The following is a 144,179-nucleotide window of genomic DNA, read 5'->3' on the forward strand; positions in this document are numbered from 1 at the left end:
TATCATGATACTCTTCAAACTGTCAGCATTATTACATTGTACATTATGACAAATTAACAATATTGAGCAATATGGCAAAAAAAAAAAAAAAAAAAAAAAAAAAAAATACAAGCTTTTTCTTTTTTTTGTCTGTTATATTGCCCAGTCCTAAGTGGAGGATTTTTTTTTTTATTTCAATTTCAATTTATTTTCATTTATATACCACCAAATCACAACAGAGTTGTCTCAAGGTGCTTCATACAAGGAAGGTCTAACCTTACCAACCCCCAGAGCAACAGCAGTAAGGAAAAACTCCCTCTGAGGAAGAAACCTCAAGCGTGCGTACCGTCATAGCCATATAATAAAACATGACAACATTTTGGTCATGTGGTGCATTTCTCTGGCCGTGAGCTAGCACGCAGATGCCTCAGTGCTGAGGACCCCAGCGTCTGGAGAAAGCCAAGAGAACACCCAAATTTCAAGAGGTGGTGATGCACCGGTTTTATGCCTTGGGGATTTCCATCCTGGACCTAGGAGCTTTGTGGTGTGGTGGATGCAACTACACATGCTCCCAGACTTGACTCCTGTTTTTTGAGTTAGCTTAAGACTTGATTGGTTTATCACTTACCTTTATGATCTGTTCATTGTATGTTTAGTTAGTATCACATTTTGTCAGTTTTACATTAATTTAGCTTTTTAGTTAATTTTGGGCAGCACAGTCACACAGCGGTGGTTAGCATGTGTGCTGCACAGCAGCAAAGCCGTGAGGTTTGGTTCTCGTCTGTGTGGCGTTTGCATGTTCTCACCGTGTCTCTGCGGGGTTCTTCCCACCATCAAAACAGGCACGTTAACTTCATCTCCCAACAGCGGCTGGTGGCACAACTGGCACTCCAATCACTGTAAAAACAATAATCTAGTTCATAGCCGCATCAGGGTGAGGACTGGTGTGTTGCTCAGACATCATTCTCATCAAGATGAATCCAGAAATCATTCAATCTGCAACCTGATCAGACATTTTCTTAACTGAACATTTAATTCTAAAAATAATTGAATGGATTAAGTGATAATAAACAGTCAGTATTTTCAACTTGAATGTGCTTCAGAGATACAGACCATGACAGACACCGACCACCGGCAAAGACAGTGGCAGAATGACAGATGGAAAAGCCACACCAACTGTGGAAAGTCTTGATGTGAGAAATACTGAGCACAGTATGTGCAGAAGAGAAATATAATACCAAAGTGCCTCAAAAACACATTGAGCAAAGACCTTGTGGCACTAAATCACTTACTATTTGTCTGTCCGTCCACTATGGTCCTGTCATTTCAGTCATCACATCGCATGGCAAGCTGCTAAGAGCAAAAATACTTCACCTCACCAACTTTCGGTTAGGCCACAATTGTCCTGTCCACTACAAAGGCCTTCCATGTCTTGCGATTATCATACAATTTCAGACTTTCAATATCCATCAAAGAGAATTCTCTTAAAATGATGAACTGTGTGATGTTATCCAACTTTTTGTAGGTCTTCTCACTGGTCAGCTACCATTAGGTATCCAATTTAGAACTCTCCTTGGAATTCTCTGTTCTTCCATTCGCTTGAAGTGGCCAAACGACTGGAGTCTTCTCTTTTCAATAATCAGTTCAACCTTCAGAATGTCTGTGATTTTCACATTTCTCAGTCATCTTCATTAACGTTTACACCTCAGCACTGAAGAGAAAAATCGGTTTTAAAACAGTCATGCGCATTAGTACTGTCACTTCTCTTCATATGCTCTCATTTTTCAGGAGGAGATAAAGAAATTGTACATTTTGCACAACCTTTTGTAATCTTGCACTCAACTCATGATCAACTCTACCATCAGCATTTATCTGCACTCCTCAGTATTGTAATTTTTCAACTCTCCTGAATTTTGTTCCATTTAGAATTATGTTATCTTTCATCTGTGTTTGTGCTCTCAGAAGAGCAGAAATAAGAGATGATAAAGTCAAATTTGTCAAAAATCTCTTGGGTATTATTATTCTCTGCTTCAACTATAGCAGCATCCAGCAATCTCTAATGATCTTCCCTCGTGGCCATAAGAGCATCTCCCCAACAGGACCATCAAACATACAAGTATTAATCACAACCCTTATTCCAATCATTGCAAGATAGAACTGAAATATGAGTTTATCACAAAGGTATTATAGCTACGAGCGCAGAACTAATAAGGTGTTCCTCAGCTGAAACAGTAACAAAACAAAAATGACAATAAGTTGTTTGTGGTTTAGACTACAATCCTTGTCATATTTATGCTTCAGCCTAACATTATGCCTTCATTGAGTTTATTTAGGAAAACACATTGTTGTAAAAAAAATCATGGTTGAGTTGGGTTAATTTTGTTTTGGGGAAGGTAGGTTTTCTGCAAAGACAACTGGTCAAAATCTAACTACGTAGTCCAATAAAAATGTACCTTATCCAACACTGAAACATGCTGCACATGTCCATAACTACAGCAGAATACCTATTTTCTGTAAACCCAAATATTTGCGGAGGATCAGCAATTGCTAATCCAGGGTTCTGCTTTTGTTTTCGTGGCCCATCCATAAAATTTTGTATAATACAGTAACAATCAAACCACCGTAACCTCTGTGGTAGAAGCAATAATCCAGAATGACTGTTGTTTTCCCCAAATCTAATACTGAGACAAGACCATTAACCAGAAGTCCAAGGATAGAAATTCTCGCTCACAGCTGGAAACTCTGAGTACTACTGAGTTTTTTCTGTGTGAACACCCGCCAACATTTTACTATAAACACATCTTTGTGTGGACATTCATACACAGTCCGGCCTTCACACTGCAAGTATAACCGACCCTAATAACACTGACACTGGGCATTTTCTCTTCTCACACCTACATGAAGCTTTCGGTGCCAGCGACACACTCGCTGCTCGAGCCTGTGGTAGACCACAAAAACTCCACTTCACCAAGCACATGTACCATCGTTCCATGGTGAAAACTTAATGACGGGGCGTTACTTCTGCTGTTCTGGCAGGGGCAGAATCGGGGCACAGTCTGGGTGGTTTGTTTAACATTACCCCCAAACCTGGCCTCAAAGAGCCTCTGTGTTCAGTGGGTGTGTTCAGAGCCCACCACAAATCTGCATCAGGACATCAGCTCTCATCCACAGTCACTTTGTCAAATGTTGGACTTTGACCACATGCCACCCCGCACCACCTGTCAGTACATCGTGAGCTCGCTGCCAAACAAGCAGCACACCTAATGTTAATCTTTTTTTATTTTTACCTCCACCACTGAGATTGTTTGCACCTGCACTGGTTTAATTTATAGTCAGATTACTCAAAAAACAAAGATCCGATTTTAATCATCACTGGTGAAAAGATCAATGCTGGCTTATAAAAGAAACAGTTCATTTTAGGACGGATCTTAAATAACAAAAACCACAACAACAAAATAGGCTGGGCAGTTCATTCATTTATCTTCCATACCCAATTACTCCATTCAAGGGTCACGGGGGGCTGGAGCCTATCCCAGCAGTCATAGGGTGAGAGGCGGGATACACTCTGGACAGGACGCCGGTCTGTCACAGGGCCACATATAGACAGAAACTCATTCACACTCACATCCACACCTACAGTCAATTTAAAGTTTCCAATTCATCCACACTGCATGTCTTAGGAAGTGGGAGGAGGGAACCCACAGGTACAACACAGGTACAACATGCAAACTCCACACAGAAAGTACCAGGTGAGAAGTGAACCTGGGACCTTCTCAATGTGAGTTTAGGCCAGGAAAATCAAATAATAATAATAATAATAATAATGGAAATAGATCTGAGCTCCATTAAACTCTCTGAAAGGAGTTGGTCTATTGTCAAATTCATTAAAGCTGAAATGATTCACCAATTAATCAATGACAGGAAAATTAGTCTCATCCCTCAGCCTATCTGTACTACATCTTCTGAAATAATAATAATGATAATGATAATAAACTTAAAATCCTTAAATTTTATAGGTTAAACTAGAAGTCACTCAGAATCACTCAAACCTCTAGATCAAAAATGTTCTAGATCAAATTCACGATAAAATACATTTAAGACATTTATCCATCTCCTCAGCAAATTTTTATCAACACCCCCTCACAAATTTTTGAGTAAAATGTTATGTGCTAAACATTCTTCTGAATCTCAGTTCAAGTATATACTGCAGAGCACCTCCAAAACTCAATCATTTAATTCCCAGATTACCTATCTGCTCACCAAATTTCATTGAACTCTATTTATTATTTTTTGAGTTATCCTGCGAAAGACAGACAAACACAAGGGAAAATATTACCTCTTTGTAGGAGATAAAACTAAATTTCAACAACAATAAATTAACTGATGATGATATACAGTCTATATATATATATATATATATATATATATATATAATTTTTTTTTTAAACAGAACATACAAATGGGGCAGAGCCAGAACACTTAATTAACATATTTGAATGAATGAATGAATTTATTTGGTATACACAGACTCAAAATACCAAAGAAAACTCATAAAGAAAACAATTTAATAACGTACCCAAGTGCCCGAAAGGGTGTAGGCAGAAGCAAAAGCTTATAAACACCCACCCCTTTAACCAAAAAATAAAAAGTGTACATATTAATATAAAAATATACCCATGATAACAAATACAAAGTACCAATTAACCACTGAACTAAAATTGCAAAACACAACCATGCAAACAACAGTGTACCATGCACAAACCCAAAAACAAAACAAAACTGATAAACCTAATTCATCATGTGATAACAAGTAATTAAATCATTTTAGAGCCTTTTAAAGCCAACCAAGTTACCAAATTATTTAATGTTATCAGGACACTTATTCCAAATATTAACACCTTTAACAGAAACACAATGACTTTTTACAGTAGTTCAAATCTTTGATTTGTCAAATAATAATGTCCCTTGTAAATTATGTTTTCAAATTAAACTTGTATAAATAGGGTATGTTACTGAAATCTAATTTCACTGACTCAAGCTGATGAAACAAACTGATTTGCGATTTAACCAAACAGCATAAAATTTTGGTGGGTGGAGACACAAAAGTGAGGCGGAGCCAGAGCAACCTGTGCTGTGGAGGAACTCTGCACTTTACTGAGTGCTGTTTTTTATTCTCATTACACTGCTTTTCTCACTCACACAGCTTGAATTGCCACGTTTTGCTCCAACATCTATAAAATAATCGGCAGTACTATTTTTGTAGTTCAATAAACATTTGTAAATTATTTAGTTTCTGAAATTAATTGCACCCACGTTACCGGCATCATTCAGGCGGAATTTATCTGTCAGCTCAGCCATTAAAACGCACTTTGTGCTGATAAATAGTCGCCATTAAAGGCGTCAAACAGCATCACTATAACTTAATAATCATATTTTAAATAATAACACAACAAACTTAATTATCGCATTTAAAGGAGGCGCACGCGACACTAACGGAGCCGCTTCGGTTTCGCTGAGAAAAAAAAAAAAAGCTTCACACTGTTCAAACTTACTGTCAGGTTCTTGAGAATTCCAACTCACCGTCTCTTCTAAGCTTAAATCCACGTCCACATGATCCCACGTTCGACTTGACGTGAAGCTTGTTGGCGTGTTTTGTGTCTTACAGCGGAGTTTTATCAGAGTGCGCGCGGCTTGTTCGATGCTGCTCGTAGTGCAGCGCCCACTGCTGGCCTGTGGGAGAAACGCAACAGCTGGGAAGGCATGAAATATAACTACAATAAAAAAAAAACAAATAAATACATTTCGTAGTTTCATCGGGATTGCAAAATGAAAAAATATTAAAAAAAAATATTAGTCACAACTATGAAATACAAAATATTTTTCAGGCACAATGTGAGATGGCATTTAAAATTATCAGTTGCAAAACTGTAATTGAGAGTTGCATGGTCACATTATCAGATACTAGGTAGTAGTACCTCTGGGCATAAAGACTATAACAATCTGACATTTGACCTCAATGACCTTCACCCAAATGATTGACCTCTGGCTGACCTTACAGCAATTCTGGAATTCACCTGTGAGTCACATTTGGTCCAAATCTGATTGAAAATCTAATTCCTTACCCTTACCCTTAACAGGAAGCCAATGAAGAGAGGCCAATATGGGTGAGATATGCTCTCTCCTTCTAGTCCCTGTCAGTACTCTAGCTGCAGCATTTTGAATTAACTGAAGGCTTTTCAGGGAACTTTTAGGACAACCTGATAATAATGAATTACAATAGTCCTGCCTAGAGGAAATACGAATTGTAAATGTAAATGCATGAATTAGTTTTTCAGCATCACTCTGAGACAAGACCTTTCTAATTTTAGAGATATTGCACAAATGCAAAAAAGCAGTCCTACATATTTGTTTAATATGCGCATTGAATGACATATCCTGATCAAAAATGACTCCAAGATTTCTCACAGTATTACTAGAGGTCAGGGTAATGCCATCCAGAGTAAGGATTTGGTTAGACACCATGTTTCTAAGATTTGTGGGGTCAAGTACAATAACTTTTATCTGAGTTTAAAAGCAGGAAATTAGAGGTCATCCATGTCTTTATGTCTGTAAGACAATCCTGCAGTTTAGCTAACTGGTGTGTGTCCTCTGGCTTCATGGATAGATAAAGCTGGGTATCATCTGCATAACAATGAAAATTTAAGCAATACCGTCTAATAATACTGCCTAAGGGAAGCATGTATAAAGTGAATAAAATTGGTCCTAGCACAGAACCTTGTGGAACTCCATAATTAACCTTAGTCTGTGAAGAAGATTCCCCATTTACATGAACAAATTGTAATCTGTTAGATAAATATGATTCAAACCACCGCAGCGCAGTGCCTTTAATACCTATGGCATGCTCTAATCTCTGTAATAAAATTTTATGGTCAACAGTATCAAAAGCAGCACTGAGGTCTAACAGAACAAGCACAGAGATGAGTCCACTGTCTGAGGCCATAAGAAGATCATTTGTAACCCTCACTAATGCTGTTTCTGTACTATGATGAATTCTAAACCCTGACTGAAACTCTTCAAATAGACCATTCCTCTGCAGATGATCAGTTAGCTGTTTTACAACTACCCTTTCAACATGACCTCAGCCCCAGCGTCTGACCTTTGGCAATTTTGATCTCACCTGAGAAAATCCATAACCCACCTACATATATGTCCCAGGTTTGACGGACATCAATATTTTAAGCTTTGACCCCAAATACCTTGACGTTTGCCAAGACAAACCCTTTGAATAAATGAATGAATGAATGAAACCCTTTAATGGCAGTTCTGAGGTTGACCGTCATCCACATATCAAGTTTGTTGGAAATCAGTCAAAGAATCTGGGAGGAGGAGAACAAAGACAAACGCTGCCAATTATGAGATGCTAGGTCATATGTAAATTATGATTCAAGCACACAAAGTCAGAAATATGAGATACTAATAAATAAACAACTCTGAGTTTCAATCATGAGGTATTAAGTCATAATTACAGCTTTCAAGATGCTACGTCATAATTACAAGATTGGTTCTTGGTGTAATGGAGCACCATTCTGGTGTCTGCGTCTTTATGTCTAGCCTCAGGTTCTTACATCATATGTTAAAGCCTCCACATGCTCTTCATCAGTGAATCCACCAGCAACAACGGTTTTGTTTGGTGGAGCCTGAAGTATCAACTGTTGAGAGAGAAATCTAACAAGGTTGGCCTTGTTTTCCTCATCGGCCATGAAATTCTCCCACTTCAGAGGCAGTGGTACATCCCGATCTCTAATCTCCCACCAAACTAGGACTGTCTTCTTGGTACGTTTAGTGCGAGTGCCAGACTTTATTGACAGGTCATAATATCTATCAAACACATTGTGTATGTACTTGAAAGGTTCCCCAGCTTGCATGATAGATGTTGCAAATGAATGTGCCAGATCTCCAAAGGTTTTGGCTTTTGGAGGCTTACCAAGCTCAACCACATGTGCTTGACAATCAACAATCATAGTTGCATTGCTGCCTAATTTAGCTCTTTCAAGTGTCTGAGCACAAGGTACGTTGCTAACAGAGACTCCATCGAGAAAGACTTGCCCAGATTGGAGATCGCCTGTCATGTCATATCTTCAGTGAAAGATGCACATTTTGTGGTATCAGAATTTGAGCTTCAGGAAAATAAGTGATAAAAACAAAATAGAGCGTTTGGAAAGAAGAGAAGTAAAAATAATGAAATAACAGGAAGTAAATAGAAACATAAACTGGAATGTCAATTACTTCCAAAGGTCGTCAGAGGTCATACAGGTAGAGGTGGGCGGATCGATCCTAATATCGATAATATCGATACCAACGCTGATATTGATATTGAACGAACGATCCTTGTGTAAAAAGATCAATACTCAAGCTTTTTTTCTCTCCTGCATGCACTGACTGATTCATCAAAGTCTAGTCTCTGTCTGTAAGAGCACTGCTGCGCTGTGTCACACAACACGGAGCAGCACACCCTTGTATTGTGGTTTGTCAGCCCTCTACCTCAGGAGATTTTGTTTTAAGTTTTAAAATGTTGCATAGCACAGAAACTGCCCTTTTAAAGGTTTTTAATGACATTTTAATGGCAAATGATAGTGTCATTCTTGTCCTGCTTGACCTGACTGCTGTTTTTGATACAAGTGACCACAACATACTGATAAATCGCTTGCAGCAGCTTGTGGGCATCGGTGGTAGTGCCCTGGACTGGTTCAGGTCCTACTTAACTGGTAGGACTATGTGTGTTGGCCTCGGGGTTAGTGAGTCCTCCTCCGCTCCACTTTTATATGGGGTCCCACAGGGTTCAATTCTTAGACCCCTACTCTTCTCCCTGTATTTGTTTCCCCTGGGGTCCATTCTCAGAAAGCATGGCATCAGCTTCCACTGCTATGCTGATGACAGCCAGCTATATGTCCTCCTAAAGAAAATGATGCCTTTTCTCTTCAGCCCCTTTTGGCCTGTCTTGAGGATGTTAAAGCCTGGATGGCATTGAATTGTCTTAATTTTAATGAAAAGAAAACGGAGGTGATTGTTTTTGGCCCTAGCAGCTCCTGTTCTTCCTCACCTGTCGATCTGGGGCCTTTGTCAGCCTTTTCGGAATCTACTGTCACAAACTTGGGTTTTAAGATGGAAAACGATTTTAAACTGGACCACCAAATCAGTGCAGTAGTCAGATCAAGTTTCTTTCACTTAAGGCAGCTTGCTAAGGTTAAGCCTTTTCTTGCACATCAGCACTTTGAAACAGCAATCCATGCTTTTATTACCTCCCGGCTGGATTACTGTAATGCACTTTATTATGGAATTAGCCAGTCCTCCCTTGCACGTCTCCAGCTAGTTCAGAATGCTGCTGCCCGTCTGCTAACTGGTGCACGTAAGAGGGAGCACATTACACCTATCCTGGCCTCTTTCCACTGGCTGCCTGTGCATTTTAGAATTCATTTTAAGATTCTTTTATTTGTTTTTAAATCTTTAAATGGCCATGCCCCGCCCTACCTCTCTGAGCTGCTTCATTATTACGCCCCTGCTCGCCACCTCCAGTCAGCTGATCAGCTCCTCCTGGAGGTGCCAAGGTGCAAGCGTATGCTCAGAGGGGACCGAGCTTTTTCTGTTGTGGCTCCAAAGATGTGGAACGAGTTACCGCTCCACATCAGGCAGGCCTCTTCACTTTTTGTTTTTAAAACTAATCTTAAAACCCACTTTTATGCACTGGCTTTTAACCCGGAATGAGATATTGATCTGTTTTGGTTGTTTTAACTGATTTTATTTGTTTTAGTTAATTTTTTTTGGGGGGGGGGGGGGGGGGGGGCTTGTTTTTTTTTTTTATTTGTACTTTGTGGTTTGTTACCTTTTATATGTCCCCTTGTGTACAGCACTTTGTTTCAGCTGCAGCTGTTTTTTTTTAAAGTGCTTTATAAATAAAGTTGATTTGATTTGATTTAAGTTGTGTTGAGTGATTTTTTTTTAAACAAAAATGTTGATTGTGATAATGAAGTATTTTGTTGTCACGTACAATGTTTGGCAAAATTCTATCCTAGGTCTTTTGGATCCTTTTGATCTATGAAGCTTAAATATGAAAAAGTATCGGTATCGGTATTGATATCGGCGATACTGGGCCTGTATTTACATGGTATCGGATCAATACCAAAATTCCCGGCATCACCCACCTCTACATACAGGTTTTCGCAGTTGAGAGTTTTAAATACTCACTCAAAATTCACACCATGAAACTATTTGGCAACTTAAATATTTTAGCACGAATGAATGTATTCAGTTTGCCGTTTTTAGTTGTAAAGGTCAATGACCTCTAGAGGTCACCAGAGGTCAGTTTGAAATCAGCACCATAGAATTGACAAAAGAAGGCCATTTGTTAAGTTTATTCGTCAATTCAGTGAATTTGATTGCTTATGATCAGGATATGTCATTCAAAGCGCATATTAAACAAATATGTAGGACTGCTTTTTTGCATTTACGCAATATCTCTAAAATCAGAAAGGTCTTGTCTCAGAGTGATGCTGAAAAACTAATTCATGCATTTATTTCCTCTAGGCTGGACTATTGTAATTCATTATTATCAGGTTGTCCTAAAAGTTCCCTAAAAAGCCTTCAGTTAATTCAAAATGCTGCAGCTAGAGTACTGACGGGGACTAGAAGGAGAGAGCATATCTCACCCATATTGGCCTCTCTTCATTGGCTTCCTGTTAATTCTAGAATAGAATTTAAAATTCTTCTTCTTACTTATAAGGTTTTGAATAATCAGGTCCCATCTTATCTTAGGGACCTCGTAGTACCATATCACCCCAATAGAGCGCTTCGCTCTCAGACTGCAGGCTTACTTGTAGTTCCTAGGGTTTGTAAGAGTAGAATGGGAGGCAGAGCCTTCAGCTTTCAGGCTCCTCTCCTGTGGAACCAGCTCCCAATTCAGATCAGGGAGACAGACACCCTCTCTACTTTTAAGATTAGGCTTAAAACTTTCCTTTTTGCTAAAGCTTATAGTTAGGGCTGGATCAGGTGACCCTGAACCATCCCTTAGTTATGCTGCTATAGACGTAGACTGCTGGGGGGTTCCCATGATGCACTGTTTCTTTCTCTTTTTGCTCTGTATGCACCACTCTGCATTTAATCATTAGTGATCGATCTCTGCTCCCCTCCACAGCATGTCTTTTTCCTGGTTCTCTCCCTCAGCCCCAACCAGTCCCAGCAGAAGACTGCCCCTCCCTGAGCCTGGTTCTGCTGGAGGTTTCTTCCTGTTAAAAGGGAGTTTTTCCTTCCCACTGTAGCCAAGTGCTTGCTCACAGGGGGTCGTTTTGACCGTTGGGGTTTTACATAATTATTGTATGGCCTTGCCTTACAATATAAAGCGCCTTGGGGCAACTGTTTGTTGTGATTTGGCGCTATATAAAAAAAATTGATTGATTGATTGATTATGGAGCTGAGAAACTGGGTTCCGATGGGGTGATTAGGTTCACAAACTTCAATGACCTCTGGCGGTCAACAGAGGTCAGGTAGAGTTTGTCATGTGGTAGATTTGAATTCAGCACACCCAAACTGACAAAATAAGACTGATTGCCAACTTTGTCCCCAAAATAACAGACCCTTTAGATGGTCTCGTGGTTAAGTGTTGGGCTTGAGACCAGAGGATCCTTGGTTCAAATCCCAGCCTGACCAGAAAATCACTAAGAGCCCTTGGGCAAAATCCTTAATCCCCTAGTTTCTCCTGGTGTGTAGTGTGCGCCTTGTTTGGCAGCACCATCACATTGGGGTGAATGTGAGGCATTATTATAAAGTGCTTTGAGCGTCTGATCCAGACGGAAAAGTGCTATATAACTGCAGTCCATTTACCATTTCTATTTTGATACCAGACTATAAATACGAGACTATAAACTAGGAGTTGCCACAGCCATACTTACGAGACGATAAACTAAGAGTTGCCACAGCCATACTTACGAGACGATAAACTAAGAGTTGCCACAGCCATACTTACGAGACGATAAACTAGGAGATGCCACAGCCATACTTACGAGACGATAAACTAAGAGTTGCCACAGCCATACTTACGAGATGATAAACTAGGAGTTGCTATAACCATAACTACAAAACACAAAAACTAGGAGTTGCCACACTGTAGTCATAATTAAAAGCTGTCAAACTAGGAGTTACTGTAGTCACAATTACAAGATGCTAATCTAGGAATTGCTATAGCTGTAATTACGAGATGCTAAACTAGGAGTTGCTATAGCCATAATTACAAAATTATAAACCAAGTTATAATTATGAGAAACTATGCTACAAATTACGATACTCAAAATTATAAGTTGCTCAAATGAGTTGCTAAACTATAAGTTACTAGTCAAAATTTCAACATGCTTATGACATTAAAATATGAGATATTCAAATTGACACATTAACTCAAAAACAGAAAAGAAATAACTTGTCGGTTATGAGATGCTCAGCCATATTATGAGGCATAGACATAATGAGACATTAACTAGTAAGTCATAAATACAAGATATTAATTACAATGGTGCAGTTCTGAATACAATTTACTATATCATATGACACAAAGCCATCAGTCATAAATCAAAATTATTCTAGTAATGTCATAATTATGAGATGTTGAATCAAAAGTGTTGACAAGACAGAATTAGAAAACATCAGAATTAAGATACCAAGCCAAAAATGACAAAGATAATGGCATAGATATTACATCTTAACAATCAGATAATTTTGTAGGATATTAGGTCACATGTATGACGTACGCCATCAGTATAACAAGACATACAGCCATAACTTCATTATTGTGAAATACTAGTCATAATTAGGCAACATACAAGCATAATAATAATAATATGTAGATTTAAAAGTATGACCTAAAGTTACAGTTAATACTGTCACAACTTTTTTTTTTAACCGTTCTTTCATCTGTTTGGGTTCACCACACTGGATCTGGTACAGACCCGTATTGGGATTTTGCACAGATGCTGTTCCTGACACGACTCCAGCTGTACCTGGAGAAAGAATTCTCAAAGCTACTGTTGTTCCCAAGTGGTCTCACAGCCACAGACTCATCAGTATCTGCTCCGCTTCAGCTCTTCACACCTGATGGGATCAGGTGTGCATGCAGCCAGGTGTAATTACTTGTTCTTGCTCAGTTACACAGTAATTATGAAATACCAAGTCACAATTTTGAGATGCTAATAATAGTTTATAACATTTAAGTTTCTCATTTATAAGACACTAATTACATCTGTAAATTATGAAGTATCTGACAGAATTCTGATTTACCATTGGGAAGCTGGTGGGCTTGAGATCAGAGGGTTCATGGTCCAAATCCCCATCATTCAGGAAAATCACTTACATCCCTTGGGTAAAGTCCTTAATCCCCAAGATGCTCCCAGCGTGCAGCTCAGCATCTTGCATGGCAGCGCGCGGACATCTGTGCAAGTGTATGCACAAATGAGTTGTACTGGAAATGTTTTTTCTTTCTAGGTTCCTTCTGTGTGTCATCTCTGAATAATTTAATAAAAACCAACACTGTTAAACGATAATAAATGCACCCATGTGTGCTAGGTGGGTGTTGCTTCTGCAGTCCCTGTGGATTTGTGTACTTTTGCTGGTTATTGCAGGTAAATGTGTCAAACAATACAAACCTGTATGTCTGCCAGTTTAATGTCTCTGAATAACTGGTGTCACAACTGCACATTTATTACACCAGATAGCATTAACTCAGTACAAGTGCACAATAAACAAGTTACATACCGATAGGTGTCAGTAAATTGGATAAGAACAAATACTGTAGCAGCAGACTGAACTTTAGATACATCAGAAACCATTTATTATTGAATTCCTTTATTTGAAGTGAGAAGTGCATATTGCAGCACTTTGTCCAAAGACAAGACGTCCATTGCTCAGATGATTCAAATTGTTTTTTTTTAACAAATCTAAGATGTTCAAGGCAAAAACTGACAGCACACTAGCAAGCATGTCAGGAAATACAGCATATAAAGAAACTCTTTCATGGTAGTACATTAAACAGTCAATCATGTTAATACAATATACTGTATATACTGTTATCACTATGTTAGAAGTTCACACTGGCACAGTGGAAAGTTCAGCTCAATCGCAAGACAAACAGCATCTATATGAAAGGCAGTACACATTTAGCAAAAAGTATTTAGACATCTGTCAAATGGCCATATGTACACGTATGGGACATTTACACACAGTGCCGCTCCAAAAGAACCCAGTAGTATTAATGTATTGCAGCACTAGTACTACTTGTGCTTCACTGCAATTATTTGTTATTATAGATTGTTCTGAATTTTCTGTAACTATGACAACATCTCACAGGATTTCCGCACCTTTGCTCACAATTTTCAACAAAATTCAAAATGGCAACAAGCTCTACAAAACATCAGCAATTTATTCTTAAAATATTTTAGGTAGCAGTACTGCAATACATTTCCCGTGTCTAGATGCTCACGATGTCTTAATGTTGGTTAGGAACCTACTACCAAATTGCTACTGGAGTGTGTACTCGATGTAAGGACACAATTTACGCCTACTCCACCGCTACCATCTTACCCGTCCTTTGACCTCGATGTTTATGGATTACACATATGCAGATATCCAAGTACACTGCAAAAGTTTCTATTTTGCAACAGCAGACTTTATTTAAAAAATGGTTCCTGATATTTAATATATATTTGTACCATTCCAGGGAGCCTTGTAGTCTGCAGTTACGAGGGTCCAGATGCCTCACGATAGCATTGTGTAGTCATTTTGCACACTATGGAGGTGGTAGATCATCCAGGTACAGTTTGACTTTGAGTGTTCAAACACCCTACGGATTGTGACATACTGCTTATTGACTACTAAATAGCAAGCTAGCAATACTATTCGGCTGTAGCCACTTAATCACATTGTCGTATTGGGTTCTATCGTAGCCGCTCAGTTCGGGAGCACCGCTGCTACCAGCCACCATCACTGGTGATACAACTCTAGTTTCAGCAACATCCATGTCAAACTGACCCAGTTTGAAAACCAAACAAGTGTGATGAAGTACAATACGCTCCATTTTCTGTATGGGTATTTACTGGAAGATCAATGCACAAGCCGTTTGCCCTTTAAGTATAACTTTAACAAATGCTTCACTGCAAAATATACATAAACCACAGAACACCACTATTTAAATCTGTGTCATTACTATAAGACCCCATCAGCATACTCCTCCTGGCCTGAAAAAACATTCTCACATTACCAAAGTCAATCATTACAGTGCTGTTTGGTATAATTATTGTGAAAAGAGCATAATTTATACACCACTACAATATTAACTTAACATTTCCATTTAGTAGGTATTAGGATTACAAAGCATAATTACTTCAAAACTATAAATATATTATAAAATCCCTGCTTTTCTTCTGAAGGCCAGTGGTCTGTATGTGAATCTATTTATTTTTGCCAAAAGACATCACGCTTTCACATAAATATTTTAACCTTGAACAGTTGTTGCAATGATTAGATTCAGGTGAGTTCTTGCACAGATTTCAATGTGGGTATTCCTCAGCACCCCTGAATGTACCAGATGGTCACTGCGCTAAAAGATCTCAGAACAAAAACATTATCAGCTCACTGTCACATGTACACGTGTGCTGTAGTGAAATGTCCTTGTGCGTAAGAGTGACAGGTTAAAATGGTGCTATGGGTAAATAAAATAAGATTTACAGTAGAAGTCACAACCTCATGATAATCTAACCGAATATACAAACGGAAATTAAATCAGATCATTTTAATAAAGTGGGGGTAATAACACCTGAATGAGTCATATAAACGTTTGGCTTCAGATCACAGTCTGTCAAATCTTGACAGTGTTGGCGTGATTCTTGCACAAAGGCTTGTCTTTTTTGGAGAAGAACGGCTGTCCTTCCAGATTAGTGGTGCAGACCTGTGAGGGCGGGTGGAGTCACAGACAGATAATATTATTCACATAGTCAATCTTGTAAACTTTAACCGCTGTGGCTACCGTGTGTGGAACTGTGTGTTTTCTTGGACGGGAGGAGGACGTACCGCACAGACGAAGCAGGTGTCGTGCCAGGTGAATCCCAGAGCCTCCAGGAATTTGTCCCCGGCCTCGATAGGAAAATCGCAGCCGTGGCAGTTTGCACCAAAGAGGGTGTAGTAATCTGTAAGGAGGAAAAAAAAAAAAAGAATAAATAAAAAGTAACAGCAATAATAAAAATTATGATGTGGAGAGATTTTTTTGTATTTACTGTACCTCTTTCACAGTAGGGCTGCCCATCCTCCATGTGGAAGACATTGCCTCTGATTGGTTGTTGGCAGGAAGCACACACGAAACAGTACACGTGCCAGGTCTGTTTTAAGGCGTTCATGATTTCCTGCATAGAGGGAAAGAGAGATGCAAACTGTGGATATGTAGGAGCAGAGAGCAGAAACTGTGAAATCTGCTTTTCCTCAAGTTAACATGGTGTCAAAGTCCTAGACTGGCCCATGCTTAGAGGAGACCATTTATTTGACTCACAGAAATGAATAATTGCTAGAGCGGACATCATCATTCACTGAAGCAGCCACTAATGACCATCTCAGGCTGCCATCTTGGGAGAGGAACTGAATGACGCGCCGCACTGTAAACAAAGCAACACGCTTGTTGTTTATGCTACAAAAGCAGCAGAAATGTTTGGGGAGGGACAGCCCGTCTATGTATTGTTGTTGCTATTTATTGTGGATCTTATAATTAATCTTTTTACAAGTTAAAAAAAATTATTGGCGATCAATGGCTGATGGCACCAAGTTATACTGCTGTCACCTCAGTCAGTCACAACGCAGCTGTGACAGGAGACAATTCTCTTACTATAAATAAGGCTTAACATATGCTATATTCCTGCAGGACAGGCTGTCAAAAATATAAATCAATTTATTTAATTTTATATAGCGCCAAATCACAACAAAGCTGCCTCAAGGCGCTTCACATGAGTAAGTCTAACCTTGCCAGCCCATAGAGCAAGCACACAGGTGACACTGGTAAGGAAAAACTCCCTCTGGTGATGTTGAGGAAGAAACCTCAAGCAGACCAGACTCAAAGGGGTGACCCACTGCTTAGGCCATTTTAACAGTTACAAGGTTTTTACTAAGTATTTACCAAACTGAAGTAACAGGAAACAGAAAAACCAGAGTAGCATTAAAAACAAAGTGCATTATTCAGATGAGCGCACAGTCGTTGGTGCTGCAGGCAGGGGGTCATTCAGCGCACTGCCGTGCAGAGCCAGCGTCAGTCTTTCACATCATCAGTGTGCCACAGCACCAGCTATCCTCATGGTATAGTATATTCCAAAAGCAGTTTGCTGCACCAGCTTCAGCCAGGGCATTTCGTGGTCAGTCCAGCGCCCCGTAGTGCATAGCTGTCAGCCTTGCAAGATGTCATCAGTGCCTCGGACAGAGAGAAAAAGAGCAGAATCAGTCAGCTGGAAAAACTGCACTTAAGGTATGAGTTCACCAGCACTAAACTGACGTGGAAGCAGAGAGAATACTAAGGTGGTTGTCAGCATCTAGCCCTGAGCTTCACTAACAGACCCAGAATTTAGATGAAGTGAGGTTGAAATCTGTTTCGTTGCTAATAAAATGAGTTAAATTGATAGAATACTATACCAGTATGTTAGCCATATGAGAGGGAGAATAAATGCATTTTAAGTCTGGACTTTAATGTCTCTACTGAGATCATTCCAGAAAACAGTTTATAATCTTACCACCCCTCCCCAAAAAGATTTAGATATAAATCACATTTTGTTACAAATACAATTATATTTTTCGTTATTAGAAGTTTTACGATGTAAGTGTGCTTGTTTCCCGTGAAGAAGGTTGCCAGTTCAGACACATCCCTGCCCATCCTCCAATTTGGATATGGATCAGGAAGGACATCTAGTGGAGCAGATAAGTATAACTTTTGGTCAGAATTGTTCACTTGTGAAACAAGCATCAGATTTGGCATGAATGTTCTTCATAAATCAGTGTTTGAGAAAAAAAGTGATGGCCACTTGAAAATCCAATATAGTGGCCAGCTAGGGGTCAATGAAGAATTACACAGGGGTCAAGATTTAAAAATGCTTCAACCATATTGAAAAGTATACCACATTATTTGTCGGATCATAAATATTCCAAAAAGGTATAGTTTAGACTATCTATGACTGAATGTTATGGAGTTATGAGGTAAAAACGGCAAAAATGGTGACAAAGGTCAGTTTCAGTTTGTACAGGGGTCAAAAGTTAAAGTTCCTCCAATTTTTTTTTAAAATGTGATGCAAATTATTGGTTAATAGGGTTTTAAAAGGGAATAGTTTGCATCATGCATCATGCTTAGTTGTCACGTTACAGGGTAACATACGTCATATGTCATAGAATCCAATGTACATCAACATTGTTTGACATTTACTCTGCAAACCAAGCATTCAACAGTGTCTAAACTATTCCATTTATTAATCCTATTAGTTCAACCAATAATTTGCACCACTTTCTACCAAAATTGGAGCAACTTTAACTTTTAACTCCTGTACAAACTGAAATTGACCTTTGTTACCATTCTTAATGTTTTTACCCCATAACATTCAGTCATAGATAGTCCAAACTATACCTTTTTGGAATCTTTGTGATCAGACAGATAATGTGGTATAGCTTTCAATATGATTGGAGCATTTATAAATTTTGACCCGTGTAATTTTTCATTGACTCCTACCTGGCTGTCATATTGGATTTTCAATTGGCCAGCACTTTTTTTTTTTCTAAAACACTGATTTATGAAGAACATTCATGCCAAATCTGATGCTTGTATCACCACGTGAAGGATTGTTTCAGTTATCTGCTGCACTAATCTGGCATAAAACATACCTCTGATCTGCTGTGGCAAACCCGAAGGATAACAATGAAAACGCCAAAGGGACTTTTTTTTTGTTTTGTTTAAGAAGTTTTACAATATATACATTGATGTTACAGACTTTATTTCAAAACTATAATTACATGTGACAGTATTATTAATAATATATTAGTAATATATTAGAGAATGAGGATGATTTATAAAAGCAAAGTTCTTTAAGCATTTTATCTATGTTTAAATATGATCTTATTTGTGGAAAATAGTTCTTTTACTGGTGGGCTATGCTGATATTATGTTTGGTCTTTAGTTATTCAAAAACATCTTCATGCAACCTGTGGTTGCATGAAGTGCTAGTGCTTAGCTCAGATAAGATAATTATAGTGGGCGATTTTAACATCCACACAGATGCTGAGAATGACAGCCTCAACACTGCATTTAATCTATTGTTAGACTCGATTGGCTTTGCTCAAAATGTAAATGAGTCCACCCACCACTTTAATCATACCTTAGATTTTGTTCTGACTTATGGTATGGAAATTGAAGACTTAACAGCATTCCCCTGAAAGCCCCCTTCTGTCTGATCATTTCTTAATAACATTTACATTTACTCTGATGGACTACCCAGCAGTGGGGAATAAGTTTCATTACAGTAGAAGTCTTTCAGAAAGCGCTGTAACTAGGTTTAAGGATATGATTCCTTCTTTATGTTCTCCAATGCCATATACCAACACAGGGCAGAGTAGCTACCTAAACTCTGTGAATGAGATAGATTATCTCGTCAATAGTTTTATATCCTGATTGAGGACAACTTTGGATGCTGTAGCTTCTCTGAAAAAGAGAGCCTTAAATCAGAAGTGCCTGACTCCGTGGTATAACTCACAAACTCGCAGCTTAAAGCAGATAACCCGTAAGTTGGAGAGGAAATGGCGTCTCACTAATTTAGAAGATCTTCACTTAGCCTGGAAAAAGAGTCTGTTGCTCTATAAAAAAAAAAGCCCTCCGTAAAGCTAGGACATCTTACTACTCATCACTAATTGAAGAAAATAAGAACAACCCCAGGTTTCTTTTCAGCACTGTAGCCAGGCTGACAAAGAGTCAGAGCTCTATTGAGCCGCGTATTCCTTTAACTAGTAATGACTTCATGACTTTCTTTGCTAATAAAATTTTAACTATTAGAGAAAAAATTACTCATAACCATCCCAAAGACATATCGTTCTCTTTGGCTGCTTTCAGTGATGCCGGTATTTGGTTAGACTCTTTCTCTCCGATTGTTCTGTCTGAGTTATTTTCATTAGTTACTGCCTCCAAACCATCAACATGTCTATTAGACCCCATTCCTACCAGGCTGCTCAAGGAAGCCCTACCATTAATTAATGCTTCGATCTTAAATATGATCAATCTATCTTTATTAGTTGGCTATGTACCACAGGCTTTTAAGGTGGCAGTAATTAAACCATTACTTAAAAAGCCATCACTTGACCCAGCTATCTTAGCTAATTATAGGCCAATCTCCAACCTTCCTTTTCTCTCAAAAATTCTTGAAAGGGTAGTTGTAAAACAGCTAACTGATCATCTGCAGAGGAATGGTCTATTTGAAGAGTTTCAGTCAGGGTTTAGAATTCATCATAGTACAGAAACAGCATTAGTGAAGGTTACAAATGATCTTCTTATGGCCTCAGACAGTGGACTCATCTCTGTGCTTGTTCTGTTATACCTTAATGCTGCTTTTGATACTGTTGACCATAAAATTTTATTACAGAGATTAGAGCATGCCATAGGTATTAAAGGCACTGCGCTGCGGTGGTTTGAATCATATTTATCTAATAGATTACAATTTGTTCATGTAAATGGGGAATCTTCTTCACAGACTATGGTTAATTATGGAGTTCCACAAGGTTCTGTGCTAGGACCAATTTTATTCACTTTATACATGCTTCCATTAGGCAGTATTAGTAGACAGCATTGCTTAAATTTTCATTGTTACGCAGATGATACCCAGCTTTATCTATCCATGAAGCCAGAGGACACACACCAATTAGCTAAACTGCAGGATTGTCTTACAGACATAAAGACATGGATGACCTCTAATTTCCTGCTTTTAAACTCAGATAAAACTGAAGTTATTGTACTTGGCCCCACAAATCTTAGAAACATGGTGTCTAACCAGATCCTTACTCTGGATGGCATTACCCTGACCTCTAGTAATACTGTGACAAATCTTGGAGTCATTTTTGATCAGGATATGTCATTCAATGCGCATATTAAACAAACATGTAGGACTGCTTTTTTGCATTTGCGCAATATCTCTAAAATTAGAAAGGTCTTGTCTCAGAGTGACGCTGAAAAACTAATTCATGCATTTATTTCCTCTAGGCTGGACTATTGTAATTCATTATTATCAGGTTGTCCTAAAAGTTCCCTGAAAAGCCTTCAGTTAATTCAAAATGCTGCAGCTAGAGTACTGACAGGGACTAGAAGGAGAGAGCATATCTCACCCATATTGGCCTCTCTTCATTGGCTTCCTGTTAATTCTAGAATAGAATTAAAATTCTTCTTCTTACTTATAAGGTTTTGAATAATCAGGTTCCATCTTATCTTAGCGACCTCATAGTACCATATCACCCCAATAGAGCGCTTCGCTCTCAGACTGCAGGCTTACTTGTAGTTCCTAGGGTTTGTAAGAGTAGAATGGGAGGCAGAGCCTTCAGCTTTCAGGCTCCTCTCCTCTGGAACCAGCTCCCAATTCGGATCAGGGAGACAGACACCCTCTCTACTTTTAAGATTAGGCTTAAAACTTTCCTTTTTGCTAAAGCTTATAGTTCGGGCTGGATCAGGTGACCCTGAACCATCCCTTAGTTATGCAGCTATAGACTTAGACTGCTGGGGGGTTCCCATGATGCACTGAGTGTTTCTTTCTCTTTTTGCTCTGTATGCACCACTCTGCATTTAATCATTAGTGATTGATCTCTGCTCCCCCCCCCACAGCATGTCTTTTTCCTGGTTCTCTCCCTCAGCCCCAACCAGTCCCAGCAGAAGACTGCCCCTCCCTGAGCCTGGTTCTGCTGGAGGTTTCTTCCTGTTAAAAGGGAGTTTTTCCTTCCCACTGTCGCCAAGTGCTTGCTCACAGGGGGTTGTTTTGACGGTTGGGGTTTTTCCGTAATTATTGTATGGCTTTGCCTTACAATATAAAGCGCCTTGGGGCAACTGTTTGTTGTGATTTGGCGCTATATAAATAAAATTGATTTGATTTGGTTGGGATTTCTGTGGTATTTGCTACAGCCTCCAGGTAGTTGGTTTTATGCAATACATTTTCTGTTGTGGATCTTTATTTTACTGTCAGTACAGCGGTGAGACACAAAATCCTCTCTCAAGATGGGGGACAAAATATCACAAAAAGGAGCATGATGTCCAATCTAGTATTTACTCATCTCTACCTGTGATCTAGATTCCATACAGTACAAGGTAGTACAGACATATCAACGGTTCTGGAAATATTTTAGTGCTTCAATTCAAGCATTTTGAAGAACCACATATGTCAGATACGTGTAACTGATGCAATTGGAAGCCTGGGATCATAATTCATACATAATGATTACAAGTAAACACAAGTTTCGTCACTCACCCCCAAGATCTTCTGGTGGCAACGGGCACAGGTGGGAGCAAAGAACTGTTCGTAGCAATGTTCGCAGTACACCTGTCCCTTCTCTTCCACAAACCCACCATTTGTCAGGGAGGCACGGCAGTGAGCACAGTTGAACTCCTCAGGGTGCCATGACATGCCCATAGCCACAAGGAATGGACCCCTACCCAGAACAAGAAAGGAACAGTATACAATTATAGACTTTTCTTTTCAGTGTACCCGTGATTATGCGGACTTACTATTATGGGGTTCACCTCGGCGCTGAGGTGAACCCCATCCTGACCAAGTCTGCATAATCACGGGTACACCGAAATCAACAGTCTATAACTGCTTTATTATATGGTAAACAAGAAAATTGGAAGTTTGTCAAACATACTAAAACTGAAAAATCAATCTCAAGTTTCAGCTCTTTATTATTACTGTCATACTGTATCAACTGACATCCCATCGATCGACTGGAGATGCCTGTTAAGTCCGTGACGAAGAGTCATCAGGCTTGTTTTCTTATAAAGTTCGGCATTCGCCTGTCTAGCTTCCGCGTAAAATGGACCGAGTACTCCGTCAAGCATCCGTCTGTCATAAGTTTCAAAGTTGGGTGCATGTCCCTTTTCAGTGATGTACTTGCGAAACAGGTTGGCTGCTGAGGGTGCTGCTGAGTCTCTGCGGGTGTTCTCCGCATCTTTTTTGTGTAAAATTCATTTTAAGTCAGCGTCGCTAACAGATGCAAACCTGTCTTCTGCCATCTTGTCAACAAACTGACAGCCAAAGTAGGCATTGTATCGATTTGTTTTCGACTATTAAAGTATAAATGTAGAGGTGTAAGATACCATATGATGTAATACGATGTAGAATGTCATATCACTGAACAGTATGCAGCTTTTTCTTTTGTTGCTGTTGTCTGGGTGTTTTGCAGTCCTGGTATATCTACCTGATGACTTTGTTGCACTTGCAGCACATTGGGGTGCGTGTACCAGCTGGGATGTGCTCCGCCTGCTGCACCAGAGAGTCCAGGTCCTGTGGGTGCGGCTGTGGGGTGGGCCGGTGTGGACCTTTGGGAGTAGGACTGGCAACTTTCCCAAATACAGGAGCTGCACCACCCTTAGGAAAGACTAAGCGAGCGAAACAAAATAATGGATAAGATTATTTAAACAATTCTTGAAATAAGAATGTTGCGAACAACAACAACAAAATTAAATTCTAATAATCTTGTAAATTCTCATTTCTTGCATTACCCTGAATGCAACACACATGCAGTTTAGGTGTGTTTTTAGATGGATGGGAAAAATCTGATGCACTCTGACCTGTAAGCCTGAAGCCTGAGACAGCTGAGTGAGACTGATCCACCCTGACTAAACAAGGGATCAATTTTTCCCCTCTAAGTGAAACAACACATTCCTAGTGTCAGAGGAGACACCTGGAAAAATAATCTCTCTCCTCTCATTCCAAAACATCTGGAGAGGATGCACCCCCACTCCCATTTCTGTCTCATTGCAAAGACACAACAGGGTAGAGGCAGCACTGGTCACCCTAGGGATGTGGGGCGGGGGCTGAGAGTAACAGGTTTGAGGAGGTAGAGGCTATTTAAAGAAAGCACCATTATCAGCCTTAGAGGTTAAAGGAGAAGTGGTTGCTTAATTTCCTTGTAATAGAATGCAAACGGACTGCACGGACATTAGTGGGACTGACCGGGATGTGAGGAGGTGATAGAATGGAAACAGAGGCTTCAAATACATTCAAAAACATTGCTGGTGTTAAATTTTCTGTAACCCCCCCCCAAAAACACCCTGTTCTCTAGTTAACATCATTACATAATTTTAAAGATCTGAAATTAAAATGTTAAAGTTTTCCAGAGATTATGGGACGCATCTGGAACTTGCGGCCATTTTTTTTTAATGAAAACTGAAAGGGCCATAATTAAAGAAAATGCAAACTGCAGTCAGTGTCAGTATGCACATTAGGCTATATTAAAAGAAAACAAACAAAGAAAGGGTTTTCTTTTATCTCATCCTTTAGCATGCTTGCCTTATGACATCACAAAGATGTGATGGTGGAGGAAACCCCAATGCTGTTTGGCCTTTATCCAGTGGTGTCCATAGAAATTCCATAAAAGGCCAAGTGGGTGCAGGTTTCCTTTGTAACTGTAGGGCTTCCGCAGGTTATATGATAGAATCTTATGGATACAAAGAAAATCTGCTCCATCTTGGATGTTTCTGGAATCTCTCTGGACACCACTGCCTTAATCAGATGGCATGGGTAAAAAAGGGATGGTTGGTGAAGATAAGCACTCTAGAATACACAACATCTACTCAGTTTCTCACTAAAACTCAGCATACGAGGTCTATTAGATAATAAACCGACCCTTTTATTTTATTTTTTTTTTAACTATATGGATTTGAATGACGTGCGATTACACCAATCATGCTTGAACCCTCGTGCGCATGCGTGAGTTTTTTTCACACGTGTCGGTGACGTCGTTTCCCTGTGGGCAGGCCTTGAGTGAGATGTGGTCCCGCCCTCTCAGCTGAATTCCTTTGTTTCACACACTGCTTGAGACGGCGCGTGTTGCTTTATCAAAATTTTTTCTGGACCTGTGAGGAATATCCGAGTGGACACTATTCGAGAAATTAAGCTGGTTTTCGGTGAAAAGTTTAACGGCTGATGAGAGATTATGGGGTGTTTCTGTCGGTGTAAGGACTTCCCACAGAGCAGAACGTCGTGCAGCGCTTCCAGGCGCCGTCGTCGGCCTGTTTCGACCTGAAAACATCCTAATTTAAGGCTTAATTCACCCAGGACGTCGTGAGAGAACAGAGAAGATTCAGAAGAGGCCGGCATGAGGAATTTATGCGGACATTCCACTGATTAAGGACATTTTTTAAATGAAAGACGTGCGCACAAATTCGCCGAGTCGTTTCCGTGACGACTCGGTGAATCTGTGTGCGCCGCGACAGGAAAAACACCTCCGTGTTGAAAACCATTTGTAAAATTCAGGCGGCTTTTGATGGCTTTCAACAAGTGAGTAACTGAGAAATTGTTTAACAGCTTGGGCATGTTCCAACTTGCCCGTTAAGGTTTCCAACGGAGGAGTTTTTCAAGTCGCGACCCCCCGCGGTCGGGTCCGGCCCGACATGCGACTCTGCCCGCACATTCTTTCATTACAAAATGTCCGTTAACAATGGAATGTCCGAATAAACTCCTCATGCCGACTTCTTCTGAATGTTCTCTGTTCTCTGACGACTTACTGGGTCAACAGAGCCTGAAATGTGGAAGTTTTCAACTTGAAACGGTGAGACGCTGCCGCCTCGAAGCGCAGATCGCCGTCAGGCACCGTGGGCCATCCTTACGGCGACACTACCAGACCAAAATCTCTCATCAGCCGTTAAAATTTTTACTGAAAACCAACTGAATTTATTGAATGGTGTCCACTCAGTTGTGCCTTACAGTTTTGAAAAAATTTTGATCAAACAAAGCAACAGTCTCTGAGCCATTCCTAAACAATGAAAAAAAAAAAAAAAAAAAATCGACGAGAGGGTGGGCGACTCCTCATTCAAAGACTGCCCACAGGCGAATGACGTAACCGACAGGCGTGAAAAAACTCTAGCATGCCCACGAGGGTTCAAGCATGTCTGATGTAATCACACGTGATTCAAATCCATATGGTTTTTGAAAAAAATAATAAGGTCGGATACTTTTCTAATAGACCTCGTATATGTACATGAGGCATTAGACAATGCTGGCATGTAAATCACTAAATTATTAATAAATCTATGTAAAAGGGGGCCCTCCCCATTTACACAAATTTATTAATAATTTAGGGGGGAGAATATAAATACACTTAAGGAATGTCATGGAAAACATTCAGGCCAGATTCAGCACCGCTACTGTGAGATATGAGTTTGTTTACCAAAATACAAATATGTGTTAATCTGTTAAATAACACAAGCAACAGGGACCAGACTGTATTCGTCTGCTCTCCCCCTGCGGCACACTTCAGTGGGTATTTCTAAAAAGGCCTCTTGGGAAATACTTAAGGTTGGAATTCGAGCCACCCCACACAGGGTGAATGCTGCATGTGTTCATGTGTGCGTGCATATTTGTGTTTTAGTGTTGCTAATAATGTCCTTTAACTGATGCATTTAGTCAATATTTTCCGTGAGTAGCCCCACAGAGTTGTGTGGCAAAGACTGCTGTATTTACAGAGCAGCTTTCAAACAGAATAAAATTGATAATTACGAACTTCACCATCGTTTTAACTAAGGGCACAGAGGGAATAGCCAATAATCACAACAAATTAACTGAATACCTCTGGTTTTTATAGTGCTCATAATCTAACAGTTTAGTGTCAGTTATACAACCCCAATTCCAATGAAGTTGGGACGTTGTGTAAAATGTAAATAAAAACAGAATACAATGATTTGCAAATCCTCTTCAACCTATATTCAATTGAATACACCACAAAGACAAGATATTTAATGTCCAAACTGATCAACTTTATTGTTTTTTTGTGCAAATATTTGCTCATTTTGAAATGGATGCCTGCAACACATTTCAAAAAAGTTGGGACAGGGCAACAAAAGACTGGGAAAGTTGATGAATGCTCAAAGAACACCTGTTTGGAAACAGTTGAGTGTCATGATTGGTATAAAAGGAACATCCCCAAAAGGCTCAGTCATTCACAAGCAAAGATGGGGCGAGGATCACCACTTTGTGACCAACTGCGTGAAAAAAAAAAAAAGTCCAACAGTTTAAGAACAATGTTTGTCAATGTTCAATTGCAAGGAATTTAGGAATTCCATCATCTACAGTCCATAATATAATCAGAAGATTCAGAGAATCTGGAGAACTGTCTACACGTAAGCGGCAAAGCTGAAAACCAATACTGAATGGCTGTGACCTTCAATCCCTCAGGCGGCACTGCATTAAAAACCAACAACATTGTGTAAAGGATCTTACCGCGTGGGCTCAGGAACACTTCAGAAAACCACTGTCAGTTAACACAGTTCATCACTACATCTACAAGTGCAAGTTAAAACTCTACCATGCAAAGCGAAAGCCATACATCAACAACATATAAAAACACCGCCACCTTCTCTGGGCCCAAGCTCATTTGAAATGCACAGACAAAAAGTGGAAAAGTGTGCTGTGGTCTGATGAGTCCACATTTCAAATTGTTTTTGGAAATCATGGACATCGTGTCCTCCAGACAAAAGAGAAAAAAGACCATCCAGATTGTTACCAGTTCTAAGTTCAAAAGCCAGCTTCTGCGATGGTATGGGGGTGTGCTGGTACCCATGACATGGGCAACTTCCACATCTGTGATGGCACCATCAATGCTGAAAGGTACATCCAGGTTTTGGAGCAACACATGCTGCCATCCAAGTGATGTGTTTTTCAGGGACGTCCCTGCTTATTTCAGCAAGACAATGTCAAGCCACATTCTGCACGTGTTACAACAGCGTGGCTTCGTAGTAAGAGAGTGCGGGTACTAGACTGGCCTGCCTGCAGTCCAGACCTGTCACCCATTGAAAATATGTTAAGAAGTGCAAAATACGACAACAGAGACCCCAAACTGTTGAACAACTAAAGTCGTACATCAAGCAAGAATAGGAAAGAATTCCACCTGCAAAGCTTCAACAATTAGTGTCTTCAGTTCCCAAACGCTTATTGAGTGTTGTTAGAAGGAAAGGTGATGTAACGCAGTGGTAAACATACCATTGTCCCAGCTTTTTTGAAACGTGTTGCAGGCATCTATTTCAAAATGAGCAAATATTTGCACAAAAACAATAAAGTTTATCAGTTTGAACAGTAAATATCTTGTCTTTGTGGTGTATTCAATTGAATATAGGTTGAAGAGGATTTGCAAATCATTGTATTCTATTTTATTTACATTTTACACAACGTCCCAACTTCATAGGAATTGGGGTTGTAAAAGCTGCAGAATAATCAACAGAGGAGCAGAAGATAGACAAGTGCAGCACTGCCTTCTGCAGGCTAACAGGAGAAACAAACTGATTCTGATTAAAGGGAAAACAGCTTCCAAAGTGGCTGGTAAATACGAGATGTAGGGAATGATTTGTGGCCGTGTTGCTCTACCTGATGCACCTCCAGCTTGATAGGAAGGGTTCTTCTGGGCAGCAGGGCTCTTGAAGGTGGACACTGGGGTGTTCCCATTCCTGGGTGCAGCTTTGGAATATGCTTTAGCAGCAGGAGAAGTGTGCACATCGGGGGTGATTTGGTTACCTGCCTCACTACGGAACAAACAGACACTGTAACTCATTACAACACAAATACACGCGCGCAAACCGGCAGACTGAAGCTGGTCTGGTGGTGTTGCACTTCTTCACTGTGGTAGCTCTTTAATGTTTTTGTTTTTCACACTATAGAACAGTTTGATGTTTTCCAGTTACACACAAAAAAAAGTTTCTTAGGAGGCCAATGCTGCCACTCATGTCAGCTGGTTGAACAATTTAGTCAAAACTTAACAGCAATCTTAAAAAAAAAAAAAAAAAAAAAAAAAATGCCTTCTGCAACCATTTTGAAGGTTCCAATTATTCTTCAGTTTTTTTTCTTTTTGTTTTTTTTCCCCCCCCCAATGGTGGTTCAGTTACTTCGTGTTGAAGCAACAGTTGTGCAAGTGCCCATTTTTGGTGAAAAGTACAAAGTCGATGTGGTTATCATTTCACTTGTAATAACTTGCTTTTCATTTCAAGCGGATGACTGTGGGCAGGAAAGAGTCTCAACTCTGTAAAAGGTGAAGACAACTGTGAACAAATCTGTGCACAGATGTGTGCACGACATCTGTGCACAAATATAATTTGACACCTACTTTTTTTTTCTTCAACACTCTTCAGAGAGGATAAGTAGGGGGAAAATATAGAGACCACATTTTACTACAGTTCTTTCCCACATTTTGATTAATTTGTTCCCATTTTCTGATTATTTATGTCTATATAAGTGCAGCACCAGAGAGCCAACACAACAGACCAGCCTTGAAGCATGAAGTTCACTGCACTCAATTCAACATCCTCATTAATTTCCTTTTACCAACAATATAAAGCAAATATTGATATTAAAGTGAGTCTATTCCAAAACAAAAAGTAAAGCTTAACTAAAAAGTCTATCCATAACTATTATCAAGGACAACTGCGTTCAGCAGATGGTGCCTAGAATGCATGGCATAGTCTCAGACACTTCCAAAATTATTTAATTATCTTCTGTGCACCAATTAATCAAAAAAGGGGATTAAGTTTCTCTAATGCACATGCAACAGCATTTAAACCATTGCTTGAAGTAAAATGTGGCCTTGATTTTAATTTATTTATTTGCAATAATAATAATAAAAAAATGTATATTGCATCAACATAATGAGATGTGTACAGGTATGACAGTCTTCGATCTGCTGTGCAGAAAAATATAACAACAGACGTGCAACTAAAATGACATATTTAGGAAGTTTCAATTCTTAGTTTTAACTTTGGCATGTAATTCTGCCAAAAGTAGGACAATCAGCAATCTCTTTGACACACACATCCATTTTTTGTCAACTTGAAAAGAAAATAACATGTGGATTGCTACAAGAAAGCATGATTACAGAAATAAGAGTATTTCTAAGTATTTGTTATGTTGAAAGGACTGGAGGAAAAAAGCCAAATTGACTTGTGCCTATACACTAATTCCATTTGTACAACACCAGCAGCTATTTTTACCTCTTCCTTTTGGAACTAATGTCTAATTTATTTATGAAACAGATTATTAGACTACAAAATTGTTACTGACAAATATAGTTTTCCTGCCAGGACAAAGAAGGAAGGACAGAGCAAGAATAGGCGACAGCAGAAAATAAAGTTTTATTGAGGAAAGAAACAAAGAAAATCACAAGCCAACAAAAATCAAGTACCAGGATTAGAGCTGAAAATAGATCAAACAGTGTGTAGAACAAGCGCTAAGTATAAGAATACATAATGATTGCAAACAGTAATACAGCAGATAAAATGATTACTGAACATATATTTCTAAAGGTGCTACTGACATGGAATTTTCACCAGATTTCAGAAACAACCCAAGTAATCCACACATCTATCTATAAAACAAGAAGCATCTGTGTGGATATGGGTGTGGGTGTGTGTGTCTCTATGACTATTTGTCAGATCAGCCTCGCGCATGGCACAGTGATGTGCATCGTTTATTATCAAAATTTGGGGGATTAATTTTCAAAGCCTTTATTTTGATTACAGGGTTGGCCCACTCCTTCTGAAAATGTCCCCGTGAATTAAATCAAACACACCCTCTCTTTTCTATGGTGTTTAATGCAGCAGTTTAATCAGCTATCTTAGCTGCACAATCAATGGATCCCACGATTTACATAGACTCACTGCAAATATGAGTTAATTAAGTATAGTAATTTATTTATGGTAGTTTTTTGTGGCATTTTGTAAATGCGGAAATGCGTTCTGTCATCAAAACGTACCCTTGTGGACAAATCAAGTGCACCTTTCTTCTTCTATGGTGTTTTACGACAGCCGGCATCCTTATTGTTGCATTGCTGCCACCTTCTGCATCAGTCCATTATAGTAGTACAAAATACTGTCGATGAGTCCAGTGTCTGTCAAGTATTTAAAAAGCCAACACTTCCCCCTTCCACTTGACCTTATGTCTAAAATGCTTCCTACAGAAACTTCTTTCGGGCCTATTCTCCTAAATTCTGAGAGAAGCTCTTGCCTATCTCTGGAATATTTATTATAATACATGAGAACATGCTGTACTGTCTCTGGTTGTGGACATATTCCATCATACATACTCTTTACCTCAAAAAACAAATGTAACCAGATTGAGCCTTCAAAGCACTTTTAAAAATATCATGCTGTTGCATTACCATTTTTGCTTTTCCCCAATGGCATGCCAATAGCACCTTTAGAAACATACTGACTGAGAAAAATGGTGATATGTTCAATAATTATTTTACCTGCTATAAGCAATATGCTACCATGCAGTATACATATATACACACACATAATCTATACATAGTGATAACATATGACAGACATGAAGATAACATTTACCTCAAACAATGTTTACAACTACTCAAGTTTGTTTGTCCAAGTACTTGCGTGATTTTCCATTCACCTTGTTTGAATTTGTTAATGCTGATCATTACACAGAATACTGGTTCAACACTACACATATGGCAGTTTGCAAAAGTGGCACTAAGTTGTAATTATGGCTAAAAATAAATAAAACCTGACAGCCAACAGCAAAACAAAGCCTTGCTTACTATACATTTAGCACACGAGCGGAGACACCATGATGCCAATCTCTCAACTTTGTGTACTTTTGTCCTACAACTTCTGGGTCCAGCTTGTTCCTTCTGATTTGCCCCATAAGACAAGATTGAAGGGAGAGGGAAAAAAAGGGAGAAAAGTTAAAGAAGTAGAAGAAAAGCACAACACCATGAAGAAATACAGGAATAAAGGAAGGAAAAGTAGTGAATCGTAGAAGTGCAGAGTTTGAAAATAAGATGTAAAGTAACAAAAGTTGCAAAATTGTATTTGTGGTAAAATTGTCTTTGTGGTAGTAATGGCAAGTCTACTGAACAACAAACCCTCGCTGACAAAGTGTGAGTCGAGGTTGCTTTTACCCACATTATCCTACTAGATTATCCACAGATTCCAGTGACTGAGGGGCAGACAGTTAAATCAACTGGATAACGGTAAAAACCAAAGGGTTACGCTGAGGCTACGGCTGGCTCAAATTCCCTCCAGTCATCAATTCTTCACCATGATCTCAAATGTGGGTCATCCCAATTAAGCCGTAAATAAGGCTTATACTTTGGGGCCAAGAGCTCAGGAAATCAGGGCTTAGCTCTAAAAGGATCCCAAGTCATCATGCTTATATATAATAAATAAAATGTAAAATAATAAAAAAAAAAAAAAAAAAAAAATCAATCACTCACTAATGCATACCAAAACTGATATTTAAAAATTAAAATAGCCACTTACTTTCTTCCACTGCTCTCTGATTCTTGATCTGTGAACGTAAAACACGAGACCACTGTAAATGCCAATTTTTTACAGTTGCAGAAAAAAGTGAATAAATTATGAATACTTTAAATATCAAACTGCTCAGTATGCATTCCACATTAGTTTGGTAACATCATTTGACCGACAGAAAGAGACAAATCTCAACTCTTACTTATGTGTGAGTTAATCAGGGATAGACAGAACTAGATGACTGCCTCATTACAGAATGGGCCAACTTGCAGCGAGTCAGCACAAGCAGCACTACATTCTGCAACACTGAGTCAACTGGTTCATTTACTCAATTACCGATGTACTGCTTCAGTTATCTGGCTCTATGGTGTACGTGAGCCTCTGTGCTGCCATGCAAATGCTTTATAGCTGTGAGTGTCATGTTTTAACACGAAAAAAGCTGGTGGGAAGAAAAAAAAAAATCATTTTTACTGAAGTGAACATCTTTTCTTTTCTTTGAAGAAAATTCATAGAAACTGCAACAACACAAGGAGGAGCATTGGTGATCATGATACAGCAGCATGCTACATTTTGCCAGGATATTCAATATCCACCTCACAATTTATTTTTAAAATGACGTATGCAAGACTGATGGACAGATTTACAAAACTCCGCATGCATGGACAGATTTAAGCATTACAGTGCTGGAACTCACTGAATGCTGTTAGGTTTATACTGCACATAATGCTGGCAAGTGACTCCATTTCAAAGCTGTTCACACTTATATACTCAACACAAATGCAGCAAATGTATTTCCACTTCATTTATTTTCAGGATTTTGCAAAGATACATTTACATTTCTGCTTCACTGTCAAGTGACTGGTTTCTGTTGTTTGGGAATAATTCTTGCCCTATTTGGTGTTGGTGGATGGCTGACTTGTGATACGTATGCGATATAGTGATTCAACTCTAGGTCCATCTGTCTCTATGGAGTTACTGTAAAAGTCATTTGACATCATTTGAAGAGATCTACACGTGTGGACACACAAACACAGTAATTAAAAACAAACAAAAGAGAGACCAAAACAGCAGTATGAATATTGCATTGCTGCCTACAGTTGGCTCATAATATAAAACAGTCACTGTGTCTTACAACCAACAATCAGTTCACGAAATAATCAAAACTGTCAGCAGCTTTCGTATTAGCTTCATCGACTAATGAAACGATAACAAGATTACTTGAAAATAAGAGTAAGACAAAAGCATAATATCAAATTAAATCACAAAGGTTGTCTGTAACTTCCTAAAATACCCCAAAACAGCTATTTCTACACGTAAAATGTATTCAACTTTCTAGAGTGTATCACATCAGGTACACACCATTCTCAGTGCCGGTGAGCTGAGCCAGAATCCGGAAGGATCTGGACTGGGAGGTACCCGATCTCGGATGCCAGTCCTCCGTGTCCTCAATCAGACGCAGCTTGCTGGGGTCGCAGATCATGGAGGCCTGGCTTGATTCTGGCTCAACGCTAGATTTCCTGTATTAGAGATATTTCAACTTCAAAATATGTCAATTTTGCATTTGAAATTTACCAGTTTAACAGTGAAATGGAACACGTGTATGAGTTGGATAACAAACGGTTATCGCACACGGCACTCGTAATGAAAACGTGCTATGCAATGAGTGTTCCACAGTCAATGGGAATATGTGCAAGTTTCACACTGTGACCTAAGTGCTGTTAGACTTCACAGTTACAGCCTGTGTTCATCTGGAAATACAAATCTGTACACATGAGTAAAATACCAGAGAGGCACAAGAACTCCACTCAGAGTGCACACCTCCACAGAGGTTCAAAACACTCCATTTTGGCCACCAAACCTAGACTTTGGAGATTAAAGAAACTGATGAGCTAATTTTAATTTTGTGTGTAGTTTCAGCCACTTGTTCCTAATTTCCATCATGCATATGATAAGCTGATTCCCCACAACAAGCTATGGCATATCCAGCAGGTGGCAGTGGTCAGCTGGTGGTTGACAGGTCTATCATAAATGACATATGCACAAAATAAAGAAAAAATAAAGATTAAACTTTCAAGTTGAGTCATTCTTGCTCAGTATATTTGACATTAAAACCACACATGCCAATTAAACCCTCCATGTGTTTGAACGTATGCTAAATCAGTCTATAAAAGCAAAATATTGCGTTGCCATCACGTCACAAATGTCAAAAATTGAGCATTTAGTGCAAGATGGTAGTGACCATGTTTTGACCACAAGATGGCAGTAATGAGCTTTGAAACTGCAGTCACATTATAAAGCACATTGGCCGCCTGTTTAAGTGCAGGTGAAGGATAAACAGAAGAGGGCAATCTCCAGGCTATTCTTAGCCACAGTAAAATATACTTAGCAGTGACTCCAGTGTCTTTGAATAAACATCCTGACAACCAGCAGACGGAGCTAAACAGAAGCTTAGCTGACTGATAACAGCAGTCTGTCTGCAAGAGAAGCAGAACAGTATGGGCCACGTGGCGCCTGATGCCACAGAGAACCTGAATGATCAGACGATCCCAACTTTGCACCCTGGGTCTTATAGGTGGATTATTTACACTTTGTTTGGACTTGACATTAGCATTTACTGCATGTAGAAAACCATGAATATGAAGTTAGCTCAAAGGAGTGCACGCATGCCTTTAGCAATCAAAGCAGAGACACAAAGGCTATAATCACATTCCATGTGGTTACAAAGCCGCTGCTGCGGCGGCAGAGATATTAGCATTCACTACACTAACTTGGATTTTGTTTGGTCTTCATCCTGTGGGCAAAAAAAGGAGGTAAATGGAGAAGACATGAAATGAAAAAGGATTAGGAACAAACCAGTTTGTGGGGAAACTGGCGTGTTCCATCAGTTGTGAGGCCCATCTGAGAGAATGTGCAGGTCAAGGCACAAACATGCACATGCAACAAAGAATACACTTGGACAGTGACATTTTAGATTAAGGAAATATCACAGAACCATCTACTCTCATGGAAGCAACGTTGAGAGCAGTGGTTCCCAACCTTTTGCCTTGGAGAACATTTGTATTTATGAAAGGCTGCTTTGGGCCTGCCCTTCTTATAATTCCTGACCAATGTTCTGTGTGGAAAAATAAAAACCCTACAGAGGTTATCAGCGTCAATGAAGCTGTTTTACTGGTTGCTAGACACACAGTTTGACATTGTGTAATTATGATACGTGAGCTTGTAAGGTGGAACCGTCAGAAAAACATGACGCCATTTGACGCATATGATTGTGATGGATTGGAAAATTTGGAACAGATTCTCAAATGGAACAGGTTCTGGATTCCCATCACTACCCCAGCCCATGCAAATGCACACACACAGTAAAATAATAATAATAATGTGATTCACTCGATGTTTTTGGCAAAAATTAACTAACACATAATTTTATGGGGGTTTTTTCCCCTCTTTTCTCTTGGGTTCATCCAAAGAAAACAAATGATCTTTTCATTACTACTGATTATGTAATAAGTGAGTTACTCTAACTTTACATAATGTGCACTTGTAATTTTGCAGCCTGACAGCAGACAAAACATCACAACCCCTCTGTGACCTTTGGTAACTGTGCTGGCCAATAGATTCCTGAGTTCAATTTGTAGCAGACAAGAAAATCACTAAGGTCCCTTGGGCAAGATCCTTATCTCAAAGTTATTCCCGGTGTGTAGTAGAGCGCTTTGTGTGGCAACACTCTGACATAATTGTGTGTGCGCATGTGAAGCATCGTTGTAAAGCGCTTTGAGCATCTGTATCAGATGAAAAACCAGCATAAAAATGAAGTCCAAAATACTACCCAAATATTAACAATAAACAAAAGCTTTGAAATATCTCAAATTTAGTGTGACAATGCACCTGACAGTATATTACAGTCCATTTTGAACTGTGGTATTTGTTAATTACATTTATAGAAATCACAGACCAGTTTAATTTGCATATTCACAAGTGCACAAGACCACTAGGCATGTCTGCTTAAAGCCAATAAAAACACGAGTAGCAAATTATTTAAATCCCGCTGAGTATCGTTTCTCAACTAGTGGGCCAAACCCCATTAATAAAAGGTCAGTCCAGCATAATTTATCTCCATTTTTGTTCTCTAGAATCACACTGCTGGCCTGTATTTCACTTAAATAGAAGCCACTGCTACACCAGTTGTGCTTTTTGGTCAAAAAGTACATTTTGGAGTGTAGCTATTCGGACTGGGGTTTTAAAGATAGTCTAGCATCATTTAACACATTGCCTGGATTCTTCGACTCCACCCGTTTGCCGCGGATCCGATTTGGACTTCTTTCATCAATGCAGCTTTTGTGAAAACCTAAGTGATGGGTTGTTTCAGTGTTACTTTTTCAAATGAGACACATGCCATATTTTGGGTTAAAATGAAACATGGGGTAATGTCAGAAAGGAAGAATGCAATATTTCAATCACTAACACATTCCTTCAGGTAGAGCGCAAGGCAAAAAATGTCCACTATGCTGAGGCATGGCAATTCAGACAGTTAAAAAAAACAAACAAACCACAAATCCACATCTGGCTGACCATTTTGCAGGATATGATACCCCATCATCTCCTATTAAATAACACTTACATCACTGTCTGTGATTTTATAACATGCACAGTTCATTTGGTTTTTTTTTCCCCTTCAATATGGTTATTTAAAATGGTGCAGAAATGAACCTCATTATTTCCACACATTTATAAAATGATTTTTAAAACCATTGGTATTTGACAAAACTGCTGATACCCTGTTTTAGTATTGGGAGAAAATTACAGATCAGTGCTGTCCTATAGTACACATAGCAAGTTAATATAGTCTTTTTTATGAACATTAAAAATAACCATCTATACAAATTTGTCCACCTGGGTCCCCATAATTCCACAATGATGTTTTGAATGACATCCATCCCATTTTCTTCCTACAATATTAAATTTTTACAGCTTCCCACAGATAGCAGTAATTAACGTGTTGCATTCTGACATGCTGTATCACATGTTCTCCTGAGTCAGACGTCCTATAGACCCACTGGTGCTGCTGCCAATCTGTAGTAGCATGAAATGAACTTGAGTGTATGACTTTATTGATAGGACACTAGTTACACAGGCTACCTTCTCAGCCAAGGCCAGTACCCATTTACAGCTGGGAAGACTGGGAAACTGCAGACTTATCTAAGAACACAGACAGGTAGCAAATCCAGATCCCAGATTTGGAGCCCAACTCCTTATCCAATGAGTTACCTGCTTTAACTTTGAAAACATCCAAAACAAACCCAATAAAATGAACATCCTAATGTCTTTATCTTTTTTGGTTTGTATTGGTAAGTAAACACCTGCTTTCACTCATAAAATGAAGAATCAGAAGTCACAAATTTTGCACTTTGTCATCCGCAAGCTTGAGACTGATTCTGTACAGCTACCACAGCTGTACCAAATTGTACAGTCTTGGTGCCAAAGAGCGCTTTGATGGAGGTGACCAATACCCTCTGTAAATGAAGTTTAAAAATTATGCAGATAGTAAAGAATAAGTATAGCAGGTGTACTGATGGGTGTAATAGCGATACAAATGAAAGATAAATTACTGCCACTACCTACCCATTGAACTGCTCTGACATCCCTTGGCTCTCCAATAGACCCCGTCTCTGTCCCATAGCCACCTCAGAGGCATTGACATTGGAGTAGAGGTTGATAGGTGAGTTATAGACCGAGGGCTGTGGGACATTAGGATTGGAGGAGGGAGCTGTCACTTTAGCTGGAGAGGAGGAGTTAGACAAGGAGGAAGAGGCAGAAGGTGAAGTGAAGGCGGTGCGACCAGAGCTGGGCCTGGGACCTGAACTTGGTGGAGCTGATTCTGGTGCATGGAGGGTTGACTTCAGTGGAAATGGAGGTTGCGGTGGGGGAGTGGAGGCAGCAGGTGTGAAAGCAGATGATTCAGAAGGGATGGATGCCACTTTGTGGGCAGCAGGGGAAGAAGAAGCTGTGACCACACCACTGTCCCCACCAAATGGTCGGGCTGTCTTGTTGTATGCAGCACTGGGTGGATTTGCTGGCTTGGTTTGTGTGGAACTTGGGGCAGGGTGAGTGATTGGGACAGGCTTAATTATTTCTTGAGGTTCATCCTACATAAAAGAGGTGGGAGACACACAACATGCACCAAATGCAAATCCAAGATAAACTCATGCATGTAACAGCATTCCCAAATGTAATGCACATCAATCACATTAGCACGCCTTCATACTGCTCTTCGCATGCCTGCGCATTACAAGTTTAAAAGGTGCAAAAAAATGTGACTTAACCAGCACAATTACACATGCAAAGCCTAAATGTGTCCTGACACAATCTCAGAAGGGCGCAATCAGCATGCTCATTTTTACATAAACAGTAACATTTCTTATAATGTAATTCGGACTCAACACAGTTATTAATTTTTGAATTTTTCTTACCACAGGAACTTCCCCTTTAGCATCTCTGTGAAGACAGAAAATTATAAAATCAACAAAACTATAAATACAATTTGTTATCCAATTTTCTTTTGCAGTTTCTGACATTTTATAGTGTGATTAGTCACAACACTAGGCAGATTAAGCGACAATTAGTTGCAGCCCTATTGGCAGCGCAGCAACATAACTGACTGCCCCATGTCAGATTAGTCAGTGTCTTAATTCACAGCATAATTTGGACATGTTTTGTGGTACGGGATGTGGTTTTATACAATCAGGTCCATAAGTAATTCTGCACCTGTATTCCACCACAGTCAAAGCATCGTGGTGGAATGGAGCAGAGACAGAATTATAAATACAAGAAATAAAGAGAAAACCAAGACTTGAGTCTCCCATGTGCCTTCTGCAAAACTGAGGCTGAAATTTATGTCTCCTTTAAGAAAATGCTTCGCTGTTCCACCTCACTGTGAAGATGTATAAATTATGATACAACAGACAAAAGTTGCACCATGTACAGTTTCACCAGTCACAGAAGCCTCCTTCATTTGTCATAGGTGTCTTTCCTCACTAGTCTCCTTGCACAGTCACTCAGTTTTTTGTGAACTGCCTATTTCAGAGAGATTTACAATACTGTTTATATTTCTTAATGATCAATGTAAATGAAGCCCAAGACAATCAGTTATTGGAAAATGGTCATGTATCCATTTACTGCCTTAGAGAAAAAAATGTCTTAAAAAAGTGATGATTTGTAATAATCTTTATATTTAGTTTGTGTAATTAATTATGGCCTCTGAAAACAGAGGAACTGTGTACACAAATAGCAGCAAATCTTAAATGGTTAAAACAATATTTTTGTTAAATTACTTGAATTAAACCTGAAAGTCTACACAACAAGCACATCCTGACTGTTTCATTTTGAAACGAATGTGGTGCACAGAGGTGAAATTACAAAAAAGTGTCACTGTCCAACCATGGATCAGACTATAGCTGAATTTGAATCTTTCAAGACTTGACTAAAATATTCATCTTATTTGCGCAAATCTATACTGGCCCCAAACATTGGTTATTGGTTCCCTTAATTACAAATAATTGGTAGTGTTCCTGAATAAGATACAGTTCCACCAAGTTCCTCGTGCCTGTCATCGCATTGAATCATAAATACCTCATGTTTATTTTATTAAAATATACATATCTCTGTTGCCAAGCAGAAATTTCCCAACTGGTCCCTTGCAACTGCAACTTAAAAATAAATAAATAAATAAATATTAAAAATAAACTTTTATATTATATTTCTTGTACTATATCATCTAACTCGAGACAATGTTGACTCTCAAAGCTGACTTTCACAGTAAATTGAAATGCATGAAAACGAGTGCCTGAAAAGTATTGACATATTTGAAATGATGCACTGGATCATAGCCAACATTAATTGGATACCATTTGTAATTAATAAATTGAAAAGGAGCTGCTCGGAGTCGAGCCGCTGCTCCTCCACGTCGAAAGGAGTCAGTTGAGGTGGCTCGGGTATCTTTTCCAGATGCCCCCTGGACGCCTCGCTGGAGAGGTGTTCCAGGCACGTCCCATTGGGAGGAGGCCCCGGGGAAGACCCAGGACACGCTGGAGGGACTACATCTCTCGGCTGGCTTGGGAACGCCTTGGGGTCCCCTCGGAGGAGCTGGGGGAGGTGTGTGTGGATCAGGAGGTCTGGGCGGCTTTGCTTGAGCTGCTGCCCCTGCGACTCGACTCCGGATAAAGCGGAAGAAATGGATGGACATTGAAAAACTGGAAGGTACTATTATGGTTACTATTGAAATGGGGTCAACTCTGGTTAAGTTTTATCTCTTTGGGTGAACACAAGCTGCCTCTTCTCCAGAGATGTAACACGAGAAAATCTGTAGAAAACAAAACAATGTAGTGCCGGATCTGGCTTGATGGCATTTCACTTTGCATCCTTCCTTTCTCTGCCATATTAGGAAGAATCTCAAACTAATTTCCTTTTTGACCGAGCCAAGGCTTAAACACCAAGCCTGGCACTGCTTCATTAAAGAGCGCCACCCTCCACCAGATGTTCATGTCATGTGTGCCCACACCTCCAGTTTCCACCAAGCAATACCTCTGTTTTCCAATCTAACTGCACTATAGTGTTTATGGAGCAGCATCGCGTTGTGCCAAGCAAAACAGTCAGAGGTCTAAAGATCAAACGGCACATTCCACGACAAACATGACCCGTCTACAATGAAGCTGTTTATGTTATGTTATGCCATCAGCAGCTCAGAGTGGCTCAGCTGGGTGGATCCATTCTCTATCGGACTGTTCCCAGAGTAAACTGAACAAACACTTGTTATATTAGGGTGGTCCTGTGAACATCTGCACAGCTCAGCCCGGCCTGTATGAAGAACTCAACCCCCACGTCTGTACGCTCATGTTCAAATACAGCACGAATGAATGCATGAAAGTGTGCAACAGTGAGCAAATGTTTAAATGTTAAACAACATCCACGTTTTCATGACCTGTTTATTACATTTATTAGATTCCTTTGAAGAATGTGCATGAAGACAATTTTAACGTTTTTGTTTATTGTCAATTGGGCACCGCAGTCTCGTTTGAGGGCGGGCGCTAAAGGGGTAAAACATGACGCATATGACGTAACTTCTCTAATTCCAGGGAAAAAAACATTGCATTTTCTCGGAGTTTTTGAGCAAATTACACGCAAACAGTGAAAATGCAAAGAAAAAGTGATGATGTGGCAGAAAGTGGACAAACACATCAAGGCGGTTTTTCAGGCGAGAGAACGCAACTACTCTGGTTAGCTGTGTAGGCTAACACTTGTTGACACAACATCTCCCACTTGCTTAGTCTTCCCTTCTCCACTGGGAACCAAAAAAAAAAAAAAAATTTTCGTGAATACTTCGGTGATTGTAGCCAAAAACAAAACAGTACACCATTTGTCCGTGTGAAGTTATGCTGTGTATATAATGCACAGCGGCAGCGGAGGTCCCTATAAGTGCTCAAATCCCACAATATCACGCAGGGTTCAAACAATACTGCGGTGCCCTATAGTCTAAATGGAAATAATGTTGACGTCCATCGGATTCCATGACATATGACATATGTTACCCCGTAACATGATAACCAAGTATGACAGATGGGGCAAATTATTCCTTTTTAAAATGCTATTAACTCAACCAATAATTTGCTTTTTTTTTTTTTCTTTCTTTTTTTTTTAAACCAAAATTGAAGCTACTTTAACTTTTGACCACTGCACAAACTGAAATTGACCTTTTTCACCATTTTTGCTGTTTTTAACCCCATAACATTCCAGAACATTCAGTCACAAATAGTCCAAACTATAACTTTTTGGAATCATTATGATCAGACAAATAATGTGGTATAGTTTTCAACATGATTGGAGCATTTTGAAAGTTTGAACCTTGTGTAATTCTTTACACAGGAGTCATTAGAGGTCAGCTCCAGGATGTCTCCATATCTGAAAATAAACAGTTAATTTAGAATATGTGTGCCAAATTTTATGCTTTTATCACAAAATGCACAATTGTTATGGAAGTTTTAGCTAAGCTGCACCACTGTTGTGATACCAGACATACCTCAATTCATTCATTCAGTTACTTCATCATAAATTAATCCAGATGATTTTTTTTACTTAATTACCATATAGCACTTTGTATCATAAAATCATGAATTTGAAAGTGCTTTACATCAACTGCTCATAAAAATTAGCATACTGAAAACCAATACAAACTGAACAAACAAGAACACTCCACAAATTAACTATCAAATCCATTATGACACAGAGAAGTTGATATCTATCAGACTCATTTATGGGTCCCAAAAACAACCAAAAAAATGAAGTAGATAAATAAAAAAAACTGAAGATTTATCCATGCACACAACGTGTCATCACATTTGATGACAAAACTGTACTCACAGAAAAACAAAGTACTTAGTGAAGTTTTCAGCCACATGCAATGATTTGTGCATGTACCAGACAGACAGACAGACAGACAGACAGACAGACAGACAGACAGACAGACAGACAGACAGACAGACGCACGCATGCACGCACACAGTTGAGGGGAGGAACTGGACTGACATATTTCCACCGTACCCACGTCTCTGACAGCCAAGTAAAACAGTCTGGCATATAGCATCTGACTGAATGATAGGATGGCTACCAGACACAGTTTTCAATATATACACAAACCACACCAGCTTACATACTTGCATAATTATTTCTGAGAAGGAAAAACTTGAGGCAACACATGACATACACTACCAGCCAAACCTTGGATACACTTTCCACATGCAACTGAACGGGAAAGTTTGAATTCTCACCCAAAAGGAATGGACTCAACACCATAGCAGTGGGAAGTGTGGGTGCATTAGTTGCAACAATTCTTCACATGTAATTTATTTCTTGATGCCGATTAAGGCTTCCATGATTAGTCGATTAGTCATCATTACATTGATTATCAAAATCGTCTGTGACTAATTTAATAATCAACGTCATTGTTTATTGTTTTAAGCTTTGTTTTCTCTCAAAGCTGCTGCTGTACCTTCCGCTGCCTTTCTGTCCTTGATGCACATACGCAGTGGTGGTGATCCAGGTCAGCCGAGATGTCACCAGAAACGTTATGCCCACACAATATCACGGCTAGCTGGCAAGGAAGCTCAAACTTTTGGGAACATTTTAACCAAATTAAAGCAAAAAATGTGCAATGCAAAATCTGCAAAGCAGAACTGACATGAGACCGATCTCACTTCACCACAATCATGGAAAAGAAATATGATACAGCCTTTGAGAAGGTCAGTCTCTCTCTCACTCTCAATTTGCTTTATTGGCATAAATGTAATAAAAAAAATATTGCCAACAATAACACATAGTAAAATAAATAATTAATTGATATAAACTATAGCAACATTCAAAGACAAATAGCTGCATGCTGGTGCAATAAGCCGCAATTTATGTATGATCTGATGAGTTGACTAATCACAAAAAACAATTTTTCTTGCATGGAGTTTTTCCAATGGATTTTGGGTAATTTGTGGGCACTGAATCCAAATTTGGTGTTAGTTTTTGTGAATCACATCACGTTTTTAAAATATGAAAACATATTTTTCGTATCAAGCACTAAAGCAAAAGCTGAGTCTCGCACACCTCTTCAGCACCATAAACGATATTCCAGTTTTTGTTCATATTTCACAAACCTGGTTTAAAAACAATGCTTTTGAAGCCGCTTTTGTGCATGATTAGTGGTGTCAAACTTGTGAGTGAATGAGCAACTTCTGCGTAATCCATCAATAAGGAACATGCAGATTGCGCAAAAACGTGATGTGATCAAGGAAATCTACATATTCCTTACTGATGGAAAAAAAAATGACCAGTATAAATCGGTGACTAGTCGATTATCAAAATAATCAATTGTGGCAGCCCTAATGCCAATAATGCATGTGTGCATATGCTTGATCTGTATGCCTTGTCACAGAGAAGAGGGCTTAAATGAAATATAGTCAATTTTGTGCCATTTAAATATTGTGTAGAGCCTTTGTGGATGCATCTTGTAAGCTTAGTGAGGTACAGCACTACAGCACCCCCAACCCAAACACTCTTCCCATAATCATGCTAAACAGCAATCAAAAACACTGCCAATTTTTGTTCCCCAGCAAACAAAATCTGATACTCGTGCAGATTAAGAATCCTGTGGAACTGCAGTGTTAGCTGAGCTGATGTTTTATATTTGAGGTTTTGAAACCAGGTGTTTAGTGCACTGTGTTGCATAGTTCAACGACAATAAACAAACATCAATTATCATACTTTCCTAAAGCTACTTCCCAAAGCCTCCTGCTGAAATCCACAGTGAGCAGCTCAGGAACAAGTTTTCCATGACAGCAGAACAAACATAACTGAAGCCTAATAAATTTTGGTACATGAACTGTGTAATACCTATGTAAGCAACAAACATAGAAGCAAATGATCAATTTCCCACTGCTTATCCTGTTAGGAGTTTGAGAGAAATAGTGTTTTTTTTTCCCCAATTCAATATCAAAAATTCATAACTCAGAAATAAAATTTAATCAGGACTGTGTGCATTCCTTGCAGACAGACAAACTCGCTCAGAGACCAGATTTTTGGAAAGGCATTCTGTTCTACTCACTGAAATAACATTGTACAGAAAATCCTTTTACACTGGAGGAAATAGCCTTCGAGCAAGCAAATAAACATAATTGAGATATATTTTCCAAACGGGACTATAGCTTTTGGAACCCCTGTTCCCAAAGCATAGTGTTCATTCAGAATATCCTCATCGGATCTGTTATAATTTACTGTATTTTGGGATGATGTGATAAGGAAAGTGCTTGCAAAGACCATGTCCATTTCCTGTCTTAAACCACACTTCACTTCCCCTAGCGGCAGTAAAATAAATGAAACGTATCAATGTCAATGTACCAGAGTAACCTTTAACATAATATGGTTGGGGGGGGGGCACTGCATTGTAATTCTTCCATACTTTTAATGAGATGCAACAGAATGGTACCACTAGAAATGGCACTCCAATACCAGTGGCATAGCATAAATCAGTAACAGAGTGTGTGTATATATATATACACACACACACACACACACACACACACACACACACACACACACACACACACACACACACACACACACAGTCTTGGTGCAGGGCGTGGGAGCTTTCACACAACAAAGGATCCAAATGGCATGTGCAATTTCTTCTGAAACAAGACCCTGAATTCTACCAGGGATTGCATTGGAGTTGTTAGTTTTCAAAGGTGTTCAAATACTGTGAAGATAAGCTAGTTACTTTGACATCTGAACAAGTTTGACCCTCCAGTCAGGATGGATAACATCTCTGGTGATAAGAGTTCTTGTGGTTGACCCACATGTCAACTACAAACCACCGAACCGCAGAGAGATTGCATAGGTGGTGAACCAGCTGAAGGTCGGTAAAGCTGCAGGGATCTGTCATATCAGGGCTAATCTCTTCAGGCAGGCAGTGATTCGGTTTTCCTGCCACTGCAAGCAATCATTGCTTCCATTTGGGGGACAGGTATCATCTCTTCAGATTGGAGGAAAGGACCATTTGAACTGAGAAAAATAAATTAACAGATTCCTTTTGTAGCAACTACACTATTAAGGTTAAGTTATTTTTTTAAACCAGTGCCACACAATGGCACTTACCACCAAAAGCGATGAATGTTCAACTTTTAACACCTGACGCAGCAAACCACAAAATAGATGGTTTAGCTTTAATGAGGACACGAGATAGCAGCAACAGAGTCGTACAGTTTTAATCAGGAAAATAAACACAATAACTGTCCGTTTCTTTTCTTCTACTATTGTTTGAGTGACAATAACCTGTCTCAACTTACTTTAATTTGTTTAAAAGTCAGAATGAGCCAAAAAGTGTTTTTATTCTACAACATCAAATATTTATTTATACTGCCCTTTGATTCTGATGTGGACCAAACACTGTATGAAAGCACTATGTAAGACTGTCTGCCAACAACATCTGGGAATCAGCAAACACCATTGTGTTTGTTTGTGGTGAATGTGTCAAACATGTTGAGAAATTCGCTTATCTCAGCAGTGACATTCATCTCTCTGGGAGCTCGGTTTCTGAGGTCAAGAGACATCTGGTATCTCTTGACCTCAGACTCCATAATTCTTCATGTTATGGAATTATCTGGTTGCTGGACAGTGTTTCATACTGGTGGCATCTTTGTCTGAATCTGGCAATCTCCATGTTATGCTCTACACGGACATTCTATACATCCAATACACCCCGATCATGTGTTTCCTATCAGCTCTTAAATACTTCTCCCGGTTCGTGCACTCTAGTTCCTGTTTTGCAAAAGCCACTGCATTCATGTTGCAGCTTGGTCACATTTAATCTGGCTAACCCCCACTACAGCATCTATTCTAGGCTCTGACTGCATTTTTGAAGGAACGGGAGAGTTTGCCACCTTCTCAATATCACTTACGTGACTCGACACCATAACATTATCTGCCGTACTTACATAAACAGTACAACATTCTATGGAGGGGTATGCATTGCTACCTTATAAAATAATGTAATACGCATCTAAATATATGGGCTACAATTCAGACGTGATCTGATGCAATCAGATACAATTCTTTGTTTAATGCAGACATTCATTTTCTGTGATAAATTAGAACCTAAAATGCCATTGTTTACCTTCAAATACATATTTTATGAAAAAAATACACCAGTTTCTGGTTTTCATGAGTGTGCTGCCTCGCCTCGTCTTTTGTCCACCACTGGGGGCAGCACCGTGTACAGTAGCAGAAGACCGCAGTGTAGACTGAGTTGAGGAGAAATCACCTGTTGTTGTTGGCACAGCATAACTTTCCTATTGTGAACCGGCATAACAGGACTAAATTGTGGACTGAACAGAAAGTTCAAACTGGTACATTTATACATTTGCTGCTTACCGCTATTGGACATAATGATTTCGTTTTTAACCTGACAGGCAAAGTCTCGCAATACGTCTCACAGACGCCTCGTGCCAACCTTTGAAATTTTAATCAGAGTTTGAAGACACCGAAGTAGCAATGAAACAGGGTTAATTCAACTGATTTGGGGAGGTGATGGTCTAGTGGTTAAGGTGTTGGGCTTGAGACCAGAAGATCCTGGGTTCAAATCCCCGCCTGACTGGAAAATCACTAAGGGCCCTTGGGCAAGGTCTTTAATCCCCTATTGCTCCCGGTGAATGTGAGGCATAATTGTAAAGCGCTTTGAGTGTCTGATGCAGATGGAAAAGCGCTATATAAATGCAGTCCATTTACCATTTATAATGTTAAAAAATGCCAATGATCAGTTCAGAGCACATATATTGTAGCTCAATTCAGGGGTCAGTGTATTGATGTAGCATATCTATCATTTTAAAAAAACAAGTTTTGAATTGTATTCTATGCTAGTTGGCTGAATGAATGTTGTCTGAGTCAGTAAAGAAGGAAGCAAAATTTAATACCAACATCAGTGTACAAAACAGCTTCTTCTGTAGCCTAATCTCCAACAAAGAGATGTAATAACGATGGAATCAACAACTAATTTCCTTTTCTATAAATGGAAAGGCATGTGCCAGGTTCAGAACACCAAACTTTACTACAATTCATATGTACAATTTGGAACACTTACATCCTCTCACTGTGCAAATGTGCAGTGAGTGATTTTTGTTGTAGTTTGCATGTACAAGGAGGCCAGAGTGTTTGATGTTTGCACATTTATTACAGGCTCTAGATTGCATACAGCTGTGGGACAGAGCTATTTTAAGACCATTTTCCCACAATTCAAACACAGAGCCTCTTCTGTTCTTTGATGTGGTGATGGGATACATACGATAGGCTAAGACTAAACATGAGTTACAGTCGGAAAAATGTGCATGTTTTACCTGTATTTGTTTGGGCCCAACAAAGAGGGCCGTCTACTTTATTCTGCAAATGAGAAGCATGTCGGGCTAAGGTGCTGGGTTCATATTCTTTAGATTGAATCATTCTTTGACAGAAGCAAGAGAGAACAGAAATATCACCAAGAGATAGTGGAACAGAAAAAGAAATATTGATCTGTGCAGCATCTGGAGCCCCTTGCCCTGTTTTTTTCAATAGTGTTAGTACACTTGCGGACATTCAGAGACGTGTACATAGTCGATCTTTGCATACCATCAAAGAAATTAAACTTTTAATTTTTTATCTTCTATGATACACTTGTGTAACACTGCAAAAAATATATTTTTTGCCTTGTACCTACTTCTAGCTATAGATGTGTCGTTTCCACAGAGGTACGATGTAAAGACAAATGAAACCACATTAAAGAAAAATGTGACAAGAGCAACAAGACAAGAGTTGTCTTCTCAAAATGCCTTCAGGGTAAATACTGGCAAGATCAACAAAGCAAGCACAACTGGAAAAAATGTCTTTACATCAGTTCATGGTTCTTTTATAAATAGCCTTAAAGGAGACCTGCATTGAAAAAAATGCAGTCAGATTTTTTGAACAAAAAATGACTTACATTTACACGAGATCCTTCCGAATGTAGTAAAGTAAATCTGCAAGCCCAGATCTGTCATTCAACGGAGAAATCTTCATTTGAAAATGACAAATTTACAGCAACATTTAGCCCTCCGCAAATTGTCCCTCTCATCATGGACGCTGCCGAGACGTCACGGACAAGACCCTCTCCCAGCATGCATTGCGCCAATTGTAATTTGTGGATTTACGTCAGTTTGCATCTGCACCTTTTTCTTGTCTTATACGGAAGGATCTACTTTTTAAAACTTCATATTGTCTTGCGGCACGTTTGGTGAGTACACATTTCTTTTATTTGTGCTTGAAAATTATTTTGGGGGACTTTTTCATACGCCCGTTTGAGTGGTGTCGCAATGAAAATCTACTGTCTTTCGCCTCCGGTACCATCGCGGGATATGGAGGCGAGACCCGCAAAGAATCCCAGTCATTAAAAATATATAAACCTCTCTCAGCGTCCATGGAGCTCTGGAGCTCCGATTGCCGAGACGTGCGGTGCTGTGGATTTTGCAGCAAGAAGTCTGTCCTTGCAGCAACAGGTGTACCGGCCGCTTCGCATTAAAACAGCGAGCGTAATCTCAGGACTTGTGCCAAGTGTGTTGCAGCTCCATTCAGTAGACAGAGGTGATGCCGGCTGCAAAGCAGACACGGGCGGTGTGAGTGGCCCGCGTCAGTGGTTAACAAGCTCGTTAACGAGCCCGCAGACTTAATAAGCGCAGCGGAGGCAGAGAGCGGGAGAGGAAGAACGGTGCCCGCTGTCTATGTCATTGCTGATCTGAGCACACAGATCTGTATCTCACATTCATTGCAGCTTACTTTTGGATGTTGAAACCAGGACGTGTATAAGTAACATTACCAACAGATAAAATCAATTTCAATGCGGGATCGGACTGAAGGCGGGAGTGCGTCGTCTTGTCCCTGACGTTATGGAAATGATACGGCTGTACAAACTGTTTTCACAGAGGGCTAAATTTTAGCTGCAAATTTGTCATTTTTAAATGAAGATTTCTCCGCTGAATTACAAATTTGGGCTTACAGATTTACTTTACTGCATTCACAAGTGTCTTATAAATACATATCAGCTATTTCTTTCTGAAATTTGACCACATTTATTTCAATGCAGGTCTACTTTTAAGGAAACTATGGCAGTGTTTTCCCAATCCTAGTGCTCAAATGACCCCGATCTCAGACCAGATCAGCTCATTCAGGTGTGACCAGCCTATCAGCAGCTGGCTGAACACACGTGATATAGTTGACTATGTGAAGGTAGAGCAGGAAGAAATGGGAAAGGTGCAGAGCCTCTATCTCTCTCTGCCTCTGTCTGTCTTCCTCCGTCTCTCTGTCTTCCTCTCTCGCTGTTTAAGTGCTGTGCAAACTTTGAACTTTTGGTAAACACAAAACTGTAAAATAAGTATCATTGATGCCCAGGACAATAATAGAGATTTTCTCCCTTTCAGTGGACAGAATCTCTGTTTGCTGTCCTCCTCAGCTGCACGTTGAGCTGGTGTTTTACAGCCTGGGGACAGTGAAGCGGCTAACTTTTTAGCACACATTTTCAGGCAACAACTCAGTTAATTTTTCGGAAAATTCGTGCTCGACGAACACACAATTTGAAGCAGAGAACCGGGCAGAAATTGCCCGCTACCCGCAGCTAGAACACTGCAGAAGAGAGCTCTCTCAAACAGCTCGGCTTCAGAAAAATCCCTCCTCCTCCTCCTCCTGCTGCTCGGCAGTAAACAAGCAGAGAGCAAACAACAGCAGTTGAGAGGATTCACAGTGACTCTTCTCTGGTATCGGAAAATGGCGCGGGTTGGATCTGTATTTTCCGATATGAGAATTACGTCTGTGGAACCCGACATCGATCTGGGATCAGATCGGTCCCATCTCTAGTAGTAACATGAATTATCTTTCAACTTTTGACAAAACAAGCCACCTGAGGGCATCATCTTGGGGTCTGGAAAACATTTGACATTTTTCACCATTTTATGGACTCAACAACTAATCCATTAATCAATAGATATTTTTATTATTAGTAGTAGTAGTAGTAGTAGTAGTAATTGCTTGCAATGCTACACTGGAGTAAAATTACCTGATGGTAAACTGCAAGTTCCTGTAGCTCAAAAGTGCTTGAACTAATGTTAGGATAGAAAAATAATGGCTTGGTGGAAAATTTGGAGGTTGTACTTTATTTTTGTTGTACCAACTGTGTGCAGCCTTTACCTCTGTAAAATGAGATTGAGATGACCGATACAGGCTTTAATCTTGTTCTGAGCCTCTAGGTGATTCATGCCATGTGTCGACATGCCGTTAATGGACAGAATGATGTCGCCAACACACATTTTGGCTCTTTGCGCTTTGCCTCCATCAGTCAGCTGCAACGAAAAGAGAGAGAAAAGAAAAGTCTCATATTTTGTAGCAAGCATAGTATCAATGACATCTAAGTGTAGGCAAAACTACTCTGTCCCTTTTAGAGCATGCACACGCACGCACGCACACACACACACACACACCAGGAAATGATATATCCCCCCGGTCACCACAAATCAGTAATACAAGGTGTCAGGGTATCACTCAAGTACACGCTTATGCTAAATATGAATGACATTGGTCAATTGGTTCTTGAGATACGCTAACAAGAGTGGCAATGACAATATCTTGAATATATCGCTGTGACCGCAAAATTGACCCCAAGGTCACCGTAATCAACTGGTGTCGGATGATCACCCAAGTACACCCTTATGGTAAATATGAATGAAATTGGTCAACTGGTTCTTGAGATTTTGCACTAACAAGTGAAAAAGAATGGACAAATGGACAGACCTGCTGACTAAAAAAAAACACCTTTCTCAGGAATAAAACCTACTGTAATGTTAAATTTTGCTTGACAGCTCGATTGATAGACATTTATTTCAAAGACAAAAAAAATAAACTCACAAAAGTGAAAACTATTCAGACAATGAGAAACATATGGCAACAGAAATTACCAGACACTTGTCTTTGTTTACATATATGAAAAGGAGTGAGAAGAATACAGAACTTATTTATTCCCACCCCATCTGCATAAGACTTTCATTAATAGTTACCCAGCTCAGGTGTGGCCAGTGCTTATATTTTGAAATTTATCTAGGAATCTTCAGACTGCACATACACAGGCTTGTCCTGAAGCCTCTTCAGAGTTTTCCTCTTCTTTGATTGTGGTGCTTCAAGATAAATCATCATCTTTTCAGCTGTTGCTTCAGTCTGTCCACTCTACCACCAAGCACCACAGAGAATGTTATCTTTCACTTTGACTCAACCATTACTGCAGAGTTGTTGGGAGTTAAGGTACTGGAGCAACACATCTTCAATACGGAGTTCTTATGAATTTATTGGGTGTGTGCGCGCCTCTTCACTCTGGTTTCAGTCAGGTTTTCGTACACGCCACAGTACTGAGTCCGCACTGTTGAGAGTCCAAAATGACATCTTGTTGTCCCTGTACTGAGACCTGTACTGTTGGTAATGCTTGATCTCACTGCAGCATTCGATACAGTGGACCACTCCATCCTCCTGAACCGTCTAGCCCAGCAGGTGGGCTTTCAGGGTCCCGTGCTGCAGTGGTTCAAGTCCTATTTAATGGACAGGCACTTCTCTGTTTTCATCAATGGCCACTCCTCTTCTACCGCCCGACTGTCTTCTGGTGTCCCGCAAGGCTCCATTTTGGGCCCAGTTCTGTTCTCTCTTTACATGCTGCCTCTGGGTTCAATCATCTCTAGCCATAATGTGTCTTTTCATATGTACGCCGATGATCTTCAAATCTATCTACCAGTCTCACCAGATTCTCCAGATGCATTTCAGACCATCAACACCTGTATGGATGACATCAAGCACTGGCTCACACAGAATTTCCTGAGTCTAAATGAATCCAAAATGGAATTCTGTCTATTTGGCACCACAAGTCCACTTGCCGCTGTCTCAAACGGTCACTCACTTCCTCACCATAACACCGTAATCAGAAACTTGGGAGTTCACTTGGACACTGGCCTAAATCTCCATAAACAAATTGACTCTATTGTTAAGACAAGCTTCTTTCAGCTCCGCATTCTCACAAGAGTGAAACCCTTCCTCAGTTGTTGTGACCTGGAGAAAGCAATCCACGCATTCATCAGCTCACGCTTGGACTACTGCAATGCTTTGTACATTGGACTCAGTCAAACATCTTTACACAGATTACAACTGGTACAGAATGCTGCTGCCCGGCTCCTCACAAATTCTCGTAAACATCACCATATCACACCTGTTCTGCGCTCTCTCCACTGGCTGCCAGTGCAATACAGCATCCAATACAAACTTCTCCTGTTTGTTTTCTGCTCCATCCACAGCTTCGCACCTGCGTATCTATGTGAGATTCTGACTCTTCACCAGCCCAGCAGATTTCTACGATCTGCACAGCTCTACTTGTTGGAGCAGCCCAGGTCTCGAAGCAAACAGTGGGGTGACCGTGCTTTCGCAGTAGCAGGTCCTAAACTTTGGAACTCGCTGCCCCTTAACTTGCGTGCCATCTCGGATCTGCCCCTTTTTAAAACAAAACTCAAAACGTATTTGTTTAGATGTGCTTTTGATACTTAGTCTTTTTAGACTTGGGAATAAAATGAATCCGTGTTCCTCTTTTTAACTATACTTTAAATGCGATTTTTATATGTACAGCGCTTTGGTCAACTTAGGTTGTTGTAAGGCACTTAACAAATAAAATTTGATTGATTGATTGATTGATTGGGACATCATTAACGTCATGGACGATCGTCTACCAGGTGTGCTACTGATAAATTACGCATGATTATGCATGTTTCAGCCAGCATCATACATCATCATTCACCTAGCGCATCATTACACACACCAAAAATTTGCAACCCTATTGCATCAAAATTTTCTTGCATTGTAGCTTTCCTGTTTATAACATCTCTACAAACATAGTGAGAACCAGTTAAAAATTAACTAGCACATCACCCATGGGGATCCACAGGCTCTAGATTGGGTAGTGTTTAAAAAATAGTTAGCTGACATTTTTCAAGGGTGGTAATAAATTACACTAAGCTTCTATAATGGGTTGGAACAGCGTGTGAGTCCAGAATGTTTTTAGAACCTTAGACCTAAACAGTTTTTAGAAGAACTCAACCCTTTGATTTCCTGTAAATAGGTCTTTTTTAACGTTAATTTACTGTCTAAATGTATTTATAAAATTGTTTAGGTTCTTTTTATCATATACACACTTATTACTATTATCAGTATTATTGCTTTAGTTTATTATTACTTCTATTTTGTCATTTGACTTCTAAATAGACCACAATGAAAATAAATGTTTTTCACTTTGTGTCATTCAAGTATTTTTAACATATTTACAATTATATTATGTACTTAGATTGAACTTACTAAATAAAATCATGCACGCATGCTTTTAATATATATATGATTTACCACACCCTGCTGGAATGGAGTATGAGTCCAGAATGTAATTATCAATGTCCATTGCTCAGTGTTAGCCAATACCTGTAGTTTCTCAAAAATATGAGTCCTACCAGTGTTCCATTTTGGTGGTGTTCATCCTTCACCCAAAATACATAAGCATACCAAACAGCAAATATCAGCTCTCTCTAATTTGTCCGTGATCAAAGCCATACACGTGCATGCATACACGCACATATTATTCCAAGGGCGTGGAGGCACCATTCCCACATTTCAAAGTATCAGGCATGTAAATAAAATGTTAAGATGGGCTTTTAGCTGAGTTCTTTTAGGTGAGTTGATGAACTTCATCCCATAGCCGTTTTCCTATATGTTAGTATATGAATTATATTCCTGCATATTAGCGTAGAGCAAGTAGATCAATGGGATAGAGAGTTGGGCTTTCAATATGTAGATGTGGGTTATTTCCAAGTCCCCCTTCCTGTGTCTGTCCTTGGACAAGTCACTTCATCTGCATTAACCTAGTCCATCCAGCTGTAAATAGATACCACCACTGGCTTGCAAAGTAACCTTTGTTGAACTGGCGCCATTTAGGGAGAGTCACTGACTCTGATCCACTTCACTTTACAGAATCCAGTGATACCCATCAGCATCAACAGGCTTCAGAGCCCATGCTGGACGGACTACTTTTATGTTAGCATGGGGTAGAAAAATTGACCTGAATCTCTTACCTTGATTGTTGACAGACCTCAACCAAATACAGATTAGGCAATCTCAAAATATCTTGTTTAACAAGATACAAACATAGCTACATAGAAGCCAAGATGACCAGAACAGTGCATGCTTCTGGTGGCACTATGAACAAAATTGCAACCTGGAAAACAAATCAATGGCAATTCAGGCAAACTATTCATGTGTTGAGAGACAGAATGGTAAAATTAAAAAAAAAAAAAGACATGAAGAATAAAATGCAGTATCGCCAACTGAATTAGTCATCATAAGCCATTTTATGCCTTTTCTCACACACTTTACATAGTTCCTAATCATGCATGAATTAAATACCATATATGAGCTTCCCTCTCCCCACAGCATAATGGCATCAGCATTTTGCAGAGGAAAACTTAAGAGGCCTTTCCTGCTTTCAAAAGATAGCAGACAAAGAATGTGCCTTTGTGTTATCCCTCAAAATAACAAAATGGGGGGAGGATCTGGGATGGAGCAAGAAAGTACGAGGAAGTAGTAGTGACAGCAGTGACCCAGGGGTCGTGGTGACATTTCTCTGAGGTCATGTTTTTTCCTGTGCCATTATCAAGAAAATCAGTAGCAGGAAGCAGAGAGAGCACATAGTCTAGGACCTAGCTTAGACATGTATGCACATCATTTAGGATAAGATAACTGTTTTAGACTAATATAACCCCAATGAACAACTCGGAGTATGTGCCAAAATCTCTATCCGGGACGAACAACCTGAAAATGACCACACCCTTTTTCGTCCCGAGTGTTACTTCAAATACAGCTGTATTTTCTAAGCTGCAGCAGCTACAGATTTTCCAAAGTATTCCATATGTTCAGAATATCCAGTACATGTTTAGAAGGGTCATAAAAAGTGTGTAAAATTTCTGATTTTGTTATTTTAAGAGAAAACCACTAGAAAACATTAGGTGAAATGACCTACATACAGTCCGGAATCACCACATATTTAGTAACTTAAACTTCGTGGGCTGTAAAGAAATTTCCCTGATTATTTTTAAAACATTTAAGATCTCTAGATATGCTAAAGAAACAAGCTTTGTATTTTTCACTTTAAATCAATATTCCACTGACAACAGTATGATTGAAAATAAAATTTCATTATATTTGGCAAATGTTTGTTTTCATTTGATGTACAGTAATAAGTTGACCCACTTATTTTAGCCATTTTCTCTTAAAATATCAAAATACAAATTTTACACTTTTGTATGACCCTCCCGAACATGTATTGGTCATTCAGGAACTTATTGAGTAACTTGAAAAATCTATAGCTGCTGCAATGCAGAAAATAAAGCTGTATTTGAAGTAATTCTCCTGATGAAAAAGCGCATGGTAATTTTTGGGCTGTTCATGCCGGATGGTACATAATCATGTAGATTACTTGTATTGACTCAAACAGTAAACCTGCTGTCACTGCAGAGTCTAACCTGAATAATAAATAATTGGGTAACTAATGACATTTGAAGGTCTGCTTAAAACTCAGTCCATCTTAATGTCAGAGAAAGGCTGTAGAAGGACTGCCAACCTCTCTGGGATCTGGATTCCTCTCTTTCAATCCCCCAATCCTCCCCTTTCTGCATGCGTGTGAGAGCGATCTGAAGTTCTTTCCTTGTAGGGACAAGACAAAAGACAAAACTACGTCGCTCCATATATGGCAATGCCTCAAACATTTGTTTATTCCAAAACAAACAGAGAAGACAGAACATTTAACATTCTGCTAAGATGTGCTTTCATGTGCATTTATTGCGTTAATTCGTGGTCAACAGTGAGCGGTTTAGGAGATGGAATGCTGTTGGGTTTCTGACGGGTCAAACACAAAACAAAACAAACAAATAGATGCTGCAGTAAGAATCTCTGGCATTTGCAGTCTATAAATATCAATCAGGAAAGGTCTGAGGCACTCATGACAGGCAGCAGATAAGTAATGACCTGGAACTTTCATCGGACTACTCGAGCTCTCAACAGTGTATGATGTTATAACAACATTTTAACACAAGTCACGTGGTTTAATTTGTGCACAAATTGCCAATTTAAAAGCTCACAAAGTCAATTAGAAAGCCATACAGAGGACTTCACAAAATACAAATGAAAAGTAGTTGAAAAGGTAAAACCAGTTTTCTAAAGACCTTTGTGTTTGTTTGGCAGATCAAAAAGAAGAGTTGTTTTTCTAAATGCTTTTATGTGAATGGGATTCCAACCAAATAATGGTGTGGCCACTGTGGTCCTCTACACCCAGCCTGTGGACTTATTGGTAATGAGGGGGTAACTATAACATGAAAGCTCTCAATGCTGCTTGAAGGGAGCATATTGCACAATACTTCATGGGCCTGTTTCGGGGTTCACTACAAATCCTATAGTAGTGGGTTTCATGTTCCCATAATTTCAATCAAGCTACACCCTTTTTGGGGGGGGCTACCACAATCCGAGTCTTAATGTAGGTTCCAAGGCAAACTGGTACCAATGCTTATCCATGGACTCAGTAGTAACATGAAGTGGATGAGTGTCAACTGCAATTACGTACACCACGGACATAATAAAATCATTGGTGCTTATTTATTTATTTGTCTGTCTGTCTGGTAGTAAGATTACGTCAAAACTGCTGCACGGACTTTGACGAAATTTTAACCACAGATAGATATTAGACCAAGGAAGATTCCATTAAATTTTGGAGGTGATCTGGATCTGAATCCAGATTCTGAATCAAGTTTCACTTCATATAGGCTTTGAAGGATTACCGTTTGCAGAATTATGTCAAAACTACTGCACTGGTTCTGACCAAAATTTCAGCACGGACACAGATTAGGCCATGGAAGATGCCATTAAATTTGGGAGCTGTTCCAGATCCATATTCTGGATCAAGATTTCACTTTATATAGGCTTTGAAGGATTACGTCAAAACTACTTCACAGATTCTCATAAATTTGCACCACAGATACTGTAGATATTAGGCCGTGGAAGACCCCATTAAATATTGGAGGTGATCTGGAGCCAGATCTGGATTCTGGATCAAGTTTGATGGCTGTAGCAGAGAAGACTATCCATCTAGCAGTCCTCTGCCTATGCGTGTGTGTGTGTGTAACAAACAAACAAAAAAAAGACTGGAAAATTGAATTCTTCACTTTTGACAAGCTGTAGGTCACGATGTCCATTTGGACTTTTTTACAGAGGTGTTCATTTGTGTCACGTCTGTTTTGCATGTTTGACAATTCTTTGTTTTATCTTAGTCCACCTGATTCTTGTTATTGTTAATAAGCTGTGTGTCACCCCTCTGAGTCTGGTCGATTTGAGGTTTCTTCCTCAAAAATTCCAGAGGGAGTTTTCACTTACCAGTGTTGCCTACATGCTTGTTCAGGGTGGTTGGTAAAGTTTGACCGTACCCTTGAGAAGCACCTTGTGGCCGCTTATGTTGTGAATCAGTGTGATGTCAATAAATTGAACTGAATTATTATCTAAAGGTTGCTTTTTAAATTAATTTGTGCATCAAATTTAAATATATTTTAGTCTGTCTGACCTGATTATATACCTTTTTTAAATTTGCATTGATTGTTTTGGAGTTACTGTGTTAGCTGCAGGGGATGAACTCAATCTATTAATCCTTTGGTGCTCACAAAGTTAAAAAAAACAAAAACACACACACACACACACACACACTCTCTATATTCTAATCCAATGACATCTGTTCCGCAAATCTGATTGGTTAATCATGTGAGATTTCAGACCATAAAATATCGATTTGACGGTGGCAAAATATTTGACCGTTTCACATTTGATGTATTACAGCACGCCCTGACCGCTTTGCTACGCAGATGTCAACATTCAACGGTTTCACATCTGATGTATTACTCTGCGCCCTAACCACTTTGCTATGCAGATGTCAATAATGCCGCTGGAGCGACAACGCTGTTGCTACAGTTATTTACAAGCTTCGCCAACCGACTTACTTACAGAAAAATAAACTGCAAAGAATGGAATGATGTACAATCGAGTAATGTAGCACACTTCCTATTTTAAAAGTGAATTCTTGTTATTTTCAGTTAATAAATGACTAAGCACGTTTAAAATTATACTGCAGCACTAGTGGAATACTAATAATCTCCCATGTTGGGAACTGTGTTATTTCCTGCTTCCAATGACAATATGGTGGAAGGTGGAAGGTTTGTGGTCTTCTCATTTTTGAGAAGTCATGCTACAGGAAGCATTTTGTGGTGAGAGAGAAAAGACTGGGTAATGTGTGTCATATTTGTAGGGCAGGCAGAGGGCCTGACATTAAGACATAAAAGACACAAGACCATGTTTGCAAATTAATGAGTCATTCTTACTCTAGGAACTGGTTATCACTCTAGTCTGGCACAACCTAACAGTTTTCAATCCACTGCCTTCTATGTGTCCTGGAAAACTAGCTCATAAATTGTATTTCCTTTATGAAATTCATAGTAGAACAGATGTAGACCACTCAACATCTGCTTTATACTTTCAAGAAATTCTTTAGACAAACCCTCATTTGTCATTCACCAAGAGTTTGTTTTATCAGTTTAACTGTTTTTCTGGCTTATAATTTTGATTTTTAATCTATAAATTTTCTTTTCTGATTAACATGCATTAAGCCCCCTTCACACAGTGTGAATATGTACATCTCCAGGGCAACTCACGGCAAAACAGCCCATATGATCGAACCACAAAACATTGCACCAACAGGCAGGCATGCACGATGCCGGTGCGATGGTTCATGCATGCAGGAACACACTGCCAGCAGCTGCACAATGTGGTTCCACATACCACATCGTGCAGCTGCGGTGAAGAAACAAATAAAAATAAAAAAAAATACATGCTGCAATGGTTTTGTGCATGTGGGAACACAGCTGCTGGAAAAAAACAAAATAAATTAAAAATTACATGTCACCCACGGGACTCGAACCCACACCTTCCAAAAGCTCTGACTGCCAGTCAGAAACCTTACCACTGAGCTACGATCACAGTCCTGTGAAAGTTGCGGGAACCTGCTTGATATGAGGAAGGAGATGGATGTATTTAAAATGAAATAAATACACACCATATAAAAACACTGCATTTATCAAGCGGGCAATACAAATATGTTTGGTAGGAATATGGCAGGGCATATTTCTGCTGATACTTGACTGAAAGTGGCATATCTGTCATACTGTTGGCTTGTCCTGGTCGTGCGGTGCACAGCCCGACACGATGTCCTGTCGGACGTGACATTCAGATGCTCCCATCGCAAAAGCGATATATGTTTTTATGTATTTCCACACAAGCACACAAACATGCGTGTCCGTCAAAACACGGGATGTGTGCTGCAGCTGTGATGTGCATGACCGAAGATGTCCCTACAGGTGTGGGCAGCCAGCCACCCCCCCATCCTGTCAGTGCACAGACCAAGATGTCACTCTGTGATCAGATGAGAGATGCCTCGCCTGTGGTGGTGGTGGTGGGGGGAACCACACACACAGATGTGTTGGGGAGAAGCGCGCGAAACACACGCACACGTGTTGTGGGGTGAGCCGACACTCTGGCACGCCACATGTACACTCCGCAATTTCACAGCCGTGAGGCACTTAGACAGATTTCACATCCAGCTCGACAGTGATTGTCTGCAGACTGTTTTGATGATGATAGTACAAATAGCCACACATTTTCTGAGTTTCAAACAAGCAGTGTTATATGTTTGTGCATGTCAGTTAGAATTTGGCCGACACCTGCCGCGAGAGGGTTCGATGGGCTTGCGCACACCGTCTTTCAGCCGCTGGTGTGCGCAAATAGTTGTAGCAACAGGTGTACAAGGCGTTAGAGGCAGCTACGAAATTACACGTTTTGTACACGATTCCTGCTTCATGCACACTTTCTGCGCAAATCGACCAAATCTACACTATGTGTGAAGGAGCCCTTAACTTGATTTGAGTATCAGGAATGTTCTTCATATTATACTGTCCCAATTTCTTTCCTCTCCTTCACAAAAAAAAAACAAAACAAATATGGAGGCCTTTTCATTTTTGATGAATGGCAAATTTTTTGACACTTGCTATTTGCATGTTTGTTCATTAAAAAAATGCATTTAAATATTTTTACATTATTATAATTCAGGAATTGAGCCTCATGGTTTCTTTTTGTTTTTTAAGAAACCATGACTCCATGGACTCAAAATGTAAAGGTTCATTAAATAGATAGATAAATAAACAATCAAGGCCCCTTAACATTTTTTTGCTAACACACAAACAGCAATAGGATATGCAACACAGAAACCGACTGGGCCAGCACAAACAGAAACCACAAACATTTGTCAAGAGGAAAATGTATTTCTTTCAACTACACACACACACAAAAAAAAAACTGTTTTGAAAGCAAACAGAGGAGTACATTCAGGACTGAAGGTAGGCAAAGAAATACTAAATCAGTCTTTTCCTCCAAGTCAAACATCCCAAATTAAGGCCACTATAGAGGATCACTCGTGGTTGTCATGGTTTAATCCAAGTTTCTTACTAGCACACCTATACAGGAGTGCTTACCCAAATCACCATGCCAACGGCAACAAAACAACACAAAGACATACCAACCCTGCACGGAATACTAAATTCTCTTTAGTAAGGTCAGCAGCAAACCCAGCCAGCGAGCACCACTGAGGCTGATGATATGAAAAGGCCTTAAGCCACAACGGTAAATGAGCCAAGTGCCTGTGCTGCTTTCAACCTCAAGCCAGGAAGAGCCAAGTGCCACTAATCTAAGCCCATACTTGGTAATTCTGTGACAAGTGAAATGAAAAACAGATCCAATTGTAAGTTCAAGGCTCTATCCTATACAGCAAAACATTTTCCAACAATTCAAATATGAGACTGGGCACAATTAAGTTACAGTTTACTTATACAGTAGTGTTCAGAATAATAGTAGTGCTATGTGACTAAAAAGATGAATCCAGGTTTTGAGTATATTATCGTTACATGGGAAACAAGGTACCAGTAGATTCAGTAGATTCTCACAAATCCAACAAGACCAAGAATTCATGATATGCACACTCTTAAGGCTATGAAATTGGGCTCTTAGTAAATAAAGTAGAAAAGGGGTGTTCACAATAATAGTAGCATCTGCTGTTGAAGCTACAAACTCAAAACTATTATGTTCAAACTGCTTTTTTAGCAATCCTGTGAATCACTAAACTAGTATTTAGTTGTATAACCACAGTTTATGATGCTAGCCGACACCTGCCGTGAATTCCAATGAAGTTGGGACGTTGTGTAAAATGTAAATAAAAACAGAATACGATTTGCAAATCCTCTTCAAACTATATTCAACTGAACATACCACAAAGACAAGATATTTAATGTTCAAACTGATAGACTTTTTATGTTTTTGTGCAAATATTTTCTCATTTTGAAATGGATACCTGCAACACATTTCAAAAAAGTTGGGACGGGGCAACAAAAGACTGGGAAAGTTGATGAATACTCAAAGAACACCTAACTGGAAACAGGTGAGTGTCATGATTAGGTATAAAAGGAGCATCCCCAAAAGGCTCAGCCGTTCACAAGCAAAAATGGGGTGAGGATCACCACTTTGTGAACAACTGTGTGAAAAAATAGTCCAACAGTTTAAGAACAATGTTTCTCAACATTCAATTGCAAGGAATTTAGGGATTCCATCATCTACAGTCCATAATATAATCAGAAGATTCAGAGAATCTGGAGAACTTTCTACACGTAAGAGGCAACGCCGAAAACCAACAATGAATGCCCGTGACCTTCAAGCCCTCAGGCAGCACTGCATTAAAAACTGATATCATTGTGTAAAGGATCTTACTGTGTGAGCTCAGGAACACTTCAGAAAACCACTGTCAGTTAGCACAGTTTGTAACTACATCTACAAGTGCAAGTTAAAATTCTACCATGCAAAGCAAAAGCCATACATCAACAACATCCAGAAACGCCGCCACCTTCTCTGGGCCCAAGCTCATTTGAAATGGACAGACAAAAAGAGGAAAAGTGTGCTGTGGTCTGATGAGTCCATATTTCAAATTGTTTTTGGAAATCATGGACGTTGTGTTGTATGTTTTTTATATAATTAATTTGCATTTTATTGCATAAGTATATGACCCCCTACCAACCAGCAAGAATTCTGGCTCTCACAGACCTGTTAATTTTTCTTTAAGAAGCCCTCTTATTCTGCATTCTTTACCTGTATTAATTGCACCTGTTTGAACTTGTTACCTGTATAAAAGACACCTGTTCACACACAGTCAATCACACTCCAATACGCTTTATATAGTTAATTTATTTAACGGATCGGTTACATATGGAAGGATTATGCAACTGCTGACTGTATGCACCTAAGCAAAACAAACTAAACCTGAATGGCATATGAACAAATGAATACCCTATACTTAAATGCAATGTAAGCTACTGCAAATTGTGAACTTTTAATGAACTTTAAAATAGGGACATGGTTTATACAATTTTTTCCCCTCATTCATTTAATGGAGGAACTTGAGCTATGTTAGACTGCTTGCAGATGACTTCCAGAATTAAACACCTCTACCTCAAATCAGAAGTAGTGCAGATTGCAGGTTCAAAACAGAATCGCATGTCAGAACACAGTCCTTATTTTGGCTGTGAAGTGTTTGAGGCTTTGATTCACTCAGGATGCCAAAACTTTTCTTTCCACTGGCCAACTGGCCTTGTGCTGTGATTAAGAGATGTCACAGAAACGGCACAAACCATGAATGTGACAGAATGTAGAGCTGTGACAGAATAAAGCACTGATACCACATTGCCAGCCTCAGCAATGGTGTGGCATGCTGCAGGTGACTCATGGGACTGCTGGTAGACATGTGAGACAGTCTAACCACTTATGCTCTACAATGTACTCTACTCATCATCATAACCTACACAAACATTTACCTGGGTTAGAGTTTGTCAGGCTTCTAGGCGCGCGCACACACACACACACACACACACACACACACACACACACACACACACACACACACACACACACACACACACACACACACACACACCAGAAAAATAGCACAAGCTCCAATTACTTAGACAGTTAAACTATAAAGACAAGCTGAAGCACATCATGTAAGCCAAATTACGGCATGTCCAGATCCACTTATACATGGCACAGTCTAAGCACAAAGTAAGGTACAAGGAACACAGGGGCTGTATTTGTTGTATTTTCTGAAGTACAAGATGCACCTGTCAAAAAAAAAAAAAGCCTCTTGGAGAGGAGGGGGGAAAACAGTTGCAGAGTATAAATCACACTGGATTATAACTCATACCTTTTCTGTATGCAGAGCTTTAACTTTTTAGCCCAGAATTGGCTGTGACTGAAGATGTGATTGAAGAACATTTGTATCGGACCCGGCGCCACGAGGGGGAGTTTGGGGACGACGCCCCCTCACGTCATCAACCTCGCCCCCTTGGATGTTAGCGTTATCAAAAAATAAAAATAAAAAAGAAGGAAAAAGAAATTCTGGAAAATATAGCAAAATATTAGTTATTCAATAATATCACGTATTTAACAAATAAACCAAATTAATTAACTAACGCAATTCATTTTAAAACAAACAGATATGGCGTGTCTGTGTTCAAGCGATTTGATAGGTTGAGGGTTGCAATCGTCAGTGCAGCAGAGGGCAAGCTCGATTTATTCAAGCAGTGTCAAGGGCCTTTCACACTGCAAGCTTCAGCGCGACGCTTTAACGTTTCGTAACACCAGACCGGTGCGTTTCCAATGCGTCATGACATCAGACGCGTCACTTCGGAAGCGGCAAGGGGGCAGAGATTGCGGCCACGTCACACTGTTTCCACAACCTGAAAAAAGTTCAGCGATCGCCATCTTGAATTTGGGCCGCCTGAACCACAAAAAACCTTTAAAAAAACAGCAGTAGAATGATTCTCCCATTACCCTGCTGGGAGAAGCTTTTTTTCAGCTACTTTTCAAAGTGACGCCGACCGAGGGAGGACTGACGACTTGGTGGGATATTGATCGAACCGTGACAGCGGGCCGACCCGCATGGAGAAGCCGGCTTTCAGGCATCATTCCTGGGCAGACCGAGGCAGGCAGCCGGGGGATGGAGCAAATCCACTCAGTCCGAAATCTCCCACTTTTTGGATATATGCGAAGTCCTAGTTTGCCCAACGGAGGTTAGTTCTGCAGCTTTATCGAGGTGAGGATAAAATAAAAGTAAAACGTGATGTTTCTGCACTGCTGTGAAGGTTTATTGATCGGCTAACGTTAGCTTAGCTTTTTAGCACAGTTGATCTGATTGAACGCTTTAATTTGTAGATGGTTCAGTCTCTTATTTTTACCAAATAAAACTACAGCTTTTTTCAGACACCACAAAAGCTCAACTTTAAATAACTTATTTTTTCGAGCGTTTTTTTTTTCCATCTTTTTTTTTGCCGTTTTTTTCCTTTTTATATATAAACTGTTTAGTGTTTCTTTATATTTAAAGAAATATTTTTATTTGTCCCAATCAGGAACATTTGCTGTGCAGACAACCAAACTTCCATTGATGAGCTGAACATCACGAAGTCCAGTCGAAAGAAAACATCTCTGCTCTTCAAAATAGGACAAAAATGTCTTCAGCAACACCACCAGAGTTCAAAGCTGCAGAAGAGACCTTCATCTGGTCCCGAGAATCCAGCATAACATCATCTGCTTCTAAATAAAAGGTTCTTTGAACAGCAACTATTTTATTATTTTTTAAAAAGCTGTTTCATTTTATATTTTAATAATAAATGAACGGATCATTAAAAATGTCCACGAAATCAAAGTCAAAAGACATATGCACAGGTAGAAGCTCTCCACTTATTGTGCTCAAATTCATATTTTAGAAATGACTCTGTCCTGATAACATTAAAGGCAATTACATATTTTGGTCAAGTTTAAATGACTATATATATAAAAAAAAATGAGGTTTATGTCACAGAAATCCTACTTTACAATCACACTGCAGTCGTTAAATTATTTCCTGTTGCATTTATAATAAACATTTGTATGTATTTAGTGTTTGTTTTTCTGGTTGAAATAAGATATAAATAATCTACCAGATTTAAAAAAAAAGTACAAGTTTCCATGTTATTTTATTTGTCTAAAAATAAATGTCCAAGGTTCCTTATGTTAAACAAGAAATTATCTAATCTGAAATAACAGGTGGTTTTAATTTACAGATGAAAGGTTTCTAAAGAACCATTTATTGATTTATTTAGCTATTTTAATTACAAGTGTTCTAAACTTTTTTTTAACAGTAATCAGACATTTTGAGGTAACAAACAACAACAACAAAAAAAAAACATTTCCAGTGATTTTTCTTCAGAAAACTGCTCTATAAACGAGCAGTCCTGTCACACGTTAATGTTTTGTACAGATCAGAGGTTTCTGCACCGATCCATTTTGTAGAGATCAGTGGTTTCTGCCACGAGTCTTCCGTGTTTTGGCCCGACGCGTCGTTCCTATTGGACAACGCAAAGGTATGTCACAGCTCAGAGTGTCGGAAGTTGGCGCACCTCATCTCGACAGAACACCGGCTCTGTGTGGTATGCAGGAGATCACTTGACCGAGGGTCTATATGTTCAAATAATCACTCTTTACTCTTACTCAGTCAGTCTCTTACAACGGTGTAGCCTAAATACACAAGCTTTCCAGGACCGCACCCAATTCATCACGCACGCTCAGAGGCACGTCCCCTCCAGTGCGCACTTTTTTTTGGGGGGGGGGGGGGTGGCACCCCGCCCCCTGTGATAAACTCATCGCCCCCTTAATATTTTTTTTCTGGCGCCGGGTCTGATTTGCATAGTGCAAGTTTTGAGTTTTACATCACCAGTTATACAGCTTCACGATGAAGTGGTATAGAGAAGGCTTTTATAAAACACACACACACAATTTGCCAGAAGCCACACTGGAAATTCAAGCATAGATTTGATCTGTTTTGTTGAAAGAAAATTCTTCTCTGAGCAACTCCACTATGAAGGCATGACTGGTGATGCAAAATGCAAAACATGCACTATGCACAACTTCTGAGGTTGTCTGGGTGTCTTGGTGGCTTTCCTCTCTAGTCTCCGTCTGATACAAATTACTCCATTTTTTAGAACTGTCTACTCCACACAGATTTACCATAGAGTACCATACTGTTTGTATTGCATTATAATTGATGTAAATAGTCCAAGACATAATCAGTGTCTTGGGAATGTTCATGTATCCATCCCCTGACTTGTCTGAAGAGAACTGGATGTAAAAAGTGATGGTAAACGTGCTATAGTAAAGGGGGCACTTACTTATTAACACCATCATTTTGGTTTTTAGATTTTTATTTCTTTTAATTCGTGATGTAGAGATTACTTTTCACAGTGAGTTTAGAGTGCAGAATTTTAGAAATTTTAATATCCAAACCCTGAATATTTGTTTTGTTTTTTTGATGTCCTAAAAAATTTCTAACATGTAAAAGCTCAAGGGGCAACCACTTTTTGACACCACTGTATATATAATAGACAGACAGACAGACACACACACACACACACACTTTGCACTGTAATACCAATTAAACAACTGCAAATTATAAAGTGACAATGTTCATATGGCCGAGGGTATTTTAGCATTGCGTTATATTTTTATTTTGTTTAATTCTTGTTAATCAAAATAAGAGGGGGAAAGACTACAGCTACTCAATCTGTAGTGGCCACTGAAGCACACAACATACTGATCCAGGACAAACTGCCCCTTTCTAACTACGTTTGACAAAAAGCAGTATTCATTTCCAGTAAACAAGACATTTCAGACAAAACTGTTTTTACTGCAGCATACAGTGATGATTCACAACATCTCTGCTGAAAGGTTTTGTTCAGATGGGCCATTTAAGGACAGCTTTACTTCCAACAGAGCAACAAGGCTCTCTGAGCCTCATGTCCTCAGTCTAGAATCCGGCATAATGCCAGTGAGATAGGCCAGAATACTTTGCACCATCTCGCAACTGAAGGACGAAAATGTCAGTCGCTATTAACAGCTACTGGTGAAATCCTCCAAATATTTCATGAAAGGCTGTCAGAATGAATCAAATCAATGATTTGTGTGCTGCAATATACTTATTCCATGTTATCAAGATGGTTGCCATATTTTTGACAGCAGATGGGTCAAAACCATAGCAGACCAAAAGTAACTTTCTGAGAAGGTGAGTAAATATAGCAATGAGTGTCATACAGGGGATGCACATCACATACACTTTCATCACCGACTAAGCAGACCGAATACTGAGCGTGAGCAGCGCGACTGCCCCTTAGCAAAGTCCATAAATGTACAGTGTGGACATATGTTAAACTCACACGTGAAATGGTGAGAGGAAGACAGAATTCCTTCCCTCCTTGCAATCGGAAACCCCATGGAGCAGGGCCAGCAAGCGTCACGCTGTAACTGTTGCTCATGATTCACCTGCAGGTGGGGAGAAAAAAAAAATTCATTTTGTTATAGGTAATCAAAAACAAGTGGTCCCTAAATATTTTTTTACCCCCCTTGGAGCCCCCTACTAAACCACACCCTAGGCTACACAGACCCATGCACAGAGTCCCAAAAGTGTTTTGTGCAAAAATGAACTTTAACTCATACAACTTTAATAACGTATCCCCCACCCCCTTATTATTTTTAATGATTGCCCAGCGAATGTGTGATGACTTAAAATATGTTCACTATTAATTATGTAATTTTGACAGCCTCAGAGCTGATTAAAATTCACAAATGAAAGGTCACTTAATTTAAAATAAATAAATAAAAGCACATGAATTTGATGAGCAGAGCAAATTAAAAAACTGAAACAAGTCACTTTTGGGCCATAGAAAACAACTGCAATATGAATCTTCTGAAAATCAAATTGATATTCATACATAAAATGGCATAAGTCAGGTAATAACCCATAGTAAGAGGAGGAAAAAAAAAGATGACCCTTTGCACAAATCCTCTGTGTCCTTTGACTAAACAGTGATCAAATATGCTCAGACTAAGATCCCTGGGAAAAGTTCTGGCATCAGCTTCTGATGACAGAATGCCAAATAACCAGCTATAAAGGTATTTCACTGTAAAGGTATTTCACAAAAATATATTTCTAAATTTCCCCATAATTTATAAACAAGTACTGTCAGTGCTGGAGAAGAGAAAATAAAGCCAATGCATGCCTTGTTTAGAGACCAGTTTGATATAACAGTAAAATCAACATTTTGGTATTTCCCAGGAATATCAATGTCACAATCTGGCACACTATTTCAGAAATACTTCAAGATATAATGATTACACATATGTGCATGTAAATTTCCAACAGTGAAACACAGCAACAAGTGTTGGGTGCATAAAAATGCACTACTGAGTTTTTCTGGTTTCTTCCATGTCTGTCACACTCCTGAAAATTGAAGTGTAAGCCAGCCCCTAAACGGCTGAAGTCAGATGCTGTCAATTATAAAAATTTAATGTGATAAACTTAGGTTTATTAATAAAGCCAATAGAATATTTGGTTTGCAGAATGCACCCTATTGTTTAGTGTGTGAAAGGTAGTTTGATGAGTCTATTTAAACAACTTCCTTTGTGCACTTATGGATTATGTGTAAACAACTTTGTCCTGGCTAACAGGAAGGGTGGATGGTGACATGAAACGATGGCATCAGTCTGTTATTATGAATTACTATACTTTGTTACAGTAACAAAGAGGAAATAGACAGTGGAAACTTTGCAGCAAATCTACACTCAACAAAAATATAAACGCAACACTTTTGGTTTTGCTCCCATTTTGTATGAGATGAACTCAAAGATCTAAAACTTTTTCCACATACACAATATCACCATTTCCCTCAAATATTGTTCACAAACCAGTCTAAATCTGTGATAGTGAGCACTTCTCCTTTGCTGAGATAATCCATCCCACCTCACAGGTGTGCCATATCAAGATGCTGATTAGACACCATGATTAGTGCACAGGTGTGCCTTAGACTGCCCACAATAAAAGGCCACTCTGAAAGGTGCAGTTTTATCACACAGCACAATGCCACAGATGTTGCAAGATTTGAGGGAGCGTGCAATTGGCATGCTGACAGCAGGAATGTCAACCAGAGCTGTTGCTCGTGTATTGAATGTTCATTTCTCTACCATAAGCCGTCTCCAAAGGCGATTCAGAGAATTTGGCAGTACATCCAACCAGCCTCACAACCGCAGACCATGTGTAACCACACTCGCCCAGGACCTCCACATCCAGCATGTTCACCTCCAAGATCGTCTGAGACCAGCCACTCGGACAGCTGCTGAAACAATCGGTTTGCATAACCAAAGAATTTCTGCACAAACTGTCAGAAACCGTCTCAGGGAAGCTCATCTGCATGCTCGTCGTCCTCATCGGGGTCTCGACCTGACTCTAGTTCGTCGTAGTAACCGACTTGAGTGGGCAAATGCTCACATTCGCTGGCGTTTGGCACGTTGGAGAGGTGTTCTCTTCACGGATGATGCGAAGGAGATGTGTTGCACTGCATGAGGCAAATGGTGGTCACACCAGATACTGACTGGTATCCCCCCCCAATAAAACAAAACTGCACCTTTCAGAGTGGCCTTTTATTGTGGGCAGTCTAAGGCACACCTGTGCACTAATCATGGTGTCTAATCAGCATCTTGGTATGGAACACCTGTGAGGTGGGATGGATTATCTCAGCAAAGGAGAAGTGCTCACTATCACAGATTTAGACTGGTTTGTGAACAATATTTGAGGGAAATGGTGATATTGTGTATGTGGAAAAAGTTTTAGATCTTTGAGTTCATCTCATACAAAATGGGAGCAAAATCAAAAGTGTTGCGTTTATATTTTTGTTGAGTGTATTTGCTGGTTTGGTTTTGTTTTTTTGGTTGGCGATGATACACTCAACATTGACACAAACATGGTACATATACCATATTTTCTCATGTATAAGTCATGTTTATATTTTACTAGTTTGGGAGGCCCTGCGACTTATACTTTGGTGCGATTGTATACCAAAAATTCACAAGTTTGTTATTAATAATAATAACAATTATAATGACTATTTATATAGAACTTTTCCAAGAATTAAAGCACTAAACCAGTGATGTTCAAAGACATTCCAGAGAGGGCCAAGAGGGTGCAGGTTTTCTCTGCAACCATTGACACCAGCAGGTAATTTCACTGACTAACTCATCCCATCTACACAAAGTGACGTTAATCATCTATCCATCCATTTTCTCCCGCGTCATCTGAGGTCAGGTAGTGGGGGCAGCAGCTCAAGCAAAGCTGCCCAGACCCCCCGATCCACACACACACCTCCCCCTGCCCCTCCGGAGGAAGCCCGAGGCATCCCAACCCAGCTGTGAGACATAGTCCCTCCAGCGTGTCCTGGGTCTTCCCTGGAGCCTCCTCCCGATGGGACGTGCCCGGAACACCTCTCCAGCGACGCGTCCAGGGGGCATCCGAAAAAGATGCCCGAGCCACCTCAGCTGGCTCATTTCGACGTGGAGGAGCAGTGGGTCGACTCTGAGTTCCTCCTGAGTGACCGAGCTCCTCACCCTATCTCTAAGGGAATGCCCAGCCACCCTGAGGAGGAAACTCATCTCGGCGGCTTGTACTCACGATCTTGTTCTTTCGGTCATGAACCAAATCTCATGACCATAGGTGAGGGTCGGAACGTAGATCGATCGGTAAATCGAGAGCTTTGCCCCCCTGCTCAGCTCTCTCTTCACCACAACAGTCCGATACAGCGACCGCATCACTGCAGACGCTGCACCGATCTGTCTGTCAATCTCACGCTCCATCCGTCCCTCACTCGTGAACAAGACGCCGAGATACTTAAACTCCTCCACTTGAGGCAAGGACACTCCACCGACCTGAAGAGGGTAAAGCACCTTTTTCCAGTCGAGAACCATGGCCTCGGATTTGGAGGTGCTGATCTTCATCCCGGACGCTTCACACTTGGCTGCAAACCGCTCCAGTGCATGCTGAAGGTCCTGATTTGATGATGTGATGTTAATCAGTGAATTTCAGTTCAATTTATTACATTTATATAGCGCCAAATCACAACAAAGTTGCCTCATGGTGCTTCACACAAGTAAGGTCTCCAGCAGGTGAAATCACCTATTAGAGTCAGCGGTTACAAAGAAAACCCTCTTGGCCCTTTCTGGAATGTCTTTGGACACTACTGCACTAAAATAAATAAACTCCAATAATAAAAGAATAAATGGTAGCCATATAAAAGACACTACAACAATGCACAAAAATCCCAAATCAAAGAGCTCATAACCATATATGTCCGGTGCGACATACGTGTTTTGTTTTGTTTTTCCCCCTTCAAGATGCATTTATTGATGGGTGCGATTTATAATCTGCTGCGATTTATACTCTGGAAAATACGGTATATATTATAGTTCTTGCCAATTTGACCCTAATGGAACTTTTGCATAAAGTATAGACCAGGATATACAACACAAGAGTAAATCATACACAACACAAACACAGGGATCATATTTGCAAGTAAAACAACACTTGTAACCAAGATGTCTGTAAATGCTGTTGTACATAATTGGAAGTGACAATACGAGGATGACGTCACAGTACTGTCAATGCTTTTAAAAATATTTCTTCAGTTATGGCTGGGTGTGGTTGAAACTTTTTTTCCTTAAAAATGCCAAAGATAACAGTATGGTTGTAAAAAAACATTGCAACTGTGTTCTCTTGAACTAAGCACATTACATTAAAAGTAAAACTGAGCATGACAAAAGTAAAAAAGTGTATACACGAATGAATTTACTTCATTTAAATAGGTACACAGATCCCACACAATCAGAATTGTCCAACCAAGAAATTTTTCCTCTGTATTCCCAATTAGGTAAAGCAAAATTGTGTTGGCTGGATAAGTACAAATAATATGGGATCTATTTGCAAATTTAAATCAAATCCATCCAACCTCATGGAGCTTGAGAGGTGCTGCAAAGAGGAATGGGCAAAACTGCCCAAAGATACGTGCACCAAGCTTGTGGCATCATATTCAAGAAGACCTGAGGCTGTAATTGTTGCCAAAGGTGCATCAACAAAGTACTGGGCAAAGGCTGTGAATACTTATGGACACGTAATTTCTTAGTTTTTTATTTTTAATAAATTTGCAAAAACAAAACAACAACAAAAAAAACTTTTTCATGTTGTCATTATGGGGTGTTGTGAGTAGAATTGTAAAGTAAGTCCCTTCGGCTGCTCCCTTGTTTTTATACTCGGGGTGGCCACAGCAAATCCGAGGTGCTCTGCATGTTGAATTGGCACAGGTTTTACGCCGGATGCCCTTCCTGACACAACTCCACATTACATGGAGAAATGTGGCAGGGGTGGGATTTGAACCCGGAACCTTCTAACTGAAACCAAGTGCATTAACCACTTGGCCACCACCTAGAATTGTGATGGAAAAAAAAAAATCTTTACTCCATGTTGGAATAAGGTTGTAACATAAAATGCAGCAAAAGTGATGCTCTAAATGCATTCTAGATGCACTGTACATCAATATTTTCATAATTGTTTATTTACAATAGTCAGCAAATTTGGCATTTTATTTACAAATGATACACACTTGGGAATGACTGTACTAGCCTGTACAGATAAAGACACTTAAATCATAGGGTTAATGTAGTGCATGAGTAGAACTGCAAGATAATATCATAAAAACTACTGCACATTCATGTCTGAAATCTTAGGTTCTGGGAGACAAAGGTAAAGACCAGTGATCCTCTTATTTTGGATCATGTTGGTTGATTTTTTTTTAAACATGCAAATTACTAAGACATAAAATAAAGATTAGGCAGCCTATCAGGTTGCTCAAGAATCTTTGTCGATAACTGCAGGATCCTGGTGGCTACTAAGGCCACTGTTGCTTGTTTTCTATCATGCAAGTATTTTATGAATAGTAACCCAGTTTGGTGTTGTGGTGTAATGGATGTGGTGACACAGTACCAGTGTGTGCTCCCAGACCTGACCTGCATTCAAAAAGCACACATCTCTGCCACATTGTGGAAATGATCCACTTTGTAGTGTTGAGGGCTTTAATACATATGTAATATACAATGATTTTGGTTTATTTTTTAGATTGACCAGATTGATCTAAGTTTCATTTATTTCTGTAAACAGAGGCAAATTTCACTGAAAACACTTCCTAGGAGCGTACAAAACACCTTGCCATGGCAGCAGAGACATGCCAGTTTGAGGCTGTAATTCATGCTGCTGTCATAAAGTCCCTCAAGGCTGCAGCACCACCCTTTGTATATCACCTGGTCAGTTGTACAAGACAATTACATGCATCAAGTGAGCAGCTGACCTTTGGACTGTCTTATCAGAATGGGTGAAAGAGAATGTCCTTTTTAGAAAGCCAGAAGAGCAGCCAAAAACTAGAGCAGATAAACATCGGCTGAAATAAACTGTGTGAAAGTGACAGGGTGGAGGTAAACAAATGGAAAGCACAAAGTGTGCAGCACTGTTTATACTAAGGACTGTGGCAATGATAACATTATACACCAATCCAAGTGCACTTAGACAAACACAAAGAACGTGGGTGTTTATATTAAGATAGGAACCAACAGATGTCTGTCGTCTTCAAGGTGATGATGGGTTCAGATAAGTTTGTTTTTTGTTGTTGTTTGGTTTTGTATTTTTGTGGGGGGAAAAAAATACAACAGTAGGGAAGCTAAGGCTCCCTTGCAAAAAAAACAACTTTTTAGGTTCCTTAGATGACCTCAAAACACAGTCAGGATGCTCCAAAAATAAATACTAGCCTCATGCTGAATATACAGGATAGCATTCAAAAATGTCCACCAAAACATGAAAAGGTCATTATCGTTGCTCACCTACACCAAGGCCTACCACAGAAATCATATCACCAAGTACTAAGTCCCTTCGGCTACTCCCTTGTTTTGTACTCGGGGTCGCCACAGCAAATCCAAGGTGGATCTGCATGTTGAATTGGCACAAATTTTGCACCGGATGCCCTTCCTGACGCAACTCCACATTACATGGAGAAATGTGGTAGGGGTGGGATTCGAACCAGGAACCTTCCGCACTGAAACCAAATCATATCACCAAGAATGACAACCAATTCAGTTAACAGTTTAAGCCATTTCAGTAAATAATGTAATTCTAAAATGTTTGCTTGGAGATTATATATATATAAAGTACAACTCAACTGCCAAACAGTCAACTGCCTCTTTCATAGCTGCCCAAACCCTGTTTACCAGTTCATCTGAGCCCATACATGTCTGCAATGGAATGCTGACAAACTCTCTTTACAGAGGACAAAAGAGACAATGGACAGACAAAAAAAAAAAAAAAGAAAGAAAAGAAAAAACACTGCAGGCTTTTTGTAAAGACCGTGTAATCACTGAAACTCTGGAAAATGCCTCTGGTTAAATACAACCTGGACAAACACATTAAACCACATGCAACAAGCACAACTTCACTGCTTTGGTAGAACTGTGCATGATTTCTTAATTATCGCTCAGTTCAAACATTTAAAGCCAATAAAGAGATTATTTAAGATACTTGAAAATAGGTGAAATTCATCCTGTGCTCTGGATTACACTCATATTAGTGGTGTTTTTTTTCCTAATAAGGAGAGAACAAACACTGTTCACATCTCATGTCTGTGCTTGTTTTGCAATTTGAAATGATATCATGCATAGACATGAGCAGACACACCTTAGAGTGTTTCCAAACAGAGAGAAAAAAAAGTTGAGCTGTATTTAATCAGCAGCACTCACATAGTCATTTCTGCATTTTAGCTCAGGCACATTTCCAGCCATTTCCTACCGAGACCTTATCGTTCAAGTTCTGGTCGTAACTTCATTTTATTGTGTTGAATATTTCAACACTTACACAAGAAATAACAGATTAAAACACAATCCTTTCAGCACACTAAATACAACAGGGACCTGGTGAAAGGTACCAAAGTACTGCCTGACAGCTTCATAGGACTGGTGGTAAAAGCTACTTGAGGTGAATACATTTAGAATACAGACTGTCCAATAGCCCGAGTAGTCTATTATCACCAAATTAATCACTGACAATAACATTTAGATGCTGTGGAACAATCTGACCCTCGATAAAGTGAAAAGCAGCAGAATTCCCTACTGCTATAAACAACATTCTAAGCCTAAGTTATTAGTTAACTTGTAGCTTTGTTAATGCCTAACCATACCAACACACTTTTGTAGACACACACACACTTGTATGCAAACGTTTGGGCAACCCTGATAGTTTTCATGATTTTCCTTTATAAATCATTGGTTGTCTGGATCAGAAATTTCAGTTAAATATATCATGTAGCAGACGAACATACTGATATTTGAGAAGTGAAATGAAGTGTCTAGTATTTACAGAAAGTGTACAATAATTATTTAAACAAAATTAGGCAGGTGCATTAATTTGGGCACCCTTATTTTATTGGTTTGAATACATTTGACACTAATTATTGGAACACAGAATTGGTTTGGTAAGCTCATTGACCCTTGACCTCCTTACACAGATGAATCCAATCATGAGAAAGGGTATTTAAGATGGCCGTTTACAAGTGTTTCCCCTCTTTACATCTCTTCTAATGAGTGGCAACATGAGCACCTCTAAACAACTCTAATACTCTAATAACCTGAAAACAAAGACTGTTCAACATCATGGTTTAGGGGAAGGATACAAAAAGAGATTTCAGTGGTCTGTTTCCACTGTGAGGAACATAGTGAGGAAATGGAAGCCCGCAGGCACAGTACTAGTTAAGGCCTGAAGTGGCAGGCCAAGCAAAATCTCATAAGCTGAAGTGAAGGATGGTGAGAACAGTCATAGTCAACCCACAGACCTGCTCCAAAGACCTACAACATGAGCTTGCTGCAGATAGTGTCTCTGTGCATTGTTCAACTATACAGCACACTTTGTAGAAGAAGATGCTGGATGAGAGTAATGCAGAGGAAGCCTTTTCTGAGTACACACCACAAACAGAGTCACTTGAGGTATACTACAGCACATTTGGACAAGCCAGCTTCATTTTCAAATAAGGTGCTGTAGACTGATGAAACTAAAATTGAATTATCTGGACATAACAAGGGGTGGTATGCATGACAGAAAAAGAACACAGCATTCCAACAGAAACACTTGCTACCTACAGTAAAATTTGGACATGGTTCCATCATGCTGTGTGGCTGTGTGGCCAGTGCAGGTACTGGGAATCTTATTAAAGTTGAGGGTCACATGGATTCCAGTCAATATCAGCAGATTCTTGAGAACAACGTTCATGAATCAGTGACAAAGTTGAAGCTGCACCGGGGCTGGATCTTTCAACAAGACAATGAGCCTAAACACTGCTCAAAATCTACTAAGGCATTCATGCAGAGGAACAAGTACAATGTTTTGTAATGGCCATCTCAGTCCCCAGACCTGAATTTTATTGAAAATCTGTGGTGTGATTTTAAGCAGACTGTCCATGCTCGGAAACCAACAAACCTGAGATGTTTTGTAAAGAAGAATCGTCCAAAATACCTTCAACCAGAATCTAGACTCTCATTCAGGCTCTCAGACTCATTATTTCTGCAAAAGGAGGATCTACTAAATATTGATGTATTTTTTCTGTTGGGGTGCCCAAATTTATGCACCTGTCTAATTTTGTTAAAAGAATTATTGTATACTTTCTGTAAATCCTATAAACTTCATTTCACTTCTCAAATATCATTGTGTTTGTCTTTACATACCACTGTATACACACACACACACACACACCCACACCCCTCCCTGGCTGTTGGGGGGAGGAGAGTGAGATTTTTATGTATATACAGTGCATGTGGAAAGTATTCACAGCGCTTCAGTTTTTATACATTTTGTTATGTCACAGCCTTAAATCAAAATAGATGAAATTCATTTTTTTCCTCAAAATTTTACACACAATACCCCATAATGACAATGTAAGAAAGTTTTTTTTTCCAGATTTTTGCAAATTTGGTTTCAGTGCGAAGGTGGTTCAAACCACAACCCTGCCATTTCTCCATGTAATGCGAAGCTTCATCAGAAAGGGCATCCAGCGTAAAATTCTGCCAAATCAACATGCAGATCTACTTTGGATCTGCTGTGGCAACCCCAAGTGAAAGAAAAGGAAGCACCGAAGGAAATTTTTGTATTAAAAATAAAAATCCCCTAAGAAATCACATGTAGCGACACAAGTATTCACAGCCTTTGCCATCAAACTCCGAATTGAGCTCAGGTGCAACCTGTTTCCACTGCTTAACTGGAGTCCACCTGGTGTAAATTCAGTTGATTGGACATGATTTGGAAAGACACTTGTCTACATATAAGGTTCCACAGTTGACAGTGCATGTCGGAGCACTAGCCAAGCAAGATGTCAAAGGAATTGTCTGTAGACCTCCGAGACAGGATTGTCTCGAGATACAAATCTGGGGTAAGGTACAGGATTTTCTCTCTCTCTCTTATATATATATATATATATATATATATATATATATATATATATATATATATATATATATATATATATATATATATATATACACACATATATAAAAATATAAAACGCAACACTTTTGGTTTTGCTCCCATTTTGTATGAGATGAACTCAAAGATCTAAAACTTTTTCCACATACACAATATCACCATTTCCCTCAAATATTGTTCACAAACCAGTCTAAATCTGTGATAGTGAGCACTTCTCCTTTGCTGAGATAATCCATCCCACCTCACAGGTGTGCCATACCAAGATGCTGATTAGACACCATGATTAGTGCACAGGTGTGCCTTAGACTGTCCACAATAAAAGGCCACTCTGAAAGGTGCAGTTTTGTTTTATTGGGGGCCGATACCAGTCAGTATCTGGTGTGACCACCATTTGCCTCCTTCGCATAGAGTTGATCAGGTTGTCAATTGTGGCCTGTGGAATGTTGGTCCACTCCTCTTCAATGGCTGTGCGAAGTTGCTGGATATTGGCAGGAACTGGTACACGCTGTCGTATATGCCGGTCCAGAGCATCCCAAACATGCTCAATGGGTGACATGTCCGGTGAGTATGCCGGCCATGCAAGAACCGGGACATTTTCAGCTTCCAAGAATTGTGTACAGATCCTTGCAACACGGGGCCGTGCATTATCCTGCTGCAACATGAGGTGATGTTCTTGGATGTATGGCACAACAATGGGCCTCAGGATCTGTGCATTCAAAATGCCATCAATAAAATGCACCTGTGTTCTTCGTCCATAACAGACGCCTGCCCATACCATAACCCCACCACCACCATGGGCCACTCGATCCACAACATTGACATCAGAAAACCGCTCACCCACACGACGCCACACACGCTGTCTGCCATCTGCCCTGGACAGTGTGAACCGGGAATCATCCGTGAAGAGAACACCTCTCCAACGTGCCAAACGCCAGTGAATGTGAGCATTTGCCCACTCAAGTCGGTTACGACGACGAACTGGAATCAGGTCGAGACCCAGATGAAGACGACAAGCATGCAGATGAGCTTCCCTGAGACGGTTTCTGACAGTTTGTGCAGAAATTCTTTGGTTATGCAAACCGACTGTTTCAGCAGCTGTCCGAGTGGCTGGTCTCAGACGATCTTGGAGGTGAACATGCTGGATGTGGAGGTCCTGGTCGTGGTTACACGTGGTCTGCGGTTGTGAGGCTGGTTGGATGTACTGCCAAATTCTCTGAAACGCCTTTGGAGATGGCTTATGGTAGAGAAATGAACATTCAATACACAAGCAACAGCTCTGGTTGACATTCCTGCTGTCAGCATGCCAATTGCACACTCCCTCAAATCTTGCGACATCTGTGGCATTGTGCTGTGTGATAAAACTGCACCTTTCAGAGTGGCCTTTTATTGTGGGCAGTCTAAGGCACACCTGTGCACTAATCATGGTGTCTAATCAGCATCTTGATATGGCACACCTGTGAGGTGGGACAGCTCACTATCACAGATTTAGACTGGTTTGTGAACAATATTTGAGGGAAATGGTGATAGTGTATGTGGAAAAAGTTTTAGATATTTGAGTTCATCTCATACAAAATGGGAGCAAAACCAAAAGTGTTGCGTTTATAGTTTTGTTGAGTATATATATATATAAATATAAATTCGCCGAGTCGTCACGGAAACGACTCGGCGAATTTGCGCGCACGTCTTTCATTAAAAAAATGTCCTTAAACAGTGGAATGTCCGCATAAAGTCCCCATGCCGGCCTCTTCTCAATCTTCTCTGTTCTCTCACGACGTCCTGGGTGAATTAAGCCTTAAATTAGGATGTTTTCAGGTCGAAACAGGCTGACGACGGCGCCTGGAAGCGCTGCAGGACGTCCCGCTCTGTGGGAAGTCCTTACACCGACAGAAACACCCCATAATCTCTCATCAGCCGTTAAACTTTTCACCGAAAACCATCTTAATTTCTCGAATAGTATCCACTCGGATATTCCTTACAGGTCCAGAAAAAATTTTGATAAAGCAACGCACGCCGTCTCGAGCAGCGTGTGAAACAAAGGAATTCAGCCGAGAGGGTGGGACCACATCTCACTCAAGGCCTGCCCACAGGGAAATGATGTCACCGACACGCGTGAAAAAACTCACGCATGCGCACGAGGGTTCAAGCATGATTGGTGGAATCGCACGTCATTCAAATCCATATAGTTAAAAAAAAATAATAAAAGGGTCGGTTTATTGTCTAATAGACCTCATGTATATATACACATATATATATATACACACACACACACATATATATATATATATATATATACACACACACACACACACACACACACACACACACACACACACACACACACACACACACACACACACACACGTAGTCAGGAAAATAAGTATTTGAACACCCTGCGATTTTGCATGTTCTCCCACTTAGAAATCACGGAGGGGTCTGAAATTTTCATCTTAGGTGCATGTCCACTGTGAGAATATAATCTAAAAAAAAAAATCCGGAAATCACAATGTATGATTTTTTAATAATTTATTTGTATGTTACTGCTGCAAATAAGTATTTGAACGCCTGTGAAAATCAATGTTAATATTTGGTACAGTAGCCTTTGTTTGCAGTTACAGAGGTCAAACATTTCCTGTAGTTTATCACCAGGTTTGCACAGACTGCAGCAGGGATTTTGGTCCACTCCTCCAGATCTTTCAGGTTTGGAGTTTCAGCTCCCTCCAAAGATTTTCTATTGAGTTCAGGTCTGGAGACTGGCCAGGTCACTCCAGGATCTTGAAATGCTTCTTACAGAGCCCCTCCTTAGTTGCCCTGGCTGTGTGTTTGGGGTCATTGTCATGCTGGAAGACCCAGCCATGACCCATCTTCAATGCTCTTACTGAGGGAAGGAGGTTGTTTGCCAAAATCTCGCAATACATGACCCCATCGATCCTCCCTTCAATACGGTGCAGTCGTCCTGTCCTCTTTGCAGAAGAGCACCCCCAGAGTATGAAGATTCCACCCTCATGCTTCACGGTTGGGATGGTTTTCTTGGGGTTGTTCTCATCCTCTAAACATGGTAAGTGGAGTTGATCCCAAAAAGCTCTATTCTGGTCTCATCTGACCACATGACCTTCTCCCATGCCTCCTCTGGATCATCCAGATGGTCACTGGTGAACTTCAAACGGGCCTGGATATGTGTTGGCTTGAGCAGGGGGACCTTGCTGCCCTGCAGGATTTTAAACCATGACAGCATCATGTGTTACTAATGTAATCTTTGTGACTGTGCTCCCAGCTCTCTTCGGGTCATTGACCAGGTCCTCCTGTGTAGTTCTGAGCTTTCTCAGAATCATCCTTACCCCACAAAGTGAGATCTTGCATGGAATCCCAGACCGAGGGAGATTGACAGTTCTCTTGTGTTTCTTCCACTTATAATAAATAATCATAACAGTTGTTGTCTTCCACCAAGCTGCTTGCCTGTTGTCCTGTAGTCCATCCCAGCCTTGTGCAGGTCTACAGTTTTGTCCCTGGTGTCCTTAGACAGCTCTTTGGTCTTGGCTATGGTGAACAGGTTGGAGTGTGATTGATTGAGTGTGTGAACAGGTGTCTTTTATACAGGTAACAAGTTCAAACAGGTGCAATTAATACAGGTAAAGAGTGCAGAATAAGAGGGCTTCTTAAAGAAAAATGAACAGGTCTGTGTGAGCCAGAATTCTTACTGGTTAGACGGTGTTCAAATACTTATTTGCAGCAGTAACATACAAATAAATTCTTAAAAAAAAAAAAAAAAAAAAAATCATACATTGTGATTTCCGGATTTTTTTTTTTTTAGATTATGACTCGCAGTGGACATGCACCTAAGATGAAAATTTCAGACCCCTGCATAATTTCTAAGTGGGAGAACTTGCAAAACCACAGGGTGTTCAAATACTTATTTTCCTCACTGTATATATATATATATATATATATATATATATATATATATAAAATATGATCACGTCATTGTGTTGAGGGCTACTTCCTGAAAGGAGGACATGTTTCAGCTCAGTCAACTGAGTTTCAGTTTATTTGGCACATCGGGACTTCCTGCTCCTTAAAGCAGTTCATTGTTCAGTGCCATTTCCGTAGAGCGTTGTCAGAACTCAGAATGACAATGAATGAACAGGGAGTAAAATAGACTGTTTCATGTAGCAGCCCAAGGAATCAATACAGCATTGATTGAACAAGAAGCCAAACTATTCAACTGATTTAGTGCACTGAACCTTTTCTTTCACTGACGATTAGATCGGTTACTAGTTATACATCATTAAGAGAGGACAGAATAAAGCTACTGACCACTCTGACCTCAATGGCTCAAGTCATGTTTCTTCCATGTAATCCATTGAAATGAACAAAAAAGCATCTCAGATGTAACGGACCCAGAAAGCAGTTACAAGTTTTCCCTTTTCATATGTAGCAGATATTTCCTAACGCTTCAGGTTACATACAGCATTGTTGACTCACAGTATGACGTTTGTTGAGTTTACTCAACTACTGTGTGTCATCTATGAAAGATAGTGCAGAACTATTACAAAATCACAATTTTAGTCATTTCTCCTCTCCCTCTCACTGACTTACACAGGAACATTGCTTTCCAATTTTTTGGATTAAAAAAAACATTGACATCTACAAGGAAGTTCTTCAGAATGCTAGCCTGATGTGCCGACATCCTTTTGTGAGGAGATTAAGGTACTGGCATATCTGGCCATTGTCATTAATACTGAAGCTGATGAAGCTTTTCTGGATGTACAGTGCAACTTTTCAAGGAATTAAACAAGTCCAGTTGACCTGACTCAACCTGCTTCAATACCATGGCCTGGATGACTGAGAATCTGCAGAGACATTAGAGTTAGGCTTGTGCATGAAGCATAATGTTGGGTAGGTGAAATAACATTGGGTGGCGTACTAAAAAACAATCCACGGATTGTACAGGGTGCTGTATCAATGTAAGGACCTAAACTATAAGTGGAAACTGGGTTAGGGTTAGAGTGTTTACTTATTAATATTAGTCGCTTTTTGTTATTGCCGTGGCTTTTTGTTAATGCCATGGCTAGCCGTATGTAGCCATATTATTAACACAAATCTAAATTCATATGTAGCGCTTCTGAATGGACAGTCTAGGTTACACAATTATGACGGTAGAAATGTTTACATGTTTTCTATCTGTAAGTAGAGAACAAATTACCTTTTGAGGCGAAGATCTTTTACACCTTCTGTGGTTCCAAGATATTTGTTATTATCTATCCTTCTAACTTTACCACAGTCATTTAAAACTTGAAGAGTGTGTGTGTGTGTGCGCATGTGGTGGCTTTAACAAGATTGTCATGTGAACCCATGCTGCTGGTTCACAAGTCAGACGCCCTGCCACTTACGCCTCACACTCTGCTATGGGTTATGACCCAATGCAGAGCTTGACATTATCATACACACCAGTGGAGAAGCTTTAAACTTAATTTAAAACTTATCCTTAACCCCTAACCTGGTTGAAACATAATAGATTTTTTTTATTATTATTACTATGGTTTCTTACTGACATAATTAGTTTTATTCATAAATAGATAATCCAAAATTATATGCATTGTACCATATAACTTTTTTTTTGTTTGTTTGCTTGACTGCAGATTTACTTGGAGCTACTTTTTAATTCCAAACTTCAATCTTCTAACAGGTTACAAGAGAATAGTATTTAAAATGACTTTTAAAAACTATATATCAAAGTACACACACACACACACACACACACACACACACACACACACACACACACACACACACACACACACACACACACACACACACACACACACACGTTTAGAGAATATAACATGATAAAAAAAAGATAACAGACTGCCCAATTTCATGGGCAGCAAATGTAGTATGAATTTGTTTGTCTCAGTGGGTGTAACAAAAACGTGTCTAATTTATTTCCTGATGTTTCATTCCCGAAAATAAAAATAAAACATTTTAAAATAAGAAGATAAATCAAGTATTTTAACAGCGTTGGACGATTTAAGGTGCGCGTGCCCTTAGGAATCCGGTATCAGAGACATAAAGCAGATAAAAAGTCTCCTCGGTTACCTATTTAATGTCAGCAGTAGCTTTGACTCTTGTTGCCTTAGTTTTCGTATCAGAGTGCTCACCTTGTCTTGTCAGAATGTCTGGCGGTGTGCAGAAGTGTGATATCGTCGGTTCTCACATTCGAAGTGAAGAGGACTGAAGGGAATTGAAACTTCCGCATATGAGCCCGCCCACACAGGCTGCCGGTGGGAGGGGCTTCATGGCGCTAACATGTTAGCATTTAGCTTGTTTAGACTTGTCCACAGGTAAAATGGATTTAGTTCACTCTGTTTTTCAAAAAAATGTGTTGAAGGAGCTCAAACATGATCTTCATGTACACCCCAGCCTCCTAAAACTTCACTTTGTGAAGAGTTTCGCAGTTATTTGTGTTGCTGAAGAGTTGATAAAATCACATAACCATGACCAACGCCATGCTTAGAATTAATCACTAAACCTGGACCACATGTACATTATGCCAATTTGAAAATTTTTCTTATGACCTAAGCATGGCACATGTATAATTGAACAGTGTGTTGTCGAAGCATGGTCAATGCCAGTTGAACAACTTTGTTGCTGGAGTTAGTGACTTTTTGAACTTCGCTAATGACTAGTGCAAAATCTGGAAACTATTATTCCACAAAACTGGCTAATTTGTAAATGGTTTAATAAATTAGTAAAAGAAAACAGCTATATAAACAAATTACTGCTATGTAGTTACAGTCCCCCACTGTCTTCCCCACCCCCACTCCATCAAAAAAGTGAATAAAAAATGTCAACCTTAAGAAAACAGGATGTCATTCAGCTTCCTACATGTTCACATTAATCATGATGACATTATCATTAAATCTAGTGAATATTACCAATATTTCAAAGAGCCAATAGCAGCTTGCGGTGAGACATTTTTGGCAACGCCGTTGCTGTGGTGGACTACTGGTCTCGCTCACATGCACATGCTCGTTCTCATTTCTGAGTTAGCCTTCGAAAAAGTATTGCACCATAGAGGTGGGCAGATCGATCCTAATATCGATAATATCGATACCAACGTTGGTATTGATATTGAACGATCCTCGTGTAAACAGATAGATACTCAAGCTTTTTTCCTCTCCCGCACGCACTGACTGTTGCGCACGCAGATTCATCAAAGTCTACTCTCTGTCTGTAAGAGCAGCGTTGCGCTGTCACACAACACGGAGCAGCGCACCCTCCCCTCCTCTGGTCTTTTGTTGTTGCGCCGTCACGTGACTCAGCGGTGCCAGCCAACAGCCATGCAGGTAGACTCAACCTGGCCCGCCCACTCAGCGCTCTCTTTGAGTCAGCCCTCTACCTCAGGAGATTTTAAGTTGTGTTGAGTGATATTTTTTTAAACAAAAATGTTGATTGTGATAATAAAGTATTTTGTTGTCACGTACAATGTTTGGCAAAATTCTATCCTAGGTCTTTTGGATCCTTTGGATCGATGAAGCTTAAATATGAAAAAGTATCGGTATCGGTATAGATATCAGCCATACTGGGCCTGTATTTACTTGGTATTGGATCAATACCAAAATTCCCGTATCGCCCACCTCTATTGCACCAGGTTTGGGCACACCCAGCTCTTAAACAAAACGACAGACAACACTGTGATTGTTTTAATTCATGTTATACCCAAAACAACACCCATGATAATTATGGGTGCACCGTTTGCACCCTTCACATTACTTTTCACTCAGATTATGCATCATGTATATAACAAACCAAAGACGGACCTGTGTCAAAACTACTTGCACTATGTGCTTTAGATCATACGCGAGTACACGAAAGGGACCGTAGACTTTGTGTATTTGAATTAAATATTCAGCTTGGTGTCCATTACATTCATAAGGGTGAGTTGAACAAAATTTTTCTTATTAGTACCGTTGAGTCAAAGATAGTTGTGTCATGCCCTTTGATAGACTGGTGGCATGTCCAGGGTGTACCCCCTCACTAACCAACCACGCACCCTTGACCCTAACTGGAATAAGCAGGTTTAGAAAATGAATGAATAGCCCTGTCATTTCGACAACTCAGCTATTATGGGTTGTTACAGAATCTACAAGTCAGATATGTTTGTGTACTGTTAAGAATACACCGTTTAAACCTACCAGATGGCTTTTGAGAGTTGACATTATTGCAGCAACAGTACTAGAACTTAGAAGCGTTAAAATGCAGGGGATTTAATGGCATAGTTTTTGTATGCCCTCTACTGGTCAGTAAAGGAAGTACACACTTGGCAGTTTGCTTCTGCAGGATAATTTACTGGCAGCCAATGTCCTGGAGGGACAATCATACCCTGTCAATCATACCCTACATTATAAGTTGACAGATGACATGTTGAGATGTGTATCTGTAATTTAGGGCAAAAGGATCCCATACCTTAAAAAGTAACAATCAACATTAATAGCATTTTAACAGTACGCTTACAAATATTGCTATTTCTATGGGTAACTTGAATATGATAGGAGAAAAAGCTGTTATTGTGCTGTCATCAAAAACACACCTCTCCCTACACCCAGAATAAGGTGCATTAAATCATGCAGAATATCCACATAGTCAAAAAAAAGAAAAAAAAGAAAAAAAAATCCAAAGTCAGGTTGTAGTTGGACAGTGACACAATTTTTTTTTTTTTTGTAATTTTACCTCTGTACATCACCAGAACAGTGATGAAATAACACAATCACAGTGTAAGTGAAGTGTAGTTTTACAGCCTTAATTCAAAGCATTCAACAATATTTTCAGAGGCCATAAGTAACTGGACACTTTAAGTATTATTGATAACTGTCAACTGACACGACTTCTTGCTGATGTGTAATCAGCAAGAAGTCATTTTTATCCACTGTTTCGGGATTACTGGAACGCTCTTGCGTAGTTGACTTGGGTGGGTGGCAAGATGGCACCTGTGTGTTTGGCATGCCGTCAGCCCTGTCTCTACCTCTCGGCAAGTTTTTCGTTATTTGTAGCTGTGTTTTTGCTCTGTGTGTTCTGCCGGGACATCTCTGCCTTGCTTGTGTATAATCGTCAGTCTGTCTTGGACATTAATGCTCTTTATGAGCCGCTGCTGTCGTCTGGGTCCGGGCTGGGAGCGCCTGGACATGATTTGGTTATGTGAAACCTGGCTTAAATCCACAGCTGTCCTTCCTCTGAGGCCTGCCCACCGGTGTACACTTTTAGTCACGTTTCACGTGATGTGAGGAAAGGCGGGGGTGTTGCTTTTATTTATAAATCCGGGTTTACTTTATTAACTGTGGGGGGTCATAAATATAATTCATTTGAGCATCTGATTCTCCGTTATACCCATGATGCTAAGTACTGTCAAGGTCATAAAACTGGAAATCAGGTATGTTATATTGTCACTGTCTATAGGCCTCCTGGCCCATACTCTGATTTTTTTTTTAGATCAATTTGGCGCGTTCATCTCTAGTCTTTCAACTAGTGCAGACAACATTTTGATTATTGGTGACTTTAACATTCACATAAATAAGCCCTCTGATCCCCTTGGTAAATCATTTATGGAAATCATGGATGCACTAGGATTTCGGCAGTTCATTCATGGTTCAGCGCATATCAGTGGTAATACTCTGGATTTGGTTCTTGCACATGGCCTTGCTGTCACAGATATCGACATCCTGCCTCTTGCATCAGCAGTCTCTGACCACTCGCTTATTAGGTTTACAATTACGCTGCCGCGTTTAGTGGAGCAACAACCTTGCCTATCATTGCGGCGACGTATTAAACCTTCAGCTTTGACTGAACTCAAAGCGAGACTACCAGAAATCTTAACTTCAAGCTTGATGAATTTTCAGTCGGTAGACAGTCTTGCAGATAGCCTGAATTTAGTGCTAAAAACCACACTTGATAAGACTGCGCCTCCTCTATTAAGGCCATGCCTTCCCAAGGCACAGACACCTTGGTTCAACAGTTATTTGCGTGACCTTAAGCAGAAGGCTAGAGGGTTGGAACGGAAATGGCGTAGTTCCAAACTAGAGGTGTTCCACCTTGCGTGGCGTGAAGCTATTTTAGATTATAAGTGTGCTTTATTGGCTACAAAGCAGGCCTATTACTCTGAATTGATAAACAAAAACAAGCATAATTCAAAGTTTTTGTTTGATACGGTGGCATTTCTTATTCATGGACAGCCACCTGTTGGTCGTTCTCCTTTTTCAGCACAGGACTTTCTGGACTATTTTGAAAAGAAAATAGAAGATATTAGGTTGAGCACATCTCAGCATACTTTGGTCCAGTCATTGTATCCAGCTACTGAGCTAGGGACTACCACTGAGGTGCTACCTAGATTCACGGAATTTGGTAGTATCTCACTAGGTGGGCTGACGAAACTCGTGATGTCTACTAAAAGCACAACTTGTTTATTTGATCCTATACCAACAAAATTGTTTAAGGATCTTTGGCCCATTCTTGGGCCGACTGTGCTGGAAATTGTTAATCTTTCTCTAAACTCAGGATCTGTTCCAAATTGTTTTAAATCTGCAGTGGTTAAACCACTACTCAAGAAATCTAATCTTGATCCTGGTGTATTGAAAAATTATAGGCCGATATCAAATCTATCATTCTGCCCTAAAATTCTGGAAAAGGTGGTTTCACGGCAGCTTGTGGACTATCTTACTGAGAATGACCGTTTTGAGCCACTGCAGTCTGCTTTTAGAAAACATCACTCCACAGAAACAGCACTTATTAAAGTAGTTAATGATCTTCTGCGAGCAATGGACTCGGATACTACTACAGTATTGGTGTTGCTGGATCTCAGTGCTGCATTTGATCATCATATTCTACTTGATAGGCTAGAAAACTGTTTTGGGATTACTGGAATTGCTCTTGCGTGGTTGACATCTTATTTGTCTGGTCGTTCCCACTGTGTTTTGTGCAACGACACTACCTCTGATTTTAGGGGCATGAGGTTCGGGGTTCCGCAGGGATCCGTTCTGGGTCCCCTGCTTTTTTCCCTGTATATGGCACCTCTTGGGAACATTTTGCAGCGTTTTGGGGTTGCTTTTTATTGCTATGCTGATGACACTCAGTTGTATATGCCGATAGCTGCTGGAAATCCTGTCCACATAAAATCTTTACAGGACTGTCTCGCAGCAGTGAGAAGTTGGATGTCTAACAACTTTCTACTTTTGAACTCTGATAAGACTGAAATGATGGTTCTTGGTCCAGCAAGACATCGGCATCAATTTGATCAGCTAGCGCTTAGCCTAGGTTCATGTGTTATACATCATACTGACAAAGTGAGGAACCTTGGGGTAATTTTTGATCCTACGTTGTCCTTTGACCTCCACATTAGGGACATTACAAGGACTGCTTTCTTTCATCTAAGAAATATAGCAAAGATTCGTCCCATCCTGTCTATGGCTGATGCTGAGACTCTGATTCATGCTTTTGTTTCTTCTAGATTGGACTATTGTAATGCTTTGTTTTCTGGTTTACCACAGTCCAACATCAGGGGTCTTCAACTGGTTCAAAATGCTACTGCCAGACTTCTGACATGAAGCAGAAGGTTTGACCATATTACGCGGGTTCTGGCATCCCTTCACTGGCTTCCGGTCTCTTTGAGATCGTATTTTAAAGTATTACTATTGGCCTATAAAACTGTTCATGGACTGGCACCCTGCTATCTGGCCGGCCCAGTTGAGTCCTATGTGCCGGCTAGGGCTCTGCGTTCACAGGGTGCAGGACTACTGTGTGTCCTGAGGGTGAAGAAAAAGTCAGCGGGTTACAGAGCTTTTTATCACCGCGCCCCAGCTCTGTGGAATGATCTGCCTGTGCTGATATGACAGTCGGACTCTGTGGAGACTTTTAAAGCCAGGATGAAGACACATTTGTTCTCCCTGTTTTATCATTAGTATTTTATATGATTGTGTGTCTTTTTTTATTCGTTTTATTTCTTTTAGCTTTTTATGGTAAAATTTTTTTATTGTGTTTTAATCTTATTTCATTTTATTCTGCTTTTAAATGTTTGTGAAGCACCTTGAGGCGATTATTTGTGATTTGGCGCTATATAAATTAATTTAAATCAAATTAATTATTATAAATTAATTAAATTAATATATAAATTAATATATATAAATTATAATACAGACAATCACTTTTACAGTCAGTTTTCTGAATTGGCTTCCTATCCAGATGGGGCCATGATCTCTCATCCACTTCATGGTGTGATCTCTGGAAATAAGCAGTGGCCCAAAGAGCCTTTGCGCTTACACTACTCCAATGCCATGTCCATCTGTTTTGCAAAATCCATCACCGATCCTTCCATAATCCTCTCCTTTACAGTATCTACTTATCATCTCTATCATCTCATTTTGTGTAAAATCACCCCTGTTTCTTCTTTAGGTACACTCTCCACCACTTCATTTCAAAGACTAAGAAAATGATCTTTGTCCTCCATCTCACACCCTACTTATGGGGCAGTGGCATTTGCTGATGACATTCCCCTGCTAATAATAACAGCTGCTGAAAGCCAATACCTCAGCATTCATAAAACAAAAAACAAAAAAGAGAGAACTGTTTTAAAAGTACTTACTTTTCTGTTCCACTGTAACACATATCCACATAAATAAAGTAATAAATCATATTCAACATTTAATTTCTTGATCTTAAGGTCTGAAGCAGACCAGTGTTCATGCAAACTTCAACACATTCAGTGGAGTGGTCCAGGCTCTGCAAATCAAGCAGTTCTAATGTAATTTTTTGCAAAATTATACACTGATCAGCCATAACACTGTGATCACTGAGAGATGAAGTAAATAACATTGATTATCCCATTACAATAGCATCTGCAAGTGGGTGGGATATTAAAGGATTATTAACTCAGTGAGAGGTCTGTACGGGGAAATATCAGACTGAAACACCAAACACTGAAAAACATCGCCATTGTAAGTTAATTTCCCTCCATACAATACACTTGCCCTGATTGATACTGTTTCCATTTGTCACAGCTTTTTTTTGGCCAAACTATCCATCTTCTCATTTGTTGGGATATGTATATGCGCTGGAACCCACATCAATGTTATCTCAACCCCTTTCCTTTCCACATCTGTAATCGCCCAAAGAATGTCGTAAATGAGGTCTTGCTGCTTTTTAGAGCCCAACCGATATGGATTTTTTGAGGCCGATGCCGATAACGATATTTGGATGAAAAAATGCAGATAATCGATAAATCGGCTGATTTGCAGATAGCCGATAAATTAAATTTTTTTTTTAACAATAAAATGTTCTTTTTTGGACCCTTAATAAAAAAGGTATGAGCTAAAAGCTGAAGCTTTGTCCTCATACTGATTAACTTTATAACAGAGAAGAATTTTCAAGTTCAAAAAATGCAATCAACAACATCCTTATAAACTTACTTGTATGCTTTTGTCAACCGATCAGTGCAGTGTGACGGCGAACTATGGAGGCCAGTGATGAACACATTTAAGCAGGGGTGTAAGCAGCTCTCAGTTGAATGGAGTCAGAGCTCCATATACTGGACAAACGGTGCAAGGACATTTTACATTGCCGACACAAACATTATTTCAGTAAATGTTTTGTTTATGAGAAATTATTGGCGTTCTATCGGCAAAATTTCGGCCGATAGTGAGTACTTTGAAAAGGGCTGATATATCGGTCGGGCTCTAATTTGAAGTGTGAGTTGAACAAAATCTGTCTTATTAGTACTACTGAGTCAAAGATAGTTGTGTCATGCCTTTTGATTGAGGATCTACATGTAAATAAGTAACACACACAAAAAAAATTATGTACAAAGTAAGTTCAAACATAAACATGTTAAAACAAAAACTGAAATGCAAAAAAGTTGTAAACTATGGTAATTGTGTGCAGTCTTAGTTTTCGCCTTAGAATGCACCAGAATGCACGAAATTGCATCAAAATTTAAAAATTCCGATGGTTGTAGTTTGCGATACACAAGTACGCCTGGGCCATTAGAATTTTGGTGGGGCCAGTAACTTCTCAAAGCTCCTGGCCCTGTAGACCAGTGGGAAAAAGCGGTCAATATCTAGCCCCATGAAGGCTGGATGACTGGGCCGGAGCATTTCCAAAACTGCAGCTCTTGTGATGATGAGATGGTCCCAGTCTGTAGAGGTCCGTACATACCAAAAATAGCCCGAGTGACAGAGTCATGGGCGGCCAAGGCTCATTAATGTGCATGGGAAGTGATGGCCGGACCATGTAGTCGGAGCAAGCAACCAGAGGACCACAGCACACTTTTCCACTTTGCATCTGTCCATTTCAAATGAGCTCGGGCCCAGAGAAGGCGGCGGCGTTTCTGGATGTTGTTGATGTATGGCTTTCACTTTGTATGGTAGAGTTTTAACTTGCACTTGTAGACGTAGCGATGAACTGTGTTAACTGACAATGGTTTTCTGAAGTGTTCCTGAGCCCATGCGGTAAGATCCTTTACACAATGATGTTGGTTTTTAATGCAGTGCCGCCTGAGGGATCAAAGGACACGGGCATTCAATGTTGGTTTTCGGCCTTGCCGCTTACGTGTAGAAAGTTCTCCAGATTCTCTGAATCTTCTGATTATATTATGGACTGTAGATGATGGAATCCCTAAATTCCTTGCAATTGAATGTTGAGAAACATTGTTTTTAAACTGTTGGACTATTTTTTCATGCAGTTGTTCACAAAGTGGTGATCCTTGCCCCATCTTTGCTTGTGAACGGCTGAGCCTTTTGGGGATGCGCCTTTTATACCTAATCATGACACTCACCTGTTTCCATACAGGTGTTCTTTGAGCATTCATCAACTTTCCCAGTCTTTTGTTGCCCCGTCCCAACTTTTTTGAAATGTGTTGCAGGCATCCATTTCAAAATGAGCAAATATTTACACAAAAACAACAAAGTTGATCAGTTTGAACATTAAATATCTTATCTCTGTGGTGTATTCAATTGAATATAGGTTGATTTACATGGGTAAATTTACATTTTACCCATGTCCCAACTTCATTGGAATTGGGGTTGTATATTTACAAATTTTTTTTTTTTTTTTTTGCTTTCACTTTTGATACACTGTGTGCTTCTTACCCTGTGGGCTGCTATACAATGCTGCTGGAACCTCAATTTCCCTGAGGGAGTCTTCCCAGAGGATCAATAAAGTTATATCTAATCTAATCTAATCTAATCTACAAAATATTAGGCAGGTGGTCACAGAGTTATGGCTGATCGGCATGCAGGTATTGTTCAGCCTATCTTTAGGCTGTCCATCACACAAGAGTTAAGAGAGTGAAACACTTACTAGAATATATGGTAGCTGACAAATGCTAACCCTAAATTCAGTACTACTTGCTGTTTGTATCAGTGTTACAATGAGTACATTATTTTTAACAAAGAACCTAACAATGACACTAACGGGAATGAGACTCCTTGCCAATGAATATTCTAGCATTCTTCCAGAGACAGGCCAGATGGTTTGGAACAGTGGCTGTGGAAGAAGGCCTGAGGTCATGGAGACACACCATCCACAGAGTCTGATGATACCATGTGCTATTCCACGTGGTTGCTGTGTGTCTGTTATCTTCACTTTTGGACCTCTTATTCATCTTCCCTTGTCTTCTCTTTAACCTGGCTTTTGGGGTTCTCCTCTCTTCTCCTCCTCCAGACAAAGCGTCATGCCTTGCTCAGTCTTTAAATTGTGGTTGCATCTCCTCTGTGCACGTCAGTCTCGAGCGGCAGCTGAGAAAGGAACTGAGACGAATCACAAAGGTAACTTGAAATGCTTTTTTTAAACACATGCATCATTTTTGTTGTGAATTTCTTTATCCAAAGCTGTTGATTTTCATGTGATCTAAATGTCACGTACAAATAGTGATGAGCACCTATGTATATGTACCTCACCTGATCACGGCTTTGCATGGTAAGTGACATCTGTTCTTTCTCCTGCAGAGCTCCCAAACTGTGGTTGGATCTCAGACGGTGGATCTGCTCATCAATAGGGACCAGGTTCACATCACTCCAAACCTGCAGCTGGAAATGTGCATACTAATATGAGTACACTCAGATAAGAACTTTACTAGGGATTTATATTTATTATCAGAAACTGTTTGGTTTATTTGTCATTGTGAAAAATGTCAAATGAATAGGAATGAATGATGCATGCAGATCAATGACTGGGAGTCTGTGTGTGTGTGCGTGTTTGGGTTTAATGCAGCATCTGTCTCTGGAAATTCATCCTACCCTCTGCCTATTCATGTCACTCACTCACTCACTCAAAAAATAGTATTTTTTTACGCATCCTGGGAAAACACATACTGTCGAAGCTCAAAGTAATACTTCAGTTTTTTACGTGCCTTTTTGACATGCTTATTATTACGTCCACCAAGGACATAATAAAATAACTGGTGTTTATTTATTTGTCTGTCTGTCTGTCTTTTAGCAGGATTACGTCAAAACTACTGCACAGACTGACAAAATTTTCACCACAGATACATATTAGGCCACAGAAGACTCCATTAAATTTTGACGGTGATCCGAAACCAGATTTTGGATCAAGATTTCACTTTATATACACTTTGAAGGATTACCTCAAAACTACTTCACAGATTCTCACCAACTTTTTACCACAAATAGACATTAGGGCATGGAAGACTCCATTAAATTTTGGAGGTGATCTGGATCCGAATCTGGATTCTGGATCAAGATTTCTCTTTATATACATTTTGAAGGATTATGTCAAAACTACTTGACGGATTCTCACCAAATTTGCACCACAGATAGATATTAGGGCATGCAAGACTCCATTAAGTTTTGGAGGTAATCTGGATCCGAATCCGGATTCTGGATCAAGATTTCTCTTTATATACATTTTGAAGGATTTACATCAAAACTACTTCACGGATTCTCACCAATTTTTTTTACCACAAATAGGCATTAGGGCATGGAAGACTCCATTAAAATTTGGAGGTTATCTGGATCCGAATCCGGATTCTGGATCAAGATTTCTCTTTATATACATTTTGAAGGATTACATCAAAACTACTTCACGGATTCTCACCAATTTTTTTTTTTTACCACAAATAGGCATTAGGGCATGGAAGACTCCATTAAATTTTGGAGGTGATCTGATTCCGAATCCGGATTCTGGATCAAGATTTCTCTTTATATACATTTTGAAGGATTATGTCAAAACTATTTGACGGATTCTCACTAAATTTGCACCACAGATAGATATTAGGGCATGCAAGACTCCATTAAGTTTTGGAGGTGATCTGGATCCGAATCCGGATTCTGGATCAAGATTTCACTTTATATACACTTTGAAGGATTACCTCAAAACTACTTCACAGATTCTCACCAACTTTTTACCACAAATAGACATTAGGGCATGGAAGACTCCATTAAATTTTGGAGGTGATCTGGATCCGAATCTGGATTCTGGATCAAGATTTCTCTTTATATACATTTTGAAGGATTATGTCAAAACTACTTGACGGATTCTCACCAAATTTGCACCACAGATAGATATTAGGGCATGCAAGACTCCATTAAGTTTTGGAGGTAATCTGGATCCGAATCCGGATTCTGGATCAAGATTTCTCTTTATATACATTTTGAAGGATTTACATCAAAACTACTTCACGGATTCTCACCAATTTTTTTTACCACAAATAGGCATTAGGGCATGGAAGACTCCATTAAAATTTGGAGGTTATCTGGATCCGAATCCGGATTCTGGATCAAGATTTCTCTTTATATACATTTTGAAGGATTACATCAAAACTACTTCACGGATTCTCACCAATTTTTTTTTTTTTACCACAAATAGGCATTAGGGCATGGAAGACTCCATTAAATTTTGGAGGTGATCTGATTCCGAATCCGGATTCTGGATCAAGATTTCTCTTTATATACATTTTGAAGGATTATGTCAAAACTATTTGACGGATTCTCACTAAATTTGCACCACAGATAGATATTAGGGCATGCAAGACTCCATTAAGTTTTGGAGGTGATCTGGATCCGAATCCGGATTCTGGATCAAGATTTCTCTTTATATACATTTTGAAGGATTATGTCAAAACTACTTGACGGATTCTCAATAAATTTGCACCACAGATAGATATTAGGGCATGCAAGACTCCATTAAGTTTTGGAGGTGATCCAGATCCAGATTGGCAGACATCAGAAATCTTTGATTGGTCTTGTTTATTCATTCATTTATGTTGTACAAGCTCATGAAAAGAGTATAAATGCTATCTTTTTTTTTCCAAAACAAAAGCAATCTATGTTTTTTCAAATTATTAATTTTTTCAGCATTTTGGAATATATAAGGATATTATTTATGCTCAAGCTCATACTCCTAAGTTTGATTAAATAAGTTTGATAATGACTGCAGCGTGGGCTTTTCTTTTTCAGGGATAGAAGCAGAGGTGCTGCAGCTGTCTGGGGTCCCAGGCCAGTAGCACCCCCCACCCGAGAGCTCGCAAACTATGAACTACAGCCACAACTGCCCGCAGCTTACGTGGAGTAACTCATAGACTTATAAGAGAACTTTTTTTAACTTGCACTTTTTTCTTTTTTTCTTTTCTTTTTTTTGTGTGTGTGTACTTTGAAAAGATTTCTACTTTGAAGAACTGGATTCCTATCGATTTCATTTCTATTTCAGTATAAACACACAATAGGTACTGTTGTTTCTGGCATTTAGAGCCTATACTGCTTCAGACAAACTCACCGTGTCTGTTGTTAATGTGGAAGAATCTCTGTGAAACTTGGTTTTGAATACTGAAGACTGTCTGCTCAGCATCGAGTCCCTGATGGAACAGTCACTGCACTCCCTCCTAGGGGTCTGGCTCAGAAAGTGTAGACAGGGAACCTTGTCTGCTAGAGTTTCCCTGTTGAGGAATAAATAATTAACAACTAAAAGTCTGTTAGAAAGCACATAGTCAGGTTCATAAGAAGTTGGACATTGATAAACGTAATTTTGCATATGTATTCCGCCACAGTGGTGTTCAAGTAAAACAATCAAGATGTGCTTGTAATGTTGACTTCCAGCCTTAATTCAGGAGATTAACAAAAAATATCAAATTTGCTTTTAATATTTTTATACACAGTCCATCCATTTTCATAAGTAACTGGACAAATTAAACACAAAAAATTATTGTCAATGCAGCTCACCACTTTTACAGCCAATTTTCCTCAGATAATTCAGAAGGTGGATACATGAACATTTACAAGGCACTGAATATGGCTTGGACTTCATTTTTTTCAGTAATTAAGAAATACAGAGTATAGTGAATCTGTCTACATTGGGAGGTTCTCAAAAACACAAGTAAGGGAAGCCATTCAGACACCCATAGTAATTCTGGCCACTAGGCATAACTTCTTGGTGGAGTTTGAATGGAGCACAGAAGGATTTACATACAAGAAAAGAGATTGTGTGAACTGTAGCTGATTTCCAAATTAAGGGTAAAGCTAGGCATCCTTTATCGAAATAAGTCATGCTTCTCTTTAAGTGCTCGGAAGCTCCTAATCACTGCGTCCTTCCTGCCCTTATTGGACTATGGCGATGTCATGTATAGGTGTGCCTCAACCAGTTGTCTACAGTCCTTGATCCTGCTGTATCATTGTGCCTCGAGATTCATCACTGGTTGTATCCGCCTCACCCACCACTGTGAGTTGTATGCCAAAGCTGGCATGCCCTCTTTTTCTGTTAGGCAACATACACATTGGATGACTGTTTTACAAAACTCTTACTGAACTGGTTTTGACCTATTTTTCCAGTTTACGTCAGGGATCTGAAAGCCGTTATGCTTTCAATTTCAATTCAATTTTCAATTTATTTTCATTTATATATCACCAAATCACAACAGAGTTACCTCAAGTGTGTTACACAAGTAAGGTCTAACCTTATCAACCCCCAGAGCAGCAGTGGTAAGGGAAAAACTCCCTCTGAGGAAGAAACCTCAAGCAGACCAGACTCAAAGGGGTGACCCTCTGTTTGGGCCATGCTACAAAACATAAATTACAAAACAATTCACAAAATGAATATACAGGAAATGCTGTTGGTGCAGAGGACAGGAGGGTCTCCAGGACAAATACCACACCCATCTCTGGATGGAGCCGCACCTTAAACAGAGACAAAAAAAAAATAGAATCAGGCATCAGAAAGACAAGAAATACAGTATAATTTGTCAGCATTAAGCAACAAGAAAAACAGGAAATACTAAGGTGATCGCCGGCCACCAGCCCTGGGCTTCACTAAAAGACCCAGAATTTAGGTAAAGTTGAGGCCGTGGCACACTCCGTTTCCTAATAAAATTAATTAAAAGAGTAAACCTGCAGCAAGTCAGGCATGGCCCTGACTTGTCTAAAGAAAACTAGCTGTAAGTGTTGTGTGTTGGGGGGTTTGGCTGGACATTTTGGTGTTGTTTTCTTTTCTTTGCTCTCCAGGTGGTATGCAAACTGGTTTTTTGTCTGTGGAGAAGGTGCTGGCAGAAGAGTCCTTCACCCTCATCGGCATTATTGGCTGCACTTGTGGAGGATGTTCACGTGCAGGGCTAATGACTTGCAGCAACTGTGGATGATGCTCACGTGCAAACTTAAAGACTTTCAGCTGAAGCAGATAATGAGATGGCGTTCTGCATTTAAGCCATGAGTGATTCGAGCAGAACTGCCGGGAACTCGACCTTGTGACGTTCGTTTGTGAGACGCTGAGGACCGCGCCTGGGTTTGACACATCGTGCCTGTGAAGGAGGACGGGTGAGGGACACATGCTGTCAGCACACATCAGAGGTGATGATTGTCTGAATAAGTGTTAACAGTAATTTGGTATTTTGTTACGCAGTATATTTGAACATTGATGAGAATTGTGCAGCTCGCTTCTCACTGCCGTGGCGTACGGAATGATGATCCTCCACCTGTTGTGAGAAGCTGCTCATTTACATAAAGCTTAAATTCAGACCTGAATGTGTTGCTGATAGTGTGTGCCTTTGAAGGATATTTGTTGTAGCTGTTGACTTACCTCACCTTTTCCATCCTTCACAGAATCAGTTTGTCGTATCCACCTGGGGGGTGTTCGGCGGTGAGTCTGGGTCCAGAAGCGTTGGGCTTCGATCCATTTGGGCGCTGGAGAGCGCGCCGTCCTTCACCTCACCAGACAACCGCACATTTATGTTGTACACAATTATTGCACAGAAGGGAAATACATTTGTTTTGTTTTTGGAACCGCTTTCTGGTTATTTTAGCGCTGGGTTCAGTCAGACGCTGGTCGCGCTCCTCAACTCGCGTCTGCACATCATCATCATCATCAATTTTATTTATATAGCGCCAAATCACAACAAACAGTTGCCCCAAGGCGCTTTATATTGTAAGGCAAGGCCATACAATAATTACATAAAAACCCCAACGGTCAAAACGACCCCCTGTGAGCAAGCACTTGGCGACAGTGGGAAGGAAAAACTCCCTTTTAACAGGAAGAAACCTCTAGCAGAACCAGGCTCAGGGAGGGGCAGTCTTCTGCTGGGACTGGTTGGGGCTGAGGGAGAGAACCAAGAAAAAGACATGCTGTGGAGGGGAGCAGAGATCAATCACTAATGATTAAATGCAGAGTGGTGCATACAGAGCAAAAAGAGAAAGAAACACTCAGTGCATCATGGTAACCCCCCAGCAGTCTAAGTCTATAGCAGCATAACTAAGGGATGGTTCAGGGTCACCTGATCCAGCCCTAACTACACATAACACATAACAGTAAGGGTGATTATCTGTATTTGCAATCAATAATCCTTATATTTTGTTTGTCTAATTAATTATGGCCTAAAATGGGCTGTTGGGGAAAGTGGCTGTAATTCCTAAATGGTAAGACAATACGTTTTGCTGAACCCCTTAAATTAAAACTGAAATCGACACTACAAACCCATCTTGTTTAATTTAAACTCCACTGTAGCGGTGTACAGAAGCAAAATTAAAAAAATTATTGCGTCACTCTCCAAGTACCCATATTTGTGAACCTGTTTTTGCATAAGCAAACTAAAATCGGGTAGGGTATAAACATCAAGTACTTGAAGGACATAATCTCTTAACATAACTTGTAGATTTATCTTGCATTTAGCTCAGTGATTAATGGGATAACTTTTCTTACCTGTATTTAGAATGAATGATGGCATAAATAAATGGGTTGTAGATGGCCGACGCCTTGGCTATGATAGCAGGGACAGCTTTAGAGTAGGGATTTAGGATGCTTCCATATCTGAAAGGTATAGAGGGATCACGGAAATCATATAAACACATAAAACAGGCAAGCGTTACATGGTTGGGTTATTTTCAACCCTACAACTACAAAGCAAAGACATAGTCACTCAGTAATGGAACCATGTGGGAGGAAGAAGTATTTATGTTGATACACAAGATGACAAAATTAAAGTAAAATACATGTCATTCTGTGTATTTACCCAGCCCAGGCGATGAGAGTGACACATGCATAGGGTGACCAGGAAAGCACAAATACTATGATGACCACAAAGGCAATCTTGGCCAGCTTCCATTCAGTCTTAATAGACTGGTGCTGGATCACGGTGGGCTTCCTCACTTGAGACCCCAACATCTGCACATCTCTGTGAACAAAGAAAGCAGAAATGAGGGAAGTTTACAGTCTGAATTTGATTATTCACAGAAAACAAGCCCGTGAGCCTGTTGTTGATGACTTTGTTTCCTGGTGTGATGAGTCTTCTCTGGAACTGAATGTGTCAAAAACCAGAGATATGATTATCGATTTCAGGAAGTCTACCTCTGTCCCATCACCAACTGTTATTAAAGGTGCTGATACTGAGATGGTGGAGAGCTACAAATATCTGGGTGTGGTCCTTAATAATAAAATTTGCTTTGAACCTTATGTTGATGTTACCTCCAGAAAGGCTCAGCAAAGATTGTCCTTTTTAAGGAAGCGATATGAATACTTTCCTGATACAGTGTAATACCTGTGGAGAGTTGAATTAACATGTGCATTAAGATGCCTGAAAATACAGTATTGGTCTAACGTGTCATACAATAAAATTTTGTATTCAACATAAGTTACAACTATAAGAAGAAGGGAGGGAAAAAAAAGATTAATACCACAAGTGACAGGATCCTGGGTGGCCACCAGATGTAGACTTTGGAAAAAAATGACAGAAACTTACAAGCAAGCTCATTAGAAATTACATGTAGGCAACTAATACATGTTTAATCTGTGTTATATAATGAACTTAACCACCACATACCAGTCAAGTGTTATTTCTGCTTTCATGTGTTTTGTCTCACCTACTTGTATGGCGGATTGCAAAGAACATGTGCACATAGCAGTAGGATATAATGCCCAATGGGATGAAGAAAACGAAACAGCACAACAGCAATGTGTAACTTTTATTGGCTGCAGTTGGTGTCACATAGTCCCATGTGCATGATGTCATCAGGCCTTCCGGTATATATGAACCTTCCAAAAAAATAACAGGCAAAGGAGACAGGGTCGGAAGCTTTTCGAAAAGATATAAAAGTATATGAATGAGTGAGGAGATGAGAGAATTAGTCACTTACTCCACCCCAAAAGTGGTGCAAGGCTCCAGGCTAGTGAGTATAGCCAGACCAAGGCGATAATGAGTGAAGTACGTTTCTTAGAAGTCCATCGTATGGCCCGGAGAGGCTTTGTGATGACAATGTAGCGGTCAACGGTGATAGCCAGAAGGTTGATCATTGAAGTGATTCCAAATAAAGCTCCACAAAAGGCGTACATTTTACACACTGTAATAAAAATATACACAGAAAAACAAGCAACAGTTCCTTCCAGTTTACAAGCAACTTGATAATCTTGTGTATCTTTATTTGATTTTGCATGTTAAAAGATGCCGACATAGCACAAAATATAGGGCTCACTACTCCTTACCTGTATTTATCATAACCCAAAATTTCAGAGGTACATATGCAGTAGTTATTACAGTGTTAATTGTGGAAGTTTTGTGGACTTGCTCACAGGCTGTGTCTCAATGCATCCTTCGAAGGTTCTATGACGATGTGGCCTCCAGAGTCCACAGAGGCTCAACCAACTGTTATAAAATTAGATGATCGAGTCATGGCGCATTTTGTGATTGCCTCATTAGCTTATCCCGGCCTACCCCCTGCCACCTGGAAACATTGACTGCTGCGCACAACTAGCTTGTGTAGTGGGCGTAAGCCATGGTTCAGTTATCCAATATTTATTTATACTTAATTTATAAACATTATATATTTATAATTGTAGATATGGAGCCCGAAATTGTCCTTTTTTGGGGAAAAAAAAATCGTAGGATTGTTTGGGGTGAGAACGTACAATTATAAATACACCTGTTATAACCTTTGTTTTCAGGGGAATGAAAGCTGCCTTCATTGGCCGCATTCCAAGAAGCCTTCAAAATCAGATGGCCAAGTTGCACCACTATGCCTAACCTCCACTTTCACCTATGTTTGCACCAGTTAAATCCGGTTATTCATGTTTTTTCAATCACGATTTATCATCCATTTTTAAACATTTTTAAAACTTTCTCAGTTGCTCACAGTGCTCTATAATGCCCCTTTTCCCAGGCCATGATTGGGTACTGGGTACAGTACGTTCCCTGCCAAAAATGTAGACAATCAGGTATCAAATCAGCAATGGGAGATTGACCAAACTGGCAACACAGGCATTGCTTGACAAAATGAAATTGATTTTTAAAACCTTTAGTCAAGATGGATGTAGACTAATACGGCATACTATCTATTATGTACAACATATAGATATATCAGATATTTCAGAGATGATACATAGTTGGATACACACTCGCACACTCACCTTCAACCACTTATCAAAGATCGGGTCGCGGGGGGCTGGAGCCTATCCCAACAGTCATAGGGTGTGAGGTGGGGTACACCCTGAACAAGACCCCAGTCTGTCGCAGGGCGCATACAGACAAACAAACACATTCACACCCGCACGCACAACTACGGATAATTTAAAGTTCCCAATTCATCTAACCTGCATGTCTTTGGATGTGGGAGGAAGCCGGAGCATCCAGAAGGAAACCCCGCAAACATGGAGAGAACATGCAAAGTCCACACAGACAGGTCACAGGTGGGAATTCGATCCCATGGCCTTCTGGCTATGAAGTAATAGTGCTAACAATAGTGGTTCCAGCTTGGGACTCCGGCGAGGGCGGTCGCATTTCCTCCTCTCTCCTTTCTGACCCCCCCCCACCAGGCCTCTGCTCTGCCGCTCCTTTCCCCCACCGGGAGGCAGCGCGGCTCAGCTGCTGCAGCTTTCAGTTTTCCCCCCAAGCTCGCGGCTGTGCGGGAGACTGCTGCGACCACCCCACACTCACATTGCCTCAATTCGGATGAGGGACTGTCTTAACGTTTAGTGTACACAAACAATCAAATGTATATGTGCGGTGTTTTAATTCTGATGTGTGCCATTATTACGTTCAACTGTATTTTTTTGTCTGAGGTAATTGGGTTGTGATATGAATTGCCATTTTAGGGATCAATAAAGTTGTTTTAATCTTGAATCTTGAATCTTGAATCTAACAACTAAGTCACCGAACTGCCCTAGTTGGATACAAAGAAACAAAAATACCTGTTTCACCAAAAATCCAGCCTTTGTAAAGAGAATTGACAAAGAAAATCGGTGACTGTGAAGTTGCCATGAGGAAGTCACTGACTGCCAGGTTCATGATGAAGTAGTTTGGACGAGTCCTGACGTTCTTGTTGCTGGAACATACAATGATTATGCATGGTTACAACGTGTCAGTTCAAAAATACTCAATATTCTATACAGTATTTTGCAAACAAAGCTTTCAGAAAGACTTTACAGCTTTTTCAGTTTTACAACTTTGTAAATGAACACACATCAAGTCAAGTCAAGTATGGGAGCATCTGCTGGTGCTGCAGTTTGTCGCATTCACAGCACCACAGAACTAGTTTGGATCCTGGATGGTAACCACCCAGGCATACAAACAGTCCATTCCCACATCTCTACAATAACTATCTATCTGCTGCAGCCTGGTGAACCGTGGGTGTCCTCTTGCCCTTCTCCAGTTATTGAGGTCCTCAACGCTCACGCACAGAGAAGTGGGCCACATGGCCAAAATCTCATAGTTGACGTTTCTTCAAGTGATACCCTCACCCTTGTCTCACTTAGTAACCACTTATTTTATACATTCATTCCAGTGGTACCCGAGGATCTTTCGATGACACGTAATACCAAAGACATTCAGTCGTCACATTAGGACACTGGTTAGCATTCAAGTCTCACAACCCTACATCAAGACAGGCAGCATCAGCACCCTAAAGACTTGGACCTTCATTCTCCTGCAATGACGTCAGAATCACCAAACACGTCTGTCCAGTGACCTCACAACTCCACAAGCTGATCCCAGGCGCCTCTCAATCTCAAAGGCCGAGGACCCAGAGACACGTATATCAATGCTGAGACAAATTAAAGTCTTTCACCACATGCAGATCCACGTCTGATGGCTGAATCCAGGAAGTCATTAAAAGCCTGAATCTTGGTCTACAACCAGGACAATCTCACACCCAGCCCCACTGGATTTGGATTTGAACGCACATCACTTCACATTTCACTTCACATTTATCATTATTTACATCAAATGATATTTATGTGCTTTAATGAATGAATGAACGCCCTTATAGTGTGTTGGTAAATATCTGCTGACTTGCACTAGCTGATGTCAGTAATAATGAGGCAAACTGAGGTGAGTGGATCTCACTGAGTGGTCACACATTGTTGACATTGTGTCAGTAAGGAAGAAGATGACTGAGTGAATGACTGAACTGACGCACTGATTTAAATTATCCACTAGTGTTAGATGCTGACAATATTACTGTTAGTCTGAGCCCCAGATAATTATGACCCAATCATTACCACCTAATGCACTGCACTCCTCCAGCACTCAACGGGTCAGTTTGCAGCTGAGTGTGAAGCTTCTGGGATGAGGATCAGCACCTCTAAATCTGAGGTCATGGTTCTCAGGAGGAAACCGATGGATTGCCTACTCCAGGTAGGGAATAGGTCTTGTCCCAAGTGAAGGAGTTCAATTACCTCAGGGTCTTGGGGAGGGCATTGCATTCGCTCTACCGTACTGTTGTGATGAAAAGGGAGCGTCGCCAAAAGGCGATGCTCTCGATCTACTGTTGTGGTCAGTGTTCCTTCCTCCTCTCACCTATGATTGTGAGGGTTGGGTCATGACTGCAAGAACTAGACTGTGGGTATAAGCAGCCAAAATGGGCTCCCTTAGGTGGGTGTCTGGTGTCTCCCTTAGAGATAAGGTGAGAAGCTCGGTCATCCGTGAGGAGCTCTGAGTACAGCCGCTGCTCCTTCATGTTGAGAGGAGCCAGGTGAGGTGGTTTGGGCATCTGGTTAGTATGATCCCTGGCGGATCCCTAGGGACGTGTTCAAATCACATCCACACAAGAAATTTTGCTGAGTAAAATGTACTCTGCTGGGATAACATTTGGTCCCAGTCTAAATAGAGTTAAATATACTCTACCACAGAGCTAAATCAACTTAACATTGTGCAAAATCAACTCTTGTTGGAGTAAAACCACTTACATGGACTAGACAGTGTGATACACCGAGCGGTCTCCACTAAAATGTATGATAACCTAACCAGAGTGACCATAGCTATAGCCAGGTACGGGTCAGTACCTCAGAAGCATGTTGAAAAGTACAACACATTATTTGTCTGATCATAAAGATTAAAAAAGTATAGTTTGGACAATATGTGACTGGTCTTTTTTTACTATTTTTGCAGTTTTTACCCCATAACTCTATGGCTTTGTGACCTTCAGTCACAGACAGTCTAAACCAGTGGGTTTCAAACTGTGAAGCACGCCCCCCGGGGGGCACCAGAGTTCTTCGGGGAGGGGGATGTAAAAAAATAACTGTAAACACTGTTGACCAACAAAAGAAGAAAGGGGGAAAAAGGAAAAAGAAAACATTGTTAGCTAACAGGCCAGGAGCAAAATGGATAAATTTTTAGTGCATAAATCTACGAGGAGAAGAAAGTAGAGCACGATCTTTGTTTGCTCCTCTCCACAGTGCATCCACACATCAGCCGCCTGTGCGCGGCAAAGACCCAGACTCACACTAAACAAGAGGTGAGAATAGATGACAGACTAAGATAAGATAAGATAAGACTTTATTGATCTCACAGTGGAGAAATTCACATGTTACATCAGCTCTTAAGAAAAACACACAAGATGGGTGTGAGTAGAGGAAAATGTGCATCAAACAGCGTGTGCAAGGATAAGCAATAATAATAATACTTGTAACAATACAATAAAATAAGAAAATGAGGTAGAAATAGAATATATATATATATATATATATATATATATATATATATATATATATATATATATATATATATATATATATATATATATATATATATAAACATGATTGGAATTGAAAAAAATAGGAGCATCTTATTTTTTGTTGTAAATAAGATGTGATAATGTCACCTTATCACATCTAAATTCCACTTCACATATTGTAAATAAGATGCTCCTATTTTTTTCAATTCCAATCATGTTTATATATATATATATATATATATATATATATATATATATATATATATATATATATATATATATATATATATATATATATATATATACGAGGTCTGTCCAAAAAGTATCAGACCTTTTTATTTTTTTCAAAAACCATATGGATTTGAATCATGTGTGCTTGCATGAGCCAACCTTGAACCTTCATGCGCATGCGTGATTTTTTTCACGCCTGTCGGTTGCATCATTCGCCTGTGAGCAGGCTTTGTGTGAGCACTGGTCCACCCCCCTCGTTGGATTTTCATTGCGAGGTGGAACCATTTGGAGCTTTGTTGCATCAAATTTTCAGGAAACTGTGAGAGACAGCCAGGTGGAAACCATTCGGAAGATTCAGACGGCTTTCAGTGACGATAGTATGGGCATCACACAGATTAAGGAGTGTTACAACCAGTTTAAAGATGGCGCACAATGGCGGAGGGTGCGCCGCGCTCCGAGCGGCCATCGACAGGCTGAAACGACCAGATCATTTCCAAAGTGAACGCTGTGTTGATCCAGGATGTCGTCTGACTACCAGAGAAATTGCAGAAGAGGTGGACATCAGCACTTTTTCGGCACATTCCACTGTTACAGGAGATTTTGTAATGAAAGACATGCAGAAGTTGGAAGTCTCACAGGACATGTTGTGACGTGTCCAGCTCTTACACAATTCCTCGGATACTCACTCGACTGAAAAGCCACCGAAAGCCGTCTGAATCTTCTGAATGGTTTCCACCTGGCTGTCTCTCACAGTTTCTGGAAAAATTTGATTCAGCGCTTCTCCAGTTGTTCAGACATTTTCCTTGCAATGAAAATCCAACGAGGGGGGAGGACCAGTGCTCACACAAAGCCTACGCACAGGCGAATGACGCAACCGACAGGCGTGAAAAAACTCACGCATGCGCACGTAGGTTCAAGGTTGGCTCATGCAAGCACACGTGATTCAAATCCATAAGGTTTTTGAAAAAAATAAAAAGGTCTGATACTTTTTGGACAGACCTCGTATATATATATATATATATGATTGGAATTGAAAAAAAATAGGAGCATCTTATTTACAATATGTGAAGTGGAATTTAGATGTGATAAGGTGACATTATCACATCTAAATTCCACTTCACATATCTATAAATATGTATTCCACTAAATATGTATAAAAGTTTAATTAATATTATTTATATTAAAATGTGTTAGCTATGTTAAATACATTTAAAAACACAGATGTTTAAATGTTTAAAAAAACCCATGTTTAAAATATGACAAAAGGTAAAAATAGAAAAGTTTTTAAAACACGTTTAAAATGTTTAAAAAGGGTGTAAAATGTGTGAAACAATAGAAAGTTCTTTAAAAATATGTTTAAAATGTTTACAAAGGCTGTAAAATGTTTAAATGCACTCAACAAAAATATAAACGCAACACTTTTGGTTTTGCTCCCATTTTGTATGAGATGAACTCAAAGATCTAAAACTTTTTCCACATACACAATATCACCATTTCCCTCAAATATTGTTCACAAACCAGTCTAAATCTGTGATAGTGAGCACTTCTCCTTTGCTGAGATAATCCATCCCACCTCACAGGTGTACCATACCAAGATGCTGATTAGACACCATGATTAGTGCACAGGTGTGCCTTAGACTGCCCACAATAAAAGGCCACTCTGAAAGGTGCAGTTTTATCACACAGCACAATGCCACAGATGTCGCAAGATTTGAGGGAGCGTGCAATTGGCATGCTGACAGCAGGAATGTCAATCAGAGCTGTTGCTCGTGTATTGAATGTTCATTTCTCTACCATAAGCCATCTCCAAAGGTGTTTCAGAGAATTTGGCAGTACATCCAACCAGCCTCATAACCGCAGACCACGCGTAACCACACCAGCCCAGGACCTCCACATCCAGCATGTTCACCTCCAAGATCGTCTGAGACCAGCCACTCGGACAGCTGCTGAAACAATCGGTTTGCATAACCAAAGAATTTCTGCACAAACTGTCAGAAACCATCTCAGGGAAGCTCATCTGCATGCTCGTCGTCCTCATCGGGGTCTCGACCTGACTCCAGTTCGTCGTCGTAACCGATTTGAGTGGGCAAATGCTCACATTCACTGGCGTTTGGCATGTTGGAGAGGTGTTCTCTTCACGGATGATGCGAAGGAGATGTGTTGCACTGCATGAGGCAAATGGTGGTCACACCAGATACTGACTGGTATCCCCCCCAATAAAACAAAACTGCACCTTTCAGAGTGGCCTTTTATTGTGGACAGTCTAAGGCACACCTGTGCACTAATCATGGTGTCTAATCAGCATCTTGATATGGCACACCTGTGAGGTGGGATGGATTATTTCAGCAAAGGAGAAGTGCTCACTATCACAGATTTACACTGGTTTGTGAACAGTATTTGAGGGAAATGGTGATATTGTGTATGTGGAAAAAGTTTTAGATCTTTGAGTTCATCTCATACAAAATGGGAGCAAAACCAAAAGTGTTGCGTTTATATTTTTGTTGAGTACATATAAACACTTGTTTAATGTGTTGCAGGTCCAAAATGCAGGATTGACTGTATATTAACAAATGAAATTTGAAGTTGACCGCACAAAACACTAAATATCTTGGGTTCACACTGTCTGCAATGAAACAGAAGTCAAAGTAAATGTTCAGATCACTACGTTTGTGTTTTGTTTGTTTGTATGTTTACTTATTTTTCGTTTTCCATATCATCTCAGCTTCCTCTGATTAAGAGACATATTTGTTTAGCCATTTAAATAGTCGTGGCTCAACATAGCCAGCAGCTATTGTGAACTCACACTGCACTTTCCCTGCTGAGCTCATTCGTACGTGCAGAATCAGAAGAGCTTCGTCACACTATACTGACTAAAAGTTCCTTGTGATTGTAGATGTAATTTTCACAAGGGAGCTCTGTGTTCATCACTTGAGAAAGAATCTCTTGTCCATAAATCCGTCCGCGCATCCTGCCCCATGAAGACCCGGAACGATAAGATTTGTTCAGCTAGTCGCAGCTCACATGAAAGTCACAATCTGCAATGTGTTTTTTACAGTTCAGAGCCTGATAATAATAAGAAAAAAACAAACCAATATTATTTTCTGTTATTTGATAGTTAGTGTGGCTTGGAGTCAAGATGAAGTGTGTAATCAACAAAAATAAAGTGAGATTTTAAATCTAAGTGTATAGAGAGACTTTTGGTCACAGCTTGACAGTAGGGTATGGAACACACAGTAGAGATGACCCTTTGTGTCTCCCATAAAGGAGTTGTACTTACCAGAAAAAGGCATAAATGACCAAGGCGTTCCCTATAGCGCCTACTGTTCCAATTACGAAGACAAAGAAGGCAATGATGTAATGAGCTTGATCCTGGACATCCACCTGCCAATAGAATCCATGTTCCATGTCCATTCCTGTGACTACAAATACACAGATATCAGCATCATTAAAAATACAAACTGTATGGTAAATCTACCTGAAGTAGACAGTTCTCAATAACAGAGCAACCGTGCAAGAAGTGGACTAGTGAGGAAAACCACCAAAATTACCATCATCATCTGTGGCCTCATGTACAAAGGCCTTGCATGGATTTTCTACTGAAACATGGCGTACACCAAAACCCAGAAACTGCATAAACACAAAAAGAATTAAGATGTATCAAAGTGTGCATACGCATGGATCCAAGCACGTTCCATTTGTACATCCCACTGAACGTGGAATTGAGAGGACATTCACACGCACCAAGGTAATAATAATAATAATAATAGATTTTATTTATAACGCACTTTACATTTGAAGCAAATCTCAAAGTGCACAGTACAAAGCACAATAAAGAATAAACAATACAGAAACAATAAAAAAGCGATAAAAACAGAAAACAATAAAACAAAATAGCAATAAAATTGAACAACAGAATGAGTCAAAAGAAAAGGTCATCTCTTTCCATGCCCCTATTTAACCCCTACCACCCATCTCATTTTGGCTTGTCAGTATCTCATAAAGAAAAAGTGAAATTTTCCATTGATGGGATATACAGGCTTAGGAGGGGTTAAATATACAAATTTGTGTAAATAGGCCCTGGGAGCTGGGATCGCCTACGTCAAATCAGTCAACATGAACACAGAAAAGAATTCATGCTGAGGGTGAGCTACAGATGACTGGACATGACATGGAGACATGCAGGGATAATTTATTTGGTACCCTTGTAAATGGAAGAAACCTGAAATTGGAAAAATGCTAGTGGGAGTGTGTGTGTGTGTGTGTGTGTGTGTGTGTGTGTGTGTGTGTGTGTGTGTGTGTGTGTGTGTGTGTGTGTGTGTGTGTGTGTGTGTGTGTGTGTGTGTGTGTGTGTGTGTGTGTGTGTGTGTGTGTGTGAGAGAGAGAGAGAGGCTGCTGTGAGCTCAGAGCAGTGCTCACACATGGAAGTTAAAAGAAATTAGGTGCGCCAGCTGTGAGTGTGTCACATTCACACCTTTAACATACGCGTTTATTGACGAATACTGAGCACAGGGAGACAAAAACCTGTTCAGAATCTGCAGCTCTAGCATCAAGAAAGAGAAAACACATTAATAATAATAACAAAAAACATATTTGAATGTGCACATGCCCAAATGTGCCCACACTGGTTTTTGTTCTGAACAATTACATGAATAAACTATTTATCCACATAGCCATCTATCATGGCCAGCCTGCCTGCTCCCAATCCAATGCATTTGTGCATCACATATAATTTGACCACTGATGGAATTAAATAGTTTCCTATTAAGAAAAACAAATTTATCATGTGATGGCACCTTTATACCAATAGGTGTGCAGTCAGTAGCTCCAATTACATTAGTGAAACTGGCTCTTACTTCAAATTGGGCTTTAATGTTGGAATGTGATGTACCTGGGTGACATTTGGATGATTACATTCCACACAGCTGCATGGCTTGGCTTTAGGTTGACTGGCACACTCCTGACTGATCGGCCAGCTCACGATGGAATGCCCCTGTTGCCAGGAAGCCCAGTGTGGTCAGCACGTGTGTGGGCACAGACAACCGCATGGCTCCTCGCCGTATTGCACTCTGGGCCGGCCGCAGTTCTGCGCGCAACTCCAGTAACCGTGGCTTTGGTAATGGAAATCGGTTTATGAGTCAATTATTGTCATTTGCAAATAAATCTTCACATTCCCTGAATATACGCTCACATCAGAGTGCACGATTTGCAAGGTCCTCTAACAACACTAATGCAGCCATTGTTAATGTTATTTTACTCATCACTTTGTGCATGCTTTTATGTCCACCTGCACAATTACAAACACGTGAGTGTGATAATTGTTCATAAGTGTGTCTCTGATGTGCACATTACTCTGATGACTTCATGTTTTCACACTATTAACAGTTCCCAGCATCACCCATATGCAGTGCTGGGCACAGTTCCGCTAACCGCTAATTATCAAAGCTAATGTTTTCATTATCAGATTAGCATTTCAGATAACTTTGAAAACCATCATCGGACCAATTATCTTCTGATAAGTTTTGGTCCGATAATTTTTAAACCGCTAACATATTTTTGCAGGAGTGGTTAACAAAGCTTAACAGTTACAAATATCTACTAAATCTAAAATCAGTTGAATATCTACCTCTTAAATATTTTGTAGTAGATGTGCAATTCTATCTTCTACAAACAGAGAAGAGCTGGTTCCAAAAGAAACCACTCTATCTTCTGCAGGCAAAGGAAAACTGGTCACAGAAAACAAAAAAGCTCATTTCTTTTGACCTCATGCTGATATACTGGCAATATCACCCAAGTAATCCAGAGGCACACAGTTTTAACTTATGGTTAAAATTTTAACAAACTCATTTTGGACAAGTTGTTTAAATTAACGTCACGTCTGAAGTTTTATAAAGTGAAAATATCAGATATATGCTTTAGTTTTAAAGTAATGCTCTAATTTTGAAGGTTTTAGTGTGGACATGCTGTATCCAGGTGCATTATGGGTAATCTCAGTACATTCACAGCAGAAGAAATGCATTTGAGATGCTCTGATCAGGTTCCACACGGACAACAGCATTAAACCTTTTGCATTTTGTGCGTAAAACTCTCGTGAATATATTCTTTGGGTTTATAGATGTTGTTATTGTGTTTGGTTTATGTAAAAATGCCAGAAGAAGCCCAGGTTGCTTCTCCATTATTTTCAATTGTAATCATTGCAATTGATTCCTGTTTGGTATTTAGAGTCCTGCTTATGTCAAACACCATCTGTCATCGTTATTCCAGAGTAATATATATAATGTCTGAAATTCAGTTTGCGTTTTTTAAATTCCATGCATCTTAAACCTAGCAGACACGGATTATCTTGAATTTTGTTTTGGCAAGTTTTCTCTGTCTCTACTGCCATCTACTAGCCAATAGTGTTCATGGCAGTATGAGCATCTGAACGCCAGTAGATGGCAGTGTTCTATTTATTTTGACCCTGGTTATATCAGACGGTTGTCAAATCAATTCACAACTTGATTTTTTTGGCTTTTGGCAAATGGCTTCTTTTTTTTTACCAATAAAAAAGGCATATTTTACAAAAGCACATGTATATGTAAACACACACACACACACACACACACACACACACACACACACACACACACACACACACACACACACACACACACACACACACACACACACACACACACACACACACACACACACACACACACACACACATCTCACATTAAAGTGTTGGTTTTTACATAGAATGAATGAGTCAACCAATCAGTGTTAGCTGAGGCACATTTTACCCATAATCCCTTTGGCATCTGTCTCTGTTTATTACAAAACTTCAGAATTAGTGCATTATTTAAAATGAAAAGATATATGTTATATTTTAACTTTGTACAAATGACAGAATTGACCTTAATGGAGTTATTTTATCGTATTCATTTTATTTATAAATCAAAACCATAAGTCAGCACTGCTTTATTTTCCAAGACCTCCGCCTCATGGCAACACTAGTATTGAGTAGAGAGTTGAGCTTGGCTGCTCCTCGCCACTGCTTCACTGCTGCAAGTTATGCAGTAAACCAGCAATCAGCAGGGTGCTCAAAGACAGAAGTGCTGACTCATTGTTTGGGTCTGTGGTCACCTTTGATGTTAAAACTCAAAATCAGCTTGGTAGTAGTTGTAAGTGTACCGGAGACAATACTGGACGTTTATCGGTTAGCTGTAGCTTCCGATAAATTTTTGGGTGGTTTATCAGTTTAGTTTTATAAAATCTGATTATCTGTTATCAAAGCTAACGTTTTTGTTAGCTGTGCCCAGCACTGCCTCTATGTCACACTCTCATGAGCGCCACTAGCTTAGCTTAGGTCAAGCTAAAAGTGGACACGCTCGTTATGGCCGAACAACTTTCCAGTTTCTGAGTATTCTGTGTTAGTATGCGCCCGCGGCCGACATGCTTGATGAATTCCTGCACAAAAAGTAGTTCACAGATAATTGATAATGAGTATATCTCATTTACATTAATTTACCAGTAATAAAATTATACAAATAACTCAGGTTTTAAGAGTGGCTGTAATAAATATTTAAGAAACGTAAAGTTTATGAGCAACTTCACCTGTTATTGCTCAAGCACATTGTAAACATTGACAGAAAGATACAATTGGAATGTTTTGATAAAACATTTACATTTGGCGATGAAAGACTTGGGTGTTAACTTCGTGTTGAAGCCAGAACAAGAAGCTGCACTGAAAGAGATCTATCTGGGAAGAGACACAATCTGTGTGTTGCACCGCACATTTTCACGGTCATTTCACTTTTGATACATCTCAACATCCCTTACCAAAAAGTAGTACATGCAAGTATGTTTCAAGTATACTTCCAGTTTACTTTTTATATACTTATCAGTACTATTTTTTGGTAAGGGATAGCATGGATTAGTAGCATCACGTATGCCACATTTTTGTGCGTGCGTATGCTTTATATATGAGGCCCCTGTTCTGTGTCTGCTTTTAGAAAAAAATGTGCATAGTGAAATAATTGTTGTGTTGTATCTTCATAGTTGATTGGGATATACAGCAGAAGGGAATTTCAGGCGCTTGTGAGATTTGAGCCTAGATTTGATCTGTTTTCTTAGATGAAACTCCTTCTTTGTTCCACTCCACCATGACACTGCAACTGCTGGTGCAACAGAAAAAAAAATTCTTGAATCAGAAGCCTGTCATCTCTTTGTCATGGGTGCCTTGGTAGCTTCCCTCACTAGTATCCTTCTTGCACAGTCACTCAGTGCTTGAGAACTGATTTATCATGCAGTACCATATTGTTTGTACTTCTTAATGACTGATATAAATAAAGTTCATGATGGATTTAGCAACTTGGAAACGTTCATGTGGCTATAGCTGACGTCAATAAAAAATGGCTGCAAAAGTGATGATTTAATTTGGAATTATTGTTTGTCCAATTACTTATGAGCTCTGAAATTGGAGGGGCTGTGTATATAAGTAATGTAATTCATGAATGGTTAACACGATATTTTAATAAATCCCTCAATTAATGCTGAAAGTCCACGACAAGCATATCTTGATTGTTTCATTTAAACTCCATTGTGGGGGGTGTACAGAGGCAACTTCACAAAATCGTGTAGCTGTCCAAATACTTATCAGTATTGTCAGGCAGTATTTAAAAGATGCAGTACTCAGATATCCATGGCAGCTTCACAACACCATCAACAACACCCATTCAATCATTTAATTATCCATAAATTCCTTAAAATCCCCAAAGACCGTAGTCAAAAACGGTTTGTAGTCTAGAATCAATCAATCAATCAAGCAACATTTATTTATAAAGCCCTTTACAATAGCCAGACAGTGTCAAAAGTGCTTTACAGTAAAACCAAAGATTCACAAAAATATAACAAACATGCAATAGAGTTAAAATGGCACATAAAAACAAAACATGTCACATCACCACTAGGTATTAAAAAACATTTTAAATAAATAAGTCTTTAGCTTTGGTTTAAAAAGTGCTGGGTCAGGAATAGCTTGTTCAGGAGGTAGCTTGTTCCACAGTCTGGGGCCAGCTACCGCAAAAGCACAATCAGCTCAGAGTTTGTATTTTGACCTTGGACCATCTAAGCAAAGCTTACCAGATGTCTGTAGGAAGGCACAAGGCCATTAACAGCTTTAAATACAAGCATTAAAATCTTAAAATCAATTGTAAAAGGAACTGGAAGCCAGTGGAGTGAGTACAGTACAGGAGTAATATGCTCAAATCTGGAGTGTTCATTAATGAAAAAACAAGCAGCAGCATTCTGCACCAGTTTGAGGTGTACAAGAGACGACTGCATAATAGGAGTATAAAGTGCATTACATTAATTAAGTCTGGAGCTGATGAAAGCTTGAATGGCCATCTCATGATCACATCTACTGAGAAAGGGCTTTACTTTAGCCAGAAGATGTAACTAAAGAGTTTATCTGAGCAGCACGGTGGTATAGTGTTTAGCACTGTTTCCTCACAGCAAGAAGGTCAGGGGATTGATTCCCACCTGTGGCCTTTCTGTGTGGAGTTTGCGTGGGATCCCTTCAGGTGCTCCGGCTTCCTCCCACATCCAAAGACATGCAGGTTAAGTGAATTGGAAACTGTATAACTGTCCAGGTCTCCCTTGTAAAAGAGATCTTGCTCTCAATGAGACTAACCTGATTAAGTAAAGGTTAAATTACAATTAAATTATCTGTTGATCAATCCTTCGACAGCTATCAAATATCACTCCCAAATTCTTGACAGTTGGTTTTAGATAATTAGCCAGAAGCATTTGGCTTACAGGGACGTACAAACACAATGATCTCTGTTTTACCATCATTCAGGTAGAGGATGTTTTGGGAAAGCCACTGCTTTACATCATGAATACAATTAAATAATAAGGACAAAGCATCGCTCCCATTAGTCCTCATAGGCAGATAGATTTGCAGATCATGTTGTGAAAGTGTAGGAACACGGACCCACAACAGGGGGCGCAATGAACGGACAATGGAGGAAGATAAATAACAAGGTTTACTATTGTGAAACAAGCACAATAAGTACAACAATCACAATTTGGGGTCGAATTTGCTGGTGTCGTGTGGGCAGGCTCGAAGGTAGGAGACGCCCATCTCAGTCGAACCGGAACCACCCCGATCTCCTCTGCCACCGAACCCTGGAAATACTGGAACCGCCAAGTCCCGAATTCCCAGGTGGCCACTGCCTCCGCTCGTCGGATCCGGTACTGCTGGCAGGAGAGAGCAACAACACACAGGTGTGATGCGACAGCACCCAGTAACGAAGAGGGGAGAAGCCGCCTCCACCTCTTGTCAATGCACAACAGGAAGGTGAGTACTTATCCAAGCAATATAGCTTTTAGCAGTCAACAATCCTGAAAAGGTTTAACAAATGATTAGCTGGTTAATCAGAATAAGAATGCAGAGATACTACCTCAGTCTTAGGCGATATCTCGGCACTGAGGTGGAGACGCCGTCCTCCTGATATACCTTGGTGCCGAGTAGAAACAGCTGTGTCCAATAATGGGTGACAGCTGTCACCCTGGCTGCTCATCTCAGGTGGCGACGCCCTCTGGTGCCTGGAGCCCGCACTCCAGGCAGGGCGCCCTCTGGTGGTGGTGGGCCAGCAGTACCTCCTCTTCAGCGGCCCACACAACAGGACCCCCCCCTCAACGGGCGCCTCCTGGCGCACGACCGGGCTTGTCCGGATGGCGACGGTAGAAGTCGGCCAGGAGGGCCGGGTCCAGGATGAAGCTCCTCTTCACCCAGGAGCGTTCTTCGGGGCCGTACCCCTCCCAGTCCACCAGGTACTGAAGACCCCGACCCATTCGACGGACATCGAGGAGCCGACGCACGGTCCAAGCCGGTTCCCCGTCGATGATCCGGGCAGGAGGTGGTGCCGGACCCGGGGTGCAGAGGGGTGAGGTGTGATGGGGCTTTATCCGGGAGACGTGGAATACTGGGTGAATCCGCAGCGAGGCCGGCAACTGAAGCCTCACTGCGGCGGGATTGATGATTTTGAGGACCTTGAAGGGGCCGATGTATCGGTCTTGGAGCTTGGGGGAGTCCACTTGAAGGGGAATGTCCTTGGTGGACAACCATACCTCCTGCCCAGGACGATACGTGGGAGCCGGGGCCCGCCGCCGGTCTGCATGTGTCTTCGCTCTCGTCCGGGCCTTCAACAAGGCAGAGCGGGCGGCACGCCACACCCGACGGCACCTCCGTAGGTGGGCCTGGACCGAGGGCACACCGACCTCTCCCTCGACCACCGGAAACAAGGGGGGCTGATACCCCAAGCACACCTCAAACGGGGAGAGGCCGGTGGCTGATGACACTTGGCTGTTGTGAGCGTACTCGATCCAGGCCAGGTGGGTACTCCAGGCCGTCGGGTGCGCGGCTGTCACACAGCGTAGTGTCTGCTCCAAGTCCTGGTTCGCCCGCTCTGCTTGCCCGTTGGTCTGGGGATGATACCCAGACGAGAGGCTGACCGTGGCCCCCAGTTCCCGGCAGAAGCTCCTCCAGACGTGTGAGGTGAACTGGGGACCGCGATCGGAGACGATGTCTGATGGTATACCATGCAGACGGACGACGTGGTGGACCAGGAGGTCCGCTGTCTCCTGGGCCGTTGGAAGCTTCGGGAGGGCCACGAAGTGGGCCGCCTTGGAGAAACGGTCCACTATCGTGAGGACGACGGTGTTTCCCTGGGACGGCGGGAGACCCGTGACGAAGTCCAGGCCGATGTGGGACCAGGGGCGATGAGGCACGGGCAGTGGCTGTAGCTGCCCTGAGGTCTTCTGGTGGTTGGCCTTGCCCCTGGCGCAGGTGGTACAGGCCTGGACGTAATCCCGGACATCGGCCTCCAGGGATGCCCACCAGAAGCGTTGCCGGACGACTGTCACGGTCCTTCGCACCCCCGGGTGACAGGAGAGCTTAGAACCGTGACAGAAGTCTAGGACTGCGGCCCTGGCCTCTGGTGGGACGTATAGTTTGTTCTTTGGTCCGTTTCCGGGGTCCGGGACACGGGTCAGGGCCTCCCGGACGGTCTTCTCCACGTCCCAGGTGAGGGCGGCCACGATAGCGGACTCCGGGATGATGGGATCCGGGGGATCCGACGGTTCCGTTTTGACCTCATCTTCGTGCACCCGGGACAATGCATCCGATCTCTGGTTCTTGGTCCCGGGGCGGTAGGTAATCCGGAAGTCAAAACGGCCAAAGAACAGTGACCAGCGGGCTTGCCTGGGGTTCAGACGCTTAGCGGTCCTGATGTACTCCAGGTTCCGATGGTCAGTGAAAACCGTGAATGGCACGGCTGTTCCCTCCAACAGATGTCTCCACTCTTCGAGGGCCTCTTTCACAGCAAGGAGTTCCCGATTGCCGACGTCATAGTTCCGTTCAGCGGGGGTCAACCTGCGGGAAAAATAGGCACACGGGTGAAGGACCTTATCGGTCTTCCCGCTCTGGGAGAGCACCGCTCCTATCCCTGAGTCCGAGGCATCCACTTCAACCACTAACTGGCGGCTAGGATCGGGCTGCACCAGAACTGGTGCAGACGAGAAGCGCCGTTTCAACTCCTTGAACGCGGCCTCGCACCGGTCCGACCAGGTGAAGGGAACTTTTGGAGAGGTCAGGGCTGTCAGGGGGCTAACTACCTGACTGTAGCCCTTGATGAACCTCCTATAGAAATTAGCAAAGCCGAGGAACTGTTGCAGCTTCCTACGGCTTGTGGGTTAGGGCCAGTCTCTCACCGCCGCAACCTTGGCCGGGTCCGGGGCGACGGAGTTAGAGGAGATGATAAACCCCAGGAAGGACAAAGAAGTGCGGTGGAACTCACACTTCTCGCCCTTCACAAACAGACGGTTCTCCAACAACCGCTGCAGGACCTGATGGACATGCTGGACATGAGTCTCAGGATCCGGAGAAAAGATGAGTATATCGTCTAGATATACGAAGACGAACCGGTGCAGGAAGTCCCGCAAGACATCGTTTACCAACGCTTGGAAGGTCGCGGGAGCATTAGTGAGACCGAACGGCATGACCAGGTACTCAAAATGACCCAAGGGGGTGTTAAATGCCGTCTTCCATTCGTCTCCCTTCCGAATCCGAACCAAATGGTACGCGTTCCTAAGATCCAGCTTGGTGAAGATTCTGGCTCCATGCAAGGGGGTGAACACTGAATCCAACAAGGGCAACGGGTATCGGTTGCGAACCGTGATCTCGTTCAACCCCCTGTAATCAATGCATGGACGAAGTCCGCCATCTTTTTTACCCACAAAAAAGAAACCAGCACCCATCGGTGAGGTGGAATTCCGGATCAACCCGGCGGCTAATGAGTCCCGGATGTAGGTCTCCATTGATTCGCGTTCCGGCCGTGAGAGGTTGTACAGCCTACTGGACGGGAACTCACTGCCTGGAACCAAATCAATGGCACAATCGTACGGGCGGTGGGGAGGAAGCGTGAGAGCCAGATCCTTGCTGAACACGTCCGCAAGGTCATGGTACTCCGCTGGCACCGCCTTCAGATTGGGCGGGACTCGGACCTCCTCCTTAGCTTGGGAGCCGGGAGGAACCGAGGAACCGAGACACTCCCGATGGCAGGTTTCGCTCCACTGAACCACCACCCCGGACGGCCAATCAATCCGGGGATTGTGCTTAAGCATCCATGGAAACCCTAAAACCACACGGGAGGTGGCCTGAGTCACGAAGAACTCGATCACCTCCCGGTGGTTGCCTGACACTACCAGAGTTACTGGAGGTGTCTTGTGTGTGATTGGTGGGAGTAGGGAGCCATCTAGTGCTCGAACCTGCACAGGCGAGGTAAGAGCCACCAGAGGGAGCCCTATCTCCCTGGCCCATCTACTGTCAAGCAGATTCCCCTCAGAGCCCGTGTCCACCAGTGCTGGGGCCTTCAGGGTCGAATCCTCAAACAGGATCATGACTGGGAGTCGTGTAGCAATGTGGGTGTGTCCCACGTGAATGTTTTGGCCCACCCCTGGCCCAGTCTCTAGGGGCGGGCGTTGGAGTTTAACCGCTCGGGGCATTCGTTTGCCATATGCTCACTCGAGCCACAAACGTAACAAGCTCCGTGGGCCCGCCTCCTTTGTGCTCCAGGTGCCCTAAATGTTGCCCTGCTCGTGTCCATAGCTTCGTCAGCAGGGGGAGCCGTAAGCGCACGGAGCGCCGGAACAGAGGAGCGTGGGGACGGCGGAACTCGATCGGACCCGGAAGGGAGAGGGACGACCCGTGCCTGGCCACGCCCTTCGCCTCGTTCCCGACGGCGTTCTTCTAACCGGTTGTCAAGCCGTATGACTAGATCAATGAGCCCATCTAGATCCCGCGGTTCGTCCTTAGCCACCAGGTGCTCTTTTAGGACCAGAGACAGTCCGTTTACAAAGGCAGCGCGGAGGGCAGTGCTATTCCAGCCGGATCTCGCAGCCGCGATGCGGAAGGCGACTGCATAGGCAGCTGCGCTCCGACGTCCCTGTCGTATGGACAGTAATGCGGTTGAAGCGGACTCTCCTCTGTTGGGATGATCGAACACCGTTCTGAGCTCCCGTACAAACCCGTCGTATGACTGAAGGAGCCGTGAGTTCTGCTCCCAGAGCGCTGTAGCCCAAGCGCGTGCCTCCCCGCGAAGCAGATTTATCACATAAGCTACCCTGCTAGCATCAGTTGCGTACATCACGGGACGCTGAGCGAAGACGAGCGAACATTGCATAAGAAAGTCCGCGCACGTCTCCACACAGCCTCCGTACGGTTCTGGAGGGCTTATGTAGGCTTCTGGGGACGGAGGAAGGGACCGTTGAACGACCAGAGGAACGTTGCTTTCGCGCGCAGGGTCCTCAGGAGGGAGAGCCGCAGCGGCGCCCGAAGGGCGCGCCTCCACTTGTGCGGCGAGAGCCTCCACCCTGCGGTTTAGGAGTACGTGCTGCTCGGTCATTAAGTCGATCCGAGAGGTGAAAGCGGTGAGGATCCGCTGCAACTCACCGATTACCCCTCCCGAAGCCTCCGCCGCGCCTTGGTCTTCCATTGGCCGTTCAACAGCCGGTTGACGCCCCTCGGGGTCCATGACGCTGGCCGAGATATCCTGTTGTGAAAGTGTAGGAACACGGACCCACAACAGGGGGCGCAATGAACGGACAATGGAGGAAGATAAATAACAAGGTTTACTATTGTGAAACAAGCACAATAAGTACAACAATCACAATTTGGGGTCGAATTTGCTGGTGTCGTGTGGGCAGGCTCGAAGGTAGGAGACGCCCGTCTCAGTCGAACCGGAACCACCCCGATCTCCTCTGCCACCGAACCCTGGAAATACTGGAACCGCCAAGTCCCGAATTCCCAGGTGGCCACTGCCTCCGCTCGTCGGATCCGGTACTGCTGGCAGGAGAGAGCAACAACACACAGGTGTGATGCGACAGCACCCAGTAACGAAGAGGGGAGAAGCCGCCTCCACCTCTTGTCAATGCACAACAGGAAGGTGAGTACTTATCCAAGCAATATAGCTTTTAGCAGTCAACAATCCTGAAAAGGTTTAACAAATGATTAGCTGGTTAATCAGAATAAGAATGCAGAGATACTACCTCAGTCTTAGGCGATATCTCGGCACTGAGGTGGAGACGCCGTCCTCCTGATATACCTTGGTGCCGAGTAGAAACAGCTGTGTCCAATAATGGGTGACAGCTGTCACCCTGGCTGCTCATCTCAGGTGGCGACGCCCTCTGGTGCCTGGAGCCCGCACTCCAGGCAGGGCGCCCTCTGGTGGTGGTGGGCCAGCAGTACCTCCTCTTCAGCGGCCCACACAACAGATCATCTGCTTAACAATGAAAGGACAGCTGGTGCTCGCCTATAATTGACCCCAATGACAACATGTACCACTTAAATAGAATAGGGCCAAGAATAGAACCCTGTGGCACTCCACAGAGTGGAGGAGAGGTCAGCAATCACAATAGAAAAACTCCTTTCAGTCAAATACGATTTAAACCACTTAAGTGCGGTACTATGAATCCCAATAAGATGTTCTAACCGAGAAAGATTTGTCTAAACAGAAAACAAACAAAGCAAAAGAAAATATATCTAATTTACACTGCAGTATATACATGGGTACACACTCGAAAAGTCACACATCCACCACAGCGCAGCCAGTTCCTTCTATTTTTCCACACACTATTTACTGTAAACCAGAAGTAGACAACCCATTAATCACTAACAAGTGGTAGATTCTCATTACATTCTAAATCAACCTTTATGAATTATGAATAATTTGCCATTTTCTACCAACTGGTGTTTTGAAATAAATACAGTGTAATAAATTCAACAATTAGTGTTTTGTTCTTTTAGTTTTAGATTATACAGCATTGCTTAAATGGCAGCATGCAACAGCAAGGGAAAAACATAACAGAAACCTGTGGAATCATTGTGAGCCATTCTTTTCTTCTTCTCACTAATTACTTACTTTATCCAGATTCTAAGTCCCGTCTTCGTCTTTGTTGGTAGGTGAAGTGCTCGGGAGGATCAGAGACAGATTTTGATCTGATTGTTCAGTCTGATTGTTCAATCAGATTACTTCTGGTCCCTGTAACTGCAGCTACTGAGACCATGTCATATGTAAAAATGTTGGGAGAAAATCAAAATCCACCTCGATTTAAATGAACAAGGTTGCTGAGCTCGTCTGTAAGTGTCAAATCAGATGGAGATTCTCTCATGCAGTGTGTCGCTGAAGTGAGCTGTTGATATCACTGCTTGAGAACACAGAAGAATGCACACAGAACACCAGTAGCGGAACATTGACCCCCCCGCAGTTACCCGTCACACACAGCTCTCACACGCCACACTTCACTAGCGTGCAAGTGCTTTTTTCTTCTTATTGACAAGATTATGAGAAGCAAAGTATGTGGTCTTGCACGTACAGATCCTGCGCTGAATGTGGTTTTTAAAATTTCATATGATCCACATTCATGGACCATCCAGCAGGCGTCATTGTTTACCATGTGCCAGGATAGCATGTGATGTGTTCCTTATCATGCAGACTGTGGAACATATAAAAAAAACAAAAAACATGGGCATTTCAAAGGTTTCTAAATGTTTTGAACCAGCATTTCAAGTTAGTTATCACTAACTTGCAGTACTGATGAAAAGTCTTAGCACTATCTTGAGCCACACATTGTATTGTATTTCCCAGAATATAAGTAGTATTATATAATGGCTGAGTGGATCTTTGTCATTTGATTGGAGCTTTGTACGTCACGTGACATGGATTATTTGTCCCATTGTGTTGCGTTGCATTTACCGCGCAATTTGGTTCCATTTACTGTGCAACTTTGGTTCCATGCGTTTTGTACCATTGTATGCTGCAAACCCCACCCACGCACACAATAGTTTGTTTTTCTGACGGACGACGATTTGATGGAGCTAATCGACAGTGCTAATTCTTCTAACACACACACACACACACACACACACACACACACACACACACACACACACACACACACACACACACACACACACACACACACAAATAACAACTCCACTGCACTGTAAGCCAACTGGAGGCATGAAGAGCTGTTAGGATGAAGCGTTGGACTAATTTCTGATGTGATTTTTTTTTTTTTTTTTTTTTTTTTTTGGAAGTACATGATGTCAGCACACGGCATCACGACCTACATTGTCAGAATCATTTTTGAACTATCTAACTGTTTTCCAAAGTTGACTGTGAACAATTCTGGACTCCTATTTAAAGTTTGTGTTGGACTGTTGATGTCAAAGCACCAGTGACACACACCAAAATGTAAGTCCCTTTTCTGTTGTTTATACATTAATAAATATCAAATGACAAGAATCTATTTTAGCCGTTACATAAAACAAATAATGAATGTGTTTACATTCTTTCAATGGAACGAATATTTAATTTGGTGAAAGATGGAACGTACCAGGAACATTCCAGCTTTCACCTCATGAAATATTCTTACCATTGAACTCATAAACATTCACTATTTGTATATTATTAGTCGCATTTGTCCAAAAATGCATCATAAAGAGGAAAACACGTGTCACACTGGTCTATAAGTTGCATTTCATTTTGAAACATGGTGCTACCACTTTGTTCAGCAAGAAGAAAAATTTATTTAATTGAAGCACTATTTGCTTATTTATAACAAAAACACCACATTAGCCAATCAAAAGCTAACAAGCTAATGTTGTACGAGGCAGAAAACACTAGCAAGCTGCTTCTTGTCACTACTCAAAAGAAAATAATCAAGTAGGTAAAAGGCAGTCTAGTTACAGCTTTGAAAACACAGCAGATTAAATATTTATGACACAAAAAAAAAAGTAAAAGACAATGGGTTGGCTGATGGCTGTCATTGCCTGGAACGACAAGATTTATACACCAAGCTGACCTGAAATGAACAATTGTACATTACATTGACTTTATTAATAAGTCCGACCTCTTTGAAAAGTGACCAAATTACATATATAGGGTGTCCCAAAATTATACAACATTTAAAACACTCGGTTTCACCCTTAAATGCTACAAACTTAATCACTTATGTTTATATTTGTATTGAGCTTGGCGATGTTTTCATCGGCCAAAAATGTCCACCGGAGGGCGCTCAAGTAAAGTACGCAGCAACCCATACACTTAGCTTAGCTGACTTGCCATTGCTTGTTATTGTCTCATACAGTCCAAGCAAGTGTTGTGCAGAAGTATGAAAGTTATATTAAAATTTTTATTCTAGAGCATGGTCTTCTAGTTTGACAGCATGATTTATTGTATCTACTTGTTCTCTTAAATAAAGAAAGTTATGATTCAGAGCTTCTTCTTCTTCTTCTTGTGCTCCAGAGTGTGAATCACAGTCCGTCATTCAGGATACAGAAGCAGCTTGTCAGACATGTAGACAGTTCCATGTTGTGTCGTGGACATGACGAACGAAGCTCTTCAGCATCTCACCATGTCATTTAGGTCCTTCAGATTTTTTCTTTCATTGGAGCATGAATCTTTCAGCTTCCCCCCACACCCATGCCTTTTTAAACTTTTTTTGTTTTTGCCTTTCATCTTCTGGGTGAGCTCTGCACCCCCCCCCTCCCCCGACCCTCCGCCTTTTAAATATATGTATTTATTTTTTTGCTTTTCAAGTTCTGGGGGAGCTGCCCCCTCCCCAGACCCCCCACCTTTTAATTTTTTTTTTTTTTTTTTGGCCTTTCAACTTATGGGGGGGGGGACCCCTAATTACAGCCTTTTTAAGCCCCTGTCACTTTAAGCATTTTTAATGTAGATGTAAATTAATATTCAAAGTTTCCAGCTAGTTGACAGTAGGACTGTACAATATGGCCAAATTATCATGTTACAATATTGTCATATCAATATGGTATATGATATGATTTCACACAAAGTGCAGCAACAGTGAAAATTAAACATTCTTAAACAAAACAGTAATAATACCACACTCATTTTGCACTCATCATAAGGTTAGGATACAGTGCCCTCCAAAAGTATTGGAACTGTTATGTGTCGGACGCAGCTCGGAGAACCGACCAGCGTTTGAAGGACCCAGTATGAAATAAGCAGAGCACGGTACAAAGGCTAACAGAATTTAATACATAACAGTGATGTGATACAAAACAACAAAAGAGTGTGCGGTCTGGCGTGGTGGTGATACGGTGCGCTCCCAGCAGCGCTAACGGTCCGGAGCCAGAAGCCATTTGGACCCAAGGACCCCGCCGACACCCCCCAGGTGGCCGCAACAAACCGAGTCTGTGAAAGAAGGAACCATTATGTGAGTCCACACTCTACACACAGAGAGACCACTCAAAGGTGTACATAAACAGCAAACACTTCCTGGCTTAATTACTAATCAGCTTCCCAACCTGCAGGCATGGAACATCCAGTTCACAAAACTCCACTGCAGTGGAAGCCGATACATGACTAACGTACAGCTCAATATAATAAGGTGTGAGGGACACCACATTTACTGACTGTATAAACGTTAGTCACAAAATCTAACGTACCTCAGGAAGTGTGCTGACGAGCGTGAGACCTCACCCCCTCCTCTTTCACAGACCGTGCATCAAACCCTGGACGTTCTCTGCATCCACTGATGATGAGATGGCTCCCGAGACGACGATCTCACCCGTCTGGTCACAAGGTCGAGTCTCTGGCCAATACACACTGTACACTCCAGTCTTAAATGCCACCATGTTCCAATCCATATAGATGCACCACAGCTGTGAGTCCTGATGAGCCGCAGGTGATCAGGGTGAGGTCCTGATAACCTCAGCAACACAGCCACTCAGTCCCAAATGCAAGCCACCTGGAAGGAAAAACAAAAGACAGAAACAAAAAGGCAGCCAGGCCCCCCAGCCATACAACAGGAACACTTGGTATTTCACACATTATATGTTCGATGTCACTGACACTAATGAGTGAAGCTCTTCACTATATCATCAAACAATGATTTAAAATTGAATAATTGTTGCAGAACCTACCATCGGTTTTGTCTACCATGGGCAGAGTTTTTCGTACCATTTCCAGTTTGTGACTTTGTTTACCATTGGTTTGTGGCTTTTTATGGCTTTTTATGACAATGTTGTCCAGTTTGTGGCTTTTTCCCCTATGAGCAGATGTTTTTGTGCCATTTCTGGATTGTGATTTTTTTTGTGCCATTTATGGATTGTTTTGTGCCATTATCTACCAAAAGTGCGAGCGTCGCACCGCTTCGCACATATTATAGTAGCCAAGTGGCCTCTGTTTGCATGCGTGCATGCGTGGGTATGGCTTCGATCACACAGAAACCGGGGAGAGCTGACAAAACAGGAGGAAAAAAAAAAAAAACCCAACATTTACCAGAACAGCACAACAATCAACAATGCATCAGATGCATCAATGTTTACCATAAACGATTCAGTTCATCCGCTCTTTTTAACTTGATGAGTTACAAGATCATGTTATTTCTTGTTTTGGTGCACTTGCCTGCATAAGCTGGCTGGGATGAACAAACCCACTCATCTACATTTTTGATGTACAAACCTTACACTCTTACCAGTGCAAGGAATTATAACAAAGATATTTTTCATTACCTCCTCTACTGATGTAACGGTGTTATTATGTATGAATTAAAATTCATATCATCCCACTTTTCATGATATTTTTACATTATGAGCATTAACATCAAGAAATATTACATTGAGTAGGTTCATGAGCCTTAATTTCTGGGTAGGTATTAGCCAACACCTGTCAGAATTGATTGCCGGCAGGAGATGCTGAAGCTGTGTGTACGTGTGCGAGGTGTGAATGGCCGTTTTGAGAATTGGGGTAAGGAGTCTTGTTTTTCCCAAAAGCACTAAACCTTTTACATGGTATCATATGTGTTTGCTGCTCAGCCTGTTGTAAGGAAACTCTTGAGAAAACCATTCTGGTAAAAACGTCCCACTGTGTATCGCCACAAGCACATAAGGGCAGTCGGCTCTGTCATCCAGTTTTGCCCAAATACAGTATTAGATTCTGTGCTGAAATCTGACTGTTTTGACTATCAAAGCATCTGGCAGACGTTGTGTGGATTCACAACAGGTCAGATGATGCTGCAACTTCCACTACGGAATTATTTGAAGTCTGGATATCATCTCGCAAGAAAGGATAAGCCTTTGCACTTCTGGATCATTGCACTTCCAAGAAAATCAGACCTGCCAGCACTCATTAGTGCACAGCCAGTTGGTCTCACTATGATGAATCCTGGCAGGGTGTCACAGGGAGGCAAATATAATCTATTTTTATATCTTTGGCGTCAAGTCTTTATTGTGTCAACCTACGGAGTTGTGATGACCATCTGATTTACATGTTTTCCATCATGGTTACAATGCTTAACTGTTGTCTGCATAGAGCTTAAACAAAGAGAGCTTTCAGTAATTAGTAAGGACTTTAGTGATAGGAAGGAATTGGTACACAAAAGGTTTGACAACTGGGCTTGTGAGCAAAGGGTCAAAGATTTAATTGCCATCTTTACAAGGTGTCTTCTTCCATAAAGAAAACCATATAAATAAAAGGAAATCAATGTTCTAATGATACAGAGATGTGATTTCCTACAATGATCTGCAACTAATATTAATGGATCAATACCTGGGTGTGTCTCAATATCGGAGTATGGAACCTATAGAATAATTTATTTCTGCCTGCCAGAGCCCAATATATCATTCACTCTGCTTTATTTTATGCAGCATTAGAAGAATCAGAACCACAGACTGTTTATAGGTAAACCTTGTTAACTTGTGTTCGCATAAGTCGCGTTTCAGCTTTACTCATGGACGATTTGTGGACCCTGATAATTTAGATTACTGTGTAAAAGTGAGTTTTGATTTGACCGTTTTTGGGAGGGATCGTCAGTGCGCACGATTCTGGACGATGAGTTCTTCTTCCTACTGCAGCTGCTGCATGTCAGCAATGAGGGCCAACGATTCTAGATGATTTGAAGTTTTTGGATGTGACTCTTTACATCCTTACTGCTGGTTCAGATTGGGCCTGAATTTATACACACACCCGCCACGCTGTGTGAGGCATGACACAGCCCTCATCGCTAACATGCAGCAGTCGCAGAGGACAAAAAAAGATCCTGAACCCACTCCAGATAAAGAAATCATCACCATCCAGGAAGGAATCATGCTTCAAATGGTCAAAACTATTGGAATATTGCAAGGTAAGCTGATTTAATTTTTTTTTTTTTTGGTCAACCTCATTAACTAAGTCGCGGTTTCAGATAACTCTGTCCGATTTTGTGGACCCCAAATTGCGTGAGTTAGCGAGATTTACCTGTATATACTGGACAACGTCTGCGTGATGTCATCCATAGGTTTTCTATAGGGACCCGGTGTCGCAGACTAAACGGTCCCCCTCTAAAAATTGGTCCGCCCTGTCTTCACTGCGCATGCGTCATTTGGGACCACAGCAGCTCGTCTGAGACTGAGTCTCTCCGCCCAAAGCGATCAAAAGGAATAATGTGATTATTAACCATCAGATGACAAAGTAAAACCTCTTTAATCATTCTAAAGTCAGTTTTAAGTAGAAACGAGGCCGTTTTAAGCAGAAAACGAAGCGATAATCGGTGAGTCGCTACCGATGCTCGGAAATGACGTAAGCACGGCAGCAGCTGTGGTGCTCTGATCGCTTCCGCTGTCTTTTATGATGAAATAATGCTGAATTCATGTGGAAATGATTGTTGTATAAAAGCTTCAAATATCTGTCGCTGAGATAGACGATGACTGGAGTGCAGTTTGAAGCAGAAACGAGGTGATAATCGGTGAATTGCTGCTGATGCTCAGAAATGATGCAAGCACAGTGAAGGCAGGGCGGACCGATTTTTAGGGGGCCTGTTCGGTCAGCAATACCGGAACAGCCCGTGTCTGGTCGTCGCCATGTTGAAAGCCCCTCCTACAGTGATTCACGATCAGCTCAGTGCATAAAGGGTTGAGCGAGGGTGGCTCAGTGTGTAACAAAAGAAGCCTGAACACACCCCTCTCTTCGTGTCCAAACCCAGCTAACAGGCTAACAACGGATGAAGCTACCCATACTCTCACCCGCGCCACTAGCTTATGGCAAGCTAAAAGTGGACGCTCTCATTTTGGCTGAACAACTATACAGTTTCTATATATTCTGTGTTATTACGCACCCACGGCCAATGTGCTTGATGAATTCCTGCGCAAAAAGTAGTTCCCAGACCTGCGATGACAGTGCGTTTTCATGGGTAACAAAAAAATCAGGAGTGTATTTGGCACAAGAACCTTTGTATCTTGTGTGTTTTTACACCTAAATGATCATAAGTCAATACTCACACTCATACAGCAGCATCTTCTCATATCGGCAAATTCAGCGCCATTTTGCAAACAACCGGAAACTAGGTCAGGCGAAAGTAGTCCGGCGAGCTATCCCACAAAGCCAAAATAGCAGAGATGTCACTCCAATGAAAGCGGCGCGCTGAGCAGTGTGGAAGCACCGTTAGCATCCAACATTATATCCAATGACAGTTTCACACAGCGCAAATATTGCAATAAAGATGTATTAGATGACCCGTTACGACGTTTCACCACACAACAAACCAGATTTTTCCAGGTGTTTGGAAAAATACTCCAAACAAACAGACACAGCCTCCACTACCAGCCACATCAAGTGGACTCTGAGAGCTAGACGCTATGAGGGGCAGAGACGCTCGCTCAGCCGCAGTCACTCAAAGCAACCCTACCCACAAATTTACAGAACTTTATGGCTTAAAACGTCTTAAACTAAGAAGTTAGAAAAAAATTCACAGTTGTAATAGAGGAGAAAACTATCTATAGAGACCAAAACTGTTTTTGTACCAGGCTGTAAATGTTTATTCCTGTTCTAAAGTTGGACATTTTAACACAGAGTCCTATGGGAATGTGCTGTGTTTTGGAGCCAGCCTTAGGCAGCCAGTCAAGGAACTGCAACTCTTTGTATTTCCAGTAGGGATTCATCAGACACCATCGAAGTTTACCGCTCGATCATCCATCCATCCATTTTCTTCCACTTTATCCGGAGTCAGGTCACGGGGGCAGCAGCTCAAGCAAAGCCGCCCATACCTCCCGATCCACACACACCTCCCCCAGCTCCTCCGGGGGAACCCCAAGGCATTCCCAAGCAAGCCGAGAGACGTAGTCCCTCCAGCGTGTCCTGGATTTTCCCTGGGGCCTCCTCCCGATGGGACATGCCCGGAACACCTCTCCTCAATATCATCAGAGGGAGTATTTCCTTACCGCTGTTGCCTGTGTATTTGCTCTAGGGGTTGGTCAGGTTAGACCTTACTTATGTGAAGCGCGTTGAGGCAACTTTGTTGTGATTGGGTGCTATATAATTGAAATGAAAATAAAATAAAATTTATTTCTTATTAAGTTACATTTATTTTGAAAAAGCTACAATCTTTCATGTTTCTACCTAAATTTATATTTTAATGACAAAGTACACTGTTGTATGGCTGGGGGGGCCTGGCTGCCTTTTTGTTTCTGTCTTTTGTCCTGTCTTTTGTTTTTCCTTCCAGGTGGCTTGCATTTGGGACTGAGTGGCTGTGTAGCTGAGTTTATCAGGACCTCACCCTGATCACCTGCGGCTCGTCAAGACTCACAGCTGTGGTGCATCTACATGGATTGGAACATGGTGGCATTTAAGACTGGAGTACACAGTGTGTATTTGCCAGAGACTCGACCTTGTGACCAGACGGGTGAGATCGTCGTCTCAAGAGCCATCTCATCATCAGTGGATGCAGAGAACGTCCAGGTTTGATGCATGGTCTGTGAAAGAGGAGGGGGTGAGGTCTCACGCTCGTCAGCACACTTCCTGAGGTACGTTAGATTTTGTGACTAACATTTATACAGTCAGTAAATGTGGTGTCCCTCACACCTTATTATATTGAGCTGTATGTTGGTCGTTTAAATCAGCTTCCACTGCAGTGGAGTTTTGTGAACAGGGTGTTCTATGCCTGCAGGGTGGGAAGCTGATTTGCAATTAAGCCAGGAAGTGTTTGCTGTTTGTACACCTTTGAGTGGTCTCGCTGTGTGTTGAGTGTGGACTCACATAATGATTTCTTCTTTCACAGACTCGGTTTGTCGCGGCCACCTGGGGGTGTCGGCGGGGTCCTTGGGTCCGAACTGGTTCTGGCTCCGGACCGTTTTGTGCTGCTGGGAGCACACCGCAAATCCGCCACGCCAGACCGCGCACTTATTTGTTTGTATTTTTTCACATCACTGTTATGTTTATTAAACTCTGTTATCCTTTGTACCGTGCTCTGCTTATTTTATACTGGGTTCTTCAAACGCTGGTCGGTTCTCCGGGCTGCGTCCGACACATAACAGTACACAATTCTGTCATCAGTTGTGTTCACAGTAAGGTGTATTGTTCCTTGTGGAAAAGGAGTCTCGGTACTGGTAATTGTAGATTTATTCCAAACCAAATGTATTTATTTGATATCCAGTAATTAAAGAAAATTCTGTCTTATTAGTACGATACATATATGACTTCATCATTAGCAGGGTGGACTCAAGTTATTTTGGGGGTGAGGTTGGTCGTGGACTTCACTTTCTTTATGAGCCATTTCAACGTCCTCGTCTTGCTCCACGTTGATCAAAAATTCCAATGAAAAGGACATTTAGTACACGTTGACTTTTCTAAGCAAATTCTATGTAGCTGAAAACTAGAATTTCTTTAAATGTACACAATTATAAAGGCATAACCATCTATCATTTTGTTGTTGTTCACTGTTCATCCAGGACTGGGTCATGATCACGTGATTTTATGTGAAAGAGCCCAGACGCCCATGGCCACCAGTTCCTGCTAGAGGATGTCATGGCATTCTGCGGCCAGATGGACTATATCATCTCTCTCCTGTAGTGTGTTCTGGAAGATCAGCAGCAACACTCACCAGTTTTTTAAGGGTGTCAAACCTCCTCAACCCGTATTTAAGGGTGAGTCTCACCATCTTGTAACAGGAACTGATTTTGGCCACTTGGATCCCTGTCATCATTCTTTTGGGCACTACAAAAAGATCATCCCCAATCCCCATACATTAGAACTGAAAGTTAAATCAACTGGGTAATGGGAGAGATTTGTCTTCTGACTCAATTCAATCACAACAATGCTTCCATTGGGGGAGGTGATGGTCTAGTGGTTAAGGCATTGGGCTTGAGACCAGATCCTCGGTTCAAATCCCAACCTGACTTTAAAATCACTAAGGGCCCTTGGCAAGGTCCTTAATCCCCTAGTTGCGCCCGGTGTGTAGTGAGCACCTTGTATGGCAGCACCCTCACATCAGGGTGAATGTGAGGTATTATTTGTAAAGTGTTTTGAGCGTCTGATGCAGACAGAAAAGTGCAATATAAATGCAGTCCATTTACCATTTATTCCATTAGTGGTTTTATGCAGCTTCAGTCACCCTGTGGATCTTCTTCTCCTCACTCAATGTCACAATGTCAGTAGTTCCCCAGTGGCAGATCGAGAAGAAGAGTTGAAGAGGTTGTAACCCCCAACCCAACCCTTGTCCAAGCTGTTGACCAAAGTATTGGGAAGTTGTTGCATATGGCTAAAGCTCTGACATGGGGTGTGAATTCAGCATGAGTGGAGACAGGACAGTTCCTGACACAGTAGCATGTAGCATGGGTGTTCATTTAGCCAAGGTCAGACTTACCTGAAGAAAAACACAGCATAAGTGTGCACTTTTTTATCTGGACATCAAAGCTCCCAGCAGATTCTCTTAGCAAGAAAAATGGCCCCGGATGTACTTGATGTCTTTCATTTGTGGCAGTGACTCTCTCCCAATCTTGAGGAAGTAGTCTGTCAACTTTCATCAGACTGTGCAGCCTCTTAATTGGAGGTCATGCTATGTTCAGTTCTGGGGTCATGTGCTGGTGCCATGTGTTGCTGCATCCACTACCGTACTACCTGGAGGTGCTGATTCTCATTAAGACCACTTCACAAGCAGCTGCAAACTGCCCCAAAACTGGACGATCCAGAGGCCACAGTCCCTGTCCGACCATCAACTACATTCAGTTTGTCAATGAAAATCACAAATGTAAATGGTGATAAGCCCTAAACCTGGGGGACTCCTACACCCACTGAAAATGTCTTTCAACTATGTGATGAGAATGCTGAAGTAGTTCTCACAACAGTCACTCAGGAAATGGATTCCTTATAGCCGTTGACTCAATGCCCCATATTCCCACAAGACACCCTGAGGAACCACGTAATAGGCCTTCTCCAGTTCCCCAATGCATGTGTAGAATGAATGGCTAAACTCTCATGGCCTTTTTTGGATTCTTGAAATGGGAGAGAACAGGTCAAGTGTTCCATGGTTCTGAAAGGAATTTACACTCTTCTTCCACAATCAGAGGTTCGACAGTGACAGATTATCAAAACATGACTGGTATAAACAATTGTTACCACCCTGCAACGTCTACGAAATGTCGTACCTGTGCAGTAGCTTCGCCACTTACCATTTCTGTCAGAAGAAGAACCTGGTCTTGTTTGGTACCGTGGGGTACTGAATCCTGAACAATTGGATTTGTTCCCTCAGAAAAGATTTAAAAGCTTTTGCTGTTGGCATTTTTGTCACATCCTGGCCTCAGGTTACTTTTTAGCTGTCTCCCATTAGTCTGTGACTGCTTTGGAACCGCTGCTCTTATGGCCTGCTAATATTATAAATTGCTGATTCGCCAATAGTCGTAGTTTGTTCTGTATTTGTTTGGCAAAAATAAAAAAAATGGCAGTCGGACTCTAGTCTAGATTGAAGACCCATCTTTTTTCCCTGTTATATCATTAGTGTTTTATGTTATTGTGTGTGTGTTTTAAATTCTTTTTACTTTTTATGTTTTTATTCTGTTATTGTGCTTTTTATTCTTCTAATTAATTTTGTTCTGTGTTTCAAGTTGTGTTGTGTGAAGCGCCTTGAGGCAACCTCACCATGAATTGGCGCTATAAAGATGAATAAATTTGATTAGATTTTTTGATTGAAAATTTTAAAAGTAAAGTTGAAACAGACCGTAAGGTCAGAACATGCAGCGGGCGGTCTGACTGTCACACCACCCACGTGAGCTCTGTTCCACATGACGTGCTGTCAGTCCTGTGGCGCGGCGTCCACAAGACACACGTGTCATGCAGAATACGCGTGTGCAGCTGGCTGGACGCACTGGAGCAGTAGATATGGACATGAGAAGAGCGAACTGCTTCATCATTCATGTCATTTCATGACTGTACATCTGTGACCGTGGGTCAACTACAGAGGAACAGACAGATCATATTTGTGTTGCCCACTTGATAAGAGGGATTCAATATAATGCGGTGTTTTATACGGTGTGCGGTTTTATTTTTTAAATACATCCATGTCCTTCCTGATATGAGGCAGCTTCCCGCAGCTTTTACAGGACAGTGATTGTAGCTCAGTGCTAAAGTTTCTGACTGGTTATCAGAGCTTTTGGCATGGGTTTGATTCCCGTGGATGGCATGTAATTTTTATTATTTTATTTTCACAACAGCTGTGAAAAGCTGCTGTGTTCCCACGCGCACAAAACCGTCACAGCAGCTACGCGATGTGTAACCAAATCGTGCAGCTGGTGGCACTGTGTTCCCGGCATTGTGCAAGCCTGTCCGTCAGCGCGATATTTCGTGGTGTGCTCATACGAGCTGCTGTGACGGGTGTCATCCTGAGTTGTACATATTCGCACTATGTGTGAAGGGGCCCTTAACAACAAGCTACATAGTTTATTTGGCAGTAGATTAAATCAGATTGATAATAGTGGCAAAAAAAAGGATGTTCCTTCACTCCAAAGTGTAAAACTAATGCAGTTTAACTCCAAATACAAGTTAAGTGTGCGCATTCTGTGCATCTGTACACAATATATGTGTGCATGTATAGCTGGTATAGTGGAAGAATGCACACAGCAATGTATCAGCATGCAAAACTGAAGTTTTAGAGCTGAGGTCTGACAACACAACATAGATGAATGTAATCTGAAAGGAGCAAATTTGTTACACAGTCAACAGTAATAATAAAATCTTCCAGAACACTTTAAAGAGGAACTATACAGGTTTTTTGTTTTGTTGTTTTTTTTTGGTGCATTCTTCTCTATGGAGCTAGTGCATATATTCCAAAGCTGTGCCTCCCCCTCCCTTCTTCCTCTGCTGTCCATGTGCATTTGTTTTCATCAGACCATGCAAGCTCGCCGGTGTATTGATATGGAGTGTGTATGTGCTGTAGTGGCGTAAAGCTGTTTGTGTTTCTCCCAAGATCCGACAATCTCTTTCAAAGGACACCGGGTCAGCATCATGACAGTTGCAAGACTGATTTTCCGCTACAAGATGCTTGGTGGCGGGAAAAGAGTCCACATTCTCCACAAAACAAGTCATTTAGTGATTACGATCACTCTCAAACTGTAAAATTAAGGTAAAAATGTTGCATAGTTCCTCTTTAAACCATAAATAAAGGTTCATAACAACATTAGTCTCACATGAGTTATAATTATGGCCAAAGAAAAAAGAAAAAAAATCAGCAACAACAGTGTTCTCCACACACAAAAAACTCTATATGGACGCGAGGCCTTGGTATAGTACTTTTCATACATGCAGTAACCTTTTTTTTTTTTAAAAGTGATGAGTTATGGAGACAGGGATTGAGCCCCAGTAGAGCTTTATATCTGGCTACGCCCCTGGTGTGTTACCATTCTGTTCAGATGAAACCAGCAGTTTAAGAACAGAAGTATAAAACCTCAGCTTCAGTTCAGTGAGTAAAAGTCCTGCCATCTACATGAGCACGTTAAACAAATGATGTCTCTTATGGTCTATTTGTACAAGTTGATTATGGAGAGACGAGAAGTAATGACGTGTACTTGACAAATTCCTCTAGAGGGAGCTGTTGTCTTTTCAAATACTCATTTCAACACTTTAAAAAAATATCTGCTCGTTTGTCATTTGAGAGTGCAGTTGCTTTTTGTTCAGCAATGGAAGAAGTCATAATGTTCAACTTTAAAACAATCAAAGCATGTTTGTTTTTAACCATATTTACAACCCCAAATCAGAAAATTTTGGGATGATATTGAAAATGCAAAGATTAAATTATCACTTTAAAGCCAGTTTTCGTTAACCAAACCAGGAGATGGATACATGAACATTTCCAAGTCACTGAATATGTCTTGGACTTCATTTACATCAGCCATTAATAAATAGAAACAGTATGGAACTGTATGGTAAATCTATGAAGTCAGCAGCTCTCAAAAACTGAGTGACCATGCTGGAAGGAAACCAGTGAGGGAAGCCACCAAGACACCAAGAATTATAGGCTTCTCAAGGTGTGAGTGGTGAAACTGGGAATGGTGCAACATTTTCCTGTTGCATCCCCATTCACAGCTTCATCATGGAGTGGAAAAGACAGTGATTGTAAAAAAGGAAAACAGATCAAATCTCAGCTCGGGTTTCCCATGTGCCTTCTGGCAAGTTGCATGTTGATTTAAACAAAATCCGCTATAACACTTCATCAGGAACCTGTATAACTGGTGATGCAACAGATAAAAGTTGCACTATATAAAGTTTCTCCAAACACATTCACAGAAGCCTATAATGCCTTCAGAGTTGTCTGGATGTCTTGGTGGCTTCCCTCATCTATCCCCTGACTTGTCTCAAGAAAACTGGCATTAAAGATTGATGATTTTTTTTTTTATATTTACATTAAATTGCCCCGATCCCAACCATAAATGAATGAATATATTAACAAATTAAAAGTTATTAGTGACATGACAGGGTGATTCTTTAACTACGGGCACTATTGGCCTTGTAAATGTAATTTCCACCACACCATTGCCTTGCAATATAAAGCGCCTTGGGGCAACTGTTTGTTGTGATTTGGCGCTATATACATGTGCTCTGATGTCACTGTTTATCTCCATAGAAACTACCCAAACAATCTTTCATACAAACTGTTTAAAGGGACATTACAGTGTTGTGGTGGAAATTACGGCAATAGTGTGAGACAACTACATTTTGTTGTATGACAGTTGTATGACATTGAATACCCCAATCATGTTTTGACTATTTTACTGATATTTTATTCAGAGATATTTTAAAACATTAGAAAAAACGTTTTTTACCATTCATTTTTATCATTGAAGATCAAAAGTCTGGGTGTGGGACAAGCACAAAACGGCAATATTTGCATATAATGATGCTGAAAAAAGGTGAAAAAGTCATCATAGACTACTAGAACAAATTTCTTAAAACACTTTCATTGTAAAGATAACTATAAAAGTGTGAATTTCCCCTTTTTTCAGTTTTTCATACAATATGATCAAAGGACATAATAAGTGCCCGTATTCTAAGAATCACCGACAATGAAATGAAATGACAAATGAAAATGAAGTTGACCACACAGAATTATACTGTTATATTATACTGTCTGCAATGACATAGAAGTTAAAGTAAATGACAGGATCACTGCATTTCTTTTTTATTTGCATTTTCCAAATCAACTCAGCCTTTTCTGATTTAGAGTTTTAAGACTTTCACCAATAGTACATTTTGCTGATGAATTATATTCTGTATTGAAGACCAGTGGCTGTAACTTTCATGTAACTTAGTTTTGGACAACATGGGCAAGCATAACCATGTGTCATTGCTGGTTACAGATCAATATCTAAAGATACAATATTCATGATGCATCACAAATTTCAGATAGCATTTTGTTCTATTTCAAATATTTGAATAATAAATTAAGGCAACTGGTTTGCATTTTATAGATGGGTTTTCTACTGATTTTCAACAATAGCCCCAAAGGACAAATTAAGAATAAACGTTTGCACATATGCATGACCGTTTATACACGTTAGGCTCGAGTGGACCACACGCTCTATGAAATCATTGCAATAAATTTGTTTAAAATCTACTTTTTAGTATTAAATATACATATTTAGGACATGGAGATACTCTTCCACTGCTGCTGTTGACAAAGACACATTTAGGATGTCTTCGTTTCAGGAGGCTGTACTTGGAGGACTCATTAATCCTGCAGGAACACAGGTTTGTGGAGGAGCAGTTGTAGGTGGTCTGAGGTGGGCCTCTCCAGTTGTAAATAATGTTCTGACACGTGCGTGACCACTCGGGTGTCTGTGACCTCTCACCCTAAAAGCATAGCTTTACCACCTGGAGGTGGACTGTTCTTGATCTCACAGCATGCCCGGCATCCTGGCACACATTTCTACCGGGAAAGAACCTCGAGGTCGGCTTTATTGCACACCCCTACATACATTTCTAAAGAAAAAACAAAAATCCCTTACACTGTAAAACTCAATGAGTTAGTTGAACGCAAACCATTTGAGGAAACCGACTGCCTTAAACCATTTGAGTTTGCCAACTTAAATAAAATAATTTTCACAAATTTAATTGTTAAAAGTTTTAGTAACTTAACAATTTATAGTTAATTAAATTTATGTAAATCTAGTTTGTTTTTCAGTAAAAAAGTGACAAATACATTTCTGCCAAAAAAAAAAAAAAATTGCATTACATTTTGGATTAGATTTTTTTTAATGCATTCTTTGGTTTACTTGTTGACTCTGCGTTGTGTTCTTATGACTCCACCCATTCGCTATCCCTCAGGACGCGAACTCACAAGCTCCGGCATGGAAGTCGGACTCTCTAACCAGAAGACTAAAACCCAGGGCTCTGGCATTGTGACCAGTGAATTCTTTTGAGCTGTTGGGAGTGAGGTTTACTAACTACATATGCACAGTGACACCAGCTGGCCTCCGTTACATAAACTCAATTAAAATGAGTGAATGGAATGCACTGGAAATACTTCACAACTCTTAAATGCCCCAAAACTTTAAATGCACTTAAAGGAACTGAGTTGTTATGACAACAATTCATTTTTGAGTTAGTTTAATTAATGGAAATGAGTGACTATAACTTTTTTCAAAGTTTAAGTTACATTAACTTAATTATTGTATTAGAATGGAGTGTTCTGTTTAACAGTGGAAAAATTGCTTTGGCAAAAAAGTGGAAGTTTTTCAGTTTGAAGCTCACTGTTGTGGTTCACCTTTTCCCCTTATATGAAAAACTATCCTGACTTGAGTAAAAACCAGGTTTAATCATTCTGCTGTAGACTATCCATTGATCTGACCTAATTTTTTTTTGTTAAGCTTGATGCTGAGAATGTGCAGTTTCATACACAGTGCAAGCAAGGACTTGTTTTTGAATGGTGTCCTTCACCTGCATGGTCCCAGTCCACCCAGCTGTAAATGGTTACTAATCTTGGCTGAGGGAATAACCTGTGATGGACTGGTATCCCACTGAGATGGAGTCACAAACTCTCGTCTACTTGGTGCTAAGGTATCCAGGGATAAGCATCTGCACAATGGGCTTCTTACGTCTTCTTCAAACGATTGGTCCTTCCATCCCGCTTCATGGAGCTCTGCTAGAAACGTATTGATTCAGTGGGATAGGATTTGGCCTACCGATATCTCAACTTGGGTTTGTTGTCCTGGTCGCACTACCTGTGCACTTGGAAAAGGCACTTCGTTTGAATTGTTCCAGTCCACCTGGCTGTAAATGGGTAGCAACATTGCCTGAGGAAGTAACCTGTGATGGACTGATCATCCACGTCACACTGCGGTATCCAGGTTTAAACACTGGCACCAATGACCCTCAGGTCCTACAATAGCATTTACTTATTATTTACCACACAACTTTTTTGGTGGAAAACATGACTTTCCAAAGACTTCGCTCGTTTCATTCTGTTGCACTTATTGGAAATATGTTGCTTTGAAGGCAACAAATTGATTTGATATCTTCTCCACTGTCTAGATCAGGGGTGGCCAAGTTCGGTCCTCGAGAGCCACATTCCTGATACTCTTAGTTGTTTCCCTGCTCCAACACACCTGAATCCATTGAAAGACTCGTTAGCAGACTTTTAATGAGCCTTTCATTGGATTCAGGTGTGTTGGAGCAGGGAGACAACTAAGAGTGTCAGGAATGTGGCTCTCGAGGACCGAACTTGGCCACCCCTGGTCTAGATGATAGTGCTATTACCCAGCTCCACTGAGCGGGACCACCTGTGACAAACACACAAACAGTATTTTCTACTTTTTCTCCAGATGTAGGGTGAATCCATAAGGTTGATAAGCTTCCACCTTCTCAAGAGCATTACTTTTTTCCTCCTACGTGTCACCTTGCGCTCCATTCACTGCTGCCACCAACCAATCATCCTCAAGACCCACTGGAGCGATTGTTTGAACCCCTTTGATCAGCTTTATCCCTCACTTTAGTAGTGTTAAAAAAGCCGCAGTGCTAACAATAGGCCAAAATGAGGCTCACTCCCACTACCGAGCCTACTCTCTTTTTCATTATCTGTTCTCTTTTCTTCGCTTGTCCACATGTGGAACCAAACAATGCGGTGCGGGAGGACAGGGTGGAGGCTCATGACAAGACTGGTAACATGATGACACACCAAAGGACAGGTAAGTAAAAAAATCCCCCTCCATGGTGGGACGTGTGACAGTCCAGCCCTATCTCCAACCTTTTTTGTGGTCCCGCGTCTCTTCTTTGGCCCTTTCAGCCCCCGGCCATAATGATAAAGCTCCCATCTGCTGAGGGGACGTAGGTAGGTTCTTCTGTCTCTGAACTGATACCTCACAGCAGTTCCCCCCTTTGTCACAGACACAGATCACATTTCGCTTTTGACACCTCTTTGTTTTACACTTGCAACAAGTACCGAGGTTCTTGTGTTCCATAGAGAAATGTATTGGAAACATGATAGTTGTTTCTTTCTAAAGCTTTGGCCTCCTGCAACCTTCTCCCCAGTGAAGACAGTATTTTTTTTTTTTTTAAAGAATGGATCAATAGCTCAGAAGAATATACGAGTGTGTTGATCTTTACTAAGAGCCAGATAATTGACTTTTAGGATGACCTTAGGCTGATCTTTTTGTGCAACTTGACGATTTTTGCAGACTTGAGAACTACTACACATTTTGTACATGCATTTGATATTGGCTACACTGTTATACAAAAGCTTTTAAACTAGAAAACAACAGCTTTATGTATATCTGCTGCAGGGAGCATGGAGGGAAATGCCTCAAGATACTTTTATTGAATGCTTAATTTAAGAAGCATTCTGTATTTTAACAGTGAAGCACTGATGGCTGCATAATAAGAGCAGACTAAGGAGCTTTATTGTGAAAGAGTGATGCTGTTACTGTGGAGCTGTGCCGAACATTAACAACTTGACAGGGCAAAGTTAACATGATTCAAACCTTTCTTGAAAAGACACTTCAATATTATCAACACATTCAGTGAGGAACTGCTTTAGACACATTGCACACTCCAAATATGTATTGCGTGTGTGACAAAGCATAATAAAGGAGAACATCCCAAAACACATCCTGGAGGAGGTTCAATGATGTAACAACAAAATAGGTGTACAACTGAAGTGCTGAAATGAACTTTCAGAATTTCACTCTCAGAACTACCTGAATATTTTCAAAGTTTAGTTTTGTCTTTGATTAGATTACATAGAATTTAATTAATCCCTTGGGAAGACTCCCTCAGAGAAACTGAGGTTTCAGCTGCATTGTATAGCAGCACACAGGGTAAGAAGCACACAGAGTATCAAAAGTGGAAGTAAAAAACAATTTGCAAATTGTAAATACAAATATAAATACCAGAAATACATGTTTGCTGCTGGCTTACTGGCTACTAATGTTCATCTCCTTCCCGTCATCTGTCTTCCTGTTACTCCTCCTCCCCCTGAGTGAGGAGTTGTACAGTCTGATGGACTGAGCGACAAAGGAGTGTTTCAGTCTGTTGGTCCTGTACTTATGAAGGAGCAGTCTGTTGCTAAAGAGGCTCCTCTGGTTTCTGATGACGGCGTGCAGAAGGTGACTGGCATCGTCCATAATGTCCAACAGTTTGTCCGGTGTTCTCTTCTCTGCCACCGTCATCAGAGAGTCACCACCTAAAACAAAAATGTTTCCCTTTTCCCTTCATATGATTTTGACTTTTATTAAATCTAATAATTAGTACTGTTGTTATGTGATGTACTGTATTCAAATAAATGCCTCTTACCACCTCACTTAATTTTCTGTAGAAAAAAACTGATTATATGTACTGAATATAATACATAGAATTAAATACACTATACTCTTCAGGGTTGTGCAGAACTCTTTTCTGTCACCTGTTTAGGTTACCCATATGGCTCTATATCTGTCTGTCGGCCTGCAAACATCCATTTATGAAGCTGTCTTTCAACC

General features: G+C 40.7%; 3 protein-coding genes and 1 long non-coding RNA gene across 5 annotated transcripts in view; 1 reads left to right on the top strand and 3 right to left on the bottom strand.

Annotated features, from left to right (window-relative positions):
- The window catches only part of bmpr1bb (bone morphogenetic protein receptor, type IBb), a 132,358-nt gene extending 131,475 nt beyond the window's left edge, over positions 1-883 (bottom strand). Inside the window, exon 1 of the mRNA XM_034192499.1 lies at positions 786-883. The gene's annotated coding sequence lies outside the window, so the exon portion shown is untranslated. The remainder of the gene's footprint in view (positions 1-785) is intronic.
- A 13,447-nt stretch (positions 884-14,330) lies between these two features.
- Positions 14,331-85,019, bottom strand: pdlim5b (PDZ and LIM domain 5b). Of its 2 annotated transcripts, none has more exons than XM_034191566.1 (13): positions 84,914-85,019; positions 68,590-68,695; positions 51,290-51,441; positions 38,986-39,010; positions 38,138-38,253; positions 33,878-34,035; positions 32,528-32,555; positions 28,626-28,780; positions 23,464-23,644; positions 22,518-22,698; positions 16,289-16,409; positions 16,081-16,196; positions 14,331-15,958 (listed from the first exon to the last, which is right to left on the bottom strand). In XM_034191566.1, the coding sequence occupies exons 2-13, from the start codon at positions 68,686-68,688 to the stop codon at positions 15,869-15,871; spliced, it is 1,422 nt and encodes a 473-aa protein (XP_034047457.1). In that variant the 5' UTR covers positions 68,689-68,695; positions 84,914-85,019; the 3' UTR covers positions 14,331-15,868. The 2 variants fall into 2 exon arrangements, with proteins under 2 accessions (XP_034047457.1, XP_034047456.1); XM_034191565.1 differs by having other exon boundaries at positions 38,138-38,661.
- LOC117528935 lies at positions 34,950-37,051 on the top strand. The gene is made up of 2 exons (XR_004565907.1): positions 34,950-35,391; positions 35,422-37,051. It is a non-coding gene; the product is annotated as an uncharacterized LOC117528935 (long non-coding RNA).
- Positions 85,020-93,661: 8,642 nt separating the features above from the next.
- opn4xa (opsin 4xa) lies at positions 93,662-110,943 on the bottom strand. The gene is made up of 9 exons (XM_034192855.1): positions 110,679-110,943; positions 104,409-104,542; positions 102,362-102,565; positions 102,089-102,260; positions 101,242-101,403; positions 100,932-101,039; positions 97,527-97,686; positions 94,694-94,822; positions 93,662-94,543 (listed from the first exon to the last, which is right to left on the bottom strand). The coding sequence occupies exons 1-9, from the start codon at positions 110,810-110,812 to the stop codon at positions 94,484-94,486; spliced, it is 1,263 nt and encodes a 420-aa protein (XP_034048746.1). The 5' UTR covers positions 110,813-110,943; the 3' UTR covers positions 93,662-94,483.
- Positions 110,944-144,179: the final 33,236 nt, after the last annotated feature.

This window comes from Thalassophryne amazonica, chromosome 17 (genome assembly GCF_902500255.1).
Source record: "Thalassophryne amazonica chromosome 17, fThaAma1.1, whole genome shotgun sequence".
NCBI lineage: Eukaryota > Metazoa > Chordata > Actinopteri > Batrachoidiformes > Batrachoididae > Thalassophryne > Thalassophryne amazonica.

Excerpts from the sequence above, each read along its gene's own strand:
- pdlim5b (XM_034191565.1), bottom strand. The coding sequence starts at position 68,688 with ATGAGCAACAGTTACAGCGTGACGCTTGCTGGCCCTGCTCCATGGGGT. Across the intron at positions 51,442-68,589 it reads TTCCTCTCACCATTTCACGT|CTGACTGATGGAGGCAAAGC; the intron begins GTGAGTTTAACA and ends TTTTCGTTGCAG. Across the intron at positions 23,645-28,625 it reads TCAAGCTGGAGGTGCATCAG|TCTTTCCTAAGGGTGGTGCA; the intron begins GTAGAGCAACAC and ends TCGCTCGCTTAG.
- opn4xa (XM_034192855.1), bottom strand. The coding sequence starts at position 110,812 with ATGGACATGGAACATGGATTCTATTGGCAGGTGGATGTCCAGGATCAA. Across the intron at positions 101,040-101,241 it reads ACTCTCATCGCCTGGGCTGG|ATATGGAAGCATCCTAAATC; the intron begins GTAAATACACAG and ends TATACCTTTCAG. Across the intron at positions 97,687-100,931 it reads ATCATTCATTCTAAATACAG|GGAAACTCTAGCAGACAAGG; the intron begins GTAAGAAAAGTT and ends ATTCCTCAACAG.